This window comes from Oryx dammah, unplaced genomic scaffold, assembly GCF_014754425.2.
Source record: "Oryx dammah isolate SB20612 unplaced genomic scaffold, SCBI_Odam_1.1 HiC_scaffold_2, whole genome shotgun sequence".
NCBI classification, from domain to species: Eukaryota; Metazoa; Chordata; class Mammalia; order Artiodactyla; family Bovidae; genus Oryx; species Oryx dammah.
In genome coordinates, this window is record NW_024070186.1 from 174,028,042 (window position 1) to 174,138,381 (window position 110,340).

The following is a 110,340-nucleotide window of genomic DNA, read 5'->3' on the forward strand; positions in this document are numbered from 1 at the left end:
GATGATGCTGTGAAAGTGCTGTACTCAATATGCCAGCAAATTTGGAACACTCAGCAGTGGCCACAGGACTGGAAAAAGTCCATTTTAATTCCAATTCCAGAGAAAGGCAATGCCAAAGATTGCTCAGACTACTGCACAACTGCACTCACCTCACATGCTAGCAAAGTAATGCTCAAAATTCCCCAAACCAGGCTTCAACAGCATGCGAACTGAGAACTTCCAGATGTTCAAGCCGGATTTAGAAAAAGCAGAGGAACCAGAGATCAAATTGCAAACATCTGTTGGATCATAGATGAAGAGAGTTACAGAGAAACATCTACTGCTTTATTGACTACTCCAAAGCCTTTGACTGTGGATCACAAAAAACTGTGGAAAATTCTGAAAGAGATGGGAATACCAGACCACCTGGCCTGTCTCCTGAGAAATCTGTATGCAGGTCAAGTAGCAACAACTAGAACTGGACATGGAACAACAGACTGGCTCCATATCGGGAAAGGAGTACATCAAAGCTGTATATTGTCACCCTGCTTCTTTAACTTATATGCAGAGTACATCATGCAAAATGCCATGATGGATGAAGCACAAGCTGGAATCAAGATTGCTGGGAGAAGTATCAATAAGCTCAGATATGCAGATGACACTACCCTAATGGCAGAAAGTGAAGAACTAAAGAGCCTCTTGATGAAAGTGAAAGAGGAGAGTGAAAAAATTGGCTTAAAACTCAACATTCAGAAAACTAAGATCATGGCATCTAGTCCCATCACTTCATGGCAGATAGATGGGGAAACAATGGAAACAGTGACAGAGTTTATTTTCTTGGGCTCCAAAATCACTGCAAGTGGTGACTGCAACCATGAACGAAAAGCTATGACCAAGCTAGACAGCATATTAAAAAACAGAGACATTACCTTGCCAACAAAGGTCCGTCTAGTCAAAGCTATGGTTTTTCCAGTGGTCATGTATGGATGTGAGAGTTGGACCATAAAGAAAGCTGAGTGCCGAAGAATTGATGCTTGTGAACTGTGGTGTTGGAGAAGAGTCTTGAGAGTCTCTTGGACTGCAAGGAGATCCAACCAGTCCATCCCAAAGGAAATCAGTCATGAATATTCTTTGGAAAGACTGATGCTGAAGCTGAAACTCCAATACTTTGGCCACCTGATGTGAAGAACTGACTCCTTGGAAAAGACCCTGATGCTGGGAAAGATTGAAGGAGGGAGGAGAAGGGGATGACAGAGGAAGAGATGGTTGTATACCATCACCGACTTGAAGGACGCAAGTTTGAGCAAGCTCTGGGAGTTGGTGATGAACAGGGAAGCCTGGTGTGCAGCAGTCCATGGGGTAGCAGAGTGGGACACAACTGAGTGACTGAACTGAATTGAATCATATATACGTTTGTATGGAGCTTCCCAGGTGGCACTAGTGGTAGATAACCTACCTGCCCATGCAGGAGACATAAGAGACCTGAGTTTGATCCACTCAGCACATAGCACACATACGTTTGTGTATAATACAGGTAACTGCCAAATTAAATAAATGGGAAACTGAAAGTGAAGGTCTCTCAGTCGTGTCCGACTCTTTGCGACCACTTGGTCTATACAGTCCATGGAGTTCTCTAGGCCAGAATACTGGAATGGGTAACCTTTCCCTTCTCCAGGGGAATCTTCCCGATCAAGGGATCGAACCCAGGTCTTCTGCATTGCGGGAGGATTCTTTACCAGCTGAGCCACAAGAGAAGCCCCAGAATACTGGAGTGGGTAGCCTATCCATTCTCCAGTGGATCTTCCGGACCCCGGAATCAAACCAGGGTCTCCTGCATTGCAGGTGAATTCTTTATCAACTGACCTATGAGGGAAGCCTAAATGGAAAGTAGGTAAACTGCCTATGCAGAAGAATTCTAATAAGTTATGCAGATAGGTCAAGGAGGTGGAGTGTGACTACCCTGTCTTTAAGTGTGGGCTACACACAGGGGCTCCCTTCCAAGGAGGATAATGGAAAGGGAGGGTCGGTTACGGCAGGTAACTACCTGCATAATACCTGATAAACAGTTCCTCAGAGAGATGATCAAGGTCAACATCAACAGTTGACATCTTCCCTTCCTCCCCAGAGTCCATTTCTCAGCCCCTGATCCCAGCCACAGATTTAGAAGTAGATGGATAGAGGCTCCCAACTCCAGGCACTATCTTCCTCCTATGTCTCACCTGGCACATGGCCCTGCCTTGGTCTGCATCCTAAGCCAGGAGAGGCCCTGGGTTCTCTCTGGGGCAGGGCAATGAGCCCCGTATCCTGAAGGAGTGTGCAACTCATTAGTGTCTGACTCATTAGGAAAGGCCCTGATTCTGGGAAAGATTGAGGGCAGGAGGGAAGGGGACCACAGAGGATGAGATGGCTGGATGACATCACCAACTCAATGGACATGAGTTTGAGCAAGCTCAGGGAGATGGTGAAGGACAGAGAAGGCTGGTGTGCTGCAGTCCACGGGGTCGAAAAGAGTCGGACACGACTGAGCAACTGAACAACAACAATCCTGAAGGAGACTCATCCCTTTCAGGTGATCACTGATTTTACAGGAACAGAAATGGTGTAGTTCATTGGGAAAAGGTCACGGAACTCTCCTGTTGGAAGGAAGTAGAAGGGGGAGAAAGGCTGGTAGCCGGAAAAATAGAAATTCAGACGGAGGGATGGCAAGTAGGACAGAAAGGAGAATCAAACATGGAATTCTTGATCACCTTTCAGTTCAGAGCAGTCACTCAGTCGTGTCCAACTCTTTGTCACCCCAGGGACTGCATCACACCAGGCCTCCCTGTCCATCACCAACTCCTGGAGGTTGCTCAAACTCATGTTCATCAAGTCCAAATCTCACATCCATACATGACTACTGGAAAAACCATAGCTTTGGATGGACCTTTGTTAGCAAACTAATGTCTCTGCTTTTTAATATGCTGTCTAGGTTGGTCATACATGTTCTTCCAAGGAACAAGCATCTATTAACTCCCCTTTCAGTTCAGTTCAGTCGCTCAGTCATGTCTGACCCTTTGCGACTCCATGAATCGCAGCATGCCAGGCCTCCCTGTCCATCACCAATTCCCAGAGTTTACTCAAATTCATGTGCATCGAATCTGTGATGCTATCCAGCCATCTCATCCTCTGTTGTCCCCTTCTCCTCCTGCCCCCAATCCCTCCCAGCATCAAAGTCTTTTCCAATGAGTCAACTCTTCGAATGAGGTGGCTAAAGTATTGGAGTTTCAGTTTCAGCATCAGTCCTTCCAATGAACACCCAGGACTGATCTCCTTTAGGAGGGACTGGTTGGATCTCCTTGCAGTCCAAGGGACTCTCAAGAGTCTTCTCCAACACCACAGTTCAAAAGCATCAATTCTTTGGCACTCAGCTTTCTTCACAATCCAAATCTCACATCCATACATGACCACTGGAAAAACCATAGCCTTGCCTAGACAGACCTTTGTTGGCAAAGTAATGTCTCTGCTTTTTAATATGCTGTCTAGGTTGGTCATAACTTTCCTTCCAAGGAGTAACCGTCTTTTAATTTCATGGCTACAGTCACCATCTGTAGTGATTTTGGAGCCCCCCAAAATTAAGTCTGACACTGTTTCCCCATCTATTCGCCATAAAGTGATGGGACCAGATGCCATGATCTTCATTTTCTGAATGTTGAGCTTTAAGCCAACTTTTCCACTCTCCTCTTTCACTTTCATCAAGAGGCTTTTGAGTTCCTCTTCACCTTCTGCCATAAGGGTGGTGTCATCAGCATATCTGAGGTTATTGATATTTCTCCCGGCAATCTTGATTCCAGCTTGTGCTTCTTCCAGCCCAGCATTTCTCATGATGTATTCTGCATAGAATTTAAATAAGCAGGGTGACAATATACAGCCTTGACGACTCCTTTTCCTATTTAGAACCAGTCTGTTGTTCCATGTCTAGTTCTAACTGTTGCTTCCTGACCTGCGTACAGGTTTCTCAAGAGGCAGGTCAGATGGTCTGGTATTCCCATCTCTTTCAGAATTTTCCACAGTTTATTGTGATCCACACAGTCAAAGGCTTTGGCATAGTCAATAAAGCAGAAATAGATGTTTTTCTGGAACTCTCTTACTTTTTCCATGATTCAGCAGATGTTGGCAATTTGATCTCTGGTTTCTCTGCCTTTTCTACAACCAGCTTGAACATCAAGAACTTCATGGTTCACGTATTGCTGAAGCCTGGCTTGGAGAATTTTGAGCATTACTTTACTAGCATGTGAGATGAGTGCAATTGTGCGGTAGTTTGAGCATTCTTTGGCATTTCCTTTCTTTGGGATTAGAATGAAAACGGACCTTTTCCAGTCCTGTGGCCACTGCTGAGTGTTCCAAGTTTGCTGGCATATTGAGTGCAGCACTTTCACAGCATCATCTTTCAGGATTTGAAATAGCTCAAATGGAATTCCATCACTTCCACTAACTTTGTTCATAGTGATGCTTTCTAAGGCCCACTTGACTTCACATTCCAGGATGTCTGGCTCTAGATGAGTGATCACACCATCGTGATTATTTGGGTCATGAAGATCTTTTTTGTACAGTTCTTCTGTGTATTCTTGCCTCCTCTTCTTAATATCTTCTGCTTCTGTTAGATCCATACAATTTCTGTCCTTTATTGAGCCCATTTTTGCATGAAATGTTCCCTTGGTATCTCTAGTTTTCTTGAAGAGATCTCTAGTCTTTCCCATTCTTTTGTTTTCCTCTATTTCTTTGCATTGATCACTGAGGAAGGCTTTCTTATCTCTCCTTGCTATTCTTTGGAACTCTGCATTCAGATGCTTATATTTTTCCTTTTCTCCTTTGCTTTTCGCTTCTCTTCTTTTCACAGCTATTTGTAAGGCCTCCCCAGACAGCCATTTTGGTTTTTTGCATTTCTTCTCCATGGGGATGGTCTTGATCCCTGTCTCCTGTACAATGTCACAAACCTCTGTCCATAGTTCATCAAGCATTCTCTCTATCAGATCTAGTCCCTTAAATCTATTTCTCACTTCCACTGTATAATCATAAGGGATTTGATTTAGGTCATACCTGAATGGTCTAGTGGTTTTCCCTACTTTCTTCACATTAAGTCTGAATTTGGCAATAAGGAGTTCATGATCTGAGCCACAGTCTTCTTACCTATTTCTTTATTTCGAGGGGAGGCACACATCTTTCCACAGCGCCCCCTATGGGCTTTATCAGTCCTAGCACTTTATTTTTACTACTTGTTTCTCACACTAGAATACAATGAAAGGAAAACTATGGTGAGGTCTCTCTCTTATTATTAGAATATTAGTAATAAGTGCTGCTTATTGGGGACTTACTCTGTATCAAACTCTTATCATTCATTACCTCATTTAACTTTCATCTTCCCTAAGAAGAGAGGAGGAACCTTTAGTCTCCCTTTTTAGAAAAAAGAAGCATGGTGCAGAGAGGCAGAGTGGAATCGGCCCTCTGTCCTCCTTCCCCACCAGTGATCACCTAACCCAAAGCACCACCACCTCTACCAAGTCAAGGACTGCCTCCTGACTGTCTCCCTGTCTTGTCCGAGCCTTGGCCACCCAGCAGTCAGAGCCAACTTCTCAGAAAGGAACTTGATCTTGTGGTTTTGCTGCTTTAACAGCCCCCTTCTCTGGTTTCTTCTTGCATGTTAGAACCTGCACTCTCCATACCATGTGTGGAGCAGGCTTTGCAGGACCTGTCCAGCCCCACCTCCTACCATCGCTACTGTGGCTGACTTCTGCTCTACTTCTGTCTGTTCCTGCCTACAAGTTTATTTGCTGTTTCCCTCTTCCAGGAGCCTGCACCTCACATGTGCCCCTGATTTTGTCTGCTTCTGCCTTCACATGGCAAAAGATGGCCACACGGCAGCCCTAGGTTGACATAAAGGCTGAAAAGATTGGTTAGAAATCTCTGAGTCCCCAGATTCTAGGAAGGACAGCCTGATGTATTTGACCTGAATAAAGAGTAAATTCCTGGCCTCCTTGACCATGTTCTTACTCTAGGTTGTCTTGGTGCATCCTATTGCCTTTCCCCTTCTTTCCATCCCCAGTGACTGTCATTCCACAAATGATCTATTAATACAACAGAAATGCTTTGTAAACTGCAAATCTCTAAATAAATGTTAATATGGTAACTGTGGCTGTGTCAGACCTAACTGTGGAGTTGCAAAATGGGACCAAAAGGAGGGCATTTTGTATATCATAGATGCATCCAAATAAAGCTTTTTAGTTCATTTATAGCAAAAGAATCAGCCGATACCTTTGCTACTCTGAATTTTCATGGAGAATTTGAATTTGCTGTTGGTTTGTCTGCTTTTTTTTTTTTTAACTCATTTGGATGATTTGTCTAAACAAAGCCTTTAGCAAAATATTTTCCTCATCTTCTAATATGTTCTCTGTCTTGCACCAAAGTTCTGGCACCTGCTGATTACTGAAAGGTTATTGTAAGGATCACAGCTCCTGTATTTGCCAATAATGATAACCCAGTCTGTTCTGTCAAGGGATAATGAGAATTTATTAGAAGAATCCTGGGAAGGATGTGATTGACCCTCAGAAGAGGATAGGAACCAAGGGCTGAAGGGAACCCAGAAAGACCATTCTCTCTCCTCGTTTCTCATTTCAGCTCCTCTCCGAGGCTGCTTGTTCCTTCTCACACTATGTCCCAGCTTTCCACCAGCAGAGGTGGCAGAAGATGACTAGCAGTAGCTGTCGGAGCCAACAGATCTTTGTTGTTGCTCTGTCTCTGTACTTTTCTGATTAATTTCCAAATCAGGAATTAAATGTGACACCAGCCTCATTTTAAATCAAGCTTGGGAGATATTTTCATGGAGGACTGTAGAATTTTCCCATGTGTATCACCTCTTGAGGAGAAGACAGCTGTGGGTGCAGGTGTCCATTAGCATGGACAGAAGAGGGAAGCATTTGTTGTAAGCTTGTAGAGCTTGCTAAGCCTACAAGCTTGTTGTTGTTGCCAAGTCTTGGTCCTGCCAGGGATCTTCCTCTGAGAAAGGCTGGAACAGAGCAGTAAGTGTTGAAGTGTTGTGGCATAGATTTGTGTCCAGGATTTGTTTTTTCTTCTTTGTAAGAAGAGTGTTCAGTAATTGCGAAACATGTAAAAATAAAAATAACAAAAGTTGGTATAAATTATTCTAAGGAAACCATACTAAGAATGCGTTCATTTGCAAGTAACAGAATGCCAATCTTAACCTTTAAGGGCATTTTTACTTATTTAATAAGATAGCTCAAGAACTTAGATTCTATTTTTCTGCTTTGCCATCCATAGCATATTTGCTTTTTGTCTTCATCATTGCAAGATGGCTGCCACAACTCCAAACATCACATCAATGTTGAAGGTGGTAAAGAGGGATAAAAGATAAAGCCAGCATAGTTTGGCATTGTGACCACCCTCAGTTGCTAGGAGGGTTGGGGGAGTGAGGCTCTGGTTTCTTAGCTTCTAGAATGCGGTTAGGAATGACTATTGGGTGGTCCAGCCAACATTGTCTTCTCTAGCTCTTCTTCAATAAAAAGCACTACAAATGTTCATAAGAGGGGGTGATTGGATTAAACCAGCTCTGGCCTGACTCCTCTTTTCAATCCCTCACTTCCTGCTCCTAGAGGAGATGGGAAGTCTTGGCATGAGGCAGTTTAAAAGGTTTCCTGGGTGGCAGGCCCTCTCACGCTGACTGCGTTTTCTCTGAGGTCACTCTTTCTGGGACGTGCTAGGAACAGCACTTCCACAGTCCCACTGGCACTTCCATTGCCCCTTCTTTTCCTTCTTGTGGGATCTTGAAGACGTTCTAGGGTGGTGAATGTTGTTTCCAGGGCGAAACAACCTTGGTACCATTCATGAACATCTGTGTCTAGTAGAACAGAAGCCAGGCTAATGTGGAAGAACACGAGCTCAAAAATACATCTCCAGAACACACAGATCACTCACAGGGGTCCTGGCAGGAAAAATCAACTCTCCAGCTTGTAATAAGTACAGTAAATCTCAATTGCTGATCATATTACCAGAGAATATAAAAAGTCCTGTTAGCCTGTTCACCTTATTTTTAGAAATTTGCCTTAGGAAAACATAATGCATGTTCACAAAGAGTTACAAGGAGGAGGAGGATGGTGGAAATGATGGCAATGAAGCCACATTGAGTGACTCCGTTCTGAAGGCTAGACATCATTGTATGTACTTTGTGTGACTAATCCGTTTAATCCTTATAATGGTCCAGTGAGGTGGGGGCTTCCACAATCCCGTTTCCAGATGAGAAAAAGGAGCTCCCGGCAGTTAAATATCCTTTCCAAATTTCTGTAAGAAAGTGACAGAATTGAGCTTGGATCCCAGGAAGTCTGAACCCAGAGTTCACATAGTCAACCACTGTGTTTCTATGATGATCCCATTTAAAACAGAATTCTCTGGAAATCCAGTGGTTAGGACTCTGTGCTTTCACCGCTGAAGGTCCAGGTTCAATCCTTTGTTGGAGAACTAATATCTCAAACCCACAAGATTCAGCCAATATCAGTTCAGTTCAGTCACTCAGTCGTGTCCAACTGTTTGCAACCCCACGGACTGCAGCACACCAGGCTTCCCTGTCCATCACCAACTCCCAGAGCTTGTTCAAACTCATGTCCATTGAGTTGGTGATGCTATCCAACCATCTCATCCTCTGTTGTTCCCTTCTCCTCCTGCCTTCAGGCTTTCCCAGCATCAGAGTCTTTTCCAATGAATCAGTTCTTTGCATCAGGTGGCCAAAGTACTGGAGCTTCAGTATCAGTCCTTCCAAAGAATATTCAGGACTGATTTCCTTTAGAATTGACTGGTTGGATTTCCTTGCAGTCCAAGAGACTCTCAAGAGTCTTCTCCAACACCACAGTTCAAAAGCATCAACTCTTCAGCACTCAGCTTTCCTTAATGGTCCAACTCTCATGTCCATACATGACTACTGGAAAAACCATAGCTTTGACTAGACAGAACTTTGTCAGCAAAGTAATGTCTCTGCTTTTTAATATGCAAGCTTCTTTTGATTTCATGGCTGCAGTCACCATCTGCAGTGATTTTGGAGCACAAGAAAATAAAGTCTGTCACAGTTTCCAGTGTTTCTCCATCTAAGTCTTCCCAACTGGCGTTCAGTTCAGTTCAGCCGCTCAGTCGTGTCCAACTCTTTGCAACCCCATGAATTGCAGCATGCCAGGCCTCCCTGTCCATCACCAACTCCTGGAGTTCACTCAGACTCACATCCATCGAGTCAGTGATGCCATCCAGCCATCTCATCCTCTGTCGTCCCCTTCTCCTCCTGCCCCCAATCCCTCCCAGCATCAGAGTCTTTTCCAATGAGTCAACTCTTCTCATGAGGTGGCCAAAGTACTGGAGTTTCAGCTTTAGCATCATTCCTTCCAAAGAAATCCCAGGGCTGATCGCCTTCAGAATGGACTGATTGGTTCTCCTTGCAGTCCAAGGGACTCTCAAGAGTCTTCTCCAACACCACAGTTCAAAAGCATCAATTCTTCGGTGCTCTGCCTTCTTCACAGTCCAACTCTCACATCCATACATGACTACTGGAAAAACCATAGCCTTGACTAGACGGACCTTAGTCGGCAAAGTAATGTCTCTGCTTTTGAATATGCTATCTAGGTTGGTCATAACTTTTCTTCCAAGGAGTAAGCGTCTTTTAATTTCATGGCTGCAGTCACCATCTGTAGTGATTTTGGAGTCCCCCAAAATAAAGTCTGACACTGTTTCCACTGTTTCCCGACATCTATTTCCCATAAAGTGATGGGACCAGATGCCATGATCTTCGTTTTCTGAATGTTGAGCTTTAAGCCAACTTTTTCACTCTCCTCTTTCACTTTCATCAAGAAGCTTTTGAGTTCCTCTTCACCTTCTGCCATAAGGGTGGTGTCATCTGCATATCTGAGGTTATTGATATTTCTCCCGGCAATCTTGATTCCAGCTTGTGTTTCTTCCAGTCCAGCGTTTCTCATGATGTACTCTGCATGGAAGTTAAATAAGCAGGGTGACAATATACAGCCTTGATGTACTCCTTTTCCTATTTGGAATCAGTCTGTTGTTCCATGTCTAGTTCTAACTGCTGCTTCCTGGCCTGCATACAGATTTCTCAAGAGGCAGGTCAGGTGGTCTGGTGTTCCCATCTCTCTCAGAATTTTCCTCAGTTGATTGTGATCCACACAGTCAAAGGCTTTGGCATAGTCAATAAAGCAGAAATAGATGTTTTTCCAGAACTCTCTTGCTTTTTCCATGATCCAGCGGATGTTGGCAATTTGATCTCTGGTTCCTCTGCCTTTTCTAAAACCAGCTTGAACATCAGGAAGTTCACGGTTCACGTATTGCTGAAGCCTGGCTTGGAGAATTTTGAGCATTACTTTACTAGCGTGTGAGATGAGTGCAATTGTGGGGTAGTTTGAGCATTCTTTCACATTGCCTTTCTTTGAGATTGGAATGAAAACTGACTTTTCCAGTCCTGTGGCCACTGCTGAGTTTTCCAAATTTGCTGGCATATTTAGTGCAGCACTTTCACAGCATCATCTTTCAGGATTTGAAACAGCTCAACTGGATTTCCATCACCTCCACTAGCTTTGTTCATAGTGATGCTTTCTAAGGCCCACTTGACTTCACATTCCAGGATGTCTGGCTCTAGATGAGTGATCACACCATCGTGATTATCCAGGTCGCATAAGAGACACGGGTTCAATCCCTGGGTCGGGAAGATCCCCTGGAGGAGGGCATGGCAACCCACTCCAGTATGCATGCCTGGAGAATCCCATGGACAAAGGAGCATGGCAGGTAGTACTGTACCTAGGGTCACAAAGAGTCAGACAGGACTGAAGCAACTTAGTACGCACACACACATACATACATGTATAACAAAAAAGAATGTCCAACAGATCAGTTGGAGCAATTATCCTTTGAAAGGGATACTAATGAATCCTTAACAATGATATTTTAAAAGAATTCACATAATGAGGTGACAAAATTTTCACAATATTTAAGTGAAAAAAAGGAAACCAAATATAAAGAGAAATAAAGACTATAGAAGATATAATCCTATTTTAGTAAAAATGTGTGTGTGTACATGTTTGTATATAAATTGGAACAACCACACCAATACATTAGCAGTTATTTTTAGTAGAAGTCATCTTTTTCTTATTGTTTTTCTGTATTTTCTAACTTTCCTACAAAATTGCATTCATAATCAAGAAATGAAAGTTATTTTGAAAAATATTATTGGACACCTGTGCTTTAGCCCTATGTTTCATCTTGCGTCAAACTTGTAATAGAAAAACATGAAAATACTGCACGTATCATTTTTTTTCCTCCCAGTTTTATTGAGATAAGTTGACATACAGCACTGTATAAGCTCAAAGCGTACAACATAAGCGTTTGGCTTATATACATCATAAAATGATTACAATAGGTTTAGGGCACATCCATCATCTCACATAGATACAAAATTTTTAAAATATTCCTTTTTAAAATTTTCCTTTTGATAAGAACACTTAGAACTTACTCTCTTAAAAAAAAAAAAAAGAACTTACTCTCTTAACAACTTGCATTTATGGTATGTACTTGTGTGCTTGCTAAGTCACTTCAGTTGTGTCAGACTCTGCGACCCTATGGATTTTAGCCAGCCAGGTTCCTCTGTCCATGGGATTCTCCAGGCAAGAATACTGGAGTGGGTAGCCTTTCCCTTCTCCAGGGGATCTTTCCAACCCAGGGATGAACCCAGGTCTCCTGCATTGCGGGCAGATTCTTTGCCAGCTGAGCCACCAGGGAAGCCTCATACTGACTAAATTATTATTGTTTTGTCCTGTTTGACTGCTTTGCTTTGTCTCTGCATTTCTTACTTCTCTGATTAAACTTATTCCTTGGTTAATTTTTTTTTTTTTCACAGACAAAATGTGGGCTGAGAACATAGGGGCAAGAACTATAAGGTCCTGTTCCTTTTCATTGCCATTTGTAAGATAATAATCTTTCAATCTTTAACCTAGGATGCCCCTCAGAATCATCTGGATTTTCAGCTTAATATTGCCTTTTAAAATAAAACTGTCTTTTGAATTTATAAAAATAATAATGCTTGTTCATGGACTTCCCTGCTGGTCCAGTGGTTAAGGCTCTGTACTTTCAATGCAGAGGACATGGGTTCAGTCTCTGGTCGGGGAACTAAGATCCCACATGCAGTGTGGAGCAGCCAAAAAAAAGAAAATAATGCTTGTTCAACTTTTCAGAAATATGTATAAACATACTTGTTTCCAATGACACAGAAACAAGAATAAAAACTAACATCCCTCTTCATACTCTATCCAGTTTCCCTCTCCAGAAGTAACCACTTTTAAGCTTATGATCTGACCACTTTATCTTAACTTACACACATGTTATTGTTGTTGTTGTTTAGTTGATAAGTCCTGTCCAACTCTTTTGCAACCCCATGGATTGTAGCCCGCTGGGCTCCTCAGTCCATGAGATTTCCCAGGCAAGAATACTGGAGTGGGTTGCCATTTCCTTCTCCAGCGGATCTTCCAGACCCAGCAACTGAACTCGTGTCTCCTGATTGGCAGGCAGATTCTTTACCACTGAGCCACCATGCTGGTTTTGAAAAGATGGGATTCTAATATATATAAGTCAGTGGTTTAGAAATTGGTGGAACAGTTTATCTTGGAAATCGTGCGTGTTATGTCAGTGCATTTAGATATCCGTCAGCCTTGTTTCATTCTATTCCCCAGTGTCTGACAACTAAGGCATTTTTTTTTCTAGGGATTGGGGGGATGTTTTCACAATTTGTGATTCTGTGTGGGATGGAATTGGAGAAGGCAATGGCACTCCACTCCAGTACTCTTGCCTGGAAAATCCCATGGACGGAGGAGCCTTGTAGGCTGCAGACCATGGGGTCGCTGAGGGTCAGACATGACTGAGTGACTTCACTTTCACTTTTCACTTGCATTCATTGGAGAGGGAAATGGCAACCCAGTCCAGTGTTCTTGCCTGGAGAATCCCAGGGACGAGGGAGCCTGGTGGGCTGCCGTCTCTGGGGTGGCACAGAGTCAGACACGACTGAAGCAACTTAGCAGCAGTGGGATGGAAAAATGGAATTGTGACAAAGTCCGATGCCCAAACAGATCACTTGGCTTGACTCCGTTTCAAGGCGTTGATGTGATATTGGGGGAAATCTGCAAGTTCCAAGGTCAAGACAAGCCTGGATTTGAACGCTGGCTCTGCTGTTTACTAGCGATGCGTCTTTGGGCAAGTTTCATTTTTCTTCGTATTCCTTTTCTATCCTTCAATCTGCATCTATTTAAAGCTACTTGGAGATGCTAAATGAGGTCATGAGTGCTAAGTCACTTCAGTCATATCCGACTCTTTGTAACCCTATGGGGTGTAGCTTGCCAGGCTTTTCTGTCCATGGGATTCTCCAAGCAAGAATACTGGAGTGGGTTTTCAGCTCCTCCTCCAGGGAATCTTCCCTACCCAGGGATCAAACCCGGGTCTCCTGCATTGGCAGGCAAACACTTTACCACTAGCGACCACCTGGGAAGCCCAAATGAAGTCACACATGACCTCAAGTGCCTGGTGGGCTCTCAGCCTGAGAAAAGCAGTCTAGGTTGGTTCCCTTTCCCCCGCAGCACCTTCTGGACACACTGCTGGGACTGTCCACAAGGGGGCACAGGTGGCTGAGAGGGAGCGGGTAGCAGCCTTTGGGCTGAGCACAGACCTGCTTCTGGAGACTCCCTGCTACCTCTGTATTCACTGCAAACATCCCTGCAGTGTGTAAACACCTTGCTCTCTGGAGACGGCAGAATGAAATCAGGTCTTGGACATAATGAGTGCTCTGCGGGTGGCAGGGAGAGTTGGCAGGCAATAGCTCTGCTCTGACCCTGGGGAGCCTGCCTTCTGGTTCCTATGGAAGTTTCACAGCCACTCTTCCCAAAGCCCTGAATCAAATCCCTTTTGTGACCAGGTGGCTTAGTTTCACCACTTTTAAAATAGATGGTGTCATACATTCCAGTCCCTCCCTATCAGATTAGCTGAAGAAATCTGGGCACAGCTGGGGGCAACTCAAAAAAGTACTTGAAGGGACACAAAGTAACACACTTACATTAAAACAAACAAACAAACACACACTAGCTAACCATAACATTCCAGATCTCAGCCTATTGAACCCACAGAACAACCTTATGAGGCAGGTACTCTTATTAGCCCATTTGATGATTGAGAAAAAGGAGACACAGAGAGGGTTAGCAACTTCCCCAATGTCATACAGCTAGACAGTGTTGGAGGCAAGTTTCAAAGTCTTTTCTGTCCAAGCTCCACAGCTTGCAGGTCTAACTCCTGCACACATAGCCTTTCTACTTGAGATGAAGATGCCTTTATCAGAGTTAGAAGACATAGCTGAATCACAGTTCTTTTCTACTGAGTAAATTGGTCCTGAGCAAACCCCCTGGTTTTATCTATTTCTCCATCAGAAATTGGGGTGGGGACAATTTCCACTCCTGGATATATATCTGAAAAAGAAAACCACTAATTTGAAAAGATTCATGCGCTCCAGTGCTTTAGCAGCATTATTTACAATTGCCAAGATACAGAAGAAAACTAACTGTCCATCAATAGATGAATGGATAAAGAAGATGGAATACTACTTAGCCATAAAGAAGATTGAAATTTTGCCATTTGTAGCAACATGGATGGACCTGGAGGGCATTATGCTAAGTGAAATAACTCAGACAGAGATAGACAAATACTGTATGATATCACTTATATGTGGAGAAGGAAATGGCAACCCACTCCAGTGTTCTTGCCTGGAGAATCCCAGAGATGGGAGAGCCTGGTGGGCTGCCATCTATGGGGTCGCACAGAGTTGGCCATGACTGAAGTGACTTAGCAGCAGCAGTGGCATCACTTATATGTGGAACCTAAAAAAAAACAAAACAAACCAGTGACTATAAAATGAAAGAAACAGACTCACAGATTTAGAGAACAAACTAGTGGTTATCAGTGGGGAACAGGAAAGGGGAGGAGCAAGATACAGCAAGGGAGTAAGAGGTATAAACTATTAGGTATAAAATAAGCTACAAGGATCTGCGGCATAGCACGGGGAATATAGCCAAAATTTTATAACACAAATGAAGTATAACCTTTACAAACTGTGAATCACTGTATTGTATAACAACTATACTTCAATTAAAAATATAAAGAAAAACAAAAGGAAATCGGGGCCTGAGGGTAGTGTGACTCTCCAGTCCACTAATATCCCTCTCATGGGACTGTGTAGGTATCACATGTGATAAAGGGTGTGAAAGTGCTATGCAGACTGTAAAGCGATGTACACATATGTAAGGGGCATGCTGACAAAGTTAAAGATGATGGTGGTGAGGAAACAATTAGTCATGGGCTGCAGGGTCCTTACTTCATTTGGGGGCTGGTTATTTCCATCTGCGAGATGCAGATGTAACTAGAGGGACAAGGAAGACGGATTTTTGAGTCTGTCGTGAGAGTTGAGGGTGTTGGTGATGTAGATCTCTGCGGAAAATGTTGCTCTAGGCAAGGAAACAATGAGTGCAACAGCCCTGTGGCAGTCTGGTGCTGGAATGATCGAGAGCAAGGAGGTTGCTGGACAGCGCTCTCCAACAGGAAAGGCCACTGTGATGGAGCTGATCAGGCAAGTGGGGAACAGTGGGAGATGCAGGCAGAGGGGTGGTGGTCAGAGCACCGAGGGCCTCTCAGGCCGCTGTAGGGACTTTGGAATTTGCTCTGGGTCAGGTGGGAGCCCCTACAGGAGGGAGCAGAAGAGGGGCAGGACCTAACTGCGCCTTCACAGCATCACTCTGACTGCTGGCTTGAGAACAGACTGTGGAGGACGAGGGTGGTCCCAGGGAGACCGCGGAGAGGCCGGTGTGGTGATCAAGAGATGATGGTGGCTGGACCAAGAAGGCAGCAGTATGGAAACAGGGGGAAGCGGTAGGATTCTGACACCACTTAAAGCTGGGCCACAGGATCTGCTGACAGAGCAGATGGGTTTTGGTGCTTTAGCTGCTCAGTCGTGTCTGTCTTGCAACCTCATGGACTATAGCCCACCAGGCTCCTCTGTCCATGGGATTTCCCAGGCAAGAATACCGGAGTGGGTTGCCATCTCCTTCTCCAAACAGAGCAGATATGGGGAGCAAAAATTGGAAAGACATAGATGGAGGGGTGATTGAGGAAAGAACAGGCTAGAGGAGAGAACTGCAGGGCTCAGTATTCGCTTTGTTGAGCTCAGGATGCACCCTACTTTTCTAATTTTTAAAATTAATTAATTTAAATTGGAGGCAAATTACTTTACAATATTGCAATGGTTTTTGCCATACATTAACATGAATCAGCCACAGATGTACACGTGTCCCCCATCCTGAACCCACCTCCCACTCACTTGAATCAGTTCTAATGAGGTGGATGAAACTGGAACCTATTATACAGAGTGAAGTAAGTCAGAAAGAGAAACACCAATACAGTATATTAATGCATATATATGGAATTTACAAAGATGGTAATGATGACCCTATATGCGAGACAGCAAAAGAGGTACAGGTGTAAAGAACAGATTTTTGGACTCTGTGGGAGAAAGCAAGGGTGGGATGATTTGAGAGAATAGCATTGAAACATGTATATTACCATATGTGAAATAGATCACCAGTCTAAGTTCGATGCACCCTACTTTTGATTCTGATTCTGAAAGGTCACATTGCAAAAGACTATGCTTATAGGGATGGGAGGAATTAATGACCTTTTTTTCTTTGCAATGTATCGCAGCATGTAAATAAATTTTATTTAACAAACACTTATATAGCTCTTACTTAGGATACAGTGGGCACTGTATATACACCATAACTTGTTATGTATGCTCCCTCATTAGATTCTCACACCAGCCCTAGGTGGTAGGTCCTGATATCATCCCCATTTTACAGATGAGGAAACTGAGGCACTTGGATACCCAGGTGGCTCAGTGGTGAAGAATCTGCCTGCCAATGCAAGAGATGCAGAAGATGTGGATTTGATCCCTGGGTTGGGAAGATCCTCCAGAATAGGAAATGGCAACACACTCCAGTATTCTTGCCTGGAAAATTCCATGGACAGAGGCATCTGGTAGGCTATAGTCAGTCCATGGGGTCGCAAAGAGTCAAACATGATTGAGCATGGCTCAGCAGCAGCAGCAAAACTGACGGATTTAGTAACTTGCCCGAGATTATGAAGCTAGTAAGGATACAGCAGAACTGGAATCTGAACCCAAGTAGTCGGGTTCAGAATCTCTGCACTTTACATTTACTTTAATTAATCATTACTAAGTGAATTAATTTTCAACACATCTTGATTGTTACTGTTTTCATTATCATGGATTCTTTCTTTGAGCAGGAAAGTTCAACAGAACTGCACTATGTAAAATAAATTCAGACTCATTATGTGACCTGTTGCCTTGGGTTTTTACATGCGCTACCCCCTCAGCACGTGCTCTCCCGACCCCGTTTAACTGACTCCAAGGTTAACTAAGTGAGCCATCAGTTTCTTACGGAAGTCTTCCCTGATACCCACTAGAAAGTGAAGTCGCTCAGTTGTGACCGACTATTTGTGACCCCATGGATGGTAACCTACCAGGCTCTGCGGTCCATGGGCTTTTCTAGGCAAGAATACTGGAGTGGGCTGCCATTTCCTTCTCCAGGGGGATCTTCTCAACCCAGGGATTGGACCCAGGTCTCCTGCATTGCAGACAGATGCTGTACCATCTGAGCCACTAGGGAAGCCCACTAAATCCCTCCAAATACAAATTCTTACAGCACCCACCTCTTTTGTAATAATCGCAATTGCACTTACATCATCACATAGCTTTTTAAATTGTGGTAAAATACTTACTGGCCTTCCCTGCTGGCTAGTGATAAAGAACTCACCTGCCAATGCAGGAGACTTGGGTTCAGTCCCTGGGTTGGGAAGATACCCTGGAGAAGGAAATGGCAAACAACTCTAGTATTCTTGCCTGGGAAATCCCACGGACAGAAGGAGCCTGGTGGGCTACAGTCATGGGGTAGCAAAAGAGTTGGACTTAGCAGCTAAAGCAAGAACAAAAAACTTACTAAATTAGCCATCTTAACCATTTAAAGGTGTATAGTTCAGCAGAATTAAGTATATTCATATTGTTTAGCAACAGATTTCTGGAACTTTTTCATCTTGTGGAACTGAAAGTCTATACCTGCCAAACTCTATAATTTTCCCTCTCCCCTCCTCTGTCTTCCCAGCACTTTCCACTTTGTTTCTATGATTTGGACTACTTTAGATACTTCATGTGAGGGGAATGATACACTATTTGTCCTTTTGTAACTGGTTTATTTTTATTTCAATCAGAATAATGTCCTTGAGGTTCATCAATGTTGATGTACTAGACTTTCCTTTTTTTTTTTTTCTTTTCCTCATATTTTTTAACCTAGGGATAACTGATTTACAGTGCTCCAGGTATAGAGCAAAATGATTCATTTATATGTATGTGTGCGTGTGCACGTGTATTCTTTTTCAGATTCTTTTTCCATTATAGATATTAAAGATATTGAATATCATTTCCTCCTTTTTAAGGAGGAAATGCATAATCCTTCATTGTGTGTATATAACACATTTTCTTTATGTATTCATCAGTTGGTGGACATTTGGTTTGCTTCTACCTCTTGGCTATTATGAATAAGTGAACATGGGTGTGCAAATACCTCTTTGAAATCCTGCCTTGAATTCTTTTAGATGTGTACCCAGAAGTGAGATTGCTGGATGACATGGTAGTTCTACTTTTAATTTTTTAAGGAACTTCCATGCATGCGTGCTGTGTGCCAAGTCGCTTCAGTCATGTCTGACTCTTTGTGACCCTATGGATTGCAGCACACCAGGCTCCTCTGTCCTTAGGATTATTCAGGCAAGAATACTGGAGTGGGTTGCCATGCCCTCCTTCAGGGGATCTTCTCGACCCAGGGATTGAACCCACATCGCTTACGTCTCCTGCATTGGAAAGCGAGTTCTTTACCACTAGCACCACCTGGGAAACCAAGGAGCTTCCATACAGGTTTCCAAATGGCTGCACCATGTTACATTCCCGGTAACAGTGCACAGGGTCTTTGATTTCTCCATATCTGACTCAATGGACATGAGTTTGAGCAAGCTCCGGGAGATGGTGAAGGAAAGGGAAGCCTGGCATGCTGCCGCTGTACATGCACGAGTCGGACATGACTGAGCAACTGACCAACAACATCCTCACCAACACTTCTAATTTTCATTCTTTTTTTTTTTTTTTTTTTTACAGTGGCTGTCCTAATAGATACGAGGTGATATCTCATTGAGGTTTTGATTTGCATTTCTTAATGATTAGTGATGTTGAACATATGACTATTGGCCATTTGTATATCTTCTTTGAACAAATGCCTATTCAAGCTTCTGTCCATTTTTAAATCTGGTTATTTGTTTTTTGTTGTGGTAGTGGTGGCTGAGCTGTAGGACTTCTTTATATGTTCTCAATATTACCTCTTTATCAGGGATATGATTTGCAAATATTTCCCCCACCACTTAGCTTGTCCTTTCCAGTCACTGTGCATTTTATTTGCCAGCCCTCTCTCATCTGACCTGGCAGTCAGCTCTACGAGGCCATTGGTAGCATCTGTTTTGCTTATTGCTCTGTTCCTCCAGTGTCTGGCTGTTGGAGGAGGCCACAGAGAGGACGTGATGACTAGAGGACCAGTGAGCTGGACCGGACCGTTGGAGGCTTCTCACTTCCCCAGCCCCTGCCACCCTCACTGTCATCCTTGGAATGAACATGCTGCCTGCCCTTCCCATGATGGGAACCGGTTTCAAGAAGGCAGCCTTGACAGAATAAGGAGCTGTTGAGGCCATCTGGACAGTGCACCTGACTGAAGCTGGTTGAGGTCTTTCTATAAACCGTTAAGATTCTGGCAGGTACCTGTGGAGATCTTGCAGCGGCCAAGACAATCCTCTGTCAACTAAAAAGATAGTCACAACCGAAAAGTTGAGAGTTATGTTCTATTTGGTGGGAAATTTTAGGACTTCAAGCTTGGGGACAACATCTCAAGTGACCCTGAAAGAACTGCTCTGAGGAGGCTGGGGGTGGAGGGAGGGGGTCAGCTCATATAGAAGTTTGCAACAAAGGGCAGGTAGTCTGAACATCAGAAGTGGTTTTGTGAATTAAAGAAAACCAGATATCCCAAGTTAAGGAATTTAGCACTTTTCTATGTTTGGGAAGATGCAAGTGTCTGGGCTTACTGAAATCACTTCTTTCATATGCATCTCAGCTATCTAGGGCCAATACCCTGCTTAGCCTGCATTTTTCCTTAGTACTCACCACAGGGAGTGGCTGCAGCCCAATGGCCTCTGGATTACAGGTATTTTTCTCCAGCCCTGGAGGGCTGGAATCACTGATGACTGTGACAGCCTTATTTATTAGCCTGGCAGGAAATACTCCATTTCTCACCTCCATAGGTGGGTTCTCCTGCTTGTTAGACCTGCAACCTGCCAGTCTGGAGTGACCCTGCCTGTTTCTCTGGCCTTTTCTTGCCTCTAGGTACCAGGACCAGTTTCAGATTTCACCCTGGAAACTCCTGAGTTTGTGAATCAACACAAGCTTTAAGCTTGGTACACACTAGATTCCCCTCCATGTGTTTCCTGGAGGAAATAAGGAAGGGCTGAATAAATTCTGGGAGGGAGAATTGGGACAGGTTATTTGGGAACATGCTGTGGATTCCTGCCCCAGATCAGGATTATCCAATAGAAGTATAATAGGAGACACAGAATTCTACATATTCAAGCAGCTGTAGTTTAGAAAAGGGGAAACAGGTGAGATTAGCAATAATTTCATTCAAAACACCATATCCAAAATATTATCATTTTAACATTGAATTTAATACCTGTTAATGAGTTTTTTTTTTTTAAAGACAAAACAAAAACCTCTCTCTCTCTCTCTCTTTTTTTTTTTTTTGGTCCTACGTCTTAAACACGTCTCAGTCCTTGGAGCCACAATTTCAAGTGCTCTATCACCACATGTGGCAAATGGCCAACGTTCTGGAGAGCGGAGCCCTAGCCAGCACACCCTCCGGGTCCCCTGGGTGCCCAAAGCACCCAGGCCGACGCGCGGCATCTGGTGGGCGCTCCGTAAGGTTTGCTCAATGGAAGCAAAGAATAAATGCAGACTCGGGGCAGTGAATAGAGGTTTCGGATGCCATCAGGTGTGCTAACCCGGCGATCAGAAGAGCCTGGCTCAATTCCAGAAAAAAAAGTAGTCGGCCCTCCAGGAGGAAGTTCGGCGCGGGTGCAGGGACACACACCCCACCGGCTGCCCGCGGGTCACTCACTCTCCTCGCGGCTTAGCCAACCCGGCGGCGGCGGGAGCGCCGGGCGCAGGGGACGCGAACGCCGGTGGGAGGTGAGGCCAGCTCTCCCGGGCGCGGGGCGGACGCTGGGGCTGCCTTCTCAGGTATCCGCCGAGTCGGGCGGCGTGGAGGAGTCCTCTCCCCGGCTCCAGGAGGAGGTAGATGGGAAGAACCAGGCGCCCCAGTGGGGCGTGTCCCTAACGCGGGGCTGCGGCGGCTGGGGCCGCAGGTGCAGCCGCGGCGGGGAGAGGGGAGAGAGCTGGGGTGGGATACGAGATATGGGGGAGAACCATCCGGGGACGGGAACTGGGCAGTAGGGGCTCAAGACAGTGGCTCTGGCTCCAGGCAGCCGCGCGCGGACCTCCCCGTACGAAAGTTTCCCAGGGATCACATTGTTTACGCGCTGTATGCCTTTAGTTAAATCACTTTCTGTCTCTGCGCGCCTGTTTCCACCTCAGTTTTTTGTTTTTTTGTTTTTTTAAAGGACGGCCTTCTGGGTGTTGAGAACCCCATGAACAGTTATGAAAAGGCTTTCTAGATAGACTTCATTATTTCCCCTCGGATAATCTCGCGAGTTAGGGTCTCCTGGTTCCATTTTTCCCAGAAGGAGATTTGGGCTCTGACAGATTTAGAAGCTTGCCCAAAGCCATTAGATAGAAATCGCAGGATTTGAAGCCAGGAAATCAAACTCCAGAGGCTGGACTTTAAGGTCTAATCCAGATTCTACTATTTCCTAGAAGGATGAAGTGGAGGTGGGGGTAAACTGCTTCTGAGACCCCTTCTCGCTATCTGTGAAATGGGTATAATAGTACCTAACCTATGGGTTTATTGTGAGGATTAACTGAACCTCCCTGTAAGTGCCTCCCTGCTAAAGTGTGTGTGCCCCAGGGATAGGACTTTCTCCCCCCTGTTTTGTTTGCAGGTACAGCCCTAGTACCTGGCACACAGTAGATGCTAAAGAAATATTTGTCCAGTGAGTAAGGAACACATATTACTTTTTATCCTTTACCATAATCCTTGGTGTCCCCATATTCCTGATGAGGAAACCGAGGTTCAGGGAGGTTAGGCAACTTAGGGAATGTCATGCTGGTGGCTGGTAGAGGAGTCAACATTTGAACCCAGGTCTGTTTGATCATAAAGTTTGTGTAGTTCTGATGCCCAGTCCAGGTTCCATCACTCTCTAATAAGGTGAGTGTGGCAAGTTATTTAATTCTTCTCTGCCTTAGTTTCCTTATTCACAAAATAGGGACAATGATGATACCTATCCCGTATCGTTTTTGTCTGGATCAAATGAAGGTAAAACTCTCAGAATAATGCCTGGTGCTTAGCAGGGACTCAATAAACATCTGCTACAGTACATGCTATGTTTGCCCACTAGAGAGTGGGAAGGAGAGTCAAGGGGGACGAGGTTACCAAGGAGCTTTCTTGCGTTCTGTGTGATCCACAGAGCCAGGCTCCTGTTTGCCCTCTGGAATATTCCTGAGAAGCCCCCATGCTCAGTGCAGAGGGAAAGGTGTCACCTGGCATCCCACTCCCCATCTAGTATACAAAGAGACAAAGGCAGGATCTGTTACCATTTTTGTTACACAAAGTGGCTGCTGAGTCCTCCCTGCTTCAGTTGATTCCCATGGCAGCAGATGGGCTTTGGGGAGGATTTCAGGTAGCAAGAACAGTTATGTGGTGGTTGTTCTAGCTAGAGCTGCATTCGAATATCATCTCGCAGTGATTTTCAGCTCTAGGACTTTGGCAAGTCGCTTTGCGAGCCTCAGTTCCATCATCTTTAGAATGGGCACAATAATAGGACCTCATAAGGTTATTGAAAGGATAATCTGAACTGTCTCAAAAGCATTTTGCACAGTGACTGGTACATGATAAATGCCAGCTGTTGCTCCTATTATTGGATCTGGGGTGTCTATTCCTAGCCTTAGGATCTGCTGATGTGCAGGTAAAACTCTTCAAGGAAGACTAAATAAAGTGCCCTTTCCTTGACCCCTTCTCATCTTGAGAGTCTCCTGGGATTTTCACCCATCAAATCCTTGAAGAGCTTTTTATTGTGATAGATCAGGTGTTTCCCTTAAGTGTTCCAGGGCAGTTTCTGGGGACAGGAAAGCTGGCATATGATGGGAAGATCACTGTGCTCTCTGCCTGGGGAACTCCATCCTTTGATGTGGGCACTTGGCGGGGGTGGGGATCCTAGCATTTTGGTATAATCAGTCATCAGTTTATAATCAGAGTCATTAATTTGTTATGTGCTAGACACTGTGCTAAGCTCCAGCTCTAGTCATCGATGGAACCTGGGCTCCAAAGCCAGCCTGTCTGGGTTCCAGTCCTGCCTCTGACATTTTCTAGCTCTGTGGCCTCTGGCCAAGCTACTTAAACAGTCTACTTTGGCCACCTGATATGAACAGCCAACTCATTGGAAAAGACCCTGATGCTGGGGAAAATTGAGAGCAGGGGGAGAAGGGGGCAACAGAGGATGAGATGTTTGGATGGTATCATTGACTCCATGGACATGAGTCTGAACAAACTCTGGGAGATAGTGAAGGACAGGGAAGCCTGGTGTGCTTTGGTCCATGGAGTTGCAAAGAGTTGGACATGACTGAACAACAACAACTTCAAAAGAGTCATCTGTAAAATGGGATGATTTGAATATACATAAATCACAGGGCTGCCATGAGGATTAAATGTAATTAACATATGTAGGATAAAACCAATGTGATAATAAATGTTAGTCCCTTATATAGTTATAATTATCTCATTTTATAGCAAAAGAAACTGAGGGAAATTAATAAAGAGTCGGACAAGACTGAAGGGACTGAGTAAGACTTATGAAAGAATTACTGATTTATCCTTCTTTTATCAGTCCAAACTCGCTCTGCTTGCTGCTCAACAGGCCAATGAATCCGAGAGATGAGATGTTGAGGCAAGGAATACGACTTTATTCAGAAAGCCTGCTGACAGAGAAGATGGCAGACTAATGTCTCATAATAGCCATCTTGTTGGGGTCTGGATACCAAGTTCTTTTGTAGAACCAGAGAGAGAAGTGGTGAAGAACAAAAGTCAAAAGGCGGAATAGAGAGGGAGAGACAGTAAGGAAGTAAAAAGGGCCATTAGTCTTGCAGAGCATCTCCAGGAATGGCCAGTCTTTGGAAGGCATATGTTAATCTCTTCTTTATTTCAGCCTGTGAGCTGAACAAAGGCACTTTAGTCCAATAGTCGGGCAGAGGGGCATGGTCCTCAGAGGCAGGCCATTATGTATGATTATAATAATAACAGCAGGGAAAAGTGAGTTAAAGAAACAGTTCCATAATGGAGTCAAAATTGGCTCTTCTCTGCAATACTTTTGCCGCAGAATCTAATTTGCTTCAGCTCTATACTGCCTGGCAGGAGCCTGCAGTCCAGTTCTTCCTTGAGTCACATGCTGCCAGGTACTGTCACTTACCCTAGGAATGAGGGTTCTGGAACAAATAAAGCCCTCTTCCTGGAGATCACCACCTAGCTCCTCTCATTTTTAGTCCTTTCCTTGATCAGACAATTTGTAAAGCCTGTCTCTGTCTAAACAGGAGAAAATTCTCCTTGTCTTCGGAGAGCCATTATTCTGTTTAATGGGGGGGATCTTAATAACATATCAAAAGTTGGAACCAGTCCCCCAATTTGCCTTGTGAATTATAAAAAGAGGACTTTCTTTTTTTCTTTTAAATGATTCAGATTCAGATGCAAACGGAAACTTCTTATGGCATTTGTAAAAATATGGAGATCTTACCCAGCCCTGATCATTTACTTCTTTCTTTCTTTCCGTATGATTAAAAAGTCTCTCTTCCACATCTGGGGCTTCCCTTGTGGCTCAGCTGGTAAAGAATCTGCCTGCAATGCGTGAGACCTGGGTTCAATCCCTGGGTTGGGAAGATCCCTTGCAGAAGGGAAAGGCTATCCACTCCAGTATTCTGGCCTGGAAAATTCCCAAAGAGTTGGACACAACTGAGCGACTTTCATTTTCACTTTCACTTTCTAGACCTGACTGTTCTGGAGGATTGTTTCTTTGTGGGAACTTGAACCTTCAGTGGCTGTTGCTAGTTCAGTTGAGTTCAGTCGCTCAGTCATGTCCGACTCTTTGCGACCCCATGAATCACAGCACACCAGGCCTCCTTGTCCATCACCAACTCCCGGAGTTCACTCAGACTCACGTCCATCAAGTCAGTGATGCCATCCAGCCATCTCATCCTCTGTCATCCCCTTCTCCTCCTGCCCCCAATCCCTCCCAGCATCAGAGTCTTTTCCAATGAGTCAGCTCTTCGCATGAGGTGGCCAAAGTACTGGAGTTTCAGCTTTAGCATCATTCCTTCCAAAGAAATCCCAGGGCTGATCTCCTTCAGAATGGACTGGTTGGATCTCCTTGCAGTCCAAGGGACTCTCAAGAGTCTTCTCCAATACCACAGTTCAAAAGCATCAATTCTTCAGTGCTCAGCCTTCTTCACAGTCCAACTCTCACATCCATATATGACCACAGGAAAAACCATAGCCTTGACTAGATGGACGTTTGTTGGCAAAGTAATGTCTCTGCTTTTGAATATGCTATCTAGGTTGGTCATAACTTTTCTTCCAAGGAGTAATCGTCTTTTAATTTCATGGCTGCAGTCACCACCTGCAGTGATTTTGGAGCCTCCCAAAATAAAGTCTGACACTGTTTCCACTGTTTCCCCATCTATTTCCCATGAAGTGATGGGACCTGATGCCATGATCTTCATTTTCTGAATGTTGAGCTTTAAGCCAACTTTTTCGCTCTCCTCTTTCACTTTCATCAAGAGGCTTTTGAGTTCCTCTTCACTTTCTGCCATAAGGGTGGTGTCATCTGCATATCTGAGGTTATTGATATTTCTCCCGGCAATCTTGATTCCAGCTTGTGTTTCTTCCAGTCCAGCGTTTCTCATGATGTACTCTGCATAGAAGTTAAATAAGCAGGGTGACAATATACAGCCTTGACGGACTCCTTTTCCTATTTGGAATCAGACTGTTGTTCCATGTCCAGTTCTAACTGTTGCTTCCTGGCCTGCATACAGATTTCTCAAGAGGCCGGTCAGGTGGTCTGGTATTCCCATCTCTCTCAGAATTTTCCACAGTTCGTTGTGATCCACACAGTCAAAGGCTTTGGCATAGTCAATAAAGCAGAAATAGATGTTTTTCTGGAACTCTCTTGCTTTTTCCAAGATCCAGCAGATGTTGGCAATTTGATCTCTGGTTCCTCTGCCTTTTCTACAACCAGCTTGAACATCAGGAAGTTCACGGTTCACATATTGCTGAAGCCTGGCTTGGAGAATTTTGAGCATTATTTTACTAGCATGTGAGATGAGTGCAATTGTGCGGTAGTTTGAGCATTCTTTGGCATTGCCTTTCTTTGGGATTAGAATGAAAATTGACCTTTTCCAGTCCTGTGGCCACTGCTGAGTGTTCTAAATTTGCTGGCATATTGAGTGCAGCACTTTCACAGCATCATCTTTCAGGATTTGAAATAGCTCCACTGGAATTCCATCACCTCCACTAGCTTTGTTCGTAGTGATGCTTTCTAAGGCCCACTTGACTTCACATTCCAGAATGTCTGGCTCTAGATGAGTGATCACATCATCGTGATTATCTGGGTCATGAAGATCTTTTTTGTACAGTTCTTCTGTGTATTCTTGCCACCTCTTCTTAATATCTTCTGCTTCTGTTAGGTCCAAACCATTTCTGTCCTTTATCGAGCCCATCTTTGCATGAAATGTTCCCTTGGTATCTCTAATTTTCTTGAAGAGATCTCTAGTCTTTCCTATTCTGTTCTTTTCCTCTATTTCTTTGCATTAATCGCTGAAGAAGGCTTTCTTATCTCTTCCTGCTATTCTTTGGAACTCTCCATTCAGATGCTTATATCTTTCCTTTTCTCCTTTGTTTTTCACCTCTCTTCTTTTCACAGCTATTTGTAAGGCCTCCCCAGACAGCCATTTCACTTTTTTGCATTTCTTTTCCATGGGGATGGTCTTGATCCCTGTCTCCTGTACAATGTCACGAACCTCATTCCATAGTTCATCAGGCACTCTATATATCAGATCTAGGCCCTTAAATCTATTTCTCACTTCCACTGTATAATCATAAGGGATTTTATTTAGGTCATACCTGAATGGTCTAGCGGTTTTCCCTGCTTTCTTCAATTTAAGTCTGAATTTGGTAATAAGGAGTTCATGATCCTGGTCTTGTTTTTTGTTGACTGTGTAGAGCTTCTCCATCTTTGGCTGCAAAGAATATAATCAATCTGATTTCGGTGTTGACCATCTGGGGATGTCCATGTGTAGAGTCTTCTCTTGTGTTGTTGGAAGAGGGTGTTTGCTCTGACCAGTGCATTTTCTTGGCAAAACTCTATTAGCCTTCATTCCGCATTCCAAGGCCAAATTTGCCTGTTACTCCAGGTGTTTCTTGACTTCCTACTTTTGCATTCCAGTCCCCTATAATGAAAAGGACATCTTTTTTGGTTGTTAGTTCTAAAAGGTCTTGTAGGTCTTCATAGAACTGTTCAACTTCAGCTTCTTCAGCATTACTGGTTGGGGCATAGACTTGGATTATATAGAACAGAGATCATTCTGTCGTTTTTGAGATTGTATCCAAGTACTGCATTTTGGACTCTTTTGTTGACCATGATGGCTACTCCATTTCTTCTGAGGGATTCCTGCCTGCAGTAGTAGATATAATGGTCATCTGAATTAAATTCATCCATTCCAGTCCATTTTAGTTTGCAGATTCCTAGAATGTCGACGTTTACTCTTGCCATCTCTTGTTTGACCACTTCCAATTTGCCTTGATTCATGGGCCTGACATTCCATGTTCCTATGCAATATTGCTCTTTACAGCATCGGACCTTGCTTCTATCACCAGTCACATCCACAGCTGGGTATTGTTTTTGCTTTGGCTCCATCCCTTCATTCTTTCTGGAGTTATTTCTCCACTGATCTCCAGTAGCATATTGGGCACATACTGACCTGGGGAGTTCCTCTTTCAGTATCCTATCATTTTGCCTTTTCATACTGTTCATGGGTTTCTCAAGGCAAGAATACTGAAGTGGTTTTCCATTCCCTTCTCCAGTGGACCACATTCTGTCAGACCTCTCCACCATTACCCACCCGTCTTGGGTTGCCCCGCGGGCATGGCTTGGTTTCATTGAGTTAGACAAGGCTGTGGTCCTAGTGTGATTAGTTTGACTAGTTTTCTGTGAGTATGGTTTCAGTGTGTCTGCCCTCTGATGCCCTCTTGCAACACCTACCATCTTACTTGGGTTTCTCTTACCTTGGGCTTGGGGTATCTCTTCACAGCTGCTCCAGCAAAGCACAGCCGCTGCTCCTTAACCTTGGACTAAGGGTATCTCCTCACTGCCGCCCTTCCTGACCTTCAACGTGGGATAGCTCCTCTAGGCCCTCCTGCACCCAAGCAGCCACCGCTCCTTGGACGTGGGGTGGCTCCTCCCGGCCACCCCTGACCTCGGACGCGGGGTAGCTCCTCTCAGCTATTCCTGCGCCGTCGCAGCCTGGCACGCTCCACCGCTGCCCCTGACCTCGGACGTGGGTAACTCCTCTTGGCCGCCACCCTTCGGGGTCTTCCCGGCTTCTGCCCCTGACCTCGGACGTGGGGTAGCTCCTCTCGGCCGCGCTTAGTGCGCCGGTCGCAGCCGCCCGCGCTGTTGCTAACTTGACCATTAAAATGGTCTAGCCCTTCTCAGAGATTGACCCATTAGTGAAAGTGAAAGTTTGTCGCTCGGTCGTGTCCGACCCTTTCATGGATTGTAGCCCACCAGGCTCCAGGTAAGAATACTGGAGTGGCTAGCCATTCCTTTCTCCAAGGAATCTCCCTGACTCGGATTGAACCTGGGTCTCCTGCATCGCAGGTGGATTCTTTACTGTCTGAGCCACCAGGGAAGCCCTTAACCCATTTAGGTCTTACCACACTTTCAGGGGGTAGATTATATTGTCCCCATTCTGCAGATAAGACAGGCAAAGTTGAGTTTCAGAAGGATACACTTGGTTCAGAGGGGGTAGAGTCATAAAGTGCTGGAGTCAAGGTTTGATTCAAGTCAGCCTTGAGTTTGAGCTGGTTCCACACTACCCTATGTCCCTGAAAGTCAGGCCATCATAATTATGAAGTTAAACCTGTAAGGTCTGAATATATTGCCCCAGGGGCTGAATCTGCAGGACAGAGTGGCCAGTGCCTGAGGGTGCCTAGTGGAGCAGTCTGTTCCAGAATGACCTTCTTGTAAAAATGAAAAGCTAAGCTTTCTGGGAAAAAAACCAAAACCAAAACCAACCAAACAAACAAAAAAGCTAACTTCCTTATAGTGTCCAAGAAATCAAATAACCTGTAGGAAGAACTTTGATCTTTTATTGCACTGATGCTGAAAGAACATTGATGAGAGGGTAGGGCTGGCATTCAGGAAGAAATAAATACACAAAGGCCCTGAGTTAGGGCTCTCCCCACCTTCTCCTCAAACCCAGCACACAGAGGCCATGGTGCAGCCATGAACTTGGAAGTCAAGGACTGATCTGTGTATAATGGGTGAGACCCAATTATCTATTGGCTGACAAGGGGGGAGAAAATAACCAGGGTGGCATAAAACTGCCCATAAGCTGGTAGGACATCCTCTCCCTGGGAGCTCAGAGGCATGACCAAGAGAGCAAGCAGGGCTATGTTTAAGGCAGAAAAAATGGGTCTTATGAGTTAGTAAGAAAAGAGGACCCTCACTGTCTCTGCAGATTAGAGAGGAAACGCCTGCCTATTCCTGAAAGATGGGGCGCAGGTAAGAGAGGATACTTTGAAGAAGGGTTGGGAGTGAGTCACAGAAATGATGTGGAATGCTTGGGAATGAGTCTTGGGAGGGGCCAAAACTGGAGCTGTTCCGTTGCTTAGCACCAGGTGCTATGTACAGAATAAATGCACAATAAATATTTGTTAGAGGAAAGAATGACTATGGGGAAGTGGGAGGCAAAGCAGTGTGCTGGCTAAAGAGAAAGCTCTAGAGCTGTCTGCCTGCACTGGAATCTCGGCTTCCCGGGTCCTCACTGGGAGATGCTGGGGGAGGTGGACCTTTCTGCCTTCAGCTTGCTTGTCTGTAGGATGAGTAGTGTAAGAGCCCCCACTCCTATGTGGGGCTGTCAGGGCTAGTTGGAACATATGGGGCCCTTTCAGCACTCAGAAAATGTTACCTCTGACTCTTCCGTCTCATCCTTCCCTTCTTCCTTCTCATCCTTCCCTTCTTCCTCTGATAACGATGATAATGATGATGATGATTAAAGTTCAGGCAGAAAGGAAAGAGTTTGAATTTCATTCTATCTGTAAATGTGTGACCTTGAGCAAATTATTTAACTTCTCTGGGCCTCAATGTAATCATCATAAAATAGAGATAATAGTACCTCTCCATAAGGTTGCTTGAGAATTCAGTTACAAATGCATAGCATGGTGCCTGGTGCTGAGTTAAGCTCTCAACAAATGGTGCTGTCTTGATGCGTTTTATTAGTTATTGTTGCTATTTTAATAGATTCCTTCTGCACAGATTGGCAAACAGACCTCCAATGGAACTGGATGTCAGGGGTGGGGTTTAGAGTCCTCTTTTGCCAGGAAGGGTTCTCTCCTCAGAGGCAGGGTCAGGCTGAACTTTCTGACAGTTCAGTGAGTCATATGATATATCATGTTTACCAAGAGGTCCCGGGATGGAGTTAAAGGAGACTGGACTGTGTTACTGCTCAGATTATTTGCAGCCACTGAAGGTTCAATGTTCCCAGAGACAAACCTACATGCTGATGGAATGCTAATTATTAGGCAAAGTCATTTCTAGGAAAGATACTCTTTATTTGAAGGGAAAGAAGAGACTGGGTAAGTGTTCTGGATTTTTACAAGCCCCAACAAACAACTTCTGCTTTCTATGGCATTTGAATCAGGGTGGATGGTTTTTAAAAGAAGGAAAGAATGTCTTATTTCTATAATTCAACAGAAGAACTGGGAACCATAGTTACTGCTTCCAATACTTCCTGGATTTGCATCTCCAATACATGCAAAATAGTGACAGGCGGACTTTTCTCCTGTGGTGGAGGCTTGACTTAGAATTGTCTGATCAGGGGAAAGACCTTAAAAAGAGAGGAGCTAGGTGGTGATCTCCAGTAAGATGACTTTCTTTGCCCCCAGAACCTCCATTCCTGGGGTGAGATGACGATATGTGGGAGTGTGACTCAGGGATTGTGGGCTCCTGCCTGCTAGGCAGTCCATACTCAGCCAAATGGGAGCCAGAGGACAATTTAGTAATCCTTAGTCGGACACGACTGAAGCGACTTAGCAGCAGCAGCAGCAGCAGCAGACCTGTCTTTACTGAAAATGTTGATTTTTAGTTCATCATGGATTTTTGCATTTTTCCTACTTTAAAAAATATTGCAGAGGGATGGTATGGGGAGAGAGGTGGGAGGGGGGGGTTCAGGATTGGGAACACGTGTACACCTGTGGCGGATTCATGTTGATGTATGGTAAAACCAATACAATATTGTAAAGTAAAAAAAAAAAATTGCATTAAAATGTTATTGATCCTGATTACTGGAATTTTGGGCACCCCTTGAATGTGTATCCCTCACCCGGCTCCTGGCCCTGCTGAAAATAGCCTTGAATCTAGAAACTTCCCACTCCTAACTTCATAATTACTCAGCATGGGCAAAAAGATGACCGTATTCAAAATGTGAATGGTGGACAAGCGAGTTGCAAAAGAGGATTCCCTTCCCTAAGAGGAAGGGCCATTTATGATACTGCACTTCACTCAGTATTGGCTGTGTTTCTTGGCAAAGTTACTTAGCCTCTCTGTGCCTTTGTGTCCTTCTCAGTAGAATAAGGATAATAATAGCATCTATTACAAAGGCTATGGTAGGGATTTAATGGGTTAACACCTGTGAAGTACTCATAACATGTCTGGCATATACGTACTTGTTGTTTTGTTATCATTGATTTCAGTTTCTCTTTTCCTGTCTGCAAATCTGGAATAATACTTAGATTGTGTTATATAATGTTTGTTTAAATAGGCCTTATAATAGGACTGTTATATTATACAAATCTGAATTAGTCTAAGAACTAAGCTTCTAGTGCCAAAGGTGGATTTAGAAAGGGGTTGTTTTTCTTCTAAACGAGGGAGGCTTGACACATATCCAGAATCGCAGTGTGGATGACGCTCAACCTTTACTGGCCCCTCCTGCCTTTCTGACACCCAGTGGTAGAGAAGAGGGAGATCCCCAGCCCCAGGGGAGAGAGACACCAAGTGTTAGTGGAAGGAGAGTCTGGAGACCCTTCCTTCTGTGGGTCTCAGCTCTTGGTAAGGGGCCAAGCAGAATATAAGGTCTTACCTACTGCAAGAAAGTTTATTAATAATGACCGAAGAAAGAACAGGTCAGAAAGGATCGGACACGACTGAGCGACTGAGCTGCACTCAAAGAAAGAACAGAGAGAACACCTCAAGAGAGGTGGGCTAGGCCAAGGAAGGCAAATGGTCCTGGAGGACTGAGGTACCTAGTTTTTAAGGCAGGGTCGTTTGCATAATCCAGAGGGGTCATTGATTGACAGCCTTGACTGACAGCTGCAGGTTATGTAACAAGATCCTCTACTGTGCCTGGCCTTGCCATAGTTCTGTCTTATAATTAGATGTATGTGTTCATGGAATATTTATGAGCAGTTAATGAATCCAATAGCCACCAAAGGTTACTTTTGAACTGGATTAGTGGAAGGTGTGCGCATGTGCTAGAGTAGGAAAAGTTCCCCCAGTCCACTGGTAGGGAGTTTTCTCAGCCCCTTGACTATTTTTGGAGTACTGGTGGGGGTGTATGAGGGGCTGGGCTGGTACATTGCTTGGTTGAATTGGATGGCTATTGGGCGGTTAGCTGAAGGGGTGACCTCTCATTGCTCTCAGCCAGCTTCCTGGCTGTCATTTAGGTTTATCATTTTTCCCTGCTCTGGGCAGGATTCTGAGCACATTGACAGTAGGGGAGGGGAAGAGGCGGGGTCTCCAAGAAGTGATGTCCCTCTTTGGGCAGCAGAATCACCCACTCCTCCCAGCGGGTCTTTCAACGTATAGGAGGCCTGATGACTCCTTGTGTTGGGTCCAGCTCTCCCAGAAAGGGATCCTTGTTCTTCCGGGAAGGGCTGGGGGCAGTCAGCCAGGCAGGAAGGCATGCAACCCTCACATCTCCTCTTCTCCTTCCACTTCTCTGCCTGCTCCTTGCTGATCTGTTCCCTGGCTTATTCACAATGATTCTCAAACCTTCGTGCACGGAACCTGATAAAAAGGCAGCTTCCCAGATCCCACCCCAGACCCACTGAATCAAAACTTCTGGGGATGGGACCCAAACTAGGGTGGTCTTCCTGGGACTGGCAGGTTTCCAGGACATGGAACTTTCAGTGCTAAAACTGAGAATGTCCTGGGGAAACTGGGACAAGTTGGTCACCTGATGATCCATGGGTCCCCATCTCCCTTAGGCTCCTGGGTGACTCTCCTGGGCATCCAGCTTGATGGTCCCCAAAACACACAGATCAGCGACACTTTAAATGTTGAAGTTCCTTTAGGCTCTATGCTTCACTCTCTTTTCCTTCCCTAGACTTGCACTGGTAGTCCCATAATCACTCATGGTTATCTATGTTAAAGTTAATGAAGTGTTAGTCGCTCAGTCACGTCTCTTTTCGACCCCATGGATGGTAGCCTGCTAAGCTCCTCGGTCCATGGAATTCTCCAGGCAAGAATACTGGAGTGGGTTGCCATTCCCTTCTCCAGAGGATCTTCCCGACCCAGGGATTGAACCCAGGTCTCCTGCATTGCAGGCATATTCTTTACTATCTGAATAAAATTAAAAATTCAGTTGCACTAGCCACATTTTAAGTACTCGCTAGATACATGTGGTCAATGGTTGCTGTATTTGACAGTGTGATATAGAACTATTCCATCATCATAAAAAGTTCTGCAGGCACACCTCAATTTATATATATATATATTTTTTTTACAAATTGAAGGTTTGTGACCACGCTGCATCAAGTAAGTCTATTGGTGCTGTTTTTCCAACAGCATTTGCTGACTTTGTGTCTTTGTGTCACATTTTGGTAATTCTTGCATATTTTAAACTTTTTCACTGTTATTTTGTTATGGTGATCTGTGAACGGTGATCTTTGATGTTACCATTGCAAAAAGATTGACTCATTGGAGGCTCAGATAACAGTTCGCATTTTTGGCAATTGAATATTTTTAAATTAAAGTATATTCATTGTTTTTTAAAGACATAATACTGTTGCTACTTAATAAACCACAATATATATAAACAAATTTTATATGCACTGGAAAACAAAAAAAATTCACGACTCACTTTATTGTATTATTCACTTGGTTGCAATGGTCTGGGACTGAACTCAGAAAGTGTTAGTCTCTCAGTCGTGTCCAATTTTTTGCAACCCCATGGACTGCCAGGCTCCTCTGTCCATGGGATTCTCCAGAATTCTCCAGTATTCTCAAGAATACTGGAGTGGATTGCTGTTCCCTTTTCCTGGGCTACCTCGGTGCTAAACGTAGCCCGCTAGACCATTCTTTGGATAGATTTTTGCCATGTCAAGGTGGTGTCCCTCATAGGATGAAAATTCATGTTCATCTTCTAGTCTTTGACACTGTTTTATGTGCTTAACAAGCTAAAAAGCTTACATTCTTTTGGCATTCATAAAATACAACTACTGTTCCTTGGGAATTAAGTAAATCTCTTAAAATTCAGTAAATTCCTTGTTGAAAACTTGAAAAAAGACAAGATGTTTTGTTATTTTCTGTTATTTTTTTCCCCTTCTACTCATAGCAAACCAAATCTTATATTCTGAGGGCTCCAATGTGTGGTCTTGAATGTGCCTGAGGCAAAAGCAGAAACAGTTCCTAAAATAATTTAGTTCCAGGAGAAGACTCTCATGGGGTGCTAGCTAACAAATGTTTAGTTCCGGGATGAACTAGTTAAATGGGTGATTGAAGGGTTTTTCCCTCCCGTGCTTTAAAGAGATTGATTTCCTTGGTTTTATTTCCTTGTTCTGCGGTTTCCCAGCAGATAAAGGATTCTAAGGTATTTGTTTACAGTGGCTTCAATGATGACAGCCAAAGTAATCATTAAGCTAACATGACCAGCCCAGAAGAACAACAAGGCACTTGTGAGCAAATGAGATCTGCGTCTCCGCTGATACGGGATGTGTTTGAGCGTGTGGCCTCATGCCTGGGCAACCGCTCTCAGACATGTGGTGGTCTTTGTTCTTTGTGTGGGAATTGACTTCCCAAGATCAGGTTCCTGAAAGGAATCGAAGCTTGTAGAACTGCGATTATGAGGGTTTGGCTCCAATGAGGTGCCTGGGAATGAGCAATGTCTTCTTTTTGAATTCCTTTTCCTTCCCTTTCAGGAATTCTTAGAATTATGGCTGGTATTTCAAATGCATGTGGAGGGAAAGAGGAGAGTATGTAATTATATTATTTGTATAATGTCCGTTGTTTCCCCAAATATTGTCACTTGCATTCCACCTTCATACTTGTTACCCCCCTTTTGTACAATGAATGTTATTATTTATCTTTTTTTTTCACCTAATAGATTTATTTTAAAAGGAAACGTCATTATTGTAAATTGAAAATTTGTACCACTTGCTTATAGATATAGGTGACTATATAGTCATTTATTTTATAGACATTATTATATTTATTTACCTTTATATGTATTTATAGACATATATGAAAAAAGTGAAAAAGTGTTAGTTGCTCAGTCGTGTCCAACTCTTTGCAACCGCATGGACTGTAGCCTGGCCAGGCTCCTCTGTCCATGGAATTCTCCAGGCAAGAGTACTAGAGGGGGAAGTCATTCCCTTCTCCAGCGAATCTTTCTGACCCAGGGATCGAACCTGGGTCTGCTGCGTTACAAGCAGATTCTTTACTGTCTGAGCCACCAGGGAAGCCCATAGACGTATATACACACAGGGAAAACCAAACCATGTTTTTAAATTCTAGATTGTGAAAGAAGCATTTTAAAGGCTACATCCTGTATGATTTCATTTGTATGACATTTTGAAAAATGCAAAACTACTGGGATGGAGAACAGACCCTTCTTGGGCTAAGGATGGGAGGAGGGGTGATTTCAGGCAATGGCAGCGGGGAGTTTAAGGTGATGAAACTGTCTGTTTCCTGATTGTGGTGGTTGTGCATGTGCTCACAGAACTACATATCCCAAATATTTTGTTCCTTGTTAATTTAAAAATGAAATTGTTAGAGTCTAGTCATAAGTTGTAGCCTCATGAAGGTACTAAACTTGAATTTTGCTCTCTCCTCATTGAAAAAGAGACAGTGGCCCATTCAGAGAGTTGTTGAAGAATCATTAGCACTAATGGAGATGATGTAGCTATTAATTTGAATCATTGAACAAGAAATTAAAAGGAAGGAGCTATTGCTGGGAGATAATAAATAATAAAATATTGTTATTTTCCATGAGGAAATTTCTCCTTTCAAGAATCCCTGTGATGATCTGAAACCCTCAGTTTATAAATGGGATGTGTTTGTGGCCACAGGGGACCCAGGCCTAAGAAGGTCTGAATGAACCTTTGCGCACTCCCCACTCTCCCAGGATGGTCCAGCAGATCCCAGTTAGATGGGTTTGCCCTCCCACTAGCTGCCAGCAAGATAGGCTCCAGGCAGTGCATGTGATGAATGAGAACTTTGTGGGACAACATTCCTTCATTCCTTCAACAAATATTGAGTGTCTCCTTCGTCTCCTATGTGCCAGGCATGGTGCTAGATCCTGCAGAGATACTGAACAAAACAGAGCAACTCCGACCCTCACAGAGCTCTCAGTCAATGGAGGACACATTTTGAACAATAAGTGCACACAATTAATATATAATTACAAATTGGTAAGTCCTATGGAAAAGGGGGCAGGATGCTATGAGAGAAACACAAGGAGAATTGTTTGGATGTGGAGGAATAAGGGAGGCCTCTCTGTGAAGGCAGAGTTGAAGCCGGTTCCTTAAAGATGAGGAGTTAACCAGACCAGGAGTGGAGGGAAAAGCATTCTAGGTGGAGGGAACAGCATGTACAAAGGTCATGACCCAGGAAAAAACAGGCCAGAGTGTTTATAAAAGTTTGGCAAACTACCCTCCATAAATGCAACCCCTGTAACTGAGAATGATTTTAAATTATTGAAAAAAAGAAGTTTGAGCACTGAAGAATTGATGCTTTTGAGCTGTGGTGCTGGAGAAGACTCTTGAGAGTCCCATGGACAGCAAGGAGATCAAATCAGTCATTCCTAAAGGAAATCACCCAGAGTGTTCATTGGAAGGACTGATGCTGAAGCTGAAGCTCCAGTACTTTGGCCACCTGATGCAAAGAGCTGACTCACTGGAAAAGACCCTGAAGCTGGGCAAGACTGAGGGGAAGAGGAAAAAGGGGGTGACAGAGGATGAGATGGTTGGATGGCATCACTGACTAATGGACTTCAGTTTGAGCAAACTCAGGGAGATGGTGAAGGAGAGGGAAGCCTGGTGTGCTGTAGTTCATGGGGTCGCAAAGAGTCGGACACGACTTAGTGTGAACAACAACAAAACGAGAGCATGTAGAGTTCCCCCGCCAAAACGAGTGAAGACTGAGCAAGCGTATGCCCCTGCTGCCTGGTTCCGAGCAGGCAGGTGCTATTATGTCTCAGAAGTATTGATACATCTCTTCACTTCCTAATCATACAAAATGTCCACTTCTTCCTCTTTAATGAAAAGATCTCACCTCTATTTCCCTTTCCTTTCCTTTTTTCCTGCAATTTTTTTTTATATCATGAACTTAGAGAGCTGGAAAAGCCCTTTTTTAGATCTCCTGTGTTAATGTCAGTTTAACTCAGCCATTCTCAGACGCAGGGGTAAGGTGGGGAGGGGGAACGGCCGATTTATTTCCCAGTGGAATTTAACAATGCCTGACAAGGTACCACAGACTGGGTGGCTTACCAGAAATGTATTGTCTCACAGTTCTGCAGGCTGAAAGTCTGAAATCAAGGTGTTGGGAGGGTAATGGTCCCTCCGATGCTTATAGTGGAAGGATCCTTGCTTGCCTCCTCCAACTTCTAGTAATCCTTGGCCTGAGGCAGGAGAACACCAATCTTCATGGCATCCTCCAAGTGTCTCTTCACACACCCCTGCCTGTGTGCATAGCAATGTCCAAAGTTCCCCTGCTAACAAGGGCAACAGTCATACCGGACCTTAATGACCTCATTCTAACTTGATTACCTGTTAGATCTTGTGTCCTAATAAGGTCACAAACTGGGATACCAGAGGTTAAGTACTTCTGTATATCTTTTACTGGGGACATAATTCAACCCCTAACAGTGGCCAACATGTAAACAATATGAAGTGGAAAATCACTAACCAAATTCAGAATCGTGCTGGCTTCTGGACAGAGAAAGGGGGAGGGGGAGAGTGGTGGAAAACTGGGTTGAGGGGAAGCTTGAGAGCTTCCATTTTACCATCATGCTTTATTTCCTTGAGAAAATAAGCACAAATCTGGAATTAACATGAAAAAGATTAGTGTTTGGTAGTATTTATTCTTTTGTTCGCTATATTTGATTGTTGTCCATTTTTAAAAAGTCTTCAGTTCAGTTCAGTCGCTCAGTCATGTCTGACTCTTTGTGACCCCATGAATCACAGCACACCAGGCCTCCCTGTCCATCACCAACCCCTGGAGTACACTCAAACTCACGTCCATCAAGTCGGTGATGCCATCCAGCCATCTCATCCTCTGTCGTCCCCTTTTCCTCCTGCCCCCAATCCCTCCCAGCATCAGAGTCTTTTCCAATGAGTCAACTCTTCTCATGAGGTGGCCAAAGTACTGGAGTTTCAGCTTTAGCATTATTTGTTCATCCTTCCAAAGAACACCCAGGGCTGATCTCCTTTAGAATGGACTGGTTGGATCTCCTTGCAGTCCAAGGGACTCTCAAGCGTCTTCTCCAACACCACAGTTCAAAAGCATCAGTTCTTCGGCACTCAGCTTTCTTCACAGTCCAACTCTCACATCCATACATGACCACTGGAAAAATCATAGCTTTGACTAGACGGACCTTTGTGGGCAAAGTAATGTCTCTGCTTTTCAATTAAAAGTCTTAAGAGCAAAGAAGGCATTGAACTAGCATGTCCCTCCTTCACAGGCACCGGTAAGGGGTGTGGTGTGACACCATCTCTTGTAGGAGTCAAAGTCCTCTGTCATCTGATTTTCAGGAGGTATGGCCTGCAATCAGCAGCAGGGAATTTTCAGACTTCAGACTCATGTTAAGGACTATAACCTTCTGGAAATCGTCCTGGATCCAGCTTCTATCAACAGCCAGTGGGAGAGAAAACACACATCCATCTGACCCTGTAGTTCCAACAGCATCTGCATGCCAAGTTGGTGTGTGTGAAGTTTGCTTTCATTTGGACAAAGTGAGAAAAACGAGGATAGAGATGTAAGTTTTTAAGAAGGTTAATCTATTTAATTAAATGGACCATTCTTCCTTTTTAGATTGGGATTTTTTTTCCTTTTAAAAACTGTTTATAAAATGTTTTATGAAATGACAGTGATAGTAGGTCATGGTAGCTGTTGTTGTTTTTAATGTCTTCAGTTAGCAAAATAAAATGTAGCACCCCCCCCCCAAAAGAAGAAAAACCTGAAAAATTCGGTTGATCTAAATCAAAATGATGGTGGCTCTTTGGAACTAATTAAAATTTTCTACAGACTCACTTTAATAACTTTGACTGTGGATCTTAAATTTGTATGTATTTTATACCATTTATAAGCACGTCGGTTTCATTTAGGTTGAAAGGTTGTCTTGTGTGGAAACAACAAAGTTCACCCCATTAGAAGATAGAACATGCAGCTGAAATGAGAATTTGTGGCCTCATTTTGCCTCTTATGGGGTGATGTCCTGCGTTTGATGGTGGTCAAGTTAGCTTTTACAAGGCTCTGTCCTCTCTTCCCTTGTCTTTCGGGTAATAATTGGCCTTGATTAGCAAAATTAACCTTTGTGCAGTTTACGATTGCCTCGTGACTCTAGCGTGGGGTTGGGCAGGAGACGGGAAAAGGAGATTAGAGAGAAGAGCCATACAAAGCTAACTGTTTTCTGCCGGAGCATGGGGATCTAGAGCGTTCTTTTTTTAGCTCCACAATATTCCATTATACAGGTGTGCTGTCGCTGATTTGATCCATCCCTTGTTGATGGGTTTTTGGATTGTTTCCATTTTTTCTCATTACACATAAAGCTTGGCCTTATCACTGTTGGACGTATCCTTATAAGTCCACTGCTTGGACTTATCCTTATAAGTCCAACTCCTTGTCATTGTTTTGTGAGGTCATTTTGGTGACTGCATAACAAAGATCCTGGGTGACTTGCTTGGCTTATGCTGGTTTAAGTCTGGGAAATATAAGAGGCAGTAGAGATCCAGATAAATAGCCTGTCTGTGACCTTATCAAGATTCTAGGATGTAGTTTATCCCTTGAACATTATTGGACTAGCTAAATGCAAGGTTGTTATGATCACCCATCCAAACCAGGAGACTTGCAAGATCAAATAGGGAGCCTACAATTAACAGATTCAAAGGACATATAATTGTGTGGGAATGTGACTGAAAACCAGTGAAACCGTGAAGCAGGAAAACCTAAATGGATGTCAAAAGGAGGACTCAGAATAGATGATTCAACAGCCTTTATTGGGAAGATACTAGAGCAACAAAATTTAGAGGCAAAAGAATATATGATATACTCTATAAAATCTAAAACCCATATTTTATAAAATGCAGTATAACAATTAAAATTGTACACCTGTAACTTACATAATATTGTACATCAACTATATTTCAATAAAAAGGAAAATATATATGTATTTGAGTTTCTTCCAAGGCACAAGGAGAAATTTTTCCTTGGAAAGGACAGGATATTTGTACCTCTAATACTTAGGAAACTATGAGTAAATTTCTCAGAAGACCACTCCCATTTAGTTTCCCTGTCAGCTCAAGACTATTTCCTTGTAGTCATTTCCTCCTCTCTCTTTTCTTTCAGTCATTTTCTGTGGCTTATCTCTTTGCTTACTTAGGGACTTGTCCCACTAGGTGGTAGGGGTTAGAGCACATTTGTGCCCGGTCAGTGAAAAAGACAAGTGCACTGTACAAACTCCTGTCAAATGACATCAGTAGAACAGAGAATTGTAACAGCAGATTGAAACTCATTATTGGCTGATCACATATAGTGTCTATCTATCCATATTTGTGTTATATGAATATATTCATGAACTTATATATTCATAAATACATTATGAATACATATATTAAATGTGTGTGTTGTATGAATAGGTATGTTCATACAATACATATTCATAAACACATAGAGATAAACAGGTAAATAAATAAATGATTGATAGATAAGTAGACATATGTTATATGTGATCAGCCAACAGTTCATTCATTCATGAATATATTCACAAATATATATATTCATATAATACACAAAGATATATTTGTCAAAGATTCTAAATGATCTTGTATTGTCAGGCTAGGCTAGACTCTGCTGCATTAAGAAACGAATTCAAAATCTCAATGGCTTAACTCCGGAAAGTTTATTTCTTGCCCATGAAATGCTATTACGGATTATTGGGGGTGGGTTGTGCTCCATTTAGTCACGTAGTCTATGGGTGAAGAACAGGTCTCCATCTGAAATGTCACTGGCTGCCATGGCAGGGGAAAGGCACTAGAAGGTTGTGTTTTTGACTCTTAAATTCTTTTGCTTGGAAGTAACACATGCTCACAGCCTCCTGGCCAAAAATAGCCCAATGCCACTGCCTTTATGGAAGGGGGTTGCTCATCTCACAATGACCTGCAGGGACTCCAGAGCTCCCCCAACACTCCCCACCCCCAACCCCAACAGCTTGTCCTGGAGTTGCTGGAGGCTCTGAGCTTTTTGCTGGTGACCCTGAACTATATTATGTGGTCAACTGATCCCTTTAGAAGATCCTCGTGACACATTTTTTTTTTCAGAAATTCATCTTGGAGAGAAGCATGGACTTCTTGAAAAACTGATATACTTCCTTTTTTTTACAAGAAATGAGTATCACATAACTTGTATGATTCTCTTTCAGTATGAACTAAGAAGAAGCTCACACCAAAATTTGTTCTCATTTACAGTCACTATGTCAACTGAGGAATATGGTAGAATTTCTTTTCCTTCTACTTTATTATAAAGGATTTCTATTTTTAAAAATTATGTCCTAGTTGACTGCCTGATTTTTAAAAAATTGATGTATACATTGCTTTACAACATTGTATTGGTTTCTATATGTGAATTCACACACATACACACACACACACACACACACACACATCAGTTCAGTTTAGTCGCTCAGTCATGTCCAACTCTTTGCGACCCCATGGACTGCAGCACACCAGGCCTCTCTGTCCACCACCAACTCCTGGAGTTTACTCAAACTCATGTCCATTGAGTCAGTGATGCCATCCAACCATCTCAGCCTCTGTCGGCCCCTTCTCCTCCTGCCCTCAATTTCTCCCAGCATCACGGTCTCTTCAAATGAGTCAGTTCTTTGCATCAGGTGGCCAAAGTACTGGAGCTTCAGCATCAACATCAGTCTTTCCAATGAACACCCAGGACTGATCTCCTTTAGGAGGGACTGGTTGGATCTCCTTACAGTCCAAGGGACTCTCAAGAGTCTTCTCCAACACCACAGTTCAAAAGCATCAATTCTTCAGTGCTCAGCTTTCTTTATAGTCCAGCTCTCACATCCATACATGACCACTGGAAAAACCATAGCCTTGACTAGATAGACCTTTGCTGGCAAAGTAATGTCTCTGGTTTTTAATATGCTGTCTGGATTGGTCACACACACACACACACACACACACACACACATATATATATTATTTTCCAGATTCTTTTCAACTGTATGTAGCCTATACATACAGTGAATAAAGCGGAGTTGCTCAGTTGGGTCTGACTCTCTGTGACCCTATGGACTGTAGCCCACCAAGCTCCTCCGCCCATGGGATGTTCCAGGCAAGGATATTGGAGTGGGTTGCCATTTTCTTACTCAGGGGATCTTCCTGATCCAGGGATCAAACTCGAATCTCCTGCATTGAAGGCAGACTCTTTTACCATCTGAGCCACCAGGGAATTCCATGTAGCTTATTAGAAGATATTAACAAATTTCCCTGTGCTATACAGTAAGATCTGATCATTTATTTTATACGTAGTATTTTGTATCTGCCAATCCCAACTCCTAGTTTATCTTTCCCCCTTACCTTTCCCCTTTGGTAACCATACATTTCTCTATATCTGTGGGTCTGTTTCTGTTTTGCAAATAAGTTCATTTGTATCATTTTTTTTTTTAGATTCCACATGTAAGTGACATCACACTTGTCTGTCTGTCTGACTTGCTTCACTTAGTATGATAATCTCTAGGCCCATCCATGTTGCTACAAATGGAATGCCTGACTTTTGTTGGCCACCAAGGCTTCTTTCTTGTGAAAGCTGCCAGGGTTTTCACTACACATAAATCAAAATAGTGGTAAATAATATCTTCCATTCAGTGAATGTTTCCTTGATGCCAGTTCTTTATGCACCCCGTATTGTTCACTCCTTCCAACTCTCTGAGGCATTGTGACTCAGTATTGGATAGATGAGCAAACAGGATCAAAGAGATTGAGTAAATCGATTTACCTAAGTCCACACAGCTAGCAGACGGAAACTAAACCGAATGCCAAGGGCCCGATTCTTAACCATTTCATTGCACAGCATCACATAGACAAGTCTCTTATGATTATGTAGTGGAAGTGACAAACAGACTCAACGGGTTAGATCTGATAGACAGAGTGCCTGAAGAACTATGGTCGGAGGTTCGTGACATTGTACAGGAGGCAGTAATCAAGACCATCCCCAAGAAAAAGAAATGCAAGAAGGCAAAATGCTTGAGCAGGCCTTACAAATAGCTGAGAAAAGAAGAGAAGCAAAAGGCAAACGACAAAAGGAAAGATATACCTGTCTGAATGCAGAGTTCCAAAGAACAGCAAGGAAAGAAGAAAGCCTTCCTCAGTAATCAATGCAAAGAAATAGAGGAAAACAATAGAATAGAAAGGACTAGAGATCTCTTCAAGAAAATTAGAGATACCAAGGGACGATTTCATGCAAAGATGGGCAGAATAAAGGACAGGAATGGTGCTGACCTAACAGAAGCAGAAGATATTAAGAAGAGGTGGCAAGAATACACAGAATTGTACAAAAAAGATCTTCACGATCAAGATAACCATGATGGTGTGATCACTCACTTAGAGCCAGACATCCTGGAATGTGAAGTCAAGTGGGCCTTAGGAAGCATCACTATGAACAAAGCTAGTGGAGGTGATGGAATTCCAGTTGAGCTATTTCAAATCCTAAAGGGTGATGCTGTGAAAGTGCTGCACTCAATATGCCAGCAAATTTGGAAACTCAGCAGTGGCCACAGGACTGGAAAAGGTCAGTTTTCACTCCAGTCCCAAAGAAAGGCAATGCCAAAGAATGCTCAAACTACCACACAATTGCACTCATCTTACACGCTAGCAAAGTAATGCTCAAAATCCTTCAAGAGAGGCTTCAACAGTATGTAAACTGAGATCTTCCAGACATTTCTAAAGCTGAATTTAGAAAAGGCAGAAGAACCAGAGATAAAATTACCAGCCTCCACTGGATAATTGAAAAAGCAAGAGAGTTCCAGCAAAACATCTACTTCTGCTTTATTGACTATGTCAAGGCCTTTGACTTCATGGATTACAACAAACTGGAAAATTCTTCAAGAGATGGGAATACCAGACCACCTGACCTGCTTCCTGAGAAATCTATATGCAAGTCAAGAAGCCACTGTTAGAACTGGACATGGAACAATGGACGGGTTCTAAATTGGGAAAGGAGTACAACAAGGCTGTATGTTGTCACCCTGCTTATTTAACTTATATGAAGAGTACATCATGAGAAATGCTGGGCTGAATGAAGCAAAAGCTGGAATCAAGATTGCCAGAAGAAATATCAATAACCTCAGATATGTAGATAACACCACCCTTATGGCAGAAAGTGAAGAAGAACTGAAGAATTTCTTGATGAAAGTGAAAGAGGAAAGTGAAAATGTTGGCTTAAAACTCAATTCAGAAAACTAAGATCATGGCATCCAGTCCCATCACTTCATGGCAAATAGGTGGGGAAACAATGGAAACAGCGAGAGACTTTATTTTCTTGGGCTCCAAATCACTGCAGATGGTGACTGCAGCCATGAAATTAAAAGACGCTTACTCCTTGGGAGGAAAGTTATGACCAACCTAGACAGCATATTAAAAAACAGAGACGTTACTTTGCCAACAAAGGTCCGTCTAGTCAAGGCTATGGTTTTTCCTGTAGTCATGTATGGATGTGAGAGTTGGACCATAAAGAAAACTAGGCACCAAAGAATTGATGCTTTTGAACTGTGGTGTTGGAGAAGACTCTTGAGAGTCCCCTGGACTGCAAGGAGATCCAACCAGTCCATCCTAAAGAAATCCGTCCTGAATATTCATCGGAAGGACTGATGCTGAAGCTGAAACTCCAGTACTTTGGCCACCTGATGCGAAGAACCGACTCATTTGAAAAGACCCTGATGATGGGAAAGACTGAAGACAGGAGGAGAAGGGGATGACAGAGGATGAGTTGTTTGGATGGAATCACTGACCCGATGGACATGAGTTTGAGCAAGCTCTGGGCGTTGCTGATGGGCAGGGAGGCCGGGCTTGTTGCAGTTCATGGGGTCACAGAGAGTCGGACACGACTGAGCAACTGAACCGAACTGACATCAACAGATGATTCAATTCAGATAATGTGTCCTGCTGTCAGCTAGTTTTTGCTTTCACCACTCAGATGTTCTGTGATGCATATGTGAGAAAACTGGTAATGTTTGTGAGCTAGAGCCATTCATTTATTTTCAACTAGTATAATTAGAAGGAAATAGAAGGGGGAATAGAAGGTTTCACATTATGGTTTCTGGTTTAGATCTTTCTCATTTCCTTTTTCTTTTTAAGAGTAACAGGTTGTATATTTATAGAGAGGTACACAGTTCTTACTATAGTCCATGAGGTTGCAAAGAGTTGAACACAACTGAGCAACCGAGCATGCACGCACCCACACAGTTCTTACGTGTCCTTGATGTGCACACACATGCCACCATGTAGCCACCACCCAGATCAAGAGGAGAACATTTCTAGAATCCCAGAGGCTTGCTCACTCATATTGTTTCACATCTCCTCCCTTCCCCAAGGTAATCGCTATTCTGACTTCTAGCTCCATTATTTAGTTTGCCTGTTCTTGAACTTGGTATAAACATTATGCAGTCTGTAGTCTTCTGTATCTGAATTTCAATCATCATGGCCTCTGTGAGATGAATCCATGTCATTGCCTGTCACAGAAGTTCAGTCTTTGTTACTGCTCTAGAGTGTTTCGTTGTATGAATACGCCACAATTTATTTACTTATTCTACTGTTAGCTTGTTTGCAATTTCTGGCTCTTATGTACGAAAAGCATCTATGAGCACTCTCATCGCCTTTTGGTGGACATACTTTTTTCTCTTAGGCTGGTATTGTACCAGGATTTATTTTCTTAGATTTAGTAGGCACATTTAGTTTGTTAGATGTAATAGTAATAGCTAAGGTTTTAGTAGGCCATGGAAATCCTAAACCTTAAATATATATTAATTTCATAAGTAAATGAGTTCATTTTCCATGTTATGAAAAATAAGTTGCCATAAAGCCCAGCATTTAGCCTTTCTAGCACTCAGTTTGTGTGAATGTTTCTGTTTGTAAAATTCGTTGAAATTCTCTTTCATTTATGTATGACAAAAACCCAACCCCATCAATTGTAAGTCAAAAGGAGAATGTAATGACTCAAGCATCCAGTGGCTGGCTGCCTTCAGGCATGGCTGGATTCAGGTGCTTAAACAATGTCATAGCATTTGATCCTTCATTCTGTTTATCTCTTTGTTCTGTTCTCTTTGCTCTTGGCACTACTCTCAGGCAGGCCTCCTTCCCTGGTGACCTCTGGCAGCTTCAGGCTTATAACTTCCTAAGTCCCAAGTCCAACCAAAAGAGAGAGCTTCTCTTTTTCAACATTTCTGATAAAACTCCCAGAATTGAGTCTTACTGGCTCTGACTCAATCACTGTGGCCAAGAAGCAAACAATTCTGATTGGGTCACACATTTACACCTGGCTGACATGAATTGAGAGGGAAAATGTTACTACAAAAGAGAGAATTGGATGCTGGACAGGGACACAAATAATGAAAAACTTTCTGCTCTGCTGAAAAGGTTGTAGATGACAGTGGCAGAAGGTTAATTCTTTAGCTCTGATTACTCAACAAAAAGTCTAACCCTTTTCATTTTTATATAGAGTTAAATCTGTAAACATTGGCTGAACTTTAAAAGTGGTCTACTTGCTTCTTTCAAAAGCATCACCATTTATCTAATCATGCTGGCTCAAACTGTGGAGTTTATTTCTGACTTTTCTTTTGCTTAGCTCTCACCCTTCCCGTATCAGGTCAACCCACAAATCCTATTAATTCTTTCTTTAAATTTTCTCCCCTCCTTGTATTGGAGTTTCAGTTTCAGCATCAGTCTTTCCAATGAGTATTCAGGGTTGATTTCCTTTAGGATTGACTGACTGACTTGACCACCTTACAGTCCAAGGGACTCTCAAGGGTCTTCTCCAGAACCACAATTTGAAAGTATCAATTCTTTGGCACTCAGGCTTCACATCCATACATGACTACTGGAAAAAAAAAAAACATAGCTTTGACTAGATGGACCTTTGTCAGCCAAGTGATGTCTCTGCTTTTTAATACACTGTCTAGGTTGGTCATAGCTTTCCTTCCAAGGAGCAAGCGTCTTTTGATTTCATAGCTGCAGTCACCATCCACAGATGGCCCAGATGGCACCCCATCATTTCCACATTCCAGACCACAGAAGTGGGAAGACTGAGAAAGGGAGGAATACCCCTTCTCTTTAACAGCACAGCCCAGAAGTAATACATACCGCTTCTGCGCACATCTCATTGCCCGCTCTCATGGCTGCACCTAGAGGCACAGGAGGCTGGGAGATATAGTCTCTCTTTTGGACAGTTGTGTACCTAACTAGGAAGGGAAAAAGAACAGATACTGCAAGGTAACCATCAATTATTGCAGGGAAGAAAGGGGAAAAAATCTGACATTTTCTTCCTTTTGTTTTTCAGATAAAGAAAGAGATTGCTGAATAACTGCAGATGCATTTTAATGCTCCAGAGTAAACATGTCTGCCTACAGGAATAGCGCTTATGAGGAAGACCCAGATTACCCTGACTATTCCGGGTTTCGAAACCATACTCAGGGGTATTTGAAAACTCCAGGTCCTCTGAACAACTCAGATGAACCCAGCACCAGGAGCAGCCCATACCCAGCAGAGTCCAGAACAAGTCCAGACTATCTTGGGTCTCTAGCAGAACCAGATTATCCTGGATCTCAGAGTAATCCAGACTACACTGGCACCAGGAGCCATCCATACTCTGCAGGGACAGACTATCCCAAACTTTTGGCAGAACCAGAGTATATTGGATCTCAGAGGAATCCATACCAGCCAGGCTCATCTGGAGAGCCAGACTACTCTCAGTCTCAACGAAATCCTGATTTTCCTGGTTCCAAAGGCAGTGGAAACTACACAGGCTCCAGAATAAATCCAGATTATCTCGACTCCATGGGAGAACCAGACTACCCTGGAGCTCAGGAAAACTTGAACTCTTCTGGCCCCAGAGCCAATTCAAACCATCCAGGCTCCAGAAGGAATCCAGAACATGCTAGCCCCAGAGTCAAGACATACATAGACTCTCTGGGAGAGCCTGATTATCCAGGTGCTGAGAGTCAATCTAACCATCCACACTTTTTTGGAGAACCAGACTATCCAGGTGCTGAGGACTATCGGAACTTTCCAAACTTTTGGGGAGAGCCTGATTACCCAGGCGCTGAGAATGCTCATGATTATGGCTCTTCAGAGGATCCGGAAATGGCCAGGCAGTAAGTGCTGGAATCTCCCTCCAGTGGGGATGGGAGATGAAGGTTAGATCATTAAGTCAATTAGTGTTTAACTTAATTGGGATAAGGACACATATGATGATGATTTCCATGACCTGGATTTATGGTGAAACCTTCACCCCTACCTGTATACCTCACTGGGCCTTGGATTCTCAGCCTGAGGCTTCATGCTCTTAACTGATAATCTTTCATCACTTCTTGCTTGAAAAACATCCTTCCCAGTCTCTCATCTCTTCCTGCCTAGTCCCTGCAAGACATTTAGATCTCACTGTTTTGACCCTGCTACTTCGCCAATGAGATTAGGGTTAAGGTGATAATTATGAACCCAAACCTTTTAACCAGAACTATATCAGCAGGAATGCACTTTAATCAAGAAAATCTTTTGAAAAATCTAACACCATGGAATCCATTTAACTCAATTATTTTTATACAAGGTGATTGAGCGACTTCTGACTTTTTCCACTTTCATCTTTATTTTGCCGAAATTATTGCCAGAATTGACCACTTTCCATGTGTAGAGCAGATTTGGCTCATTGATCTTCTCCATTGCTGTTGTTTTCATCAAGTTGTATTGATTATAGTTTTTGCCATTGTTAGGAATTCCTCTAAGGAGTTTTCTTTAAGTCTAATTTTTCCTGATTCAGATTCTGTAGATCTAAATTTTGTCAAGATTTTAATCTTCCATCAGTTTTAGTCATTGACAAGTTTTATTAGGTACAGTTTGGGTCATTAACAGTGTTAACCTTGGGTGACAGTTCTACCAAATCTAATGTTTCCTGTGTTAAGTTTCTCAATATTCATGTTGCCAACAGCATGTGATTATTTATTTATTTTTCAGGCTATTTTTAACCTGTAACAAATTTAGTATTTGAAATTCTAACCAACGTGAGTTTTATTTTGTATGTACTATTTATGCTAGTAATATTTATGAATTCAGCATAAATCCTTCAGGATAGGCTTCAACAGTATGTGAACCGAGAGCTTCCAGATGTACAAGCTGGATTTAGAAAAGGCAGAAGAACCAGAGATCAAATTGCCAACATCCGTTGAATCATAGAAAAAGCAAGGGAATTCAGGAAAAAAATCTACTTCTGCTTCATTGACTATGCTAAATCCTTTGACTGTGTGGCTCACAGTACAGTGTGGAAAATTCTTAAAGAGATGGGAATACCAGACTACCTTCTCCTGAGAAACCTGTATGCAGGTCAAGAAGCAACAGTTAGAACTGGACATGGAACAAGGGACTGGTTCCAAATCAGGAAAGGAGTACATCAAGGCTGTATATTGGCACCCTGCTTATTTAACTTATATGAAGACCACATCATGGGAAATGCTGGGCTGGATGAAGCACAAGCTGGAATCAAGATTGCCAGGAGAAATATCAACAGCCTCAGATATGCAGATGACACCACCCTTACGGCAGAAAGCGAAGAGGAACTAATGAGCCTCGTGATGAAGAGGCCCCAAAACCAAAACATTAAAAAAAAAAACCCAAAAGCAATATTGTAACAAATTCAATAATTACTTTAAAAAGATAATCAACATTCAAAAAACTAAGATCATTGCATCTGGTCCCATCACTTCCTGGCAAATAGAAGGGGAAAAAGTGAAAATAGTGACAGAAAGAAAGCTCCTTGAAAGAAAAGCTATGAAAAACCAAGACAGAATATTAAAAAGCAGAGACATTTCTTTGCTGACAGAAGTCCATCTAGTCAAAGCTATGGTTTTTCCAGTAGTCATGTATGGATGTGAGAGTTGGGCCATAAAGAAGGATGAACGCCAAAGAATTGATGCTTTTGAATTGTGGTATTGGAGAAGACTTGAGAGTCCCTTCGACTGCAGGGAGATCTAACCAGTCAATCCTAAAGAAAATCAGTCCTAAATATTCATTGGAAGAACTGATGCTGAAGCTGAAGCTCCAATACTTTGGCCACCTGACGTGAAGAGCCGAGTCATTGGAAAAGACCCTTACTCTGGGATAGATTGAGGACAAGAGGAGAAGGGGTGATAGAGGATGAGATGGTTGGATGGCATCACTGTCTCAATGGACATGAATCTGAGCAAACTCTGGGAGATAATAAAGGATAGGAAAGCCTGGAATGCTGCCGTCCACAGGGTTGCAAACAGTTAGACACGACTTAGTGACTGAAAAACAAGAACAAAAATATGGCATTTGGGTGTGTAGTGGGATCAAATGTCTTCAGAACCTAAATAGGAGGGTTAAAAGGACTAGGTCAAAATGTCCTCTTGGTCTTATCCCCCAGTGCCTGGTTCATCATTGAAAATATACCTTTGACCTGTCACTCCCTCGTTTATTATCTTCCCTGGTTCTCCATAACCTTCGGGAGAAAGACTCCACCACTTGACTTATGGTACCTTAAGAATGAAGATGTGCTGCGCTAATGTAAGATGCCAGCCAAGCCCCGGCTGACTGGCCTCCTCCCACTTCTGCTATCCCCTCCCTGTCATTGTTGTTTAGTTGCTAAGTCATGTCTGACTCTTTTGCGACCCCATGGACTCTAGCCTGCCAGGCTCCTCTGTCCATAAGATTTCCCAGGCAAGAATACTGGAGTGGGTTGCTATTTCTTGTCCAGGGAATCTCCCCAACCCAGGGATCGAACCCACATCTCCTGCACTGGTAGGCGAGTTCTTTACCACTGAGCCACCTGGAAAGCCCATCTTCTCCCTACCTCCACCCTATACTGTAGGTCAGTGGTTCTTTTCCTTGGCTGATGCTTATAATTACCTAACTACCTGGGGGGGCCTTAAAAATCATACAAATACCTGGGCCCAACTTTCAAAGCTTCTATTTAGTTGTTTGGGGTGAGGCCTGGGAGTTGATATATACATAAAATTGAGAATCTTTGCTCCAGGTTAATTGACCTTCATAGCATTCCTTTTATATATTCAGCCCTTTCTGGTCTCACAGGTTTACTTGTGCTATTCGTCATCTTTGGATGCCCTACACCTAACTCTTTATGTATGGATTTGTCTTTCCAATCCCAGGGCAGATGTTTCTTTTCCATGTAGATTTCCCTTCAAACTCTCAGCCCAAATTTTCTCTTTCCTGTGAACTCATTGGACCTGTCTTATATTCACCAGTTACTACTTGTATTATAATTGCTTATGATTGTGTTTAAGAAGCTCGACCAGACTGTATGGAGAGCTCCTTGAGGGCCAACAACCCATGTCTTTGTCTTTGTGTTCTCTCCCTCTTGCCCATGCATGGTTGGCATTCAGTGGAATGAATGGATGGGTGAATGGATGGATGGATGACTGTCCTTACTGTACTACCAGATGAATACTGATTCATCATTTTGGGATTGCAGAATGCTCAGCAGAACATCTTCAGTCCAGCCCCCATTTCACCATGAGGGTGTCAGCCCCTTGGGCAACTTTGGGAGAGAAGATGTTGATTATCCTGAAAGCATTGAAATGAAATCTGTGGAGATGGCAAATCCATATCCAGGTGCTCCTGGCAATGGCTACGGTAAGCATTTGTTAAGAAGAGGATCATTTCCTGGGAAGAAAATAAAATTCAATGGGCTTGGGACCAGTCATTAAAGATCAGTGAGGGAAGTTGTTTACCCCTCCTCCTTCAAACATCCACTTTACAAGGGCTGAACCCTGAGGGTGTAGAGAAGAGAAGCAGTGTCATCATTTATCTGAGCACACTGGGCAAGAGTGTGTGGAGGCTGATGATCAAGTTCAAGCCCTTGGTGGTTATGTGAGAAAGATGGTCTTAGTGTGGCCAGATCCTCAGAGTTTTCTAGAGAAGCCCAAAATCTGGATTTTTACATGTTCCAAAATAACTTTTAAAATAAATGAATAAAATCCCTGTGCTGAGCAAACAAAACAATTGGTAGACTAGATTCAGTTTGCGTGGCTGCCAGTGGCCAGCTTTAGTTAAGCACTTCCTAAAGGTGTTCAGATGGTCAGCATTTATATTTTTGGAATCTGCTAGGGATACAGAGAGTTAGAAGCAGCTCTGTCCTCATGGTACTTAAAGCCTAGGTGAGGAGGTGACAAGAGCATTTGAAGACTAAAGAAAATGAGCAAACAGATGGATAATATGTGAAAAATCATATCATTTTCAGAATCTGCTGTGTGTAAAGGTTTAGCTCTGGGAGGTAAAGAAGATTCTACCAGTTCTCATCTTCTGAGAAAAAAAAAGGGGGACTTTTCTGATAGAGAAAGCCAGCTCATGGCACACGTCGATGTTATAGGAATTCAGAGCTGGAGAAGGGAGTGCTCAGCCTTGAACAGAGCGTGGGGTCCAAGTGCTGATTGGTGCAGATGAAAGACCGCTGAGCCCTGACTGGTAGGGAAGAGACTGAAGAAGACAGGGAGGAGGAGATGGGATGCGTTGCCACACACTCAGGAAAAATGCGGACTGTTACACATTTGCAGAGAAAACATTCAGTTGGGCTATTCCAAACAGTTATGTCAGTCATTCTCAGTGGGGCATATGTATCTCAAGGGGTGAAAATTATTGAAAAGGCCAGAAAAAAACTTCCTCTTTTTATGTATAAAGAAGATACACAAACACATAGTTATACAGTATGCTGCTAAGTCGCTTCAGTCGTATCCGATTCTGTGCGTCCCCATAGACAGCAGCCCACCAGGCTCCCCCGTCCCTGGGATTCTCCAGGCAAGAACACTGGAGTGGGTTGCCATTTCCTTCTCCAATGCATGAAAGTGAAAAGTGCAAGTGAAGTTGCTCAGTTGTGTCCGACTCTAAGCGACCCCATGGACTGCAGCCTACCAGGCTCCTCCGTCCATGGGATTCTCCAGGCAAGAGTACTGGAGTGGGGTGCCATTACCTTCTCCATTATACAGTATAACTATGGTATTAAAATGTCGTGGGGGGACTTCTCTGTTGGTCCAGTGTTTAAGAATCCACCTGCCAGTAAAAGAGACACAGGTTCAATCCCTGGTCCGTGAAGATCCCACATTCCACTGGGCAACTAAGCCCAGGTGCCACAGTACTGAAACCCAGGCACCTGCAGCCCATGCTCCGCCACAGAAGAAGCCACTGCAATGAGAAGCCTGCAGATCGCAACTGGAGCAGCCCCTGCTTGCCACAACTGTAGAAAGCCAACTATAGCAGCAACAAAGACCCAGTGCAGCCAAAAATCAGTAAACAAATAATGTCGTGAGGAAGGGCAATGAGGAAAATATCTTAAAAGACTCCTTAGGTGGCTGGTAATGAAAAAAAAAAAGATTGAGAAACACTGCCCCACTCTAATGGAAGCAGAGCTAATAACCGGTTTGGAGTGTTTCCCATGCTCTGCAGACTCTTCTAAGCACTTTACTTTTACAGTCTTGTTTCCTCTGCAGCAGACACTACTGTTCTCCCTGTTTACAGAGGGGAAAACTGAGGTTCAGAGAGAAACGTGCTCAAGGTCACCTAGCTACTAAATCAAAAGAGCCTGTATCAGACAATCTCCCTGACTCCACTTTACTGCTGGGTAGAAGCAGGGAAATACGGATTGCTGACCACCAAGCTCCACAGAACACTGGAATTAAAAAGCTATTTTTAAAAAGTGGCCACATAAAGTGTGGTTTCATTCTCTGGGCTCCTTTTAGGACCAAGGTTGTAGCCCCAGCATTCTCTTGCCCAGTGCTATACCATCTTGTTAGACTATGCACTTTTAAGGAGAACCCATTTCATCCATGTATCTTCCAAGGCTCCATGTGATTTTCCTAATGCTTGGCACACAGTAGGTGCTTGAGCAATGCTAACTGAATTAAAAGCAATAGCTATAAGGGATGTACCGGTTAGCTGTTGCCAGAGGAATGCTGAGTAACAAACAACTCTAAAACCCAGTGTTGCACAGTAAGCATCATTTATTACTCACCCACACATCTGTGGGTTTGCTTGGAGTTTGACTGAACCACATTGGGTTTGGTTGTGTCTGATTTGAGTTCACAGATTCTGTTTAGGTATAGTGTCCTTCTTGACCCAGTGAACTAACCTGGGCCATTTTCATCCCATGCCATAAGCTGGAAGCACACACAGTGGCGAGCAGAAACATATGGTGTCTCTGAGTCCTTGGTTTGGAACTAGCAAACTGTCGTTTCTGCTATGTTCCACTGGTAGAGGCAAGTCACATGACCAAGTCCAACCTCAGTGGAGGTGTCCAAAGTGGAAGAAGTATAATGTTTGCTGAAAAACAACTGATTTACCACAATAGTATATATTAAGAGTTTGTGGTGTTCTGGGATTTGTTTCAAGCACTTTTATACATAGTTACATCAGTTTCACGTATTAACTGATTCCGTTTCCCCAACAAAAATTAACTGCTTCAATTTCCCCAACAATCCTATGTGAAGGCCTATTATTATCCCTGATTTACAGACTAAGAAACTCGGACTATTAAGTAATATATGCCAGAGAGCACACAGTTAATAAAGCAGCAAAGCTGGGAACTGATCCTTGGCAAGAAGTTCCAGAACCTCCTGCTGTATAATTTTGTATGTCTCCATCAAAATGTGCTCCATTTTTTTCTGTTGTGGAGTTTAGACTTCAGTGTTTATCATAAGTTGAATAAAAATATATCAAAATGTGACACTGTCACATAGATGTCGAAAGTAGACTCTGTCCCTAAGAAAATCATGCCAAATTTCAAATTTATTCATGTGTCATCATAAAAGGCTACAACTAGAAGGAAGCTTTGTAATCATCTCAACAATTTTTAAAAGGAGGACTTTTTTTTAACAGAAGTTTTAGGTTCACAGTAACATCGAGAAAAAGGTGACCGATTTCTCAAATACCCTATGCCCCACACGTGCATGTGTGCATGCTGTCACCCAGTTGTGTCTGACTCCCTGAGACTCCTTGGACTGTAGCCCGCCAGCCTCCTCTGTCCATGGAACACTCTAGGCAAGAACACTGGAATGGATTGCCATTTCCTACTCCAGGGAACACGTGCATGGCCTTGCTCATTATCAGGGTCCCCCACCACAGTGGGACATTTGTTACAACTGAACCTACATTGACATATCATTATCACCCAAAGTCCTTAGTTTACATTAAGTTTCACCTTGGGTGGTACATTCTATGGGTTTCAACAAATATATAATGACTTGTATCCATCTAAGGGTATCCTACAGAGTATTTTCACTGTCCTAAACCCTTCTGAAGCTTCTCAGGTGGCGCTAGAGGTAAAGAACCTGCCTACCAATGCTGGAGACATAAGAGACGTGGGTTTGATTGCTGGGTCAGGAAGATTCCTTGGAGGAGGAAATGGCAACCCATTCCAGTATCTTTGCCTGGAAAATCCCATGGACAGAGGAGCCTAGTGGGCTACAGTCCATGGGGTCACAAACAGTGGGACGTAACTGAAGCAACTTAGCACACAAACCCCTCTGAGCTCCATCTATTCATCCCTCCAGACAAGTATTTTTCAAACTCTGAGTTATTGCCCACTAACAAGGTCCCGCTGACCACTGTGTGCTCAGTAGTAACTAGTGTGGGATTAATTGTCTTGTCTCTTCATTCCAGTGAATCCTGCTTATGTGGGTGATGAAGGTCCTGGCCCAGCTTATGGAGACCCACCCTTGTCTGGACATAATTGGCTCACTTCACCCCAAGGTAAGGCTTCAGTGGACAGTGACCAAAAGCATCCGTCCTGCAGAAGGAGCTCATTCAAGGCAATGCAGACATTGCCACTGCCTCTTGGTCTCTGGTGTAGTAACTGATGCAGTACTTCCTTAATTTATCACAATAGGTTTTATTCTAAACATGTAGAGTTTTTTTCTCCTTTGGATATCAAGGTGTCTTCACTAGGACTCTTCTGGTTGCAAGTGACAGAAACCCAGCTCACCAGGCCCAAGGCTTGTGCTGTGGAAAGGATGTGGGTAAACAAAGAACAGAAGGTAAAATTACCTTCCAGCACTTTAGTACAGAGCCTGGCATGGCACATAGTAGGTGCTCAGAGGTATTTGTTGGATGAGTTACAGGAACCAGGGCCTCTGGGTCTGAAGCCAGGAGCTCAGGGCCACCTGGACTCTCTTTTTCTCCATCTGTTTCACAGATAGCTTCTCTTTAGGCTTCACCTCATTCATCTCAACTAGTCAGGCCTTCTCTGCAGGCCAGGGAACTTGATAGCAGACACACACACACAGCTCAGCAATCTCAGGGGAAACCTTCCCTTCTTTCTAGGCCTATCGGTCATTACTGAGGAACCTTTCTCCACCCCCATTTGGGACACATGCCTACACATGAACAAATCATTTTTACATAGGAAAGAAAGCTGAGTCACATGTCCATCCCATGACTAATACATGTATTGGTGAGGTGGCATTGCCTTGATCAAAATTTTTCTGAATAATCATAGAATTATTATGATAGTGGAGGATAGGGGCAATCAGCTCGAAGAAGGCTGTGAAATCAGTTAGGAAGCTCTGTAAGGATCGTTGTGTGCTGTGAGAAAGGTCTGATCAGAGGCAGAGGCCAAGGAAATGAAAAAGCATCAGAGGAGAGAGGCCAGGGAATGCTGGAAGCTAGAGGCAAACCTGTGAATACCAAGGAATAAATTGAAGACATTCTCTGTGTAACAACACATATTGTGGGGCCCCGTGACTTGAAACCATCTCTCACCTTCTGACACCCGACCCTGTAGCTTCACTCTTTACGAGCCTTCTTAAAGAGGCCTGTATCTTTCAAGAGGTTGGTGTTGCCACTTGGCAGAGAAAACCATGGGGATATAAACAATCATGCTCTCTGTCTGTCTTCCACAAGAGCAGGGAATGGCTTTAACTACTGGGGAAAAGAAATGCTTTCGAACCTCTGAAGATGATCTGTGGCCAATATGAAGATTAGGGCCTCTAGGTGGATGAGGAGTTCCCAGAAGGCAGAGAGGAGTAAAGAAATAGAGGAGCCAGAGATGAACCTGGCTTTCTCTACCATTTCGCTTTACTAGTTCTGATTCTCAAATCATTTACAATTAACTGATGGACAGTCTTCTGATAGAGTGTCACTTTGGTGGATCATGCTAGCAGCTAGGAAGTGCCTGGCGCATAGTAGGTCCTCACAAATATTCATTTATGAATGAAGGACATGGTGAATGATACATCAGCATCTGGTTACAGGAAAGGACCAGGGTGATGTAATTAAGGCACTGTGCTTTGGGACCAGACAGACTTCGGTTTGATCCTGAGCTCTTCTACTTGCTGGTTTTGTGGCCTTAAGCAAATTACCTTTTGGGGCCTCAGTTTTCTTAGTTACAAAATGGGGTTTACTACAGTACTTACTTCATAGGGTGATTGTGAAAATTAAACAATATATTCTATTTAAAGTAATTGGTCTGCAGGCATTGTTACTGATATTATCATTTATTGTTTTTTACAGGGAACTTTTTTCCCAGCTGTGCTGGGTCTTTGTTGCCGTGTGCAAGCTTTGTCTAATTACGGCCGGGGGGCACAGCTCTCTAGTTCTGGTGCACAGGCTTCGTTGCTCCACGGTGTGTGGAATCTTCCTGGACTAGGGATTGAACCCATGTCCTCTGCATTAGCAGGCAGATTCCCAATACTAGTAATTATCGTTGGTGTGGGGAGAAGGAAAGAGTTCTATTATTAGTCCAGTCCTGCCATTTAATGAGAGTATGATTAGGAGGGAGTTTAGTTCATTCCTCTGCACCTCAATTTCTCCAACTACTGAATAAACAGCACGGCCAAGGTGATTTCCAGATCAGGTAGGGACTGTGTCCAGGTGCGCAGCACTGACGTAGGACAGTGGTTTAGCAATAAAGGGAGTTATTTTCCTCTTGTGACAAGAAGTATGCCAGGAACGAGTCCAGAGTTTTCAACGCACCTCTGCCCATGAAACTCTCAATGCCTGAGGCTCCTTCTGAAGCATCTTTGCCCATCACCCTTGGCTAGTGAGCATTTTACCCTCTTGTTTTCCAAATGGCTGTATCGGGTCAGGAAGAAGGTGAAATGGTGAAATGTCAAAGGTTAAATCAGGCAAACTTTCACACATTGAAGAGCGTTAACGGAAGCCACAATCCTGCTGGCTAGAATGGGGTCACAGATCCATCCTAGGCTGCAAACGGAGCCACCCTTTGCCACAAAGGAGGCTGGGAGAGTCATAACGGAGCGCAGTGCCTACACAGGAAAGGAGGCATCTGCTGATGTGAGAGAGAGAATGGTGTGGGAAGCAGACAGACAGCAGTGGGGCCACCCAGGCAGTCAGGAGAGAGCAGCTGTTTCACTGTAAGCCCATCTGGATTAATATAGGCACATAACACCAAAACTAAAGCGTAAGTCTTGGACCAGAGGCACCAGTTAAAGAGAAGACCTTGCCCTTTGACTATGACTCATTTAGAAGAATCTCTGCCTTCTGTTTATAGAATCCTATTGCTTTAATAAAGAATTCTGTTTCTGGCCTTTTACCTAGCTACTGGGACAGCGTCTGCACAGGAAAACAACTGCTCTTCTCAGGGATCCCCCTCTGGTGTAGATGTGGGGAGCTGTACTGTGGTTTGTGGGGGACTGGTTTTGTCCATCTCATCCTGGCATTAAAACCTGTGAATGGGGCAGCTCTCTGTGATTCTTGTCACTTTTCTGGGCGGTTCCCAACGATGCCAGTGTGACTGCTCTATGAGGTCTTGGGATGCTCACCTTGGTGAGACCTAAGGCTTGGGGGAACGAGAGATGCTTTCTGGTGGTCAAGTGAATGAAATCATTGTCGAGGTTGAGCATGTCCCTTCTGGGGTCCGAAGCCATCCATCTTCAAGTCAGATTGTTCCAGAAAAGACACCGGTGAACTCAAACTCCATCCTGGTCACCTCCATTTCTGACAGCGATGTAACAGACTCCCAGATTTTCAGCAATCAGAATGACAAAAAGGGCAAACAGTTAGTACGATTTGCAACACCTTTGAAGGAATCGTTTGCTCAGACTCTTCATCACTCAGAAAACACAGGCTTAGACACCCCTCATACTTCACACGAGAACATCCAAGGTGAGACCCTGGGGCAGAGGAGTTAGGATGGGAGCAGCCCCTTCTGAGTTGCCCACAGGGCTGTGGTTTTAAAACACGGGATAGGGTGAAGGCTTGGTAGATGGCCTGAGGATGCTTGGGACTCGGAAGGGGTCACTTTGAGAGGATCTAGAACCTAAGAAGGAGCTCATTTCATGTGCCCCGTGTTCTGCCTTTTTGTTATCCATCGAATTTAGTTTTATTTGCCTGCCACTCTCTGCGCGTGTGATACAGGCACACCTGTCATTTCCATTTGCTGAGAGACTGAGGCTCAAGGAAATTAAATGACATAGCAGACCTGGGATCAAACACAGATCTGCCTGATTCCCAAGCCTGACACCTGCTTTGCACCCAATCCCTAGGTTCGAGTATCATGGGATGCCTCTATTTGTCAAGTCCTCCGTGAAACCAGGTCTTAACTGAGACCCTCCCTTGCCTCACAGCTCCTGATATCAAACACTGGTTTCCAAGATGTTGTTTCTGTTTCATCCCGTAATACTCCAGGCATGAAGTCCAGCCATTCTCAGTGACTTCTAAGAGGGGAGGGGGGAAAAAAAATCTATTCACACCAAAGCATGTTATGAGTTTAGCTCCTTTGTTGAAAGATGGGGCGTCTCTTGTCACATTGCTGTCTCCCTGAATTTCTGGGCTTTTTTCCTCCTTCACCTTTATTCGTCTGTCTGTCCCCACTTCCCTCTCAGGAGATGCTCAAATTCCTCATCTTCAGCCAAGTGATTTGGAGGCCCTCTTCTGGGAACTCTCACTCCGCCTCAGCTGTGTCATTGAGAGGAGGAGGGGTTCCATGCAGCTCAACAACAGGGCCAGGAGCCAGCCACTCCTGCCATGGGCCTGGTGGCCCCCGCTGCTTCCCCGTTATGGATGGGGCCACAGTGCCATGCAGACAAAACCCACCCAGAGGGAGAAGGCACTGCCTTTTCTTTGTTTTTTGAGTCTTGCTTTTTTGAGAAGTAAGAAACCTTTTTCATACAACCCCTCAACAGACCACCGCTCACATTCACCAATGTGTCGCATGCCTGGAGCTAAACAGGTCACCTGCTGGGGGCTGGGGCTGTCGGGATAGGCTCAGACTCACAGGGACCTGCCTGCTGGAGATGGGCCCTGGAGATGGACCCCAACCTGCAGAAGCCCAGGACCATGAGAGGGAGGCGGGTAGATGCCTAAACTGAATTGGGATCCTATTAAAAAGGAGAGATGACTGTGGTGTAGGTGATCACAGCATCTGCCACGTGGACTCAAAGTGTGAATCTGAGTTCTCGGGAGAAGGGAGGAGGACAATCCAGGGCGGAAGAGCAGAAGACAACAGTCAAGAAAAGTAAAGAAGATGCTTGGGCCTGGAGCTCAGAGGGGCGAGAGAAAGCCGTGCAGGAAATTAGAGAGAAAAGAGCCAGGCTGACCACATGTTCTGGCTTTGCTGTATGTGCCGTGTCATAGGAAAAAGGAAAACATGGAGTTGGAATTGCATACAAACTGTCATGTGATTTGGCTTTGAGATGTCACACGTGTATGCACCTTCTTCTTGTTTTTATTTGTGACTTTTCAGCTCACTGAGTCTGCATATTCTTTCCTGTGCACTCGTAAAACATGCTCTAGATCTTTAGCACCATATTTTCAAATGCTATTCTGTTAAAATTAAAAAAAAAAATTATCTCCATTTTTTTCCCTACAGGACAAAAGTTAATTGAGTCTCTGATACCCATGACATCTAGAGACAGAATTAAAGCCATTAGGAATCAGCCAAGGACCATGGAAGAAAAAAGGAACCTTAGGTATGAACCAAATGTTTTTTTCCTTGCACAGATCTCATGGAAACCTTAGTCTTCTACCTTTGTCTCATGTCAGAAAGATAAGAAATAAATGCAAGGGAAGAGGCAATCTTCCTACTAAAGAATCCACGTAATGTGTGTTGGTTACCTGGACTGTGGACTGTGCTTAGTGACCTGCTTCTAGAGAGTGGAGGACGGAAAGAGGGGGACATCGCTTTCTGGGGTGAAGTCTGGCTAATCCTACCTGGGCCAGATGCTCAAGGCTAACATCCCCGGAGATAAGTCATGTGATCAGAGAGTCACCTCTGTGTGTGTGCATGCAGGCGTGCTTAGTCCTGTCTGACTCTTTGTGACCCCATGGACTGTAGCCCACCAGGCTCCTCTGTCCATGAGATTCTCCAGGCAAGAATATTGGAATGGGTTGCCATTTCCTTCTCCAGAGGATCTTTCCAACCCAGGGACTAAACCTGTGTGTCTTGCGTCTCCTGAATTGGCAGGCATGTTCTTTACCAGCTGAGCCACCTGGGAAGCCCCCAACCGCCGTGTACTCTCTCCTAAAACCCACAACCCTAGTCTAACCAGAGGAAAAAAGCAGAGAAACCCTAATCAAGGGACAGTCTTCATATTACCTGAGCAGTATTCTTCAGAACTGTCAAGGTCATCAAAAAGAAGGAAAGTTTGAGACACAGTCAGACTGGAGAGTTCTAAAGAGACATGAGTACTAATGCGGTATGGTGTCCTGGATGGGTCCTGGAATAAAAAATGAGCATCTATGGAAAAACTAGTCAAGTCAGAATAGTCTGGAGTTTAGGTAAAAGTTACACACCGATGTTGGTTCCTTAGCTGCAACTAACCTACCTTGGAAATGTAAGATGTTAGCAGAGGAAATGGTGAGTAGGGGATGGGGATTTTCTGTGTTGTTTTTGTAACTTCTCTGTAAATGTTAAACTCCTCTTAGAAAAAAAGTGTGTGTAAGGGAAGATTTCCCTGGTGAGCCAGGGGTTAGGACTTGGCACTTTCACTGCTGTGACCTGGGTTCAGTGCCTGGTAGGGGAACTAAGATCCTACAAACCATGCTGTGCCAGGCAGGGGCAGGGTTGGGGGTTGGGGGTACACAGAACTAAATCAAACGAAACCACAGACGCTTTCTAAGCCCAGGAGTTCAAAAGCAAGAGTGAGGGCTGTTTAAGTCTTCAGCCCTTCTTACATTTATCACTCCTCAGCATTGTTCTTTTTGCAACTTGTTCGGAGTTGACAGGGCTTCCCAGGTGGCACAGTAGTAAAGAATTCTCCTGCCAGTGCAGGAGACACAAGAGACAAAAGTTCATTCCCTGGATCGGGAAGATCTTTTAGAGAAGGAAATGGCAACCCACTCCAGTATTCTTGCCTGGAAAATTTCATGGATAGAGAAGCCTGACAGGCTACAGTCCATGGGGTCACAAAGACTGGACATGATTGAACATGAGCACAAGAGGCTGGTAGTAGAGTAGATGCAATTGCTAATAAATAATTGTATATATGTAAAGAAATGATGCAATTGTTCTGAGGTTCAGAGTCTGGCAGGGCAAGTAGATTGGTCAACAAGTAACTTATAAATGATAGAAAGAATATCTGGCCAAATCAAGGGAGAAGGAGATTGCAGGGGGAGGACTAGAAGATAACAGGACTAGAGATAACAGTCCGCTTGGGCAAAGTAGGGGATGTCTGTGAACTGAGCTTCGGAAGATGGTGTTGTGGGGGTGGTGGGCCTTTGGCTGGGCCAAAGGAAAGAGCCCAGAGCAAAGGAGATGTGATGAGTTCATGGAAAAGTAAAGAGAACAACTGCAGCTGGATCTTCTTGAAAACACTCTTATGTTTCAAACTCTGCTTGGCTCTGTCTGTCACACAGTGAGGGCCTTGTGGTGACCCAAGAGACTTCACAGCAGGATTTTCAATCTGACATTTGAGTTGAGCTGTCCTGTTCACTGTCGGCTATACAGCAGCATCCCTGGTCTCTAGATGTCAGCGGCACTCCCAACCCCCAGTCTGACAACCAAAAAATGTCTCCAGACATACCTAAATATCCCTTGAGGCCAAAAATCTTCCTGGTTGAGAACCACTGTCTTATAAGACCCCAGCCACCTACTCACCGTTATCACTCACACTCTCCACCCTTCCCCTGCTCATTCCTGCCCATCCTGGCCTCCTTGGGGCTTTGAATTGGCTGTTTCCTGTGCTCAGACAGTCCCTTATCCACAGACTAACCCCCTCTTCTCCTTCCAGACTTTGTGCAAATAAGGCACTATTCAAATTGAAACGGGGTCTTCATCCCAGCATTTCCCACCTCCTTACTCTGCTCTGTTTTCCCCTTCTCTTTCCCATAGTACCAGTCACCTTCTATTATCTTATATTGTTTCCCTACTTTATGATGACATTTCTTATTTATTTTCTTTTTCTCCCCACTAAGCTGTCTGCTCCATGGGCTGGGGAGATCTGTCTTTGTCTCACCACCTGGGACTGTGCCTGGCACGTGGCAGGCACTCAAGAAATGTCCAAGGGATGGATACATTACCGCATTGGTGTCTCACTTTCTTCTGCCCTTTCCCACAGGAAAATGGTTGACAAAGAGAAAAGTAAGCAGTCCCGTCGTATCCTGGAGCTCAACTGCTGTGCTCAGTGCCTGAACTCCATTTCACTGGTAAGTCGGTCTTTACTGAGGTCAGTAAATGGGCACAGAGTAGGGTGAAACCAGGGAGCAGGGAGAGTGGGGATGACAGGGACTCACAGGAAGGGAAAACCAAAATTCAGGGCTGTTTCCTTGAAAGAATGTAGAAATTGGGTCAGTTTAGGTGTGGGGAAAACGTGGGCATAGGAAAGTCTAAGGAGCTGCAGAGTTATTTAGTTATTTGGGCAACCTAGCTCCTGTGAGTGTCACCTTCAACAGCAAACCTAGGAAGGTAGTAAATAGTAGTGATATCGACCTGGGTTCTTGGCCTTTCTTGATCAATAGAAATTGATAAGAGGCCAGACAAGAAATTCAGGCTAGTCTTTACTAAGGCGCCTGCAAAAACAAGCAGCAGGTTCTCTTGCTTGCTCCCCAAGTAGGGGCAGGCTGGTTCCTAATATGGGCTGAGAGTAGGGGTATGTCCAGGGGAGGGGTGGTGATGGTGATGCCATCCAACCATCCCATCCTGTCACCCCCTTCTCCTCCTGCCCTCAGTCTTTCCCAGCATCAGGGTCTTTTCCAGTGAGTCAGCTCTTTGCATCAGGTGGTCAAAGTACTGGAGCTTCCGCATCAGCATCTGTCCTTCCAATGAATATTCAGGGTTGATTTCCTTTAGGATTGACTGGCTTGATGTCCAAGGGACTTAGAAGTGGTGGCCTGTTGCTATTGTCAGGCCTGCTCAGTATATATTTGTTGAGGGGCCATCCAGCCATGTGCTTTGTGTCTACCCCAAGGCATACCGAAGGTTCAAGAACAACCTGTCGGAACTGCTCAATTCCATCAGCCTGTGGCAGAAGACGCTCAAGGTCATTGGAGGCAAGTTCGGCACCAGCGTCCTCTCCTATTTCAACTTTCTGAAGTGGCTTTTGAAGTTCAACATTTTCTCGTTCATTGTGACCTTCAGTTTCATCATAATCCCTCAGCTAACTGTGATGGAGAAGAATCACCTCCGATTCACTGGGCTGGAATTTTTAACCGGGGCGGTAAGTGCTCCCCTACACCTGGAGTTCATACTTGGAAACCCAGGACATTCCTGCTGGTGCCCTTCCAGGCTTCTCATTTGTCTGAGAGTCAACTGCGAAAGTGGGTGTTTAAAATGCTTTCTCTTTTTCTCCAAAGTGACACACACACAATTCCGGGAGAATTTCTGTCTCCCGAGGTGACCATGTTAACAGTTTCTGTTGTCCAGAATCCTCTTCTCTGCACACCTTTGGGCATGTTATGCACAGACATACACTTCTTTTTTTTCAAACAAAAGATGAATTATTCATATAGACGTCCTGTGACTTGCTTCCTTCCACCATCTTATATTGGTGTTCATAGGTCTACCTTTTTTTTTTTTTAATTTTCTTTCTACAAAATACAGTGCTTCTTAAAAAAATTTCCTAGTATAGAAGAGAACAAATTAAGAAAAAGTCTATTTCACCCTTGCTCTTTTTTCTACCTCTCTAGTTTGGAGTGTATCTTTATCACCATTTTTCTTCCTATACAGTCATAGATACATAGATACACAAGTCGATAATACTAAAATATTTTTTTAAATCAAAAGAGGGTGAAATAATACAAGTCTTGCTTTCCAACTTTTTTTGCTTTACTGTGTATGTTGAGCATGGATACACATCCATGTTATTCTCTTTATTAACAACCACAGTGTATCTACCAAGCTCTCTATTGGAGCACATAGCTCCCACCTTGTGAATTTACCATCTAGAAGAGGTTTCTGCCACTGAGATTCTATGGATAGACAAGAGTCAAATCTGGCTCACCGTCTGTTTCTACATAGCCTGCAAAATAAGATTGGTTTCCACATTTTTAAATGGTTGGAAAAAAATAACAAGGATAATATTTTTAATTGGAATATAATTGCTTTACAGTGTGTTAGTTTCTGCTGTACAATGAAGTGAATCAGTTATATGTATACATATATCCCCTCCCCTGTGGACTTCCCTCTCACCCCAGTGCCATCCTTCTCATCTAGGTCATCACAGAGCACTGAGCTGAGCTCCCTGTGCTATACAGCAGGTCCCCACTAGCGATCTGTTTTATACATTGTAGTGTATCCATGTCAATTGTACTCTCCCAATTCATCTCGCCTTTCTCTCCTCTACCCTCGTGTCCACATGTCTGTTCTGTATATCTGCCTGTGTATTCCTGCACTGCTAACAAGTTCATCTGTACCATTTTTTCTAGATTCCACATATATGCATTAATATACAATATTTGCTTTTCTCTTTCTGACTTACTTCACTCTGTATGACAGACTATATCGATCCACATCTGTACAAATGACCCAATTTTGTTCCTTTTTCTGGCTGAGTAATATTCCATTGTATATATGTACCACATCTTTATCATTCATCTGTTGATGGACATTTGGGTTATTTCTATGTTCTGCTTATTGTAAATAGTGCTGCACTGAACAATGGGGGTACGTGTATCTTTTTGAATTATGGTTTTCTCAGGGTATATGCCCGTAGTGGGATTGCTAGGTAATATGGTAGTTCTGTTTTTAGTTTTTTAAGGAAATAAGGGGCCTGTATAAATTACAGGAACAAATTAGAGAGACCCGGAGGAAACAATCAGACAATTGTGGAAGGTAGAACATTGGAATGTACATGTAATTGTTGAATTGTTTCCTCCAGGTCTCTCTAATTTGTTCCTCTGATTTACACAGGTGCCTTATTTCCTATAAGTTGAAGTTTAGACCTAAAGACTTGGTTTGTTTCATTTTAAACGTTATACCGTAATACTTAATAGATGACACAGGCACATAACAGCTGGCTGTCCTGCTTTTAGCCGTGCTTGGCTTGGTCACTGGCTCCAGGTCGTGATTACTGGGCCCCTCCATTGTAAAATTGTGTTGCTTTGCAATTCCTTTCCACCTCTAAGAGCCTTGTGATAAGACGTCTAGGTTCTCACTGGCCTTGTTTGCCTCTTTCCTGGCAAACAAAATGTCTAAACTTACCAATGCAGGCTTCTTATATACGGAAAAAGGAAACTCTGCTGCCCATAGTCATTCACTGTTTTCTTGAGAGATCCACCTGACCTGGGATTTATTGTCCTTTTCAGGGTTATTTTACTAACACAGTGATGTACTATGGCTTTTACACCAATTCTACGATCCGGCATGGCAGCAGCGGGGCCTCCTACAACATGCAGCTGGCCTACATCTTTACAATCGGAGGGTGTTTGGTCATCTGCTTTTTTAGTTTGCTCTTCAGGTATGGAATGTTTGCATTTTCTGATTCTAAGCTCTTTATAGTTTTAGGGATTTTAGAGACTCAAAAGTTACTGGGAGAACAGTTTCTCTGCAATTTCAACGTTCTACTCCTGTCTGATCCTTTCTTGTCCTAGAACATAGGACATTTGGACAGAGGAAGAGAAATTTTCATGTGCTTTTAAAGAAATTGGTCGGTCTGAAAATAAGGATGCAGTGACTCAGGTAGTTTTGATGAATGGTTGTAAATTGACAGTTGTCAAATGTCCAATCTGTTAAACCTGTTAGTTTACTAGGTCTTTGTAACAAAGTACCACAGACTGGGGGGCTTAATCAACAACATTTTTTTTTCTCAAATTCGGGATGCTAGAAATTCAAGTTCAAGATGTTTCAGCAGGGTTGGTTTCTCATGAGGCTTCTCTCACCAGCTTTCTGACAGCCACTTTCCCCTGCTATCCTCATATGATCTACACTCCATGCATATCTTGAGTCCTAATATCCACTTCTTATAAGGACACCAGCCATGTTGGATTGGGCCCACTGAAATGATCTCACTTTACTTTAACTACTTCTGTACAGATCCTATCTCAAAACCCAGTCTATTTCTGAGGTACTAAGGGTTGTGCGTATGTGTGTATTAGTCTCTCGGTCATATCTGACTCTTTGCAACCCCATGGACTTTAGCCCTCAGGCTCCTCTGTCCATTAGATTCTCCAGGCAAGAATATTGGAGTGGGTAGCCAGCCATTCCCTTCTCCAGGGAATCTTCACAACCCAAGGATCAAACCCGGGTCTATTGCATTGTAGTCATAGGACTTCAAAATAGTAATTTTTAAGGAGTACACTTCAGTCCATAACAACCTCACTGCCAGCATGATAATCCAAAATAAAACAAGATTTTGTTTTGTCCTATTGAACTAGGAAATGTTTCTGTTTCTTAAGCTGTTATTACTTGTTGGTGGCAAACTTTACAAAGGTAGTGTCCATTTTGCTCAGAATTTTTTCACATGCCAGGGTTAGTGCTTCCTGGACCCAGTTTCAATGAATCCTAGACATCTCCATGATAATTACAGCTGCCTTTACTGAGTGCTTACTGTGCTAAGGGCTACATTGACTCTTGCTGTGGGCTGAATAATGCTCCCTCTTCAAAGATGTCCAAGACCTAATCCCCAGAAACTGTGACTGCTGCTGCTGCTGCTGCTAAGTCGCTTCAGTCGTGTCCGACTCTGTGCAACCCCATAGACGGCAGCCCATCAGGCTCCCCTGTCCCTGGGATTCTCCAGGCAAGAACACTGGAGTGGGTTGTCATTTCCTTCTCCAGTGCATCAAAGTGAAAAGTGAAAGTGAAGCCGCTCAGTCGTGTCCGACTCTTAGAGACCCAATGGGCTGCAGCCTACCAGGCTCCTCCGTCCATGGGATTTTCCAGGCAAGAGTACTGGAGTGGGTGCCATTGCCTTCTCCGGAAACTGTGACTATGGTACCTTATCTGGCAAAAAAAAATTTTTCCAGAAGTGATTAAGTTAAATATCTTAAAATGGGCCAATGCAATCACGAGGGTCCTTTAAAGAGGGAAGCAGGAAAGGCAAAGTCAGGGAAAGAGCAGAAGGTGCTACTCTTCTGGCTTTGAAGATGAAGGTGCCACAAGCCAGGGAATGCAGGCAGCATCTAGAAGCTGGAAAAGGCAGGGAAACAGATTCTCCTCTAAAGTCTCCAGAAGGAACACAACTCTGCCCGTACCTTGATTGTTGACCCATTTTCTTATTTCTGACCTCTAGTAAGAAATTGAAGAAAGTGGAGAAAACCACTAGACCATTCAGGTATGACCTAAATCAAATCCCTTATGACTATACAGTGGAAGTGAGAAATAGATTTAAGGGACTATAACTGATAGAGTGCCTGATGAACTATGGATGGAGGTTCGTGACATTGTACAGGAGACAGAAATCAAGACCATCCCCAAGAAAAAGAAATGCAAAAAAGCAAAATGGCTGTCAGAGGAGGCCTTACAAATAGCTGTGAAAAGAAGAGAGGTGAAAAGCAAAGGAGAAAAGGAAAGATATACCCATTTGGATGCAGAATTTCAAAGAATAACAAGGAGAGATAAGAAAGCATTCCTCAGCAATCAATGCAAAGAAATAGAGGAAAACAATAGAATGGGAAAGACTAGAGATCTCTTCAAGAAAATTAGAGATACCAAAGGAACATTTCATGCAAAGATGGGCTCAGTAAAGGACAGAAATTGTAGGGACCTAACAGAAGCAGAAGATATTACGAAGAGGTGGCAAGAATACACAGAAGAACTGTACGAAAAAGATCTTCATGACCCAGATAATCACGATAGTGTGATCACTCACCTAGAGCCAGACATCCTGGAATGTGAAGTCAAGTGGGCCTTAGGAAGCATTACTACAAACAAAGCTAGTGGAGGTGATGGAATTCCAGTTGGGCTATTTCAAATTCTGAAAGATGATGCTGTAAAGTGCTGCACTCAATATGCCAGCTAATTTGGAAAACTCAGCAGTGGCCACAGGACTGGAAAGGGTCAATTTTCATTCCAATCCCAAAGAAAGGCAGTGCTTTCTGAAATGCCAAAGAATGCTCAAACTACCACACAATTGCACTCATCTCACATGCTAGTAAAGTAATGCTCAAAATTCTCCAAGCCAGGCTTCAGCAATATGTGTACCAGATGTTAAAGCTGGCTTTAGAAAAGGCAGAGGAACCAGAGATCAAATTACCAACATCCGCTGGATCATCGAAAAAGCAAGAGAGTCCCAGAAACACATCTATTTCTGCTTTATTGACTATCTCAAAGCCTTTGACTGTATGGACCACAATAAACTGTGGGAAATTCTGAAAGAGATGGGAATACCAGACCACCTGACCTGCCTCTGAGAAATGTGTATGCAGGTCAACTAGCAACCACTAGAACTGGACATGGAACAACAGACTGGTTCCAAATAGGAAAAGGAGTGTGTCAGGGCTGTATATTGTCACCCTGCTTATTTAACTTATATGCAGAGTACATCATGAGAAACACTGGGCTGGAGGAAGCACAAGCTGGAATCAAGATTGCCGGGAGAAATATCAATAACCCAGATATGCAGATGACGCCACCCTTATGGCAGAAAGTGAAGAAGAGCTAAAAAGCTTCTTGATGAAAGTGAAAGAGGAGAGTGAAAAAGTTGGCTTAAAGCTCAACATTCAGAAAACTAAGACCATGGCATCCAGTCCCATCACTTCATAGCAGATAGATGGGGAAACAGTGGAAACAGTGGCTGACTTTATTTTTGGGGGCTCCAAAATCACTGCAGTTGGTGATTGCAGCCATGAAATTAAAAGACACTTACTCCTTGGAAGGAAGGTTATGACCAACCTAGACAACATATTAAAAAGCAGACACATTACTTTGTCAACAAGTGTCCATCTAGTCAAGACTATGGTTTTTCCAGTGGTCATGTATGGATGTGAGAGTTGGACTATAAAGGAAGCTGAGGGCCATAGAATTGATGGTTTTGAACTGAGAGTCCCTTGTACTGCAAGGAAATCCAGCCAGTTCATCCTAAAGGAGATCAGTTCTGGGTGTTCATTGCAAGGACTGATGTTGAGGCTGAAACTCCAATACTTTGGCCACCTGATGAGACGAGCTGACTCACTGGAAAAGAACCTGATGCTGGGAAAGACTGAGGGCAGGAGAAGGGGATGACAGAGGATGAGGTGGTTGGATGGCATCATCAACTCGATGAACATAGGTTTGGGTGGAGTCCAGGAGTTGGTGATGGACAGGGAGGCCTGGCGTGCTGTGGTTCATAGGGTCGCAAAGAGTCGGACACGACTGAGTGACTGAACTGAACTGAAGTAAAAATACATGTTGTTTTAAGCCAGTAAGTTTAGGGCAATTTGTTATAGCAGCAGGAGGAAACTAATACAACTCTCATAGTGAACTAGTATTATCCCCGTTATACAGATGTGGAAACTGAGGGTTAGGACCCTTAAAATGACAAAATCCCGTGGTTGGCAATCAAAGATTACAGTCAGATCGCAAAGCCAGTGCTGCTAACTATTGTGTTTGCTGGTGCCCTGTTCCGGAACTTCAGGCTAACTCTTCCATGTCGCCTTTCACCGCTAATGATGGAACTGTTCTTTGTTATAATCCCTGCACCTCCAATGTCTGTCCCAGTAATGCTTGGGTATTCTGGTTTCTGCCTTCCCAGTATGGCCAGGTATTTCCGGAACAACTTCATTAACCCCCACATTTACTCCAGAGGGATCGCCAAGCTCATTTTTTGCTGGGACTTCACTGTCACTCATGAAAGTGCAGTAAAGCTGAAACAGAAGAATCTGAGCACTGAAATCAGGGTAAGGAGAGCTAGCTTTAAATCCCTTCCCATGGCCAGTCTTCTTTCCTCCTTCAATATGCCTGTAACTTTTCTTAAAGTAATAATATTTTATTTTTTATTCTCCATGATATTGGCAAAAAAAAAAAAAAAACACAAAACCCCTAAAACTATTTTAAATGCCCAGTGCTGGTGATGGTGTAGGGAAATGAACATTTTCACACAACGTGGTGACTTTGTTATTGACATAAGCTTGCTGAAGGGCAGTTTAACAATTTATAACAAGATGTTAAATACTTATTGACCTCACAGTTCTAGGTTTATAATTTTATCCAGTGGTTTTTGACTTGGGGAAGATCTGCCCCCAGGGACACGGGGCAATGTCTGGAGCCTTTTTTGATTGTTGCCTCAGAGGAGTGTGTATTACCAGCATCTAGTGTGTAGAGGCCAAGATTCTGCTCAACATCCCACGGTGCACAGGACAAGCCCTCAACACAGATTTATCAACTCTGAATAACAATAGAGCTAAGGTTGACAAACCATGATCTATAGAAAAATATTTAAGAGAAAAAAAAAGAGCAAGCAGAATTTATAAACTAAGGGGCTTTGACAAGAGGGTTGCAGAGGGTTCCTCAGCCTTATTCTTCAAGAAGGCCCTATGGCCTCAGTGTATTCTCTCAAGATCATGGCCCCAATCTCTTTCCCTCTGAGATGGAAAAGGTATTCAATGAAGCGACGGGGGGTTCTTGCCCATTAGAGATTTTCCTACTGGTCTCCTAATCCAAGCTCATGGTGCTTTTTCCCACTCTCTCACCTGTGGGTTTGTGTCTTTTTGAGAGCACCAAACCCTAGGGGTGGTAATCTTTGCTGACAGTGTAGGGGTTCTGCGAGTGAACTTGACTTCCTTGTGTTTACAGGAGAACCTGTCAGAAATCCGTCAGGAGAACGTCAAGTTAGCATTCAATCAGCAGTTTATCCGCTTCTCTGCCCACGTGGCAGCCTGGGTTGTCTCTTCCGGAGCGGCCGTCACCTGCTGTGTAGCCGTTTATTACCTGGCTGACAACAATTTACAGGTAACCAGAGAGGCCGGAGATCCAGGGTCCAGAGCACAGAGAAGCAGGTGAAGGGACGGGATGCAGGAGGAGGCGGGTGGGGTCCTGGTCACCACTGAAAACGAGGTCGTGGCCAGCAGCATTGCCACCAGGAGGAAGTTTGTTTAAAAGTGCAAAATCCTGGGTCTTTCTCTTGGTCCACGGACCCAGAATCTGCATCATAAGAACATCCCCAGGGGATGCGTGGGCACACCTCAGGGTGGAGGCTCTGGCCTAGTGGAGAGATGGGAACTTTGGCCACAGACCTGGGATCAGGTTCTGGTGTCCTCCTTTATCGTTACATCCCTAATGCCTCTCTGGCACCAAGTAGACACTTAATAAATATTATGAACCAATGGAATTTGGCTAGTGATTTACTCTCCCCGCGGGCTTCCCTGGTGGCTCAGATGGTAAAGAATCTGCTGGCAACACAGGAGACTGAGGCTTGATCCATGGGTCTGGAAGATCCCCTGGAGAAGGGCATGGCAACCCACTCCAGTATTCTTGCCTGGGAAATCCCATGGATAGAGGAGCCTGGCGGGCTACAGTCCATGGGGTCACAAAGAGTTGGACGCGACTGAGTGACTAACACTTTCACTTTAGTCTTCCCAAGCCCCTAATTCCTTACCTATAAACTGGAATGCCTGTTTTGTAGGTGTGTGGTCTGGACTAGAGAAAAGTTATGTGAAGAGTCTACTTAGTACCCGGTACTGTGGGTGATAAAGGAATGTTAGCTTTTTTTTTTTTTTTTTTGATATGAACTCTGAGACTAATTAGCTGGTGGGTGGACAAAGTACTGTTTCTCTGTGATTTTCAGTTACTCTTCTGGAAATGGGGCTAATTGTAGCTGACTTTGCAGACCCCTAGAATTGTGGTACAGGTTGGTCTGATTGTGTTTCTTTCTTTATTGTCTTCCCAGTACTCTAAATATAAAATCTATCCTCCATGGCACGATTGATAGATCTTTTGTGACGTGGCCCCTGCCCATATCTTTAGTCTCAATACCCCACAACCACCTGTATATCACACCAGCAACACTAAATGATGTGCCCCTAGTTCCCTGAACACACCATGTTTTCCCTTATCTCTAGGTGGGAAACACGCAGTTCATTCTACACTGCCACCCCTCCCCTTCATCTGGCCCACTCCTCCTTTTCTCCCTCTAGACCTCAGCATGAGTGACACGTCCTCCAGGAGATCTTACCATCACCTCTCTTACTAGACTGAGTTAGGTGCGCCTGACTCTGCAGTCTTTCCCTGTGCCCTTGCCACATGCAGCACTGAAAATGCTTGTTTACACATTTGTTTCTTCAAAAGAATAGCCAGGCACCTGGCCCAACTCCTGACACATAGTAGGTGCTCAACCCAGTGGAGGAGGAGCCAGCAAGAAATGGGTGTGAAATGGTACAAACCTAAGGGTTCCCGTTAAGGTTTGCCCTGAAAGAGATGAAACTGAGTCCCAGTGCTCCAGGGCCTGGCACTGCCTACCTGGGTTGGAAGCTGCGGCAGGGCACTGTAAGTATAAAGAAGACTTCTGAGTCTCTCCTTCACGCCGAAGGTTTTCTTCACACTCACCTGAAGTGAAGAACGTAGTGAAGGAGGAGGAGAAGAATCATTCCCATTGTTTGAACGTCTGTGCCAGGCGGGATCAACCCTCTGCACAGCTCGAGGAGGCACATTCATTGGCAGCTACAGTTTCACATGAATGGTGCCCCAGCTGTGTCATTTAGCAGCTCTGCAACTGGACCTTTCCTTATTTGAAAGTGAAAGTGGCTCAGTCATGTCCGACTCTTTGCAACCCCATGGACTATGCAGTCTATGGAATTCTCTAGGCCAGAATATTGGAGTGAGTAGCCTTTTCCTTCTCCAGGGGATCTTCCCAACCCAGGGATTGAACCCAGGTCTCCCACATTGCAGGTGGATTCATACCAGCTAGAGCCACCAGAGAAGCCAAGAATACTGGAGTGGGTAGCCTATCCCTTCTCCAGTAGATCTTCCCAACCCAGGAATCAAACTGGGGTCTCCTGCATTGCAGGAGGATTCTTTACCAACTGAGCTACCAGGGAAGCCCCTTATGTGGTCTCACTTAATTCTTACAGTGTCTCTGTGGGTTATATGATAATCTCCCCATCAGGCAGACTAGGAAAGAGGCTCAGAGAAGCTATGCTTGTGGTTGCAAAGCTTCAGCTTATAGGCACAGGGAGGGGCACAGCATTTGACCCTAAGTTACTCTGGCTCCAAAGATACTGTGAAAGTGCAAGTGGTGTTTTCAAAGCTGCTGCTGCTGCTGCTGCTGCTAAGTCGCTTCAGTCATGTCCGACTCTGTGCGACCCCATAGATGGCAGCCCACCAGGCTCTGCCATCCCTGGGATTCTCCAGGCAAGAACACTGGAGTGGATTGCCATTTCTTTCCCCAATGCATGAAAGTGAAATCGCTCAGTCCTGTCTGACTCCTAGTGACCGCATGGACTGCAGCCTACCAGGCTCCTCTGTCCACGGGATTTGCCAGGCAAGAGTACTTGGAGTGGGTTGCCATTGCCTTCTCTGTTTCTAGGTCTAGCCTCTATGATTATAATTCACTCAATAAAGATGATGTTTACTTTAATACTCTGACCTAATTAATATTCTGATCAAATTAGTACTGAAATTGAAGTCAGTCATGTCCGACTCTCTGTGACCCCATGGACTGTAGCCTCCAGACAGGCAGAGTCAGGCTTCAGGGTGGGAAATGAGGGAACTTTCAGACATCAGATAAATCCATTAGAATCTCTTACTCCAAGAGTGCCTGACAGAGGGGCGGCATAGGCTTCACTCCAGACAAATGCCAGGGAGGTGTCCCCACAAAGGCAGGGGCACCCCTCTGACCCTCATAGAAAAGAGCAGCGCGGGCTAGCAGAGGCTCCCCTTGCAGCACCCGAGGACAGGCAAAGCTTGGTGAAATGAACAAGGGCACACAGGATAGCAGAGGAGAAATTCCCTTGTGTCATAGCTTTGGTAACTCAAGCTTTTCTTTCAGCAGCCTGGAGCACATTCTCACGTTTCCAAACCTCTTGGTGAGAAAAGTAAAGTCACAGAATGGCTGTTTGGCCATAGGTCCCTGAGTCTGATAGACCCTGGTTTCAAATCTGCCAATTCCTAGCTGGGGAACCCTGGGCAAGCATCTTTGCCTCTCTGAGCCTCAGGTTGTCCATCAGTTAAGTCTATTAACACCCACCTATTGGGCTATAGTGGGAATTAAAGCATCATGTGAGTGATTCTCGGCCGAGGGCAAGTGCTTGGTAAGTGGTCCTTTAATGGCTTATCAGAGGAGCTACTTCTGGGGTTTTCCCACCTTGGGGGATCTTCTGAGTCAGGCAGAGAAGGGTCCAGGGTACAGTCAGCAACTTGATTCTCTCCCTCCATTCCCTGCAGTTCCTGGAAAACCACAGTAACCCTGGGGCGGTGCTTTTACTGCCTTTTGTCGTGTCCTGCATCAACCTGGTCGTGCCTCGCTTCTACTCCATGTTCAGGCTGGTGGAGCGCTACGAAATGCCGAGGCACGAAGTCTATATCCTCCTGATCCGGTAGGTGTGGCTGTCACTTCTCACTCCAGCCTCCATTTTCATGGAGAGAAATGGGATGGAAACTAGAAAGGGTTACACTCAAGTATCAAAGTTCTGTTTTCCAGAAAGAATTTCAAGAGTAGATTATGTTTTTATGGCATGAGTTATTAGCCATAAAATCCAAAGAGCCCCGAAGAAATAGAGTAATTGGGTACATTTGCCCTTTGCTTAAAGTAATGGCTTATCTTTCCCAGATAAGCTTTCCCAGTAATGGCTTATCTTGCTGCCAGCTTGAGGAGCATGGTTCTCAGTTATGAGATGTATGGGTGAGTAGGTTGTGCACTGCACAAATGTTCTTAGCTAAGAAGTCATGTGGGAACTGATCATCCAGAGTTCCCGTGAGTCCAGCTGTGAGGCTGAGTACCCACTGAATCAGCCAGGAGGAACAGGTTCATTTCTGTCATTTAACCATCCAAATGGTAGGTTGGAGGGGGAGGTTGAGGTTGAGGGGATGATTTTGGCAATTCATTGGCTGGGAAAGGATCCCTTTTTGTGATTCCCAGAAAGGCATTGTGTGTGCTGAAGTGACCCCACAGTCTTGATAAAGTATGCTGCTAAGTCACTTCAGTCGTGTCCGACTCTGTGTGACCCCATAGATGGCAGCCCGCCAGGCTCCCCTGTCCCTGGGATTCTCCAGGCAAGAATACCAGAGTGGGTTGCCATTTCCTTCTCCAATGCCTGAAAGTGAAAAGTGAAAGTGAAGTCGCTCAGTCGTGTCTGACTTGTAGCGACCCCATGGACTGCAGCCCACCAGGCTCCTCCGTCCATGGGATTTTCCAGGCAAGAGTACTGGAGTGGGGTGCCATTGCCTTCTTCTGATAAAGTATAAAACTACCCAAATTGTTTTCTTTATTGCTTCTTCCTGGCCAGTACCCTGACCATTTCCTGGTTATGATGGTGTTTATAGTCATGAGGCTGAACTACCAGATTGACTTTTTTTTTTTACTGATCAATTTCAGAGTCCTTACTTTACCATTGCCTCTGAGATCTGGCTCCTGGTCAGTTCTTCAGTTTTATTTTCTACCTCTTTCCCCTTCCTCAGTGACCCCAGCCTCACTCTCATTGTTCACAAACTGTATGCCCACCTCAGACCATTCCTTCTTCCTGGAATAGCAAATCTATACTTATGTTTATGCTTATAGTTTCTTCATACAAATCTTAAACATTTCTGTTACCCTTAAATTTGTAACAAGCATATTTTAAAACACACACACACACACATATATATATACTTATTATTTTAGATCAGGAGTTAGCAAACAGCAGCCTGCAGGCCCAGCCTGCCTCCCATTTTCATCAATAAAGTCTCATTGGAATGCAACTGTGTCCACTGGTGACATATCATCTGAGTCCTTTCCTGATACAACTGCAGAGTTGGGATACAAACTGTATGGTTTGCAAGGCCAAAAATATTTACTGTCTGGCCCTTCACAGAAAATGTTGACTGACTTCAGGTTAATGTTTAGAGTTATCTATATATGTATTAGATAGATAGGTCCAGAGTTCATCTTTATTCAAAGAGCTGTGAAACATAAGGAATAGAAGATGATGTGTGCGTGCTAAGTCACCAGATTCATGTCTGACTCTTTGCAACCCTGTGGACTGTAGCCCATCAGGCTTCTCTGTCATGCGATTCTCCAGGCAAGAATACTGGAGTGGGTTGCCATGTCTTTCCTCAAGGGCATGTAGGAAATGGCACTCCACTCCAGTATATTCTTGCCTGGAAAATTCCATGGATGGAGGAGCCTGATGGGCTATAATCCTTAGGATTGCAGAGTTGGACACGACACAACCACTGAGCACACACAGATACAAGTATCATTTTCCTGAAGAAAAAAATTTTAGAAAGCCTTCCTTTCTACCCACACTACACCTCTGGGTGCCTCCTCTCAATGGTTAGAAACAATCGGGATATTTTTTTATTGCAATTAAAAAAAAGAATTAAACCATTTTCAGCGCACAGTTCAGCAGCACACTGGCTTCTTTGCTCACCAGTGTCTGTTCAACGTATCCTACTTACAATGTCCTTTTGTGAGAGAAGATAAGACGTTATTTTAGAGTGGACCTTGGGATGGTCAACTTTTTAAGTACTTCCAGGTTTCCACATATTTTTTATTTTGCCTTTCGATTTGAATATGGATTTGCATGGGCCAAGGACTCTGTATTCTAACTACCTCTTCTGAGGCCTACAGGTATGACTTTGAGGGTTTCTGACATCTGGCATCACCAAACAATCACCCCCTTGTTCTTTCCAGACCCTTTATATCTGCTGTCTCTAAGTTCCAGGCATCTTCAGAACTACCACCACCTCTGAGGCAGTCTTCTCCCAAATTTGTTTTAAATTGGGTTTTCTCCAGTCTTCTTCACTGACCCCTTTTCATATTTTAATCTTTGTGTCCTTTATTTCTGCTTTCTATTTTCCATAAATTCCTCTATATTTCTGATCTGTTTATGATTTTGTTTCCCACTGCTTTATGGATCTTTTAGCTTTTGACTTTTTGTTTCCCACGGCTTTATGGATCTTTTAGCTTTTGATTTTTTTTTTTATCATTTCAATAGAATTTGGATTTAGAGGTGATAGGTTCAGCATGATAGGTAATAGGCTCCAATGCTCAGCATGTCATTTTGATCTAATCACTTTATTTAATTTGCATTTTTCTGATTCCAAGAGAAAGTCATTATCTTTTAATATATATTAGCCCTATATATTGCTTCACAAAATACTCAAGATCTTCTCTATACGCAGAGAAAATAAGAAAGCTCAGAAATAGGTTTAACCTGGAGTTACACTGCAGTTAATGTATTTAAATTCTGACACCAGTTCTGACATGTGGGGTTTTCCCACACCACCAAGCCATTCTCCAATACACACAGATGGGTGTCCTACAATTTAATTCAACTCTGACACTATGTACCTGAAGGTAGTGTCAGAATCCCACAGGGTAAGGCTCAGCCCTACAGGACTGCCCCCACCCGCTCTTCCGGTACCAGTCGCAAATCCACATTGTGACCTGGGCTTCTGACCGACCAACTACAGATCAGAGGTTCCCATGACCCCTTTCTCGAGCTTGAGAATTTGCTAGAACAGCTCACATGACTCAGAGAAACACTTTACTTACGAGATTACTGCTTTATTATAAAAAGCTATAACTCAAGAACAACCAGGTAGAAGACATGTGTAGGGCAAAGTCTATGGAATGCAGAGCTTCCTTGCCCTTTCTGAGATTTTCAGTCTCCCAAATACCATCCTGTGACCAAGCCAGAAGCTCACCGAACCCCCCTCCTTTTGAGTTTTTGTGGAGGCTTCATCACATACGTTTGGCTAATTAAATGGCCACTGGTTCTGTGTTGTACTTAGTAGCTCAGCTGTGTCTGACTCTTTGCAACCCCATGGACTGTAGCCTGCCAGGCTTCTCTGTCTATGCGGATTCTCCAGATGAGAATACTGGAGTGGGTTGCCCTGCCCTCCTTCAGGGGGTCTTCCCAACCCAGGGATTGAACCCAGGTCTCCTGCATTGCAGGCAGATTCTTTACCCACTGAGCCATCAGAGAAGCCCAGTAAATTCAATCTCCAGCCCCTCTCTCCTCTCTGGAGTCTGCAATAGGCATGCTGAGTTCAGATCCTCTAAATCACAGGATTGGTTCTCACGGCAACAGGCCCCTAAACTTAGTAGACCTAGGGGCTTCCCAACAGTCACATTAATATAACAAAAGACACTTTGATAGCTCTCCTTACTTAGGAAATTCCAAAGGTTTTAGGAGCTGAGTGCCAGAAAAGGACAAGAAGACCAAATGCATATTTCTTATCATAAATGACAATATCACTGTACAGTAAGGCGTTAATCCAGTAGATATTGAGAGTCTATTATAGGCGAGGCACTGGGCAAGAGATATGGGATCTAGTGTTGAAAAAGGCAAATCCTGTCTCTTCCTTCACTGTGTTGTTTTGTCTAATGGTTGGTTCTCAACCTTTAATTTGCACCAGAATTGCCTGGAGGGATTGCTGGGCCCTATACCAAAGTGTCTGATTCAGAAGATCTGGGAGAGGGCCAGAAAACTTGCCTTTCTAACAAGATTACAGATGCTACTGCTGGTCTGCGGACCATACTTTGAAAATGACTGGTGTAGTGGTACATGGTTCTTGGCACATCAATGTTGAAGACCTCTTAAAACCAGCAGTTATTGATTTTGGCAAAGTGACTAGGTTTAAGAACTCAGGCTGTTAAATCAGGTGGTCCTTGTTTTCAACCTTTGTCACGCCCCTAAGCAATCCGTGTGATCTTGTACAAGTTATTTCATCTCTCTGTGCTTCAGTTTCCTCATTGGTAAGATAGGCATAAAATACTATCTACCTGATGGTAGAATGATTAAGAGGGATGATTCGAAAAAGTGTGCAGCATGTTTACTGTCCCTGGTGGCACCTGATGAATAGTATGTATGTGTACTACTACAGTGAGAAGTGAAATCAGATAGTTTGGATATGCCCGAAAGAGAGCGTCGGAGAAGCTGATGGCACCCCACTCCAGTACTCTTGCCTGGAAAATCTCATGGACGGAGGAGCCTGGTAGGCTGCAGTCCACGGGGTTGCTAAGAGTCAGACACGACTGAGCGACTTCACTTTCACTTTTCACTTTCATGCATTGGAGAAGGAAATGGCAACCCACTCCAGTGTTCTTGCCTGGAGAATCCCAGGGACGGGGGAGCCTGGTGGGCTGCCATCTATGGGGTTGCACAGAGTCAGACACGACTGAAGCGACTTAGCAGCAAAAGAGAGTGTATCAGTCAGAATAAACAAGGTTAAACTGTGGTAACAAACATCCCTGCAACCCCACCCCCCCACCCCCACTCCAAACTCACAGTGGTTTAGAACACAAGTATTTATTTCTTGTTCATGTTGCACGCCCTTGTGGATTGGCAGGGAAATTCTGCTTATGTTAGTCACTCAGGGATTCAGACTGATTGTCCTTCCAGAGGGAAGATGGTGAGTCTCACTGGCATTTAAATACTCTAGTCTAGAAGTGACACAAGGTGACACACATTGTTTACGCTCACAGCTTATTTGCCAGAACTAGCCACATGCGCTGCCCCCCTACCAACCACAGGGGGCTTCCCTGGTGGCTCAGAGAGTAAAGAATCTGCCTGCAACATGGGAGACCTGGGTTCAATCCCCGGGTCGGGAAGATACCCTGGAGGAGAAAATGGCAACCCATTCCAGTGTTCTTGCCTGGAGAATCCCCATGGACAGAGGAGCCTGGCGGGCTGCAGTTCATGGGGTGGCAAAGAGTTGGGCACAACCGAGCAACTAAAAGCACATAACCACAGGGGGCAGGAATTTCCATCCTACCGTGTGCCCCAAATGAAATACTAGCAAACATCTCCCATGACTGCCATGGAAGTAATGATAGTTGTTTTCTCTTCATTTTTTAGAAATATCTTTCTGAAAATATCAATCATTGGAATTTTGTGTTACTATTGGCTCAACATTGTGGCCCTGGATAGTGAAGAGGTAAGATTGCTATGCCGTTTTGCTTTAAGCTTGGCTTTGACCATCAGGGAGGAAGTGAGTTTCTCAATGGTTTCTGCTGATGATATTAGAGTAGATACCATGTTATTTTTCCCATCCATCTGTCCATCTACATATCCATCTATTCATCTATCCATCCATTCACCTTTCCACCCTTCCGTCCATCCTTGGGCTTCCTACAGAAGTAACTAACTTCAAAAACTGACCATTTCAACCTTCCTGTTTATGCCACTCTGCTAAACCTCTAGGCCACTTTCATAATCAAGAAGATATAAATTATTTTAAAATTCTTGAAAGACACCAAACTATAGAAACAGGAAGCTCAAAGAACACTGAGCAAGAAAACACCCAAAGAAAGAAGTAAATTAAATTAAAAATTAAAAAAAAACTCCAACTTGGCACATCAGATAGCATTACAGAAAACTAAAAGCAAAGAGTAAGCCTTAAAATAAACTAGACTATTTTTTAAAACTTTACCTATACAACAATGAAAAAAAAAAAAAAAAAAAACTTTACCTATAGAGGATAAAGAATAGGAAAATGCAAGGGGTTACTTTTCATAGTACTCAAAAATTATTTTTTGAGAGTCTAGTGTCAATTCTTAAGTGTTGAAATAAAAAATACACCAACCAAGATTTCCCTATTTGGTTAAATTATCCCTCAAAAGTGAAAGAAAAATAAAGACCTTCTCAGAAAAACAAATACTGTGGGAAATCATTTCCAGCAGACCTTCCACACAAGAAAGGTTTAAAGAAGTCCTTTAGACAGAGAAAAAATGATATAAATCAGAAGCTTCAATATAAAGAAAAGAAACATGTCAGAGAAAGTATACATAAAAGTAAAATAAACTTAAAAAAATTTTTTTAAGATATTGATTTTTCACAAGGTTAATAAGCAAAAGGAATGGAGGCATTATTAGCCATTAACACCTCCTGCTCTTTTGGGCTAAAAAACAGGATCCAGAAGGCATAGGACAAAGATGAAAAGTGTTAAAGGGGAGAGGTAGTGAGACAGAAAGTCTGGGTACTTGAGGAAGGCAAGTCTTAATGGAGGAAGAAGGCGCACAGAAAGAGAATAAACACTCAAAAATAAACTCAGCCTAGAGATGTGTTTCTGATGAGAGTGGGTCTGCTTTTCCGGGCACTCCAAGGCTTGATCAAACTAAGCTGCCAACTCCATTCTTATGAGACCAGAGGGGCAGGAGCAGATGGCAACAGCCTCCTCCCACATCCCAACTCTTTTTTGCCTTTGCTTTCCAGTGTTGGGAAACCCTCATTGGCCAAGAAATCTACCGGCTCCTTCTGATGGATTTTGTGTTCTCTTTAGCTGATTCCTTCCTGGGGGAGTTCCTGAGAAGGTAAATATTTGTCTGTCTTGAGTAATTAGTACCTGCTGCTGTAACCCGAGCCATAGCATTGGCTGAGCAGGAAGTATGGGTCCCTTCTGTACTCTAAGTGTACATTGTCCTAAGTCTGCTTATTGTCCTTGGGAATATTGTTTTCTTCTGAATTAACTGGAATTTCACCTTGACAGTTCTGTTGTCAAAGTTCATTTAGTTCAACTGGCCCTGTATAACCTCCTGAGAAAGAAAGTTCTATAAATGAGACACAGAAACTGAGTCATTTGAAATCGAATCCACCATAGATCATTTTAATCTTCTAGTGTATGTATAGTCTTCCAGATTTTCTGTGTACGTCCTGCTTTGTGTGTGTGTGCATGTGTGCATGCTAAGTTACAAAACTGCTATGGAGTTTGTACAGTGAGAATGCCTTGTCATCTTTCCATGTTTGTACCTATAGATTTATCTCATTGTTTCCATTGAATTTAATTAATGCATTAATTTTTAATTTAGACTCCAAGTGTGCAGGATTGGGGCAATATCATCATTGGCCCATGTATGGTCCTCTTTTATTTATTTACTCATGTATTTTATAATAATATTTTAAGCATCTCATTCCTAATAGACATTTACTTATTTCACAAGCTGCCTTAGTAATAAGATGGCATGACGTAATGCTGATTCCTTCCTCAGTGGGTTGAATGCCAAATTTCCTCACTCAGTCTACCCTTAACTCACTTTTAGTTCAGCCTCTGTCCAGAGTCTGGACATAAAGGTGAGAAAGTTTTTGTTGTTGTTATTTTGTTTGTCTTTTATAGCAGTTTTTTTTTTTTGGCAATTCTTCTGTATGAAAAAAAATCAAAATGGTCTCAACTTTCTTCAGAATAAATGGGGACCTAGGTTTCCTCCTTGTGGATTTAGAAAACAGGGAAACACCATTAACTCAATAGCAGTAACTGAAAGTTGAGAATTTTTCAGTTTATTTGGGTTGAGAAGTGCTGAGTTTAAATATAGATTTAAGCTATATTAAAATAAAGGTTTAAAAGAAAGATTTAAAAGCAAAAAGTGGTACAAAGAAGATAATAGGTGGGGTAATTTAAATAATACCTATTTTAGTAAACCTATTAATAATTAGTTATCTGTTTAAGTAGCAAGTGGGATAATTTAAATAATGTTCTCTAGAAATTTTTGAACCACTTTAGCAGTATCTCCATTTGAATCCTTTGTGTTAATTCCATTTTCCCTTGATTCCCTCAATTGTTTCTTTTAAAATATGCTCATACTTGGAACTTTTCGAAAACTTGCAAGGGTAGTCATAACTTTATTCCAAACTGGTGAAAGTTTGTCTTCCTTTGTTGATTGTGGGAAATCTTTTGAAGGAGGGAGTTCATGGTTTGTGTACTAACCTCATCATATCTTCACAGAATCATTGGGATGCGGCTTATCACAAGTATTGGCTTACAGGAGTTTGACATTGCCAGAAATGTGTTAGAACTCATCTATGCACAAACTCTGGTGTGGTAAGTTTTGAAATTTTTGGTTTGCTCAGTGGTTCCCACCTGACAGTGAACTTGGAGTTTTGGTGGCAATGCCCAGAATCTGTTGTTTTTCAAAGCTGCACAGGTGATACCAAATTCAGCCAGTCTGAGAACCATGCATTCATGTCCCAGAGTATTCTCTTCCTTTATGAGGACTTCAGCCAAGAATCAACATGGAGCAGGGACCCCAACCTGAAGGGCAACCTGGATAAACTTGGATTGTGGGGTTGGCTCTTCTACTCATTGAGGTCACTGAACTTCTCTGAGCCTCAGTCTCCTCATCTGTCAAATGCACATAATAAGAGCTGCCTTCGACTTAGTTGACGATTAAGTCAGGTGATGTAAGAAATCTGCTCTGCAATCTCAAATAGGCTATACAACTGTAAAGCGCCTTATTTCCCAACTCTTTAAAGTTGCCCTGGGTGATTTGGCTATCTGCAAATAACTCAGTAATGTCAATGAATTTATTTTCAGAGGTGGTGAAGACTTTTTCTTTGCTTACTGCCAGGACGCCACTGCCAACTGGACAGTTTACGAAGTCCTTTTACCCAATGAATAGGATGCCACTGGGCAAGTTATATATAAATTCTTGCTAAACCTTCGTTTTCTAATCTGTTAATGGGGGAAATAGTAGCACCTACTTAATAGACTTTTGGTGAGGATTAAATGAGAAAATGCGTGCATTAAGTGCTTGGCGAGTAACTGACTCAGAAATGTTTATAGGTAGGGATAGTATATGACTGTTGTCATCCTTTTAAGGGCTCTTTTTAAAAATTTGTAGTACAAAACACATAACCTAAAATTTACCATCTTAACCAGCCTTCCTATTTTGTGTGGCTTGTCTATCACTGGACTGTTTTTGACTTCATATTCTCTTTTATGTTGTTTGCTTTTTACAAACTTAAATACATTTTAATGAGTCTTTATTTTATCATTATCAATGGAAAATCATATCATTTGACTTTAAATTGCAAGTCATTTGAAAAATAAAATCAAACCCATTATAAAAAGTAAAATTCTAGCTAGATGCTGCTATCAAGGCTCTCAGTCTAAAGACTACCTGTTTTTTTTTTTTTTTTTTTTCCTTTTTAAGGAGGTTGCCAAATGTTAGGACTTAAAGACACCAGCACCCAAACTGATATTTTCTTCCTTTGGCCTCAGCAGCACTGGGGAGAATTAAAGAGGGAGGGCCCTTCTCATTTGTAATAATGCAGTTTAATGCCTGTCCTGGCAGGATGTCAGGCCTTCTCAAATGCCAGATGAGGAGGCGGAGTTCACGTCTCGCATTTGGGACACTTGGGTGAGCGCTGCCCGGAGGCCATCTGGTGGTTTAACTAATGGCTGTGTGGGTAACATTCTCTGCAGAATCTCTTTCCTAGAACTGTGGATTCTGGATATGGTGGGGATTCGCCGGGTTTGCCATACTGGAAGCAGTCCCCCTCTGTATGAGTTTTCTAGCACTTTGATAATAAAGTACCACAGGTACTTTAAATTCTGGCTATTTATTAAACAATAAACCGCACAAATTTATTTTCTCACAATTCCGGAGGCTTGAAATCCCAGATCAAGGTGTTGGCAGGGTTGACTTCGCCTGAGGCCTCCATCCTTGGCCTGTAGATGGCGCCTTCACCCTGGACCCTCACATGTCTCTTCCCTCTGTGTGTCCCTTAGGCCCCACATGAGGTGAGTGACCTCATTTTACTTTAATTGTCTCTTTCAAGGTCCTATCTCCAAACACATTCTGAGGTATTGGGGTTACGACTTCAACAAATGAGTCTGGAGGGACAAATGAGTTTGCAGCCCGTAACACCCTTCCCCTTCCCCCCACATCCGTCATTAACCCATTCCCTGTGCCTTCGCTGACCTCTGATGCTCATCCCCACTCTCTCATAGGATTGGAACCTTCTTCTGTCCTCTGCTGCCCTTTATCCAAATGATTACTCTTTTCATCATGTTTTACGTCAAAAATGTGAGTCAGTCTGAAGTTGGAACCAATTGGCTTTGCAGTCCCATATGACCCAGTGGTGGTTGGAATTGGGTGGGGGCGGGGGGGCGTTGCTGGGAAGGGTATCAGGGAACTGGTGTCTAGCTGGGGTCCCCTTGGCCTGCTCCTCTGGCCACACAAGGGAGGTGACTACATCTCTTTCTTCAGATCAGCCTGATGATGAATTTCCAGCCTCCGAGCAAAGCATGGCGGGCCTCGCAGATGATGACTTTCTTCATCTTTCTGCTTTTCTTCCCATCCTTCACTGGGGTCCTGTGCACCCTGGCCATCACCATCTGGAGGTAGGAGATGGCAGCCTTGGAGGAGTGGGTGTTTTAAAATGTAGGTTTTATCATTCTTCAGGTATAGTGAGACCAACAGATCAGAAGACGACTGCCACTGAAAAAATAATTGGTCAAGAAGCAACAGTTAGAACCAGACATGGAACAATGAACTGGTTCAAAATTGGGAAAGGAGTCCATCAAGGCTGTATATTGTCACCTTGTTTATTTAACGTATACACAGAGTACATCATGTGAAATGCCGGACCGGATGAATCACAAGCTGGAATCTTAGCCATCTTATTTAAAAGTTCAGTAGAGTTAAATATATTCACATTGTTTAGCTACAGATTTCTGGAACTTCTTCATCTTGTGAAATTGAAAGTCTATACCTGCCAAACTCTGTAATTTTCCCTCTCCCCTCCTCTGTCCTCCCAGCACTTTCTACTTTGTTTCTGTGATTTGGACTACTTTAGATACTTCATACAGAGTACATCATGAGAAACGCTGGGCTGGATGAAGCACAAGCTGAAATCAAGATTGCCAGGAGAGATATCAGTAACTTCAGATAGGCAGATGACACCACCCTTATGGCAGAAAGAGAAGAACTAAAGAGCCTCTTGATGAATGTGAAAGAGGAGAGTAAAAAAGTTGGCTTAAAACTCAATTCAGAAAACTAAGATCATGGCATCTGGTCCCATCACTTCATGGCAAATAGATGGGGAAACAATGGAAACGGTGACACACTTTATTTTCTGGGCTCTAAGATCACTGCAGATGGTAACTGCAGCCATGAAATTAGAAGACAGTTGCTCCCTGAAAGAAAAGCTATGACCAACCTAGACAGCATATTAAAAAGCAGAGATATCACTTTGTGACAAAAGTCCGTATAGTCAAAGCTATGATTTTTCCAGTAGTCATGTATGGATGTGGGAGTTGGACCATAAAGAAGGCTGAACACTGAAGAATTGATGATTTTGAACTGTGGTGCTGGAGAAGACTCTTGGGAATCCCTTGGACTTCTCTCTTTCTGCCATTAGGGTGGTGTCATCTGCATACCAAGTTCCCTTGGTAGCCAACAGATGCTATGACCTAGGGATTAATACATCCGAGTTTGGTCACCATCTAACAGGTGCCCAGTCTTGACTGGCACAGCCCCTCACTCCCTCCAGGTGGTGCAGGGTCCCAGCTGGGGAGAATCCAGGTCTCCACACAGAGAACAGAGCGTCCTCTAATGAACTGGAAGGTCCATCTGGTCAGGCTTCTTCTTACCCCTCCAACCTCACTTTCACTTTCTTGATGAGAGCTATAACCAACCTCAGTTCAGTCCAGTTCAGTCGCTCAATTGTGTCCAACTCTTTGCTACCCCACAGACTGCAGCACATGAGGCTTCCCTGTCCATCACCAACTTTCACAGCTTGCTCAAACTCATGTCCATCAGGTCAGTGATGCCATCCAACCATTTCATCCTCTGTCATCCCCTTCTCCTCCTGCCTTCAATCTTTCCCAGCATCGAGGTCTTTACCAATGAGTCAGTTCTTCCCATCAGGTGGCAAAAGATTGAAGTTTCAGCTTCAGCATCAGTCCTTCCAATGAATATTCAGGACTGATTTCCTTTAGGATTGACTGGTTTGATCTCCTTGCTGTCCAAGGCACTCTCAAGAGTCTTCTCCAACACCACAGTTCAAAAGCATCAATTCTTCAGTGTTCAGCTTTCTTTATAGTCCAACTCTTACATTCATACGTGACTACTGGAAAACCCATAGCTTTGACTAGATGGACCTTTGTCGGCAAAGTAATGTCTCTGCTTTTTAATATGCTGTCTAGTTTTGTCGTAACTTTTCTTCCAAAGAACAAGCATCTTTTAATTTCATGGCTGCAGTCACCATCTGCAGTGATTATGGAGACCCCCCCCCAAAAAAAATAAAGTCTCTCACTGTTTCCATTGTTTAGACAGCAAACAATGAGTCCCTTGGACTGGAAGGAGATCAAACCAGTCAATCCTAAAGGAAATCAGTCCTGAATATTCATTGGAAGGACTGATGCTGGAGCTGAATCTCCAATACTTTGGCCACCTGATGTGAAGAACTGATTCACTGGTAAAGACCTTGATGCTGGGAAAGATTGAAGGCAGGAGGAGAAGGGGACGACAGAGGATGAGATTGTTGGATGGCATTACCGACCCGATGGACATGAGTATGAGCAAGCTCTGGGAGTTGGTGAAGGACAGGGAAGCCTGGTGTGCTGCAGTCCCTGGGGTCACAAAGAGTTGGACATGACTGAGTGACCAAACTGACTGACTGGACAGCAAAGAGTCAAACCAGTCAACCCTAGAGGAAATCAACTCAATATTCACTGGAAGGACTGATGCTTAAGCAGAAGCTCCAACATTTTGGCCACCTGATGTGAAGAGCTGACTCATTGGAAAAGACCCTGATGTTGAGAAAGATTGAAGGCAGGAGGAGAAAGGGACAACAGAGGATGAGATGGTTAGACGGCATCACTGACTCAATGGACATGAGTTTGAGCAAACTCCAGGAGATAATGAAGGACAGGGAAGCTTGGCGTGCTGTAGTCCATGGGGTTGCAAAGAATCGGATGTGGCTGAGCCACTGAACAACAGCAACAATAAATACAGACCCTAAAAGGAGGGTATCTGTCCCACCCTGGGGGCCACATTGGGAGGAGGCACCAGCATCTGTCAGAGGCAGAGAGAGAGAGAGCAGTAAATCTGGGCAGAAGTCTTTACTGTGGTTTCAGTGGGAGGAGAAGGCAAGGCAGGGTCAGCAGGCTTAGGAGGGGCAAATGTGAATAATCTCATTGGGCTCTGGGGTGGAGGGGCCATCTGGGGTTGTCTGGTACCTGGTGCTGGAGTGATGGGGGCAGAGGAACAATGGCCCAGAGTGTGAGCACTTGAGAGAGGAGGTGGGGTGGGATGTGGGCTCTGGACTCATTGGTTTGCATATGAAAGACATGTTTGTAGGCTAGCCCTAGGAAAGGCTGTCTCTCTAGCATCAGTAAGGCCCCAGATGTTACAGATCAGAAAATGCTTCATTCAGCGTTTAGCCCAAGATCCCTTGGTAACCAATAGATGCTATCACCAAGGGAGGAATACATCCGAGTTCGGTCACCACCTGTCAGGTGCCCCGTCTTGACTGGCACAGACCCCTCACTTTCTCCAGGTCCTGCAGGGTCCCAGCTGGGGAGAGGCCTGGTCTCTGCACAGAGAACAGAACTTCCTCTAATGAACTGAAAGGCCCCGTCCGGTCAGGCTCCCTCTTACCCCTGCAACCTCACTTCCCATGGCTCCATCCTTCCCCAGCCTCTCAGTCTGTTCAGAGTCATCTGTTTAAAGCGCTCTCCCTCCTCTCTTTGCTTGACCTTCTCTCCTCTCTCAGCTCGAAAGTCCTGTTGAAGATCTGCCCTTCATGACCATCCCCATCTTCTGTGCATTCCCTTCTCCTCCCTTTTTCTCTCAGGACGGTTACCTTTCTTCATTTCCTAGTTCACACCAGAAATGCCTTTGAATCTTTGTTTAATTGTACCCTCACTGCTGGACCATCTTTCCCATTAGAACCTGGCAAGGCAGGTATCATGTCTGTTCTGTGGGCTCGCCAGGGCCTAGTATCTAGCACAGTGCCTGCTACTGATCTCGAGGAGACAGCAGTGAGTGGTGGCTTGAAGCAGGATTGTATTTCCCTGCCCAGGAATTGAACCTGGGTAGCCTGGGTGAAAAGCAGGAATCTTAGCTGCTAGACCAGCAAGGGCTAGAGGCTAGAAGCAAAATTTCCCTGGCTTTTGCCATGCTTGAAATCAAGAATGTTGTAAGGAGGCAAAAACTGTAAAAATAGTTTTTTTTCTAAAAAAAAAAAAAACTGTACAAAGTTTATTAGAGATCCTGTATAGTAAGTGGGAGAGCACACAGAGAAACAATTTTTTTTTTTTTAATTTAAGACAAAGGCAAGGCAGAGATACACACATGGAGAGAAAGGGTGTGAGCTTCCTCCAGTAAAGAGGAAGTTAAATCATTTATCTAGGGCAATTTTTCTGGGTCTTTGCTTACCTTTGGCCAATTATCTTGATTTTCCACACCTTACCTGCCCTGGGAACTTTCTCCAACATGCGTGTGTACCTTTTAGCCAAGATGGATTCTAGCACAGAGGCCTGTGGGAGGCTTGGCATTACCTATTATGGGGTGGTGCCCCCTCCTTTTTAACCCCAAGGAGCCTTCTGCAGATGGGTAGCTGGGGAGGTCTCCTTGACCTCAAGAATGAGAAAATGTGGTCTCATTATCTTTTATCTGGGCAAGACTCGGCTCCTCTCTGCCTCTGCCATTGCGTGTGCTAAGTCACTTCAGTCGTGTCTGACTCTTTTGGGATCCCATGGATTGTAGCCTGCCAGGTTCCTCTGTCCATGGGGATTCTCCAGGTGAGAGTACTGGAGTTGGGTTGCCATTTTCTTTTCCAGCCCTTACCATTATTGTTCTCTTAAAGTGTCCACTGGAGACAAAGTCCAGCTATTTACCCTGTTCCTGTGGTTATTTCTATCTGGGTGTGTAAACAGAAGGCTGAGTGTAAATGTTTCACCTGGAGCCCATCTATGTCTTGCCTCGAGAAATATAAACAGGAGGCTAGTTGTAAATGTCTAGCCTGGAGCCCGTCTAGCTCCTGCCTCAGTTACAAGTTCAGTGGGCTTTTGTCAAATGAATGAGCAAATGAATGCACAAGGGAGTTGACTTTTTAGAATACCTGTAGAACTTGAACTTGGCAGCTTCAGGGCAGGCTCTTCTGCTGTGTGATGTTCTCAGTTGTCTCACTGCGTTGGCTCTTTTCTCTCTTCCTAACCAGTTCTTGGTGCCCTCTAGTTTCTGCTTGTTCAAAACTGACTTCATGTGGCCATTATTACAGCTCTGCTCCTGCTGCTAAGTCCGTTCAGTCGTGTCCGACTCTGTGCGACCCCATAGATGGTAGCCCCCCAGGCTCCCCCGTCCCTGGGATTCTCCAGACAAGAACACTGGAGTGGGTTGCCATTTCCTTCTCCAATGCATGAAAGTGAAAAGTGAAAGTGAAGTCGCTCAGTCGTGCCCGACTCTTCGCAATTCCATGGACTGCAGCCCACCAGGCTCCTCCATCCATGGGATTTTCCAGGCAAGAATACTGGAGTGGGGTGCCATTGCCTTCTCCCTATTACAGCTCTAGCTTCCCTAGTATTCTTGCCTGGAGAATCCCAGGGACGGGGGAGCCTGGTGGGCTGCCGTCTGTGGGGTCGCACAGAGTTGGACACTACTGAAGCGACTTAGCGGCAGCAGCAGCTTCCCTAGATTACAGCCTCCCCTCTTCATATTTCCTAGTTCAAGTTTCCTAGTTCTAAGGAAGAGAGTCCTATAGCCGCAGTTCATTTCTTTGTGTCAGGACACGGCTGAGGTCACAGCCTGGTCTTTGGATTGGTGATGGTTGGATCAAGTGATAGTGCTGTCCAAAAGCTGGTCCTCAGAATACAGGTCATGAGTACAAAACATACCAGCCAGGCTTGTGAGCGAGACGGTTTCCTTTGGAAGGGGATGTGGATGGAGCAGGCAAGGATCACTGGTTCCAGGTTAAGAGCCCAGAAATGACTGGGCTAGTCTAGAAAACCTATACCTGAGTCTGGTGCTAGAGATGTTTCCCTGTCCCTTGTTTTATCAGATTGAAACCTTCAGCTGATTGTGGTCCATTTCGAGGTCTGTCCTTCTTCATTGAGTCCATCGACAGCTGGATTGACACCCTGAATAAAGGGCCCAGCTACTGGTGGGTTGTTTGGATCTACCAGAACCTCATCGGGAGCGTGCACTTCTTCTTCATCCTCACCCTCATTGTCTTGTAAGTTGGGTTCTTTGGAAGACTAGAGGGGGAAACACCCCATCAACTCAGCATGCGGGCGGCTAGGCTTGGGAGGGGTGGGTGTTTGGTGGGAAGGCGAAGACTGCAGCGTGGCTCCGTGTTCTGTGTCATCCCAACTCTGCCCTTGAATTTTTCTAGAAGTTATTTAATATCTTGTCCTTTTGCGGGGTCTGTTTTATGAAGAAGGGAACACCTGCTCTGCTCCCTCTTAAGAATTAACATGAAAACAAAAAGAAAAAACCTGGGTGTGAGAATGCTTAGGGAAATTACTGTGTGATTCTTTCTGAGGTTGTGACTATCTTAAAGTGGGTTGGGTGTTATTGATATATGGGTTAGTGTACTTTCATTTTCAAACTTTAAAATGATTTTTAACTTTTTATGTAAAAGCGGAAGATCTGCCAAGACGATTCCTTTTCCTGCAGGAACAGTTGGTCTGCTGACAGCTGCTCCTCTTTAGAAGCCAAATTCTGATGGCTGAGCTTGTCCATCCTCACATAAAGACACAACTCAACAGCACAGACTAGTGGAGCCAGCTGATGCCAATTGTTGAGTGACCCCTGGATTTTACAGGTGGAAGTGATAAGACTTGCAGAGACAGGGATAGTTCCCATGCCGTAGAGTCTATTTATTGTAGAGGAGGTTGGAACCTGTGTCTCCTAGCTCTTGGTCATGTTCTCCCTCCCAACACTGGTTTGCCTTTGGTCTCCTTACTTAAAACTGGAAGTTCTTCTCTCTTCCTCTTCCAAACTTCTAATTCCCTGGGGAGCTTATGAGAAATGCAGACTCTCAGACCCTCCCTGACCTATAGCATCTGCATTTTAACAAAATCCCAGGAAGTCTGTATTACACGGAAGTTTGAATAGCACTGTCCATATTCCCAAACACTGGCTACACATTAGAATCATATACACTGAAAAAATGCTGCTTGGGAGTTCCTTAGTGGCCTAGTGGTATGGACTTTGAGTTTTCACTGCTGTGCCAGGTCTGAGAACTGAAATCCCACAAGCCAAGTGGCCAAAATATAAATTTAAAAAATAGGTTAAAAATACTGTTAAGGACTTCCCTGGTGGTCAAATGGTTGGGAATCTGCCTGCCAATTCAGGAGCCACAGGTTTGATCCCTGGTCTGGAAAGATTCCAAATGCCTTGGGGCAACTAAGCCTGTGCACCACAACTGCTGAAATCCGTACTCTGCAACAAGAGAAGCCATGGCAATGAGAAGGTCGTGCACTGCAACTAGAGAGAAAGCCTTTGTGCAGCAACCAAGACCTAACACAGCCAAAAATAAATGTGTTGTTGTTTGTTGTTGTTTGGTCCCTAAGTTGTGTTTGACTCTTTTTTGACCCCAGGGACGGTAGCCCATCAGGCTTCTCTGTCCATGGGATTTCCCAGGCAAAAATACTGGAGTGGGTTGCCATTTCCTTCTCCAGGGGATTGTCTGGATCCAGGGGTTGAACTCAGGTCTCTTGCTTGACCAGCGGATTCTTTACCACTGAGCCACCACGGAAGCCTCCAAATAAATAAATAATAATAATAAACTGTTAAATGTTTTCACCACAGAAAAAGAAATAATAATCATGTGACATGAAGGAGTGTTAGCTAACACCATGGTGGCAATCATATTGCAATATATAAATGTGTCAAATCAACACCTTAAGCGTACTCAATGTTATATGTCAATTCTATCTCAATTTAAAAAATTAAAGTAAAACTAGATAGGGGTAAAGTTTGTATAACTGTATGAATTAATTAAAACTCATTGAATTACATTCAAAATGAGTACATTTTGTAGTATGTCAACATGCCTCAATAAAGCTATAAAAAGAAGAAAAGATACTGATGCCTGCCCTCGTGCTCAAAAAAGCTCAATTAATTGATCTGAGGAGGAGCCACAGCAGGAGTCTTTTCTCCACTTCTCAGGTGATTTATGTGTAGAATCCTGAGAACTATTGCTAAAGTGAAGTTAACCTCTAAGTCACCCAGATACATCTTTGCAGGAATGCTGGCTGGGCCAACATCCATCTGTAAGCAAATATATGAGTTCCTATGGACCCAGTTGAAATTAGGAGCCTGCAAAGCATTGGAGAGGGTGTCTGCCATGCTTTCTTTCCTGCAGAGCATTGGAGAGAGCGCCTGCCATTCTTTCTTTTCTTCTCTTCCAGAATCATCACTTACCTTTACTGGCAGATCACAGAGGGAAGGAAGATTATGATAAGACTGCTCCATGAACAGATCATTAATGTAAGTCCCACTGGACCCATTTGTTACCCTCCCCACCTTTAATACTCTGTAATGAAAATTTTCAAACATCATCCGATATAGAGCATAGTAGAACGAACCTTCCCACCACCCAGCCCTGACCACCATCAATGTTTGTATACTCTCATGTCCTCTACACTGTCCCTTTGCTGTAAATCTCTGGATTATTTTCAAGGAAATCCTGGCCTTTATATCATTTTATCTATAGACTCTTTCATATACTTTTAAAAAACATAACCACAGTACCAATCATCACACCTAAAAAAATTAATAATACCTTACTCTCATCTTATAGTCAAAGGCCAAATTTCCCCAGTTGTCCAGTTAATGTCTTTTTACAGCAGGATTACTCAAGTAAAAAATCTGCAAAAGTGTCATACGTTGCATTTGGTTGACGTGTCTTTAACGTTTCTTTCAATCTCTAACTGTTCACACCTCCCTCTTCTCTTGCCACTTATTGTTAAAGAAACCAGGTCATTTGTCATGCAGGATTTCCCTCATTCTGTATACATCTGAATTTCAACCCTGCAGTAGTGTTTAATAGGTTTTTTTTTTTTTTTGTATTTCCTGTAAATGAATGGTGAAATTCAAAGACCTGATTAAGTCCAGATTAAATCTTTTAGTCAGAATAATTCATAGGTGATGCTTTAAGTCAATATTTCTCATGGCATTACCTCATAACATAAAATGTTTGAGTGTCTCCTTTTTTGTATCTTAAGAACAATCTGTGGGTCCATGCTTGGTCAGCTAACCTATCCATCATAAAGCTTCCCAGCAGTCATTGAGCTAATGGATTTAGCAGCCTTTGATGAGTATAGTCATAGGGTTGCAAAGAGTCAGACACGACTGAAGTGACTCAGCATGCATGCACGCCTTTTTATTCATTGTCCATTTATTTCATTAGGGATTGCAAAATAGTGGTACTCTAATTCTAGAATTTCTTCTGCATTTATTAGCTGGAATTCTTCTATAAAAGAAGAATTTTTACTCATCAACTGTTAGAGCACCTTCAAATAGCTTCAGGAGAGGAAAGATGAGGTTAAATACATGAGTCCCTTTATTTGAGTTCAGTTCAGTTCAGTCACTCAGTCGTGTCCGACTCTTTGCAACCCCATGAATTGCAGCATGCCAGGCCTCCCTGTCCGTCACCAACTCCTGGAGTTCACTCAGACTCATGTCCATCGAGTCAGTGATGCCATCCAGCCATCTCATCCTCTGTTGTCCCCTTCTCCTCCTGCCCCCAATCCCTTCCAGCATCAGAGTCTTTTCCAATGAGTCAACTCTTCGCATGAGGTGGCCAAAGTACTGGAGTTTCAGCTTTAGCTTCATTCCTTCCAAAGAAATCCCAGGGCTGATCTCCCTGTTTTCAAAATGATGATTTGGTCCTCCAGTGTATTCGTTTGCTAGGGCTGCAAAGCAAAGTACCACAAACGTGGCAGCTTAAAACAACAGAGATGTATTGCCTCACAGTTCTGGAGGCCGGAAGTCCAAAGCCAAGTTGTCAGCAGGGTTGCTTCCTTCCGAAGCTCAGAGCAAGAGTCTCCTCCCTACCTCTCTCATATTTTTCTGGTGGCTGCTGACTGACCTTTGCGTTTCTTGGCATAACTTCATAACTCCCATCCCTGCCTTCATCTTCACGGGGTCTTTTTCTCTCTTTGTTTCTCCTTCTCGCCTAAGGACTTCTCATTGAATTTAAGGTTCATCCTCATCCACGATGATCTCATGTATTAAAAAAAAAAAAAAACCTTAAATTTAATTACATCTGCAAAGACTCTATTTCCAATAAAACTATATTCACAGGTGGTGGGGTCTGAATAAGAATAACTTAAACATATCTTTTAAAAAAGGAGACACTATTCAACTCACTAAACCTAGAACCTCCAAATATGGCCAGTAAGAAGTTATCATTATGAATTCATTAAGTATGTGTTGGCATCTTTTCAATTGTAATCATTTGTTTATGCTTAAAATAGTCTCACCCTTTGCTAGAGGAAATCCTTTTGAATTAGCTCCTCAGTTCTTTTGACATGATCCCAGGAGTCTTTGGTTGCTTCTTTGTTCTCTGCAAGGATAAGATGGTCTGGACTCATCTTGTTCATTTCCTGTCTCAGAATAGGAATTAGGCATTTCTTCGAGGAGTCCTGATCAAATGGTATTTAGAGATCAGAGTCTGGACATGGAGAGATAGTCATTGCTACTGGACTAGTTCCCTTTTTTTTTAAATACCAACATAACTGTGAGCACTTATGTCTGAAAATATGAGGAAGAAGCAGGACACTATAGGAGTCTATCTGCTTGAATCTTTGGGGCTTCAGATTACTTGAGTTGGCACATTGTGTATTGTAAAGAAAGAGCATTAGTTAGTTGTTGATGTCGGCCAGTCGCTAAGTTGTGTCGCACTCCTTGCAAGCCCATGAACTGTAGCACACTAGGCTTCCCTGTCTTTCACTATCTCCTGAAGTTTGCTCAAATTCTTGTCTATTGATGCTATCTCACCATCTCATCCTCTGCTGCTCTCTTCTTTTGTCTTCAATCTTTCCCAGCATCAGGGTCTTTTCCAATGAGTTGGCTGTTCATATCAGGTGGCCAAAGTATTGGAGCTTAAACTTCAGCACCAGTCCTTCCAATGAATATTCAGGGTTGATTTTCCTTTAAGACTGGCTGGTTTGCAAGAAGACTTGTGGTCCAAGGGACTCTCAAGAGTCTTCTCCAACACCACAATTTGAAAGCATCAATTCTTAGGGGCTCAGCCTTCTTCATGGTCCAACTCTTACATCCATACATGACTACTGGAAAAACCACAGCTTTGACTATATGGACCTTTGTTGGCAAAATGATGTCTCTGCTTTTTAATATGTTGTCTAAGTTTGTCATGGGGCTTCCCAGGTGGCTTTAGTGGTAAAGAACCTGCCTGCCAATGCAGGAGAGACATAAGAGATCGAGGTTTGATCCCTGGGTCAGGAAGATCCCCTGGAGGAGGGCATGGCAACCCACTCTGTGATCTTGCTTGGAGAATCCCATGGACAGAGGAGCCTGGTGGGCTATGGTTCATGGATCACAGACTCAGTCACAGCTGAGCCTGCACACACGCTAGATTTGTCATAGCTTTCCTTCCAAGCAAGCATCTTTTACTTTCATGGATGCAGCCAACATCCACAGTCATTCTGGAGCCCAAGAAAATGAAATCTGTCACTGTTTCCACTTTTTCACCTTCTATTTGCCATGAAGTGATGGGACCAGATGCCATGATCTTAGTATTTTTGATGGGTTAGTTAGCTAAGCTCTTTCCCATCTATCCCTAGAAACATTACCCATAGTTTTTGATGCAACATTGAATGTTTGGGGCAAGTCTTATGAAGATTTCAATGTGGGAGGGATTTGATGTTAAAGCTTTCTGTTGTAAGAGTAGTGTCAGGTAAACTCAGGAGTTACTGGGATGACATCGTTTCAGGAAGGCACCATAAACATCATGAAGATCTGCCTGCCTGGGAGTCTTGCTGGAATGTGGACCACAAAGATAGGGTTGCTGTCTCTAAAAGAACTCAGAGAGACTGGGAATAGGCTCAGGAATAGTCCTTTCAAAACTCCTGGTTCCTTGTTAAAATTGCAAATTCTTATTACCCTTCCTTCCTCCAAGCAATGGAGGCAACAGATAACATTTTCTTGAGCACTTATTGATGCCTGGCATTGTGCTAAGTGATAAACAAAGATTCTTATTTAATTTTTACTACTCACTTTATAGTGCATTCATTTCTTTAACCTCTATTTTTAAATTAAGGAAATGGATGCTTATAGAGTGAAGCAACCTGCTCAAAGTCACTGGGCTAGTAATAGTGGGATTTGAATCAGGCAGCTCCTTAGTTTATGCTCTCAGCTACAGTGCAACTTTGCCTCCTGAGTCAAAATTCTGTTGGGCAAAGCCTATGAGTTTGTACTCTTGCAATCTTTCCAGGTAATTCTAATTCACACTGCTGCTGCTGCTGCTAAGTCGCTTCAGTTGTGTCCTACTCTGTGCGATCCCACAGACCGCAGCCCCCCAGGCTCCCTCGTCCCTGGGATTCTCCAGGCAAGAAGTATGAAAACAGTTGCTACAGACCAGAGATTTTCAAACAAGTTGGCCACACCCAAGCCAGCTGGGGAACTTGTTAAAAGTACCAATTACCATGGACAGCTCTTACTTACAGAAGAATTTCAATTACTAAATGTAGAAAGAATGAGGGAAATAGAAGGCCATTATAAATCAAATATCGCAGTAATAATTGTTGCAAGCAAGATCCACTGGTGGATGTTAAAATGAGTGGGTGAAAGTTTAGGAAGAAACAAGGGCATGGAAAGTGGGATTGCCCTAGACTGGACAGACCATGAGGTGAGTGCTAGTTCACCTCAGCACTCTCTTATCTGTAATAGACTCATAGGAAAGTGATTCCCCCTCCTGGGGAAGGCATACCCCATTCCTTTGCTCTCTTTCCCAATTCAGGAATTATTTGTCAGGGTCTACTTTGTTAACACAGATAACTTAAAAAATTTTTTTAAATATATTTATTTATTTCTGGCTGTGCTGGGTCTTCACTGATGTGTGGGATTTTCTCTAGTTGCCCTGAGCAGGGGCTACCCTCTTGCTGCTTGCTGTGTACAGGCTTCTCATTGCGGTGGGTTCTCTTTTTGTGACTCCCAGTGAAAGGCTGTTGCTGAACCATGAAAGATGCCTGGATTCTTGGCCTCTGGAGGAGAATTCAATCTGGGGCCAGAGACGAGGCTTGATCACTCAGAGCTTTTGTGTAATAGAGTTTTATTAAAGTATAAAAGGGATAGAGAAAGCTTCTGACATAGACATCAGAAGGGGGCAGAAAGAGTGCACCCTCGCTAGTGTTAGCAATGGAGTTATATGTTTTTTAATTACTTATTACAGTGAATCAAAAGAATGTCTGGAGGTTGTAAAGACCTTACTAGACCCACTCCCATAATTGACATTTTAAGAAAACAGGATTAGCCAGAAGGTTTTTTCCAGAGAACATCCTCAAACAGGATACATTATTGTTATATAATCCTAAGGAATGTAGAGGAAAAAAAGTTTGTCCTTTTTTCCTCCTTGAGAATTCCAGACCCCTCTCTCCTTGGGGACTGCTGGACTCCTTATCAACCTGCCTAGGAACTGACTCTCTCAGCAGGCTCTAGAGCACAGGCACAATAGTTGTGGTGCGTGGGCTTAGGTGCTCCATGGCATGTGGGATATTCCCGGATCGAGGATCGGACCTGCGTCTCCTGCATTGGCAGGTGGATTCTTTATCACTGAGCCACCTGGGATGCCCTTACACAGATAACTTTGACAAATGAAATATATTTGATGTTCTTCAATGCAGAACTATAAGCTTTGACATTCTCAGTGGAAGGACAGGGCAGAGCCAGGCAATGCTGGGCACCCAGAGAGTGTTCCAGGGCAAAAGGCATGCCAAGAGGAGGGATACTATAAACCATTTGTCCTGGGCCCTCTGACAGTGGTGTGTAGGTTGTTTCTCACAGCAGACTAGAGAAAGCTACTACTCAGCCTGCTAGGATAAGTGCTTTAGAGGAGAATATTACAGTTTAGGAAGGCTATGGGGGTTAATTTGGTTTTGCTGTGAGATGTTTCTTTCCTCTCATCAATAGTGAATGTGGCAACAGTCTCCCTCCTCCACAGGGTCCAGGACCCTGTGCTCTGTGCTGTGCTTAGTCGCTCAGTTGCGTCTGACTCTTTGTGACCCCATGGATTGTAGCCCACCAGGCTCCTCTGTCTATTCTTGCTTCTCCAGGCAAGAATACGGGAGTAGGTTGCTGTGTCCTCCTCCAGAGGATCTTCCCAACCTAGGGACTGAACCCAGGTCTCCTGCATTGCAGGTGGATTCTTTACCGTCTGAGCCACCAGGGAAACCCAAGAATACTGGAGTGGGTAGCCTATCCCTGCTCCAGGGAATCTTCCCAATCCAGCAGTCAAACTGGGGTCTCCTGCACTGCAGGCAGATTCTTTACCAGCTGAGATCCTAGGGAAGCCCGTCCAGGACCCTACCTGCCTAAAAATCAACCTTTCCACCATTTGCTTCTCAACCCCACACCATCATTCATTCTCCATATTTTTGTTTTTGTTTTCCTTCTTGGCAGGAGGGCAAAGACAAAATGTTCCTGATAGATAAGTTGATCAAGCTGCAAGGTATGGAGAAGAGAGCAAACCCCACCTTATTTACTCTGGAAGGAAGAGATTTGGAGGTGAGGCTTCAGGCTGCCTTGGGATCCCTGTGACACGGATGTGTCCTCCTGTGAAAAGTGCATCAGGAGCTAGAATCACATCTGGGCCCTTCACTTTCTGTGTTTTAACATTTCTTTACTTTTAAAATATAGTATGCATTCACCATATTCTATGCCTGGCCATGTTCTAGGTAATGTAATATCATGGTAATATCGTGGTAACACAGTAAGGCCGTTCCCCCCTGGAGCTTTCATACATCTTTCTATTACCCAGCCATACAGAAGTGTGTCCCACTGGGATGAAAAATGCCTTGAAATTTCTCCCCACTAGGTTAATGCTTCAGTGTATATTCTTCCAGATCTTTCCCCCAGGCATCTGCACACATCCATACATCTACTAACATTCTTGTTTATTTATTTATTACAAAAATGGGCTATCTTTTATACATAACTTCCCCTCTCCCTGCTTAATACTGTATCTCAAACATTCTTTCAGTTTGTACATACTTGGGCATTTGGATTGTTCCCAGTTTTTTTTTAATACTAAAGACAATGTGTAATGAAACCTTTTTATTATAGTTTTTGTATGTGAGTGTTTTATCTGCCTCAGGTATATGCATGATAATGTTAACAGATATTGCCATATCATGCTCTTAAAAAGGTTTTGCAAATTTTATTCTTACCAAAAGGGTTTGAGAGATCCCTAGAACCCTGCTCTAGTACCAAAGCCTGCACTGACTTCACTGGTATCCTAGAAAATGTGGATAAACAGTAAACCCATGTTAATTCAAATGCTACTACTTTTAGAAGTTATGATCTTGTCCAAAGAGACTACCATGTTGTTTATTGTCTGTGAAAATTAATACCATCAGCACGATAAGGGTAAGGGACTTAGAGGCCCAGCTCAAAATTCTATCACGGCAGGGACCATGACTGTACCTTTGCAGCCACAGGTCCTAATATATTACCTGGTGTGTTGTAAATGTTCAGTAAATATCTGTGAAATGAAAGATTAAATGAATGGAATCCCTGTCCATAAAAAATAAAACAGAACATGTTTGATATTTCTGTGACTGAATCTTGACCTTAATCTGTCACCTCTTAATTTTAAAATGGTGGGGCTCGCAAGTCTTATCACCTATGCAGCAGGATCTGAGGTCTACACAATTTTCTAATGATGAGATTTCTTGTTTTCTTCTTTTTTAGCAATGGGGCCCTCTGCGTGTCAGGCAACATGATGCTGCTCGAGGTGAGTACCCGACTGGCACTGAAGAAAGTCTGATTCATCCAGATGATAGATCCCAAGACAGAGGGTCAAAACTGCTTCTAGATTCAGTCATTCAGTTGTAAGAACTGACCCAAACTGGCTTCAGCAAAAACTCAAGAATACTTCTTGCCTTAGGCATAGCCAGAAGCACGGACTCACAGGATGTCTGTTCAGTTCTTCTCCGTGTTATCTCCTTTCTCATATGATCTCTTGATAATCACAAGACAACTTTATTAGCTTCTTGAATCTTTGCAGATTCAAGTCTAGTGGTCAGGAGACCCAGAATTCTCTTTATGTTTCATTTGATCTGATTGGGTGATGTAATCATCCATGAATCAGTTGCTGTGATCAGGATACTGTGATGACTTCATTGGCCAGCTCTGAGTCACAGGCCTTATCTTAGATATAGGTAGTACAACACAGAGACCACAGGGACTGAGAGAATGGAGAAAGGTAGTTTTCCAAAGAAAACCTGTGGCTGATGCCAGAAGGGGAATGAATATTGGGGAGGAAACGGACAAACAAACCCACTCATCTTTTTGGAATAGCATTTCTAATGCCTCCAATGGTGGGAATTCAAGGGGGAAAGTTGAAGAAACTTAGAAGGAAGAAGCAGAGAAAGCCTGAGAGGCTGTGGGATCTTGAAAGCCACTTTGGTCTTTCCAGTGGAGATATGGGCCAGTGTGCATCTGTGCTAACATCTCTTCTCTTGTATCAAACCCAGACCTGAGATTCAGGCAATCATTTCAAGAAGATAATCCAAAGGCCTGATAATTATCGTGGCACCCAGACACCAACCAAATAAGGAAAGAAGATAAAGATGGAGCGTCCTCCTCCGTGCCACCTGGGACTTTAGGAGCTTCCCAGATGGGAAATTCAAACCTTTAGCCAGAAGTGGAAACTGACTACAATGTAAATACTGAAGTAAAATTGGGCATTCCCTGTTGGGTTTTTTATATCTGAATTGCTGATTTTTCCAGACGAAATATTTGAGATTTTCCAATAAACACAGTTGTAGTATTTGAACTAGTTCACAAAAACCTGGGAAGAGTTACAGTTTATCTTTAAGAGCTATGTAATGAATTATTGGTCCTTAGAAATCTCCCCTCCTAGTACTCCCAGACCTGGCAAAGGTTTGGAGACTGGTGCTAAGTGGTCCAGCCTGAATAAAAATGTGATCCTCAATCAGGGAATGTGAAACCTCTAAATTGTGGAACCCGCATTTTTTCATGTTACCCCAAAGTGAAAGACAACCAGAGGTCTCATCTATGAACTTTGTTGCGTATTGAGTACACGAGTCTTTTAGATTGGACTGGGGTGGGGATGTGTGGACTGGAGTTCTGTCCCTGTGAGGTTTTATACATGATCATCAGAGTCTTAGGTTGAGCCAAACATGAAATCAGTGGTGATGTGTGGAATATATATGTATGTATATGTGTGTACATATGAATGGATATTCATTGGAAGGACTGATGCTGAAGCTGAAACTCCAAAGCTTTGGTCACCTGATGCAAAGAACTGACTCACTGGAAAAGACCCCGATGCTGGGAAAGATTGAAGGCAGGAGGAGAAGGGCATCCTCTTCTCCTCAGAGGATGAGATGATTGGATGGCATCATTGAAGTGATGGACATGAGTTTGAGTAAGCTCTGGGAGTTGGTGATGGACAGGGAAGCCTGGCATGCTGCAGTCCATGGGGTAGTAGCAAAGAGTCAGACGTGCTTGAGCAACTGAACTGAATTGAACTGAATGAATTCATATACATATGAAGTGTTCTTTTGCATATTTGCCATATAATTCACAAGGCATGTGACTTTACCTAAAACTGAAGGGTCCAGGAGAAAAGAGCAATTACCAAATTACTCCAGAGGAAAAATCTCCTCTTGAGTGATCACTGTCATGAAATCCAACTGGAACTGAATCTAGAAAACATTTGAGATGAATTTGAAATAAAACATCCAGTCAGTGCTCAATCATTGGTTCACATCATTGACTTATTTGTTCACTAAGTCATTCATGAGCTTAATTAAGCTCTTTTAGTATCATCTTTGCTAGTGGTTGCTGAAAGTGTTCATTCATTCGTGCCATAAGGATGTGCCAAGTGGTGGTGAACAAGATGCTGCACAAGTCAAGACACAGTCTCCACCCTCAAGTGCTTATTGTCTAGCAGATCACTTTAGGCAGGAACTTAATTAAACAATAATTACAGCAGGTGTCATGAAGGAGAAGCCCAGGGAATTATGGGAGACAACCTGTCCACTGGGTCAGTGAAGGCAGTCTGTGGAATTGATATTTGAAGGGATTTTCCCTCTCTGTGTTATCCTAATGCTGTTTGTGCCTCTTTGGCTTCTACAGTGAAATGTGAACTCCCTCAGAAGCATCATTTTTGCTCACTTCCCATTTGCTCAGGGCTTGTATCGGAACTGCTTCTCCACCTCTTGTCTCGACTTCAATGCGGCCCCACTTCTCCTGGAAATACAGGCCTGGGAGTGTTGTGTGTGCAGGTCTCACACACGGAGTTGAGTGTGCAACATCCTCACACCCATGGTCTCGAGATACATACGGGGGATACATGAGTTCGCTTGGGCTGCCATAACCTGTACCACAGACTGGAGGCTTCAACAACACACGTTCATTTTTTTTTTCACAGTTCCAGAGGCTGGAAGTCTAAGACCAAGGCATCCACAGTTGGTGTCCACAGTTTGGGTTTCCCTCGGAGGCCTCTCTCCTTGGCCTGTAGATGGCCGCCGTCTTGCACTGTTCTCACATGGTCTTTCCTCTGTGCACACACATCCTGGTGTACCTTTGGGCCCCAATTTCCTTTTCTTATAAGGACACCAGTCAGATGGGATGAGGACCCACCCTGATGGCTTCATTTTAACTAACTCACATGTTTAAAGGACTTCTCTCCAAATGTGGTTCATTCTGAGGCATTGGAGGTTAGGTCTTCACATATGAATTTTGCATCAACACAGTTCAGCCCTCATGGGGCAACTTGCCCCTGCCAAGCAGTAAGTCTCATCAGGCAGCTGGGCTCTCAATGCTGGCTGCGCTCAGGGTCACACAGGGAGCTGGCTGTTCCAATAGCCGGGCCCAGGCCCTGTGCTAGACCAGCTCAGCCAGGCATCAGTGTGTGCTGTGCTAAGTCGCTCAGTCATATCCGACTCTGTGTGATCCTATCGACTGTAGCCTGCCAGGCTCCTCTGCCACAGGATTTTCCAGGCAAGAATACTGGAGAGGGTTGCCATGCCCTCCTCCAGGGGATTGTCCCCATTTTTCCCTTAAAGCTCTCCAGTTAGTGTCAGTGGGAAGCCAGGGCTCAGAACAACTGAGCTAGGATCTAGGGTAGTTCTTTCTGAACTTGATTGACCATAGAAGTCACCTGAGGCACCGATTAAACATTTAAATAGTGAACTCAGAATATTACATCAAATATTTCAAATACGGGAACACTGCCCATCTTCCTCTTTCAAAACTTGTCTTAATTAGCTCAAAATGATCAAAGTACATATGCTTTCCAAGAGTTACCTGAAAGCTGGATAATCCCTGAGGTTTTAAGTATTCAAAAAAGATTGTCTGTCTTGAATTTCTGCAATAAGGATTAAAAAAATCACGACTGACATGTTTTTATAATCTTTGAATTGAGGACAGGTGGTGAGAATTAAACTCATAAATAGGAATTGTCTCAATAGGTAGCACCTGATAGTACTTCCTTAAATTCCCACAGTGTGCACTTTTTCGTAGCATTTATGTATCTGATCAGGGCTTCCCTGGTGTCTCAGATGGTAAAGAATCTGTCTGCAATGCAGGAGATCCTGGGTTGATCCCTGGGTCAAAAAGATCCCCTGGAGTAGGAAATGGGAACTCACTCCAGTACTCTTGCCGGGAAAATCCCGTGGACAGAGGAGCCTGGTGAGCTACAATCCATGGGGTCACAAAGAGTAAGACATGACTGAGCAACTAAGACACACACGTCTGATCAACAGTGAGACGGACCACTGGGAGGAGCTCAGGTGTGGAGCAGAGCAGGGCCCTCTGTTTCCTTCATGACTGCACCTGCCTGATGCAGGCAACACCTTACACCTGTGTGGTGTTCTGATCCATCCAGTGCTTTCCCCATTTCAATCACCCAGGGATCTTGTTATACAGCAGATTCTAGGGAATCCCTTGGTGGTCCCTAGGGACTCGGTTGGGATTTGGCATTCTCACTGCAGGGCCCTAGGTTCTGTCCTTGGTTGCAAAACTAAGATCCCACATGCCTTGCAGTGTGGCAAAAAGAAAAAAAAAGCAGATTCTAATCTGTGAGTTCAGGGATGAGGCCCAAGAGCCTGCATTTCTATCTAGTGCTGTGGGTCTGAGGACTATACCCTGAGTATGGTGTTATGGCTCCTCCATACTTTAAAAAATTTTTATCTTTGTAACAACAGTATTATACTGTTAACACATTTCTCAAAACACTAACATTTTTTTTCTCATTCAAATTTTTTAACATTATTGCTATAAGACAATTGGTACAATTTTATAATCTCCATTTGACAGATGGAAATTTAGGCACACACAGGTTCAGTGATTTTTATGACATCTCATAGCAAGTTACTGGCAGAATTGAGCACTTTGTGTTTTCTTTGGCCCAGTGGTCCTCAGACTTCAGCAAAGATCAGAACCAACTGGAGGGCTTGTTAAAACACAGATAGTGAGCCTGACGCAGTTTCAGATTCATTACCTCTGGAATGGGCTCTAAGAAGTTGCATTTCTAGCAAGTTTCCCTTTATGCTGATGTTGAATAACTGTCTCCATGATTTAGAAGAAATTTATAAATATATATCTTCTGAATGACCAATACATATACTTGGTCATTCAGATGACCAAAATTTGTCTCATGTCCATATAATCAAAGCTATGGTTTTTCCAGTAGTCTAGCCATGTATAGATGTGAGTTGGACCATAAAGAAGGCTGAGCACTGAAGAATTAATGCTTTTGAACTGTGGTGCTGGGTAAGACTTTTGAGAGTCCCCTGGACAGCAAGGAGATCAAACCAGTCAATCCTAAAGGAAATCAACCCCAAATATTTATTGGAAGGACAGATGCTGAAGCTGAAACTCCAATACTGTGGTCACTTTATTTGAAGAGCTCATTCATTGGAAAAGACCCTGATGCTGGGAAAGACTGAGGGCAGGAAGAGAAGGGGACAACAGAGGATGAGATGGTTGGATAGCATCACTAACTCAATGGACATGAGTTTGAACAAACTCCGGGAGATAGTGAAGGACAGGGAAGCCTGGCATGCTGCAGTTCATAGGGTCACGAAGAATCAGACATGACTTAGTGACCGAACAACAGCAACATTTAACCTTTGTCTATAGTTTCTGGCTTCAATCTCCTCAAACTCTTGGAAACTCCTGAGCATTGAGTAATATCTTTTTGCTCTGTGAATGAGGTGACTTTTGGAAAGCACCTAAGGTTGGGGGTCAGTTGTCAGTGGAGCCAACCACATGATTAGAGAGTTGGAATTTTCACTCCTGACCCCCTTGATTGCTGGGGAGGGGAGAGGAGCTTGAGGTTGAATCAACTGCATTGGCCAGTGATTTAGTCAAACATTGGGCTTCCCAGGTGGCTCAGGGGTAAAGAATCCACCTGCAGTGCAGGAGACACAGGGTTGATCCTGGGCTGGGAAGATCCTCTGGACGAGGTAATAGCAACTCACTCCAGTATTGTCTGGAGAATCCCATGGACAGAGAAGCCTGGCAGGCTACAGTCCATAGGGTTGCAAAGAGTCAAACACGACTAAAGCAACTGAGCACGCACACATGCAACTATGTAATGAGCTTGTCTTAGAAACCCCAAAGGATAGCTTTTTGCCCTTCTTTTTGGAGAGCTTCCATGTGAGGGAAACAGAACACTTCTGTGTCCCCCCGTGCCTGGCCCCAAGCTCTGCGAGGACAGAAGCTCTTTTGTGGAGGAACTTGCCAGATGTAGCTCTTCATCTGTTTCCTTTAATATCCTTTCATAATACATCCATGATCTAATGAGTAAGCAGGTTTTCCTGAATCATGTGAACCATTCTAGCAAATTAATCAAACCCAAGGAGGGGATCCTGGGAAGGCCTCATTATAGCCAGCCAGTCAGAAGTGCCGGTAACAACTTATGCTTGCAGCTGGTGTCTGAAGTGGATGGAGGGTGGTCTTCTGGGACTGAGCCCTTTGCCTGTGGAATCTGTCTCTGGGTAGACTTTGTCAGAACTGAGTTGAATTCTGGAGGATCCTGCCTGCGACTGAAAACTGTTGCTGATGTGGGAAACTCTCCACACATGTAACACATTGAAGTTGGGTCCAGGAACCCTTTTCAGTCTCAGAGGACAGCCTTCTTTGGGAACCCTCTGTCCAGCTGATAACCATCCTCTTAACACCTGGTTTCTGCTGTTAGCGTTTGAGAATGAAGTTAGATAAAGGAACACACGGGGTCATTAATCTTCAGTATTTTTGATCAAAGAAATCTAATAACTGACCCACAAGGGGTCAGTGGTAAAGAATCCACCTGCCAATGCAGGTTCTATCTGGGGGTCAGGAAGATCCCCTGGAAGGGGGCACGGCAGCCCACTCCAGTATTATTGCCTGGGAAAACCCATGGACAGAGGCCTGGAGGGCTACAGTCCATGGGGTTGCAAAAGAACCAGACATGACAACTTAGCAACTCAACGATACATCACTCCATGCTAAAAGCTTGAGTGAACTTCATTAACTTCCACCCTTCTTTGTCCTCAAAGCTGTGGTTGATTGTCCTATTGAAGCATTAGTCCCATTTTAGGAAACCA

At 43.7% G+C, this 110,340-nt stretch overlaps 1 protein-coding gene across 1 annotated transcript; it reads left to right on the plus strand.

The window, feature by feature from the left end:
• The first annotated feature begins 39,665 nt into the window (after positions 1–39,665).
• TMC5 (transmembrane channel like 5) lies at positions 39,666–104,737 on the plus strand. Its single transcript, XM_040257094.1, has 21 exons — positions 39,666–39,880; positions 48,688–49,501; positions 52,849–53,009; positions 57,027–57,116; positions 62,194–62,293; positions 64,880–64,967; positions 65,729–65,977; positions 68,064–68,215; positions 72,425–72,569; positions 73,465–73,620; positions 77,050–77,201; positions 82,668–82,746; positions 84,024–84,121; positions 85,528–85,623; positions 87,535–87,610; positions 87,794–87,927; positions 93,591–93,764; positions 95,947–96,025; positions 102,179–102,283; positions 103,469–103,511; positions 104,254–104,737. The coding sequence occupies exons 2-21, from the start codon at positions 48,744–48,746 to the stop codon at positions 104,298–104,300; spliced, it is 2,982 nt and encodes a 993-aa protein (XP_040113028.1). The 5' UTR covers positions 39,666–39,880; positions 48,688–48,743; the 3' UTR covers positions 104,301–104,737.
• Positions 104,738–110,340: the final 5,603 nt, after the last annotated feature.

What these genes read in the sequence shown, in the direction of transcription:
- TMC5 (XM_040257094.1), top strand. Translation starts at nt 48,744, where the DNA reads ATGTCTGCCTACAGGAATAGCGCTTATGAGGAAGACCCAGATTACCCT. An exon ending in CTGGCCATCACCATCTGGAG is followed by an intron (nt 87,928 to 93,590) that starts GTAGGAGATGGC and finishes TTGTTTTATCAG; the next exon opens with ATTGAAACCTTCAGCTGATT. An exon ending in TCCATGAACAGATCATTAAT is followed by an intron (nt 96,026 to 102,178) that starts GTAAGTCCCACT and finishes CCTTCTTGGCAG; the next exon opens with GAGGGCAAAGACAAAATGTT.